This window comes from Tachyglossus aculeatus, chromosome 17 (genome assembly GCF_015852505.1).
Source record: "Tachyglossus aculeatus isolate mTacAcu1 chromosome 17, mTacAcu1.pri, whole genome shotgun sequence".
In the NCBI taxonomy this organism is placed as follows: domain Eukaryota; kingdom Metazoa; phylum Chordata; class Mammalia; order Monotremata; family Tachyglossidae; genus Tachyglossus; species Tachyglossus aculeatus.
In genome coordinates this window covers 8,084,612-8,195,632 of record NC_052082.1, presented here as the reverse complement: position 1 = coordinate 8,195,632, position 111,021 = coordinate 8,084,612, and the positions used below count along the sequence as shown (strand labels likewise).

The 111,021-nt window shown below is 49.8% G+C and overlaps 2 protein-coding genes across 7 annotated transcripts; both read right to left on the bottom strand.

Moving 5' to 3' along the window:
• Positions 1-3,334: 3,334 nt before the first annotated feature.
• On the bottom strand, positions 3,335-89,836 carry RUFY3 (RUN and FYVE domain containing 3). 6 transcript variants are annotated; one of them, XM_038759457.1, is made up of 19 exons: positions 65,872-66,872; positions 47,482-47,535; positions 36,639-36,812; positions 35,135-35,252; positions 33,539-33,640; positions 30,424-30,547; positions 27,345-27,406; positions 26,937-27,002; positions 24,554-24,623; positions 23,258-23,350; positions 22,681-22,764; positions 20,177-20,344; positions 16,839-16,936; positions 13,309-13,428; positions 10,762-10,861; positions 8,873-8,955; positions 7,480-7,507; positions 6,338-6,421; positions 3,335-3,579 (listed from the first exon to the last, which is right to left on the bottom strand). In XM_038759457.1, exons 1-19 carry the CDS (start codon positions 66,047-66,049, stop codon positions 3,436-3,438), a joined length of 1,950 nt encoding a protein of 649 aa, XP_038615385.1. In that variant the 5' UTR covers positions 66,050-66,872; the 3' UTR covers positions 3,335-3,435. The 6 variants fall into 6 exon arrangements, 5 of the variants coding, with proteins under 5 accessions (XP_038615385.1, XP_038615388.1, XP_038615387.1 ...); XM_038759460.1 differs by lacking the exons at positions 47,482-47,535; positions 65,872-66,872 and adding an exon at positions 89,804-89,836; XM_038759459.1 differs by lacking the exon at positions 47,482-47,535 and having other exon boundaries at positions 65,872-66,870.
• A 12,758-nt stretch (positions 89,837-102,594) lies between these two features.
• On the bottom strand, positions 102,595-104,546 carry UTP3 (UTP3 small subunit processome component). The gene is made up of 2 exons (XM_038758779.1): positions 104,469-104,546; positions 102,595-104,423 (listed from the first exon to the last, which is right to left on the bottom strand). The coding sequence occupies exons 1-2, from the start codon at positions 104,544-104,546 to the stop codon at positions 102,660-102,662; spliced, it is 1,842 nt and encodes a 613-aa protein (XP_038614707.1). The 3' UTR covers positions 102,595-102,659.
• Between the last annotated feature and the right edge of the window lie 6,475 nt (positions 104,547-111,021).

Genomic DNA, 111,021 nt, shown 5'->3' with positions numbered 1-111,021 from the left:
GGGATCTAAAATGGCAGGTGGAGGGGATCCCGTGGTCCATAAGGGCAAGATAGGGGATTCTGTCCACCGGGTGGGCGTGGATCTCTCTTTTTAACCTTGTGAGGAATTTTTCTCTAGTCTCAAGATCCGGTGTCTCATGATGCTAGAGCAGGCCTCCTGACCCTCAGCCGGCTGGGTACGGAGGCCTTGTGGGGAGTAAAGCAGAGGAGCAGCGTGGCACAGTGGAAAGAGCCCGGGCTTTGGAGTCAGCGGTCATGGGTTCAGATCCCGACTCCAACAATTGTCAGCTGTGTGACTTTGGGCGAGTCACTTAACGTCTCTAGGCCTCAGCTCATCTGTAAAATGGGGATGATAATAATAATAATGACGGCATTTATTAAGCGCTTACTACGTGCCAAGCACTGTTCTAAGCGCTGGGGAGGTTACAAAGTGATCAGGTGGTCCCACCGGGGGCTCACATTTAATCCCCATTTTCCAGTTGAGGTAACTGAGGCACAGAGAAGTGACTTGCCCAAAGTCACACAGCTGGCAAGTGGCGGAGCCAGGATTTAAACCCATGACCTCTGTGAGCCCCGCGTGGGACAACCTGATTACCTTGTATCTACCCCAGCGCTTAGAACAGTGATCGGCACATAGTAAGCGCTTAACAAATGCCATGATTATTATTACTATTGTATCCATCCCACCTGGCACACAAGTACTTAAGAAATACCACATCATTATTATTATTACTAATATTATTATTAAAGCTGATGGAGAGCAGCCTTTCCAGCCGTTTACACAGTGCTTTGCTTTCAGTAGGCTCTCAGTAATCCTGAGAGTCCCCAGGGCTAGCTTGGTAAGCGATAACTCCCGCCCATCCCTCAGGCCTATGGCAGGTGTGACCGACTCAGTTTCTCCCTTCTCCCTCTTTGTCCTTAGGCCCAGGGGAAAGAAATGTGGGGGAGGGAAGGGACAGTGTCTCCAGCAGACCATTTCTAAGGTGGGTCATGTTCCCAGTTGGGCCTCAACATGCACCAAAGGGTGCTCATGTATGCAGTCTTGGGGGTGGATCTCAATTCCCTGGGGCAATAGATGACTTGCAGTGGCCCTTTCACTTGGCTCCTGTTGGCTCTTCCCCTCTGCTTCCCCCTCTCCATCCCCCCCATCTTACCTCCTTCCCTTCCCCACAGCACCTGTATATATGTATATATGTTTGTACATATTTATTACTCTATTTTATTTGTACATATCTATTCTATTTATTTTATTTTGTTAGTATGTTTAGTTTTGTTCTCTGTCTCCCCCTTTTAGACTGTTGGGTAGGGACTGTCTCTATATGTTGCCAATTTGTACTTCCCAAGCACTTTGTACAGTGCTCTGCACATAGTAAGCGCTCAATAAATACGATTGATGATGATGATGATGCTTGCCACTGTTGTGCACTTCCATTCATTCAGTCATATTGAGCGCTTGCTGTGTGCAGAGCACTGCACTAAGCGCTTGGGAAGTACAAATGGGCAACGTATAGAGACGGTCCCTACCCAACAATGGGCTCACAGCCTAGAAGGGGCAGTCAGACAACAAAACAACATGTTTTCCCAACGCAGCCTAAACACGGTGGAGGTCGGTGGGGAAGGGGTGGGGGCTGACGTGCGCTTCTTGGGGCCCGAAATAGCGACGGTGGAAAAGGAGCCTGGTGAGGGAGTGTTTCTGCCATCTTTGCTGGGAGTGTGAGATCACAGATAGAAAACAAAACGCTGGAGCCCCGGGATCAACATCAGAGTTCCTGTTTATTCAAAGGTAAAGCTGTGACGGAGAAAACGCCTTCGCCCCGGCAAGCCCTCATGGACAAATGAGGGGCCTTGAGAGTCCTTCCCCTCTCCACTACTGCACTGGCTCCAAGACGTGATAGCCAACTGCATTCACCTTGGATCCTCGCCAGTAAAGGTTAGCTGCTGGACACACCGGTCCTTGTTTTGAGGAGAGTTTTCCCAAGAGCCTGTCAGTGGGCAAAGATGGAGCCAGAACAGCTGACCTCTAGAAATTTCTCCATCCAGGCTCCCAAGCCCGAGATGCAGAAGGCCAACCGTTTTATTTGGGCTCCGGTGCCGACCGTGGGAAGGACCCGAGACACGGGTTGGGCGAGTCACAGTAGTTCCCATCCTGACACCTGACCCGTTAAGCCCCACTAGGAGCCGTGGTGCTGGCTCCCTTCCTGCCGTTTCTAACTCGGGGGGGCTGGGAGGGCGCAGAAAGCGTAGGGGTGAAAGTGCTCTGAGTTCTATTACGTTGGCTCACGGTTCTTGTAAATCCAGTTTTTTTAGACAGTGTCGGTGACTGATGGGGTACATGGAGTGACCTTCTTTGCAACTGGCTCTGCATTCCCACAAATCTGATTCAGACTGTGGACTCAATGGCTCTCACCAACCCTTTGGCTCCTAGGGAGCTGGGACAAGAGGAGTTTGTGGAATCCGCAGGGGGAACGGGCCAAAGGGCCACCGGCCTCCTGCCTGCCTTCTCCCGGCCCTGCCACGTCCACCGCGGCCCAGGGGAGCCGAGGGGTCAGCCCTCCAACAGGCCGCTTCGGCCGCCAGTTGTTTTGCTGAGCGGGGAGTGGAGGGCGGGCTGCTTCCCTCAGACCCCACTTGGGCAAATAGTCAAAAATCCTACTACAGTAGAGAACAAAGAAAAATGAATCTTTTCTAACGCTTCTGTCCGTTCCAAGGTCATCCCCCTCCCCCGCCTCTAGAGCGGGGTGGGGGATTTCATTTCTATCATCACCATTAAGTAGCATACAAGTGAGACCCCCCAAACCAAGGCAGAATCCCCCCAGCTTGTCCCCCCCACCCAAAGTCCCGGCAGCTGGGGACCGCCCTTTGGGAGGAATCTCCTGGCTCAGCTTAGCAACGACCAGCCTCCCCATCCCAGAGCTGGGGCACCGATTCAAAGCCCAGTGAATTTCACCGGCTCCGAGAGACAGCGGAACGCCCCCGTTTCCACTGCAGACGACACACGTGTCCGCCTTGGCTCGGAATCGGGATGGGGGTCCATTGCCGAACTTCGATGTGCCGGTCACTGGGCGTGGGGAGGTGGGAGGCGAGTTGAGGGGGCCGCCTGTCACCCAGCGTCTCTCCGCTTCGTCAACTCGTCTCCCACGGCCGAGCACTCGGGTGCCGCCCAGGAGAAGCCCCTCCCCAGGCATGGTGGGGGGCTGCATTCCCTCTCTCATCTCCCCCACCGCCCGCTCCGGGACGCCACGTCCCCGGGGTTGAGCCCCGAGGCCCTGGCTCGCAGAGGAGGGGGCGAGTGGATCCAACAGAGGCCTGCCCGATGGGGCCGAGTCGTCCTTCTCTGGAGGGGAGGCTTGAGCCCCTGGGCGGACTCCATCCCCGAGCGTGGCATCGGCCCCCGGGCCCCCCGGCTGGGAGTCCCGGCGCTCCCCCGCCCCCGGCCCTAGGAGGGGCTGGCCGAGTACCGCTTCATCAGCTGGCCGTGACACGCGTCGCAGACCCGTTCCGGCCCGATGCTGGAGGGAAGGGGCAGTTGGTGGGACGAGCAGGTCTCGCAGAAGGTCCCTCCGCAGTTCTTGCACACCACCTGCTCGGGGACGGAAGGAGGGAGAGGACACGTACACTATAACTCAAAGGCCGGGATACTATCTAGACCCCCCCACCACCTTCAGCCCCACAGCACTATCAATCAACCGATCGTATTTACTGAGAGCTTACTGTGTGCAGAGCACTGTACTAAGGGCTTTGACGGCCTATACTCGCTCATTCGTTCGGTGATATTTGTTGAGAGCTTACTGGGTATATATCATCATCAATCGTATTTATTGAGCGCTTGCTATGTGCACAGCACTGTACTAAGCGCTTGGGAAGTACACATTGGCAACATATAGAGACAGTCCCTACCCAACAGTGGGCTCACAGTCTAAAAATGTGTGCATATAGCTCTGTTTATTCTGACGGTTTTGACACCTGTCTACATGCTTTGTTGTCTGTCTCCCCCTTCTAGACTGTGAGCCCGTTTTTGGGTAGGGACCGTCTCTATATGTTGCTGACTTGTACTTCCCAAGCGCTTAGTACAGTGCTCTGCACACAGTAAGCGCTCAATAAATACGATTGAATGAATGAATGAATGAATGAATGTATATGTATGTGTATATATGTATATATGTTTGTGCATATTTATTACTCTATTTTACTTGTACATATCTATTCTATTTATTTTGTTTTGTTAGTATGTTTGGTTTTGTTCTCTGCCTCCCCCTTTTAGACTGTGAGCCCACTGTTGGGTCGGGACCGTCTCTAGGTGTTGCCAACTTGTACGTCCCAAGCGCTTAGTACAGTGCTCTGCACACAGTAAGCGCTCAATAAATACTACTGATTGATTGATTGATTTGGAGAGTACGACAGAACAGACACGTTCCCTGCCCACAACGAGCTTACCGTCTAGAGGATCCGTAACTTATTTTAACGCCTGCCTCCCTGTCTAAACCGTGAGCTCCTTGAGGGCAGGAGACGTGTCTACCGATTCCTGTATTGTATTGAGAAGCAGCGTGGCTCAGTGGAAAGAGTCCGGGCTTCGGAGTCAGAGGTCATGGGTTCAAATCCCAGCTCCGCCACTTGTCAGCTGTGTGACTTTGGGCAGGTCACTTCACTTCTCTGGGCCTCATTTGCCTCATCTGTAAAACGGGGATGAAGACTGTGAGCCCCCTTGGGACAACCTGATCACCTCGTAACCTCCCCAGCGCTTAGAACGGTGCTTTGCACATAGTAAGCGTTTGATAAATGCCATTATTATTGTTATTACTCTCCCCAGCGCGTAGAACAGTGCTTTGCACATAGTAAGCGTTTGATAAATGCCATTATTATTATTATTACTCTCCCAAGCGCTTAGTGCGGTGCTGTGCTCCATGATAATAACAATAGTAATAATAGTGGCAGTTGTTAAACATCGCCTATTTGCCCAGCGCTTCCTATGTGCCAAGCCGGGGTCGATACAAGATAATCAGAACCCACATTGGGCTTAAAGTCTAAGGAGGAGGGAGAACCGGTACTGCAGCCCCATTTTGCAGATGAGGCAACTGACTCCCTCCCTTTGTTTATCCCCCGTCCCAGCCCCACGGCACTTATGTATTTAGCTATAATTTATTTATACTAATGTCTGCCTCCCCGGTAGACTGTAAGCTCATGGGCAGGGAATGTGTCTGCTGATTGCTGTATTGTACTCTCCCAAATGCTTAGTACAGTGCTCTGTACACAGTAAGCACTCAATAAATACAAGACTGTAAGCTCATACATTCAATTGTATTTATTTAGCTCTTACTGTATGCAAAGCACTGTATTAAGCGATTGGGAGAGTACAATATAACAACAGACATGTTCCCTGCCCACAGTGAGCTCACAGTCTAGAGGGGGAGACAGACATCAGTGCTTAGAACAGTGCTTTGCACTTAGTAAGCGCTTAATAAATGCCATTATTATTATTATAAATAAATAGATAAATTAGTTACAGATAGATACATACGTTCTGTGGGGATGGGGGGGCGATGAATTAAGGAGCAAGTAAGAGTGAGGCAGAAGGGAGTGGGAAAAGAGCAGTGGGAAAAGATGATGGCTTAGAGGAGGCTTCGTCTCTAGACTGTAACAATAATAATAATAATAATAATAATAATGACATTTATTAAGTGCTATTTGCAAAGCACTGTTCTAAGTGCTGGGGAGGTTACAAGGTAATCAGGTTGTCCCACGGGGGGCTCACAGTCTTCATCCCCATTTTACAGATGAGGTAACTGAGGCACAGAGAAGAGAACTGACTTGCCCAAGGTCACACAGCTGACAAGTGGCAGAGCCGGGATTTGAACCCATGACCTCTGACTCCAAAGCCCGGGCTCTTTCCATTGAACCACGCTGCTTCTCATTGTGCAAGCTCATTGTGGGCAGGGAATGTGTCTGTTTATTGTGGCACTCTCCCAAGCGCTTAATAGAGTGCTCGACACATAGTAAGTGCTCAGTAAACACGATTGACTGTATGAGTGAACTGAGGCAGAGAGAAGTTAAGTGACTTCCCCAAGATCCCTTGCTCTTTGTGGGCTGGGCCCGAGCCCTGGGAAAAGGTTCAGGAGCAGCAATCAATCAATCAATCAATCGTGTTTATTGAGCGCTTACTGTGTGCAGAGCACTGTACTAAGCGCTTGGGAAGTACAAGTTGGCAACATATAGAGACGGTCCCTACCCAACAGTGGGCTCACAGTCTAAGCAGCCTCCGCGGACTAGTTGTGGCTGGAGGTCAGGTCGGTGGGAGGGTGGGGCGGAAAACTTCCTAGCAAAGCAGCCTGTTCCCCAGTTACCTCTGTCCTCCTGCCACTGCTCTCCTCCTGGCACAGCTGGCACGGCGGCCACCTCCCAGGGAGCGCGGGCTGATCCTGTGGCACCTACAGGGACGGACGGACGGACGGACGGTCAGGCCCCCTCCCGTCCCCCGGACACCCTCCCCTCGGCAGGATCCCATCTTGAGGCAGCACAGGCTCCCCCGTGGGCGCTGCTCCTTTCCCCCGGCTCCGTTCCCCGGCCCCGGCCACCAGCCGGGAGCCAAGGAGGAATCGGGCCGCTCTGGCCCCGGTCCTGGTTCAGTGAGATCCGAGATGCTCCCGTCTGGGCGTGTGGCACCGGCCCTAATTCAGAACAAGCCCGATGGGCAGGGAGTGCCTAGCTCGGGTCAGGCCAGGCCCAGCCAGTTGAATCTCTTCTCTCGGCAAAGGGCCTCTGTATCGTGAGTGAGTGGGCCCTTGTCCCTCCCATTCATTCATTCAGTCATTCAATCGTATTTATTGAGCGCTTACTGTGTGCAGAGCACTGTAGTATCGTGAGTGAGTGGGCCTTTGTCCCTCCCATTCATTCATTCAGTCATTCAATCGTATTTATTGAGCGCTTACTGTGTGCAGAGCACTGTAGTATCGTGAGTGAGTGGGCCTTTGTCCCTCCCATTCATTCATTCAGTCATTCAATCGTATTTATTGAGCGCTTACTGTGTGCAGAGCACTGTAGTATCGTGAGTGAGTGGGCCTTTGTCCCTCCCATTCATTCATTCAGTCATTCAATCGTATTTATTGAGCGCTTACTGTGTGCAGAGCACTGTAGTATCGTGAGTGAGTGGGCCTTTGTCCCTCCCATTCATTCATTCAGTCATTCAATCGTATTTATTGAGCGCTTAATGTGTGCAGAGCACTGTACAAAGCGCTTGGGGAGTACAAGTTGGCAACACATAGAGACGGTCCCTACCCAGGGAGCAGTAACGGGCAGTGGGCCGGCCTGGACTCGGGGTCCCAGCCCTGACACCCCCTTCTCCCCCAGCCCTCCCCGCCTCGGGACTAGGAAACGAGTCCCATCTCCAGGTCGGTCCTGGTCCCGGCCCGCGGGAATCCACGAGGGAATGCTGACCGACGGCAGCCCAATTGGACCCCACCCCGTCCCGTTAGTGGCGGCTTGTTACCTGCTCGTGCTCGGAGGGCAGCTGAGGCCTGAGGAGGAAACAAAAAGCGGTGGATCGGTGCGGCGCCCCCGGCCCAACCCCCGGGAGGAGTCCGGGGAGCAGATGGCCAGGGGCCGGGCCCGCTTTCCGAGGGAACGTAACTCAAGTCTGGACCCTGGGGGCCGCGAGCTTCACAGGGCCAATCCATCAGACCCTCCGCTCCCTCTGGGACAACCACCGTGGGAACTGGCGTTCTGGGGAGGACTCTGGGCCGACGCCGACCCAGGGCAAGGAATTTCAGGAAGTGGTCATCCCAGGCGGGGCTGGACTCTGATAATAATAATAATAATAATGATGATGGCATTTATTAAGCGCTTACTATGTGCAAAGCACTGTTCTAAGCGCCGGGGAGGTTACAAGGTGATCAGGTTGTCCCCCGGGGGGCTCACAGTCTTCATCCCCATTTTACAGATGAGGTAACTGAGGCCCAGAGAAGTGACTTGCCCAAAGTCACACAGCTGACAATTGTGATGGCTTGGTTTTCACACTCTACCTCAGGGGCTTTCTCCCTGGGACATCTGCTTTAAGCCAGTGGCCAGGATCATCCCTGTCCGCCCACCTGTTTTTTTTTTCAGTGTTAAACACTTACTATGTGCCAGGCACAATATATACTTAGCGCTTAGAACAGTGCTTTGCACATAGTAAGCGCTTAATAAATGCCATCATTATTATCATTATTATATACAAAGCGTGAGGGTACATACAAGATAATCGGGTTGGCCACAGTCCCTGTCTTACCTTACTGCCCAGTTCTCAGTAAGCGAGAGAATCAAGGCGGGTGACGGCTATGAGGAGGAGAGAGGGGATGCCCACGACGGGCCGCCAGCAATGCCAGGTTGGGAGGGAAGACGGATCGGGTCAGATCCATCGCACCCGAGCGGTGAGGGGACGGATATAATCCCACTGCACAAAATAACCCTTCCCCATGGGACTGCGAGCTCCTCGAGGGCAGGGAGCCTCTGCTTTGCTCCCACTGGACTTTTCCAAGTGCACAGCACAGTGGCGAGTCCTCAATAACGTCAGCGATCGAGGGCTGACCGATGGAAACACCAGGCACCAGAAGGTGAGGGCGGGTTTGTGTCGGGAATGGGCTGCGAAGAAGGATCTCCGGTTCTCACCCCGGCCAAGGGGAGCCTGGAATGGCGGCCCCTGGATCTCGGACCTCCTTTCTCTCTGGGCCAGCTTAGTACAGTGCTCTGCACGCAGTAAGCGCTCAGTAAATACGACTGACTGGCTGACCCGTCCCGGCCGCCAGACCTGCCCCATTCCCTAATCGATGCCCTCAGACTTCTAGGTGACCTCGCCCGCTCCTTTCCCCCGTCCTCCCAGCCCCCTTTTCCACTTCAGTCAATACCTGGTGGGCCGGTTCGGGGAGGCGTCTTCCAAGGGTTTCCGAAGTCCAGCACCTTCCTCCTGCGGTCTGAGCCTCCTTCCATCCTGAAGAAAGAAATCAGCCAGATCACAAGTGAACCCGGGCGGGTAGCGGGCCAATGTTCCCAGAGCAGCTGCGCCCGGCCCCGCACTGGGACGGGATGGACACCCTGGGCTCCCAGCTGACACCTCCTCATCCCCCCACCTTACCTCCTTCCCCTCCCCACAGCACCTGTATACATGTATATATGTTTGTATGCATTTATTACTCTATCAATCAATCAATCAATCAATCGTATTTATTGAGCGCTTACTATGTGCAGAGCACTGTACTAAGCGCTTGGGAAGTACAAATTGGCAACACATAGAGACAGTCCCTACCCAACAGTGGGCTCACAGTCTAAAAGGGGGAGACAGAGAACAGAACCAAACATACCAACAAAATAAAATAAATAGGATAGAAATGTACAAGTGAAATAAATAGAGTAATAAATGTGTACAACCATATATACATATATACAGGTGCTGTGGGGAAGGGAAGGAGGTAAGATGGGGGGATGGAGGGGGGACGAGGGGGAGAGGAAGGAAGGGGCTCAGTCTGGGAAGGCCTCCTGGAGGAGGTGAGCTCTCAGCAGGGCCTTGAAGGGAACATATTTATTCTATTTATTTTATTTTGTTAATATGTTTTGTTTTGTTGTCTGTCTCCCCCTTCTAGACTGTGAGCCCACTGTTGAGTAGGGACCGTCTCTATATGTTGCCAACTTGTAATTCCCAAGCGCTTAGTACAGTGTTCTGCACACAGTAAGCGCTCAATAAATACGATTGAATGAATGAGTAAACCTCCTCCAGGATGACTGGAAAGGGTCTCTGTGAGACCACTGGCTGGGGCACCACGAGCCCCCTCTTCACCTGCCCTCCCCCTCCATCAGGGTCAAGGGTCAGTGTCAGGATCCTTGAGGCTCCGGTTGTTTCGGGCCTGCCTCATTCCTGACTGGGGTGTTTTCTGGTTGTTGTTCTTTTTAACGTACTTGTTAAGCACTAAGTGCCAAGCGCTGTTTGCTTGCATCTACACTAGCACTTAGTACAGTGCCCGGCACATAGAAAGCACTCAACAAATACCACAAGCATCATTAAGTGCTGGGGTACATACAAGGTGAACAGGTTGGACACAGTCCTGTGTCCCACAGGGGGCTCATACAGCCACCCCCATTTTACAGATGAGGTAACCGAGGCCCAGAGAAATGAAGTGACTTGCCCGAGGTCACACGGCAGACGAGTGGCAGAGCAGACCTAGAACCCGGGTCCTCCCAACTCCCAGGCCCATGCTCTATCTACTAGGCCGCACCGCTCCGGACGGTGTGACGGGTAATAATGATAATCCCGGCTCCGCCACATGTCTGCTGTGTGACCTTGGGCAAGTCACTTCACTTCTCTGGGCCTCAGTTACCCCATCTGTAAAATGGGGATTAAGACTGTGAACCCCACATGGGACAACCTGATCACTTTGTATCCCCCCCCAGCGCTTAGAACAGTGCTTTGTAAGCGCTGAACAAATGCCAACATGATTATTATTATTATTATAATGGCATTTATTAAGCGCTTACTGCACTGTTCTAAGCCCTGGGGAGGTTACAAGGTGATCAGGTTGTCCCACGTGGAGCTCACAGTCTTAATCCCCATTTTACAGATGAGGGAACTGAGGCCCAGAGAAGTGACTTGCCCAAAGTCACACAGCTGATAATTGGCGGAGCCGGGATTTGAACCCGTGACCTCTGACTCCAAAGCCCGGGCTCTCTCCACTGAGCCACGCTGCTTCTCTAGGAAGGAGGAGGCTGAGTGGCCGATGGGTCAGGGTGGGAAAATGGACATTACCGTCTTGGGGTCCGGCTTCTGGGCGCCCTTGGCGGGAAGGAGCCTGCCGTCCTGCCCCCGCCGGCTTCTCTCCTGCTTCAGCTCCAGCTCAAGGTGGCTCCTGCGGCGGGGGTGGGGGAGACCGACCAAAGGCCGGCGTCAATCCATCAGCGGAATATAGCGAGCGCCCACCGTGTGCCGAGCCCCCAACTAAAGGTCAACCATCTCCATTCGTTCTCTCCAACGGGTCGAGTCAGGAATACCAATCAGTCACCGGAATTTATGGAGCGAAGTGCTTGGGAAAGTAATCAATCCGTCAATGCTATTTACCGAATGCTTACTGTGTGCAGAGCACCGTGCTAAGAGCTTGGGAGGCTATGACGTAACAGAGTTGGTAGATAATAATAATAATTGGCATTTGTTAAGTGCTTACTATGCGCAAAGCACTGTTCGAAGCGCTGGGGAGGATACGGGGTAATCAGTTTGTCCCATGTGGGGCTCACAGTCTTAATCCCCATTTTTTACAGATGAGGTCACTGAGGCCCAGAGAAGTGAAGTGACTTGCCCAAGATCACACAGCAGACATGTGGCGGAGTCAGGATTCGAACCCATGACTTCTGACTCCAAAGCCCGTGCTCTTTCCACTGAGCCACGCTGCTTCCCAAGCAGCAGTAGATCCGTCCCCTGCCCGCAAGGAGCTTACAGTCTAAAGAGTACGATACCAAAGACCCTGGCTAGCTGGTGGACAGGATCCCCGCTCCTGAGGACCTTACAATAATCCACAACTAGTGACTGATTGATATTAAAGCAACCCCAACGATCTCCTCCTTCCCCCTCGCCCCATTCATTCCCAAAGTTTATGCCGCCGCTCCCGACGCCGAAGAGATTTTCCGGAGAGGAAAAGCGGCACATCTGAGGCGGGACTGAGAGCTGAAGACCCCGAGCGCACACGACTCTTGCGCATCATCTCTAGTGGGAGCACGTTAGGACTGTCGCACACGATTGCCCTTCCACAGACTGTAAACTCGTTCTCGAGACGATAAACTTGTTATGAGCAGGGACTGTCTGTTGTATTGGACTCTTCCAAGCTCTTAGTACACAGTAAAGCACTCAATAGGTGCGACCGACTGATTGAGACACTAAATGAATATTTTCCCTCTTCCTCACGGGGCGGTTTGGAGAGCATCCGGCCCCGGCAACGATCATCGGAAAACTCTGGATGGGTAGCTCTCGTGTCCCGGGGCAAGGCCACTCTCTCTGGGGAGTGTGGGCCAGCAGTGCCTCAACTGTTATCTAACCTCTCCGGTCCTGTCCCTTTCTCTGCCCGCCGTCCTCGGAGGCAACACTTGCCCCTCCTCACAAAGGACGCTTCTGCCTCGGCCCATCCTTGGTGCCCGGCCGGCCCCACTCACAGATGCTGCACATCTCCCCCTTTTAGACTGTGAGCCCACTGTTGGGTAGGGACTGTCTCTATAGGTTGCCAATTTGTACTTCCCAAGCGCTTAGTACAGTGCTCTGCACACAGTAAGCGCTCAATAAATACGATTGATGATGATGATCTCCTTGAGGCCCATCTCCTCCATGAGGCCTTCCCTGACGAAGCCCTCTTTTCCTTTTCTTCAATTCCCACCTGTGTCACCCTGACAAGCTCCCAGCCCCACAGCACTTATGCCCATATCCATAATTTATTTATATTAATGTCTATCTCCCCCTCTAGACTGTACGCTTGTTGTGGGCAGGGGACGTGTCTGTTACATTGTACTCTCCCAAGAGCTTAATACAGTGCTCCGCAAACCATAAACACTCAATAAATACGATTGAGCGACTGACGGCTGCCCTCTGGCCCCTATTCCCACCCCCCTACATCCAGCTGGACTCCAGGGATTCCGTCTCTCGGTACCCCGATGTCTGTAAAGTGGGGGCTGACTGGAAGGACACCATGAACGATGACGACGGTATCTGTTAAGCACTTACTATGCGTCAGGCCCTGTTCTAAACGCCATGGTCGATACGTGCCAGTCAGGTTGGGCACCTTCCCTGTCCCACGCGGGGCTCACAGCCTCGATCCCCATTTTACAGATGAGGTAACTGAGGCACAGAGAAGTGAAGTGACTTGCCCGAGATCACAGAGCAGACGAGAGGCGGAGCCAGGATTAGAACCCAGGTCTTTCTGACTCCAAGGCACGTGCTCTGCCCCTAGGCTACAATGCTTCTCCAGTGATAATAATAATAATAATAATAATAATGGCATTTATTAAGCGCTTACTATGTGCAAAGCACTGTTCTAAGCGCTGGGGAGGTTACAAGGTGATCAAGTTGTCCCACGGGGGGCTCACAGTCTTCATCCCCCATCTTACAGATGACATAACTGAGGCCCAGAGAAGTCACACAGCTGACAATTGGCAGAGCCGGGATTTGAACCCACGACCTCTGACTCCAAAGCCCAGTCTCTTTCCACCGAGCCACGCTACTTCTCCCAGTGATGCCACTGGGAGGTCCAGAAAGGCGGGGGGCCTCCTCCCGCCTCCCCCCGAGCCCCCCACCCGGCTCCAGCTGCCCCCTCTTCACCGCTGCCTGGCGAGCCTGTCCACCTCCCGCTGCAGGCTGTCCATCTTGTCGCCAAAGTCCCGCTTGAAGAGCCGGTTGTCTTCCTCGGCCAACTGGCGGTCCCGCTCCGCCTGGTGCAATCTGGGTGTGAGCCACAGGAACTTGTGATAAAAAACAAAAGCCGTGGTGCGGGGGGAAAGACCCGGCTCACAAGCCGCAAAATAAAAAGTGGCCCGATGGTGGGAGGGCGGGGAGAGAGGAGAGAAAAGGGCAAGGAGAAACGGGGGCCGGCTCAATCCGGAGGCCAAAAGACGAGCCGGGGAAGGAGGGACAGGTCTGGACAGAAGCGAGATGAAGGTTAGCCAGGCAGGAGCGGCTTGTTTTCCAGGTTTTTTTTTATTCTAGTACTACAGTTTACAGCCATTAGATGCTAAACAATAAAACGTCACTTCTTTGTTGTTGCTGTTCATTCCTTATCACGCGCACGGAATTTAAAGTCGGATCTGTTTGGCTTCCGTTTTCTGATCTGTTGGTCCCATTTCGGCTTTAACGCGTCACCGGGACTTGTGCCGGGGACCGGGGTTGCCCTCCACTGTCAGGTTGGCCTCAGGGACTGGCCTCTCGGGCCGGGGGCTGCCCAAGCCCCCCAGAAGGACCCTGTCACACAACTGAGCCTCCTCTTCCTCCTCTTCCTCCAGCCTTCCGGGGGAAATGCTGGAGCCTCGGCCCTCTCGGGCCCCGGAGAATACGGGAGTCACGCCTCAATTCCGGGACGCCTCTGAGGTCCGGGGGAACGTGAGAGAGAGTCACGTCCCGACTCCCGGACTTCCCAATCAATGCATCCTCTCTCCGTGAGGCTAGATGTCACCGGGTCTGGGAAGGCACCCGTCAGGGGACCTGGGTTACGGACTCGGGAGAGGTGGCGAGGGCAGGGCACGAGATCGTCACTGGGTAATTTGGACTTTTTTTAAAGCACTGGACGAGAGAAATTCAAAGCCAAGCGAAAGGGCGAACGCTCTTTCCTTGCCCAAGCGACCTGAGGCTATTTTGGGAGACGGTGACCCCTGTGATGGTCGCAGCTCCTCTCTGACTGCTGGATCAGAGCAAGCGACTTAGCCTTTCCTCGCACAGGTCCACTTGCGGGCTCATCAGAGCGGGACAGGACCACGGCGGTCCGGGCCTCGTGAAGAGGCCCCGGCCGCCAGCCTCTCCGGACGTGGAAAGGGCTACCTGGACCCCCCCGGCTGGAGCCCCCCAGTCTTTCTCTGCCCTCCGGCTGGGAAAGAGCCTCATCCCGAACCCAGCAGGGAGAGGAAGAGTGAGAAGAGACCCTTTCCAACACCCCCGCCGCCACCCCAATAGAGCAGAAGGCCTAAACCCAGTTCACCCCCGAAATCCATCACTCAGTATTTACTGAGTACTCACTTCGGGCAGAGCACCAAAGTGCTGGATTTCTCTCAAATGAAGTCTCACCTCTCTTAGGGTCGTTTACCCCCCGAAGCCTGTGAAGGATGGCCACTCCAGGCTCAACCCCAGGGGGAAGAGGACGCCCTCGCCCATTTCAGCTGGAAACCACCTCTCCTTACTTCTCAAAACCCCGTGATGACAGGGGGAGAGAGACTCGCCCTCTCTCTACCCCCGCTGAAAACGCTTTCCTCAAACTGAGTCGTTCTCTCGCCCGTTTGCCAGGTTTGCAAACCACCCGGTCTCTGGGGCAACAGAAACCCAGAAGCCAACGGAACTGGCGTCGGGCCGCTCGCCGGTCTCCGTCCCGCAGTTGGCTAGCTACGCTGAGGCAAGGACGGGTCCGTCCTCCTCGCCATGGCGGAGGAGAGAGCGGATCCGTCCGGAAAGGGGTCGAGCCACCTCCTTTCCCAGAGGAGCCCGGGAGGGACGGACAGTTGCCGTACGAGGCAGAGGCGGGACGTTGGCAGAGGTAGAAGGCGGCATAAGAGGAAGAAGAGGAGGAGGAGGTTGTTTCACTGTGTTAACCATGCTACCGGGTTATTCTAAGACACCTACTTGCTTACTTGGTCTCTATGGGTTGGAAAGGGCCATTCGCAAAGGGCCATTTCACCTTACTCCAGTCACTGAGGCGAAGGAGCTGCAAGCGGTCAGTCACTGACGACCGAGTTGGGGGCAGAGCTTTCCGTGGGGCTTGATTTCTGGGACTGAACCGGACGGAGGCAGGGGGCCGGGCCGGGGGAACGTTCCGGGACACACAGACCACTATTCGTGGGGACACCGGGGCTGGATTTTCTTCATCGCTACTTCACGGGGGGAGAAGGGCGTGAGGGGACGGGACAGAAAAGGAAGCGGGGCGTTCCCAGAGCCGGCCGCGCTCGGCGTCCGTCGGCCGGGCACGGAGGCCGTCCCCGACTTCGGGAGGCCTCGCGATTTTCCTGCCGGGATGATTTGGTGGCCAATTCGATCGTGGCTTGACAAAGCGTATTTGGCAAAACGATGGGGGAGTTCACACCCAATTCTCTAGCTCTGGAAAAAAACAAGGGAAAGAAAACCCACCCCGCCTACCCCTATAATTTGAAAGACCCCTCCAATTTCCAGGCCAATTTTAGATGACTCAGGGCTGGGGGGGGGGGGATGATATTTGAACAAGATCCCCCCCTCTTATGGTTATAATTGTGATTTCAGAGTTGGGAGTGACCGGGGGCAAAATGCCTAGTGGTGTTTGGGGACCAGTTTATTCGCTGCGCTGTTTAAGGTCTTTGCCTGCTTCACCAAATCCTTTTCGCTGAATACCAGAGGGGTCGGAGGCGAGGGGGTGAGGGAGGAGGGGAAAAAACGGTGAAAATGGATGAGAGAGAGAAAAAACAAAACGAAAAGAACAGCGAGAGAAAAGATCCAGTCAGATTATCGGTGGCACAGACGCCGCTCGCATCATTCACCTCTGGGGCTCCTCGGCCCGGGTGGGGCCTGTTATCGGGATGGGGCCGGGCCAAGGTGGACAGACTCTGCACCCCCAATGCGTCCCCCCCGCCGAGGCCTCCCTCTTTCCCCAGGGAAGCCCCCGCGCCCTAACTCTTGTGAGGATGAGTCCTTTCCTGGGGGACTCCATCTTGGGGGCTGCAGGGACCCCCCCTCCAGGGCCCTAAGGCCACCGGGAGGCTCACCCCCGAAGCCCCCAGGTCCCACAGCTCAGCATGGCCGGGGTATCGATCCAAAGATGCCTCCCTACACCCCGAGGAGAGGCCGGCTCGGCGTGAAAAGGCAAATTCTGTCAAGGCCCCCTCAAACACTCCAGTCTGTGCATCCCCATCGAACCTCTTGCCCAAACGAGAGCCACTCACGGGTCGGGGCAGTGACAGGAAGGGTCCTGCTGGGTGGACTGGCCACCTAACATCCCTGCCTTCAAATCTCCACCTCTACGACATTTTGCAGGCAGCACAGCCCGGTTCTGAACTCCTTTACTTTCGCCCAGACTGACCGACGGCCTTCCCACCCGCACAGCCCCGATCCACGTGCCTCTCCTCGGTTCCCCGCTATACAAAGTCACAGGTCTTTCCCCCGGGTTGGACACGCGGTGCTTTTACCTCTGTTCCAGTAGTTTAATGGTCGCAGCCATCTGGTTGGTCTTCTCCTCCAAGCGGCTGTTTAGCTCGCTCTTCTGTTTCACTCCCAGGTCTGAACTCTGGTGAGGTGAGGGTTACATGAGCTTGGTGGGCAGTGAAACCTGGCCCCGGGGGGGAAATCGGCCCCAGTGGGGACAGGGGTGGGCCCATGACACAGAGGGCAGCGTGGCTTAGTGGATAGAGCACAGGCCTAGTTGTCAGAAGGACCTGGGTTCTAATCCTGCCTCTGTCATACATCTGTTGGGTGACCCTGGGCAAGTCATTTTGCTTCTCTAGGCCTCGGTTCCCTCATCTGTATAATGGGGATTAAGAGTGGGAGCCCCACATAGGACAGGGACTGCGTCCAACCCGATTAACTAGACTGTGAGCTCGTTGTGGGCAGGGATTGTCTCTCTTTATGGCTGTACTGTACTTTGCCAAGCGCTTAACACAGTGCTCCGCACACAGTAAGCGCTCAATAAATGCGATTGAACGAATGAATAAATACGATTGAATGAATTAACTTGCATCTACCTTAGTCTTAGACCAGTGCCTGGCACATAACACTTAACAAGCACCGTAATTATTAATTATCATCTCCCCTTCGAGTCATTTGCCGGTGCCTCTCCTAGGTGCTCAGTACAATGTGCGGCGCTCTGTACACTCTCAAGGAATCCCATTGCAGGAGACACATCGCAGGAGATTAGTTTCCTCTTACTGCTACTGAGAGCTTGAGAAGTCCAGAACAGAGAAGGGACATGTTCCCTGCCCACAGGGACCTTATACGCTGATCAGGGAGACGAACATAAAAATGTCGACCGCTAGCGAGGTCAAAATACGGAAACCGAGCGGACGTATCTACATGCATGCTAAAGATGCTGTAAGTTTAAGTGTTAGAGTTGGCTGAAGGGATGATATGGCTATATTGTATTGTAAAGTTCTGCAAAGTTGTGTACTTTCCCAAGCGCTTAGTACAGTGCTCTGCAATCAAGCGATGGTATCTGTTGAGCGCTTACTGTGAGCAGAGCGCTGTGCTAAGTAAGCACTCAATAAATACCACTGGTTGATCGATATTCATTCATTCATTCAATCGCCCCTGCCTCCCTCCCCATCCCCCCAGCCTTACCTCCTTCCCTTCCCCACAGCACCTGTATATATGTATATATGTTTGTACGGATTTATTACTCTATTTATTTTATTTGTACATATTTATTCTATTTATTTTATTTTGTTAACATGTTTTGTTCTCTGTCTCCCCCTTCTAGACTGTGAGCCCACTGTTGGGTAGGGACCGCCTCTAGATGTTGCCAACTTGGACTTCCCAAGAGCTTAGTCCAGTGCTCTGCACACAGTAAGCGCTCAATAAATACGACTGAATGAATGAATGAATGAAATTGAGCGCTTACTGTGTGCAGAGCACTGTACTAACTGCTTGGGAAGTACAACTCGGCAACATATAGAGACGGTCCCTACCCAACAACAGGCCCACAGTCTAGAAGGGGGAATAATGTTGGTATTTGTTAAGCACTTACTATGTGCAAAGCACTGTTCTAAGCGCTGGGGAGTTTACAAGGTGATCAGGTTGTCCCACGTGGGGCTCACAGTCTTAATCCCCATTTGACAGATGAGGGAACTGAGGCACAGAGAAGTTAAGTGACTTGCCCAAAGTCACACAGCTGACAAGTGGTGGAGCTGGGATTTGAACCGATTCATTCATTCATTCAATCGTATTTATTGAGCGCTTACTGTGTGCAGAGCACTGTACTAAGCACTTGGGAAGTCCAAGTTGGCAACATATAGAGACGGTCCCTACCCAACAACGGGCTCACGGTCTAGAAGGGGGAATAGCGTTGGTATTTGTTAAGCGCTTACTATGTGCCAAGCACTGTTCTAAGCACTGGGGAGGATACAAGGTGATCAGGTTGTCCCATGGGGGGCTCACAGCCTTAATCCCCATTTGACAGATGAGGTAACCGAGGCCCAGAGAAGTGAAGTGACTTGCCCAAAGTCACCCAGCTGACAAGTGGCGGAGCCGGGATTTGAACCCATGACCTCTGACTCCAAACCCCGCGCTCTTTCCACCGAACCACACTGTTTCTCGACTTGCCCAAGGTCACACAGCAGATAAGTGGTGGAGCCGGAATTGGAACCCAAATCCCTCTGACCCCCAGGCCCGTGCTCTAAAATGATGGCATTTAGTAAGCGCTTACTATGTGCAAAGCACTGTTCTAAGCTCTGGATCCACAAGGCCATGCTGTTTCCCTAACCTTGAAAGGCCAGCTTGTGCTTAATAATAACAATAATCGTGGTATTTGCGAAGCACTTACTACGTCCCAAGCATTGTACTGAGCGCTGGGTTGGATTCAGAGAAGCAGCGTGGCTCAGTGGAAAGAGAACGGGCTTTAGAGTCAGAGGTTATGGGTTTGAATCCCGGCTCCGCCACATGTCTGCTGTGTGACCTTAGGCAAGTCACTTCACTTCTCTGAGCCTCAGTTCCCTCATCTGTAAGATGGGGATTAAGACTGTGAGCCCCCCATGGGACAATGTAATCACCCTGTATCCCCTCCAGCGCTCAGAACAGTGCTTTGCACATAGTAAGCGCTTAACAAAGGCCATCATTATTATTAGTCAAGCAAATCTCGTTCTCGCCTGTCCCGCCGTCGACCCCCGGCCCACGTCATCCCCCAGGCCTGGAATGCCCCCAATCCCTCTGCCCATCCGCCAAGCTAGCTCTCTTCCTCCCTTCAAGGCCCTGCTGAGAGCTCACCTCCTCCAGGAGGCCTTCCCAGACTGAGCCCCTTCCTTCCTCTCCCCCTCGTCCCCCTCTCCATCCCCCCATCTTACCTCCTTTCCTTCCCCACAGCACCTGTATATATGTATATATGTTTGTACAGATTTATTACTCTATTTATTTATTTATTTAACTTGTACATCTCTATCCTATTTATTTTGTTTTGCTAGTATGTTTGGTTTTGTTCTCTGTCTCCCCCTTTTAGACCGTGAGCCCACTGTCGGGTAGGGACTGTCTCTATATGTTGCCAATTTGTACTTCCCAAGCGCTCTGCACATAGTAAGCGCTCAATAAATACGATTGATGATGATGATCGAGTTGGACGCAGTCCCCGTCCCACCTGCGGCTCACGCTTTCGATCCCCATTTTCCGGATGAGGTAACTGAGGGCCCAGGGAAGTGAAACGATTGGCTCAAGGTCACCCGGCGGAGAAGCGGCGGAGCGGGGATTAGAACTCACGACCTTTCTGATTCCCAGGCCTGGGCTCTATCCACTAGGCCAGGCCACGTCCGGGCTGGTCAGCCCTTACCTGCAGCTTGACGGCCAGCTCGTGCTTCAGGGCCCGGAGGTCGTCCAGCTGCTGGCGGAGGGCCACCAGGGCGTCCTGCTTGTCGTTCACGTCTTTCTCGAGCATCTTCATGGCCAGTTCCATCTCTTGCCTCATACCGATCTGCGTCTCCAGCTCCTTCTCCACATCCTGCCCCGGAACAAGCAAACACACCACGGCTACTGACTCCGCCGGTCGTTCGTTCATTCAACCGGATTTATTGAGCGCCTACTGGGTGCAGGGCACTGGACTAAGCGCTTGGGAAGTACAAGTGCTTAATGCAGCTCCCGGCCCGCAGTGGGTGTTCAAAGAGTGCCGCGGTCGCTGCTCTAAAGGAAATGGCCAAAGAGGCCTGGGACCAAGCCGACAGCGAGCTGGGTTAGGGGGAAGCCTTGGCGGGAAGAGAAGCGGCGTGGCTCAGTGGAAAGAGCCCGGGCTTTGGAGTCAGAGGTCACGGGTTCAAATCCCGGCTCCGCCAATTGTCAGCTGGGTGACTTTGGACAAGTCACTTCACTTCTCTGCGCCTCAGTTCCCTCATCTGGAAAATGGGGATGGACCGTGAGCCTCCCGTGGGACAACCTGATCACGCCGTAACCTCCCCAGCGCTTAGAACAGTGCTTTGCACATAGTAAGCGCTTAATAAATGCCATCATTATTATTATAAGAGGGAAGACCCTGAAGTCTTTGGATTTTAGAAGAGAAAAAGAGAGAGAGAGAGAGGGAGAGGGACAGAAAGAGAGAGTGCACATCTCCTTTTATCTTACGACAACCCCCGTTGTGCAGAAATTACCCTGCCCCTCCCTTCTAGACTGTGAGCCCGCTGTCGGGTACGGACCGTCTCTATATGTTGCCCACTTGGACTTCCCAAGCGCTTAGTACAGTGCTCTGCACACAGTAAGCGCTCAATAAATACGATTGAATGAATGAAAGAGATGCAGTGTGGCCTAGAGAAAAGAGCATGGGCCTGGAAATTAGGACCTGAGTTCTAATCGCAGTTCTGCCACTTGTCTGCTGTGTGACCCTGACAAGTCACGTAACTTCTCTGTGTCTCTAGAAAAAGGGGTTTAAGACTGTGAGCTCCATGCGTCCAACCTGATTATCGTGTACCTGCCCCGGCGCTGAGCACAGTATCCGGCACATTGTCAGTGCTTAAATACCACTCAAATAATAATAATGATGAGTCTATTTATTAGGTGTTATGTGCCTAGCACTGTACTAAACTCTGGGGCAGTCAGAGGCTGATCAGAAGACACAGTCCCTGACCATATGGGGATTCATTCATTCATTCATTCAATTGTATTTCTTGGGCGCTTACTGTGGGCAAAGCACTGGACTAAGCGCTTGGGAAGTACAAGTTGGAAACATATGGAGAAGGTCCCTACCCAACAGTGGGCTCACAGGCTAGGAGGAATGGAGAACAGGAATTTTATCTCCATTTTACAGATACGGAAACTGAGGTGCAGCAAAGTTAAGGGACTCACCCAAGTCGCCCAGCAGACAAGTCGGAGAGCGGGGATTAGGACCCAGGTCTCCTGAATCCCAGGCAAGTGCTCTGTCCGTTGGGCCGTGCTGCTTCCCTGGTTCTGTCCGTCCACCGACACCCACCCACTCTCCCTCCCTCCCTCTCCCTCTCCCTTCAGAGCCGCCTCACCAGGCTAGAAAGGCAGGAAAGGGGTAAGGATAATAACAATGGTGGCATTTGTTAAGCGCTTACTATGTGCAAAGCACTGTACTAAGCGCTGGATGCCCCACTGCCTGACCCTGTATGGAATCCATTAACCTCAGTCCCTGCCTGGTGGAACTGACGCGTGAAAAAGAGGAAAGCAGATTCTCTGAAGGGGCCTGTCGCTGTCTTGGACAGTTGTTTGAACGCTTACGCCTGCGTCCAAAGTCTTAAAGATAAATGAAGAGCTTTCCTTAAGAAACGGACATCACCTACGGTCTCCCAAGTCTGCCCCAAAAGCCACAGCACCTTCTCCTTCAGGTGAAATTAACTGTGTCCAATACAAGTGTGGGCCAACTTTTTCAGGGCCGGGGGTGGCAGTCTGGATCAGTGAACAAAATGGGGTTCGGCTGGCAATTTTATTTGGCTGAGGTGGTTTTATTTTGGTCTTTGGTTTTAATTCTAGCTCTCTGGATAATCAATTTGTAAAACCGATCTTCAGCAAAGGGCTTTCTTTAGGGCCCACCGCATGAAAATTAATCGGTGTGCATGTGTGTCTCCTGCTACAAGTTCCAGAATACGAATTATTTTAATTTTTATGATCCCCTCCGGCAAGCAGAGGGTCATTTTTCTGCCCCGCCAGGCTTCCCGGAGGTGAAACTCATTGAAAAAGTAACCATCAATGGCTAAGGCACAAGCTGAGGATTCCAAAAGCCTGTGAAGAGCCCATCCCCTCCGGGCTTGGCCGTCGAGGGAGGTGATTTTTCTCGCTCAGCCATTAAAACCGAGGTCCTTGGACTCTTGGATCTCGGCGCACGCTTACCAGCCGTAATTGGGTCTCTTCCTTCAAGTGCTTTCTTGCTTCAATCAGTGCGTGTCCATCTGCAGTTCTCTCTTGCTTAGTGACCTGGAATGAACCAATGGGAAAACCCCATCAAAACCCAGGCAGAGCAAGTTAAATCCCTTCTCCTTCTCCTGCACCTCACGGCAGGCAGTAAAGTGGCCCAGCTTTGCAGACAGGATCGCGACCTTCCTTGGCCCCCCGGATCTGGAACCCAGACGGTGGGACAGACAAAGTGAAAACGACGTCCTTCCCTGGCGCCATCCCCAAACCGGTCCCTGGGCGCTCTGCGGATGAAAATATCTGGAAACTAGTCCATGAGCCAAGGACTCTGAAATCGCCCTCTTCCTTCAAAAATGAGGGTCAAACACTTTGAAACGCAGGGCACCGAGAACCGGGCCCGAAATGTATTATATGGGAGAATGGTGCTCCCGGCAGCCTACGCTTCCGATTTTCAGGTGCGGGGGATTTTCACCTGTGACCACCGTCCCTCCCCACCACCAAAGGGTCCCCCAGCCCTCGGTCTCCCTGCTGCTGCCTCCAAACACACGGAACGGACCTTGCGGCTGGACTCCAATATGTAGGAACTTTCCTCTTTGACGCGCTCCATTTCTTCCTGCAGAGTTATAATCCGGTTGTTGGCCACGGCGAGCTGCAACCAAACAAGACAAGTCCTTGGGTACTTCTCCCGGGGCCATTTTCCTCAGCCCCGAGGGAAGGTTAGCAGGGCACTAGCAGACTCTGTTCAATAACGTTTGGTTTTGGGAATTTATAAGAATGCCTGGAGAATTGGTTAAGCCTTTACTACGTGCCAAGCACCGTACTGAGCACTGGGGTGGAATTTTCAGAAGATCACGGCCTGCCCGTCAAGGCTGACTTTTTCTTTCAAGGACTGATAAGATGTTAGCGGGAGAGAAGCAGCGGGGCCTAACGGATAGATCATGGGCCGGGGAACCAGAGAACCTGGGTTCTAAACCCGGCTCTGCCACTTGTCTGCAGTGTGACCTTGGACAGGTCATTTCATTTCTCCGGGCCTCAGTTACTTCGTCTGTAAAATGGTGATGAAGACTGTGAGTCCCGTGACGGACGGGGATTGAGTCCAACCTGATTATTTTGCACTTACCCAAGTGCTTAGTATGGTGTCTGGCACATAGTAAGTGCTTAACAAAAACCACTGAGAAAAACAAAACACAACCAACAGCTGTAGATTAATAACAATAATAATAATAATAATAATAATGTTGGTGTTTGTTAAGCGCTTACTGTGTGCAAAGCACTGTTCTAAGCGCTAGGGCGATACAAAGTTTGTCCCACGTGGGGCTCACAGTCTTCATCCCCATTTTATTCATTCAATCATTCAATCGTATTTATTGAGTGCTTACTGTGTGCAGAGCGCCGTGCTAAGCGCTTGGGAATTACAAGTTGGCAACATATAGGGACAGTCCCTACCCAACAGCGGGCTCACAGTCTAAAAGGGGGAGACAGAGAACAAAACCAAACATACCAACAAAATAAAATAAATAGAATAGATAGACTCAATGCCACACTGCTTTGCTGTGGGCAGGGAATGTGTCTGCCAGTTCTGCTGTTTTGTATTCTCCCAAGAGCTCAGTACAGTGCTCTGCATGCGGTAAGCGCTCAGTAAACACTATTGATCGACTGACCGATTTAGGCCGGGGGCCTGCGCTCGCAAGGGGAACCAGAGGCAGCCGCTCCCGGACACCAGCTGAGCTGGCAAAATGTCCTTCTTGCTCCCCACGCGCTGGCAGCCTCCTCTCTGAACAAGGAGGGCAGGCGGAGGCCCGCCGGTCCCAGCCACGTGAGCTGAGGAGGCTGCCTTCTTGGGCCCACCTACCTCTTCCGTCAGCTTCGTGTTGGACTTCTCCAGGGCGTCCACTTTGGTCTGCAGGTTGTTGACCGTGGCGCTGCCCGCGGAAGACAAAGCACAGCGTGAGGGGCCTCCTCCAGGCCGGATCGGCGGGCCCGGAGCCCATCGGACGCCCCGTTTCTCCACGTTTCCCCCGGCTGTCGTGGCCTCCTCCGGGACCCCACCCTGCCAGCACAGCGGCAACTGGGATTCGAGCGATGCCACGGGGGAGCCAGGGGCAGGAGCCACCATGGGCTGCAGAACCCGAGGTGTGGGGAGACGGGCACGCGGGCTGGGGTGTCCTTGCCTCGGCCAGTTCTCTTAGCCCAGAGTCTAGCTCTGAGCCCACTATTGGGTAGGGACTGTCTCTATATGTTGCCAACTTGTACTTCCCAAGCGCTTAGTACAGTGCTCTGCACACAGTAAGCGCTCAATTAATATGATTGATGATGACCCCAGCTTTCCTGGCTCCACTTCCTTCCTTAGGCCATTTCTGCCAGCTGCTGGGCTGCCCTGAAGCCAGGGGTGGATGCCCAGAGGAAGGCGGGGCGGTGCCATCCCTGATGCCCTCCGTCCTTGGCCGAGACAACTGGGAGGGGCGGGCCGGAAGGGCAGAGTGGCACATCCACCCGTCTAAATAAGATGCCCCCTTCCATCGGGGATAATAACAAGAGCAGTAATAATAATTATAACGATAATAATAGCCGGGGTATTTGTTAAGCGCTTATTATGTGCCTGGCACTGTACTAAGCGCTGGGGTAGATCCGAGCTAATCAGATTAGACACAGTCCCTACAATAATAATAATGATGGCATTTATTAAACGCTTACTATGTGCAGAGCACTGTTCTAAGCGCTGGGAAGGTTACAAGGTGATGAGGTTGTCCCACGGGGGGCTCACAGTCTTCATCCCCATTTTACAGATGAGGGACCTGAGGCCCAGCGAAGTGAAGTGACTTGCCTTAAGTCACCCAGCTGACAATTGGCGGAGCTAGGATTTGAACCAATGACCTCTGACTCCAAAGCCCGGGCTCTTTCCACTGAGCCACGCTGCTTCTCACACGGGGCTCCCAGTCTTCATCCCCATTTTCCAGATGAGGGAACTGAGGCCCAGAGAAGCGAAGTGACTCACCCAAGGTGACACAGCAGAGAGGCGGTGGAGCTGGGATTACAACCCGGGTTCTTCTGACTCGGAGGCCTGTGCTCTATCCAGTAGGCCATGCTGCTAGGATAGAAGTCATCCCCCGGGCCTGGAATGCCCTCCCTCTGCCCACCCGCCAAGCTAGCTCTCTTCCTCCCTTCAAGGCCCTGCTGAGAGCTCACCTCCTCCAGGAGGCCTTCCCAGACTGAGCCCCTTCCTTCCTCTCGCCCTCTTCCCCCTCTCCATCCCCCCCATCTTACCTCCTTCCATTCCCCATAGCACCTGTATATATGTATATATGTTTGTACAGATTTATTACTCTATTTATTTATTTTATTTGTACATATCTATTCTATTTATTTTATTTTGTTAGTATGTTTGGTTTTGTTCTCTGTCTCCCCCCTTTTAGACTGTGAGCCCACTGTTGGGTAGGGACTGTCTCTATATGTTGCCAATTTGTACTTCCCAAGCGCTTAGTACAGTGCTCTGCACATAGTAAGCGCTCAATAAATACGACTGATGATGATGATGATGAGAAGTAAAAAGCCAAGAGGCTGAGGATTGCAGGGCCAAATCTGAACCGGGTTCCTGCTCAACCGCCAGCTGTCTGTGCTGTAGCATCACCTCTCAGTACGGGTGCAGAAGAAGCAGCGTGGCTCAGTGGAAAGAGCACGAGCTTTGGAGTCAGAGGTCATGGGTTCAAATCCCGGCTCCGCCAACTGCCAGCTTTGTGACTTTGGGCAAGTCACTTCACTTCTCTGGGCCTCGGTTCCCTCATCTGTCAAATGGGGATTAAGACTGTGAGCCCCCCGTGGGACACCCTGATCACCCTGTAACCTCCTCAGCGGTTAGAACAGTGCTTGGTACATGGTAAGCGCTTAATAAATGAATGCTATTATTATTATTATTATTATGGGTTCAAATCCCAACTCCACCACTTGTCAGCTGTGTGACTTTGGGCAAGTCACTTCACTTCTCTGTGCCTCAGTTACCTCATCCGGAAAATAGGGATTAACACCGTGAGCCCCACGTGGGACAACCTGGTCACCTTGTAACCTCCCCAGCGCTTAGAACAGTGCTTGGCACATAGTAAGCGCTTAATAAATGCTAAAAAAAAATGGACTCTTCCTGGAGGCGGTGACTGACCGCGATATCCACCACCATTTCCCAACAACACTGACACTGTCCCCCTTTCCCCCCAACCCCTACACAAAGGTCTTAAATTCTTTACTTCAAGTGTCTGTTGAGTTCTTCTACATAATTCTTCTGGTCCAAGATGGCAGTAATCTGACCATCTCTAGAGAGAGAGAGAGAAAAGGAAAATGCAGAACACTTAGATGATCTCTACTGCTTGAAATTTGGGATGATTTCTTCTCCCTTTCCAGATCGATGCCCAGGGGAATCCCTCCTCCCCCATCCTGCTTATCTTTGCAGTATAAAACAATGTCTTGATTCCCATGTCTTAATTCCAATGCTTCTCACCTCTCTACCTTCAAGAGAGTGAAGACTGATGTGTGTGCTTAGTAGGGTGCTCAGGCATCCAGTAAAGTGCTCTGCACACACCACTGACGGTGATTCCAAGCTTTGAACCCAAATTCCGGCCATAAGGAAGCAAACCTTGGCTTCTCCTTGAACTTACCCTTCACTACCTTTACTGCTGCTTCCATCCTTGAGATACATTGAGAAATCTATCACTCCAACCTACAGAGAGATGGAAATGCCCTCATTAAATACGAAACCGGATGACATTTTGTCCTGGCAGAGAGAAAAATCTCTAAACTTCCCCCACCTGTCCACTTCAACCACTCAAGGCAGTACCAGAGCTATACTGAATCCTGGTGATTACAAATTATTTATATTAATATCTGTCTCTCCCTGAAGACTGTAAGCTCACTGTGGGCAGGGAACATGTCTACCAACTCTGTTGTACTGGACCGTCCCAAGAGCTTAGTATTCCGCACACAGTAAGTGCTCAATAAATACCACTGAGGATGATTTTGGTGAAAATGATACAAGACATCATGGGCTAGTGGAAAGAGCACAGAAAGGGGAGTCCCAGCTCTTAACAGGCCTGCAGTGTGACCCTGGACAAATCACTTAACCTCTCTGGGCCTCAGTCCTCTCATCTGTAAAATAGTAATAATAATAATGATGGTATTTGTTATGGGCTTACCATGTGCAAAGCACTGTTCTGAGCACTGAAAATGGGGAGAAGACCCCTGCTCCATCTTCCTCTTAGACTGTGAGCCCCGGGTTGGACAGGGATCACATCCCAATGTATGAATTAAGGCCACTGCAATCCAAGGAGCCTGAGATACCCTCCAATTGCAGAGCTGAAAGGGTCTCAGCTACAGCTTGGCCATCAGACTGTAAGCTCATTGTGGGCAGGGAATGTGTCTGTTACACTGTTACATTGGAATAATAATAATAATAATAATAATGGTATTTGTTAAGCACTTACTATGTGCCAAGCTCTGTGTCTGTTACACTGTTATATTGTAATAATAATAATAATAATAATAATGATGGTATTTGTTAAGCACTTACTATGTGCCAAGCACTGTGTCTGTTTGTTACACTGTTATATTGTAATAATAATAATAATAACGATAATGGTATTTGTTAAGCACTTACTATGCGCCAAGCACTGTTCTAAGCGCTGGGGTAGATACAAGGTAATCAGGTTGTCCCATGTGGGGCTCACAGTCTTCATCTCCATTTTACAGATGAGGTAACTGAGGCCCAGAGAAGTGAAGTGATTTGCCCAAAGTCACACAGCTGACAGAGAAGCAGCGTGGCTCAGTGGAAAGAGCACGGGGCTCTGGAGTCAGAGGTCATGGGTTCAAATATCTGCTCCGCCAATTGTCAGCTGTGTGACTTCGGGCAAGTCACTTAACTTCTCTGTGCCCCAGTTACCTCGTCTGTAAAATGGGGATTAAGATTGTGAGCCCCCCGTGGGACAACCTGATCCCCTTGTAACCTCCCCAGCGCTTAGAACAGTGCTTTGCACATAGTAAGCGCTTAATAAATGCCATCATTATTATTATTATTATTATAAGTAGCGGAGCCGGGATTAGAACCCACGACCTCGGACTCCCAAGCCCGGGCTCTTTCCACTAAGCCACGCTGCTTCTCTGCTTGTAGCTGTACTCTCCCAAGCGCTCAGTACAGTGCTCTGCACACAGTAAGCACTCAATAAATACAACTGACAGACAGTGAACACACGGGGAAACGATATCTTTTCCCTTTCCTTAGTTCTAAAGGTTTCTGATAATCCTCTCTTCTTCCAACGTCTTCTTTGGACATTTTGAAAAGCCACGGCTCTGCCTGGTCCTTTGGAAAACATAGGGCAGAGCACTGTTCTTCCTTAAACCTCTGGCCTTTCCCTCACCCCCTTTCCTGGTCTTTCTCCCTGGAGCTTTGTTCTTCGCTCACGTGTGACCTCCTTCGCTAGCGAGGGCGGCAGAGACAGACGAGTCAGAAGGTCATGGGTTCTAATCCCTGCTGCGCCACTTGTCTGCCGTGTGACCCTGGGCAAGTCACTTCACTTCTCTGTGCCTCAGTCGCCTCAATTGTTAAATGGGACAGGGACTGTGTCTAACAATAATAATAATGGCATTTATTAAGCGCTTACTCTGTGCAAAGCACTGTTCTAAGCGCTGGGGGGGGGCTACAAGGTGATCAGGTTGTCCCATGGGGGGCTCGCAGTCTTAATCCCCATTTTACAGATGAGGTAACTGAGGCCCAGAGAATCAATCAATCAATCGTATTTATTGAGCGCTTACTGTGTGCAGAGCAGTACAAGCTGGCAACATATACAGACAGTCCCTACCCAACAGTGGGTTCACAGTCTAGAAGGGGGAGACAGAGAACAAAACCAAACATACTAACAAAATAAAATAAATAGAATAGGTAGAAGTGAAGTGACTTGCCCAAAGTCACCCAGCTGACAATTGGCAGAGCTGGGATTTGAACCCACGACCTCTGACTCCAAAGCCCGGGCTCTTTCCACTGAGCCACGCTGCTTCTAGCCCGCTTTACTTGTATCCCACCCCGAGGCTTAGTATGGTGCCTGGCACATTATAAGTGCTTAACAAATGGCACAATTATTGCTATTCAGAGCACTGTGGACACACCCTGCTAGTCGCCCGCTTTGCTGCTGCTCAAAGGATCCTCAGACAAGGATGGGCTGGTGGGGGGCTGTGGGGGCTTCTAATTGCCCAGAGGCTTTGGACAGGACAATCAAGCCGACCCGGGAGGACAGCGCTCCTCTATCTAGCTTCAGCTACCCACGGTCCTTCTCTCTCCCCGACCCTGCCAGGGGAATCAACTAGGTGACTGGCCTGCAGGCTTTCACTTCACTAACCAACCACTGTTCTCCCCATCTTCAAAGTCCTACTGAAATCACATCTCCGCCGAGGAGCTTTCCCTGACGAACCCCTCACTTCCCCCCTCCTCCTCTCCCTCCCCTATGTTCCCCGCCCCCACCCCACAGCATCCACATCCTTCTACTTTCCCATTTCCTCCCTCTGGAATTTCTTTTACTCTTCACCTCCCCTTCTAGCCTGTAAACTCTCCTTGCAGGCAGGGGGCGGATCTACCGGCTCTACTGTATCGTACTGGCCCAAGCGCTTTGTTCGGCGCTCAATAAATACCATTGATTGATTGACTGATTGGAGATCGCAAATGGGGCGCGTGGCAAAGTCACTGTTCTGTACCTGGGAATCCAAGTCTTCCCCTTTCATGCAGAAATTAGCATCGATGACATTCAACCCTACTAACAGACCGGCAATGATGGCTCCTTCCTCCTCCATCATCAGCGCATTGGGTTCATAGAATTCACTGTGGGAACAAACAGGAGAGTCACATGACCAGCGCTTAGAACAGTGCTCTGCACATAGTAAGCGCTTAACAAATACCATCATCATCATCATTATTATTATTATTATTATTATGACCACTTCTAGACTGTGACCCCGTCGTTGGGTAGGGACTGTCTCTATAGGTTGCAGACTTGTACCTCCCAAGTGCTTAGTCCAGTGCTCTGCACACAGTAAGCGCTCAATAAATAGGATTTAATGAATGACCATTTTCGTCTAGGCACCTGGTTCTGTGACCTTTGGGCATTTGATATGCGCCCCACCCTCAGCCCCAAAGCACTTAAGCACACATCTAGAATGTGATCTCACTGAAGGCAGGGAATTTGTCTGTTTATAGTTATACTGTACTCTCCCAAGCACTTGGTACAGTGCTCTAAGCGCTCAATAAATAGGATCCAAAAAAAATTTCTGTAACATTTATTTATACTGTCTATGCTCCCAAATGCTTAGTATAATGCTCTGTGCACCACAAACACTCAATAAATACCACTGATGATGATGACCTCTCTAAGGCAGGGCTGGAAAGGCGGGTTGGAGGCCCATCTCTCCCCTGGAAGGGGAGGTAGCATGATCTAATGAAAAGAGCTCCAGCTGGCTCTGTCATCTTAGACAAGCCACTTTATAATAATAATAATGGCATTTGTTAAGCACTTACTATGTGCAAAGCACTGTTCTAAGCACTGGGGGGATACAAGGTGATCAGGTTGTCCCACGGGGGGCTCACAGTCTTAATCCCCGTTTTACAGCTGAGGGAACTGAGGCTCAGAGAAGTTAAGTGACTTGCCCAAGGTCACACAGCAGACATGTGGCAGGGCGGGATTCGAACCCATGACCTCTGACTCCAAAGCCCAGGCTCTTTCCACTGAGCCACGCCGCTTCTATCTTTATCTTTACCTTTCTAGGACTCAGTTTCCTCACCTATAAAATGAGGGAAGTGCTATCTCTCTCTCTCAGGTGTTTGTAAGGTCAAAGTGAGATATTTATTCATTCATTCAATCGTATTTATTGAGCGCTTACTGTGTGCACAGCACTGTACTAAGCATTTGGGAAGTCCAAGTTGGCAACATAAAGAGACGGTCCCTACCCAACAACGGGCTCAGAGTTTAGAAGGGGGAGACAGAAAGCAAAATGAAACATGTGGACAGATGTCAGAATGAATAGAAGTAAAGCTAGATGCACATCATTAACAAAATAGAATAGTAAATATGTACAAGTAAAAATAATAGAGTAATAAATCTGTACAAACATATATACAGGTGCTGTGGGGGGAAGGAGGTAGGGTGGGGGGGATGGGGAGGGGGAGAGAAAAAAGGGGGCTCAGTCTGGGAAGGCCTCCTGGAGGAGGTGAGCTCTCAGTAGGGAGGTGAGCTCATATCTAACAGATAAGATATACAACAAATCTGAGGAACTTAAGGCAGGGAAAATTCCACCCCCATTATCCATTGGAATGGAGGACAGAGCAACAGGGATGAGGAGAGTTTCAACATGCCCTTATTTTGGTTAAATGTTTCTCCAGAGCTGCTAGCCACCCCTGCTGATTCAATATTCACCTGATCTAAGCCGGCCAGTCATGGGAGTGGAAGGGCAGAAGGGGCAAGAACCAGGAAAACGAGCCCCTGAAGAAAGGAGAGGATCCAGGCTCCACGCTGCTACCCTGGATCCCGACCTCCGGAGGAGGAGGAGGAGGAGAAGGAGGAGAAAGAGAAGGGGCTCCTGCGGTTAATCCCCTTTCCGTTCTCCCAAGGGCCTCACAGGGAAGAATGAGTGCCCAAATCGGGTGCTCTGGGCTGTGCGGGAGGTGAGCACTTCTACAAACCCAGGCTCCCTCAGAGCTCTCCATCCGGGCTCGACGACAACGCCGAGATCCTCCTCCTTCTCAAGGTTCTGGAGGCCTGCTGGAAAGACACGGGCCCGCGGGCGGGCAGCGGGGTGGTCAGGACACCTTTAATCCTGGTTCTGACACTGACTTACTGCGCAACGTCAGGCTGGTCACAACCTCTCTGAGTCTCATCTCCTCACGTATAAAACGGCGGGGAGAGCCTTGATCTCCCCATCGCCTTAGACTGTGAGCCCCGTGTGGGACGGGGACTATGTCTGATGGGAGCATTTTGTACCTACCCTGGCGTGTAGTAAATACCATTACAAGAAAGAAAAGAGAGAAGAGGGGAGAAAGGAAATTGGGGGGGAAGAGAGAGAGCGAGAAAGAGAGGAGGAAGGGCGGGGGATGGCTTATATGGTCATGGGTTCAAATCCCGGCTCCGCCGCTTGTCAGCTGTGTGACTTTGGGCAAGTCACTTCACTTCTCTGTGCCTCAGTTACCTCATCTGTAAAATGGGGATTAAAACTGTGAGGCCCCCGTGGGACAACCTGATCACCTTGTAGCCTCCCCAGCGCTTAGAGCGGTGCTTTGCACATAGTAAGCGCTTAACAAATACCATTATTATTATTATATAGCTCCCCGGGATCAGACCCTCGGCCTTCTCTGTGTTCTGGATGTGCTGAGAGTATCTAGCTCAGACTCAGACCCCTCACCCTCACCTCAGGGCCTGCTCAGTGAGGTTAGCAGGCTTCTGTGACTTTGGAGAACCATTTTCCCACTTGATAATAATAATAATAATAATAATGGCATTTGTTAAGCGCCTACTATGTGCAAAGCACTGTTCTGAGCGCTGTTGACTGAGCCTTGCCCCTTGCTAAGCCAAGGGATTACACAACTGAAGCAGGGATGGGGCACGTTGGCCAGTGGGACAGGGGCCGGGGCAAAGAAGCTTGTACTTCCCAAGCGCTTAGTACAGTGCTCTGCACACAGTAAGCGCTCAACAAATACGATTGAATGAATGAATGAATGAATGAATGAATGAAAGTAGCTGGGAGGCGGGTGGGGGCGAGGCCCACGGGGTCAGGGATAGTGGTGCCAAGCAAGGAGCGAATGTCGGCGGCGGCACCGCCTCACCTGAGAAGTTCCTTTTTGTTGATCAGGGCTTTCATGTACTCAGAGAGCTTCTTCTGCATCAGGGCCAGGCGAAGCCATGCTCTTCCTCTGCCTACCGGCGTCCTGCCAAAAGGAAGAAATCAGATCGACCCAAATGCCGACAGACACACTGGATTACGACCGCGGGTCACCTGGACACCCCCTCCTCCGGCCAGGGGGGTTTTCTGGCCTCATCGATTACAGCCTGCCCTCAGAGGTGCTCGCTCCCCTCCCTGATTTTCCTGTCATTATCAATCGTATTTATTGAGCGCTTACTGTGTGCAGAGCACTGCACTAAGCCAGCTGGGATGCCGGCCTTTCCATTGATGGTGGGACTTAAAGCCCCTCGAGACTTTCCACTCCTAGCTATCAACTATCAACTCTGTTGGACTGTATTCTCTCAAGCACTTACTGTGGTGTTCCGCGCTTCATATGCACTCAGTAAATACCACTGATTGCTGCAGGGAGGGTCTTTCCACACTAAACCTCCATCCTGACACTGTCTCCCCCCATCCCAACCTCCCAGGTGCTCAATCCGCTCCCAACACCTCCAAACGAGGAGTGTGGGCTAGTGGATAGAGCCCGGGCCCTGGAGTCAGAAGGACCTGGGTTCTAATGCCAATTGTCAGCTGTGTGACTTTGGGCAAGTCACTTCACTTCTCTGGGCCTCAGTTCCCTCATCTGTAAAATGCGGATTAAGACTGCGAGCCCCCCGTGGGACAACCCGGTCCCCTTGTAACCTCCCCAGCACTTAGAACAGTGCTTTGCACAGAGTAAGCCCTTAATAAATGCCATTATAATTATTATTATTATTAATGCCGACTCCTCCACTTGTTTACTGTGTGACCTTGGGGCAAGTCACTTCACTTCTCTGTGCCTCAGTTCTCTCATCTGTAAAACGGGGATTAAGACGGTGAGCTCCATGTGGGACACGGGCTGTGGCCTATCTGATTAGCCTGTATCTGCCCCAGCACTTAGTACGGGGCTGGGCACGTAAATACCACCCCCGCCAAAAAACAAAAATATAACGAAAGAGCAAAGATTTGGATTCTAACCCTGGCTTTGCCCCTTGTTTGCTGGGTGACTTTGGGCAAATTCTCTGTGCCACAGATTCCTCATTGTACCACAGGAATTCCGTACCCGCCTTCCCTCCCCCTTAGACTGGAAGTCTAAGACCCTCCCACAAGTGGCTGGCCTCTGGTGTAAGACCCTCCGAGACCTGGCTGGCCTCCCCTCTGCTCTCTGGTGTCAGATCCTCCCAGACCTGGCTGGCCTCCCCTCAAATCTCCGGTGTAAGACCCTCCTGGACGCAGTGTCCGTCGCCCACTTGACGGCCCCACCCCCCGAGACCTGGGGTTGGGAACAGATGATGAGTGCACGGTGATGCTCTTGCTGAGACTCTCGAGTCCCCAAGGGCGGAGGGTGGAGGCCCTGTCTTTCCGGCAGACAATGTGACCAGCTGGGGCCTTGCCCGCTGCAGGGCCTCTGACTTGGTTGCTGACAATGTCTCCACTTCCTGTTCCCACTCGACTACCCCGGCTTCCTAGGTGGGAAGAGGGGGTGCAGGTTTTCACTTACTTAAGCCCCGGGAGGTCTTTGACACTGGCTGTTATCTCCCCTGCTTCGGGCACGAGCTTCTCCACCAGTTCCAGCGGCCCCCAGAAGGACTTATTTTGTCCCAGAAAAGTCTTCTTGGCTAGAGCAGGAGGAGGATGAGATATGTATATATGAGATATGAGACAGACAACAAAACATATTGGCAAAATAAATAGAATAACTATGTACAGATAAAGTAGAGTAATGGATACGTACAAACATATATACAGGTGCTGTGGGGAAGAAGGTAAGCGAGGGGGGGATGTTCCCAGACTGAGCCCCCTCTTTCCTCTCCCCCGCCTTGCCTCCTTCCCTTCCCCACAGCACCTGTATATATGTATATATGTTTGTACGGATTTATTATTCTATTTATTTATTTTACTTGTACACATCTATTCTATTTATTTTATTTTGTTAATATGTTTCGTTTTGTTCTCTGTCTCCCCCTTCTAGACTGTGAGCCCACTGTTGGGTAGGGACCGTCTCTAGATGTTGCCAACTTGGACTTCCCAAGCGCTTAGTACAGTGCTCTGCACACAGTAAGCGCTCAATAAATACGATTGATTGATTGATTGAGCCCACTGTTGGGTAGGGACCGTCTCTATCTGTTGCCAATCTGTACTTCCCAAGGGCTTAGTACAGCGCTCTGCACACAGTAAGTGCTCAATAAATACGATTGATTGATTGATGTATTTTAACTGGAACCATCAGGACCTTCCCAGGGAATCAGTTTATGCCGCAAGAGCCAGCCTCGCCTTTCTCTTTCTCTTCTCAACCCCATCTCACCCACCCCTTCTCTGCCCCTCTTCCCCCCTCCCCTTCCCTCTCCCTCTTCTCTCTCCCCCCGCACTTTCATTTTTCCTCTTTCCCCCTCTCTCTCCTTCCTCTTTCTCCTCTCTCTCTTCCCTTCCCCTGCCTCCCCTTGAACTGCAGATGCCTCCCAAGCCCCAGGCCAGCAATCGGACAGCGGACAGCCAGCCTCCCGCTCTCCCCTCAGCCTTCTGGGGCCTGGGGATAAATAAAGGCAACACCAGGCTCCATTCTGGACTGGCCACACTGCAGGAGGCGGGTGAGCTGGCGGCATAACCAGGGGTATCAGAAAAAATGGCAAAGTATCAGAAAAAACGGCAAAGTTCCTCAAATATTAACAGGTAGGACAGGTCCTGGTTCTCATCCAAGGCCTCTCTCCTCGCCCCACTCCACTCTCCCTGAGAATCAAGAACGGAAGAGGACCAGGCCTAGAAGGCAAATGTCTCTGGAGTCATCTGCTGGCCCCGGCCTCTCTGTTAAGCTGGGGACAGACATCAGCTTGGAGTTCCTGCATTCCCGCAAGGCCCAAAGGGAATCTCCCCCCAGGGGGAGAGAGGAAAGGATGAAATGGGTTGGGGGATGGAGAGTGAAAGAAACAGGGGGAGAGAGATGGGGAGTAAGGGAGAAAGACAGGATGAGAGAGGCTTCCTTATGTCATTCCTAAGGAGCGCGGTACCTTTCAAGCCATGCTTCAGGCAGTGCTCCATCACCACGAAGAACTGCTGGAGCGGTGCATAGTCGGAATCCAGTGTTCGACCCAGGTTCAGGGCCGACTCGATCAGCCCCTTGATGCTCAGCTTGGCCATGTTCATCAGGTTCATGCGCTCATTGGCCATGAGATAATTAGGATCTGCAGCCAGAAGAGACGGGGGAAGGACCCGGTTACCCAAGGGGACGTTTTATTTAAGACTGAGCACCGTAATCGCTTCACTGTTTTCGAGCAGGAGAATGCGAGGTTGATAACGGGCACCGAGGGCAATTAAGGGCCGCGGGGTGGGGGGGAGACTCTCAGGGAGAGATCTCGGTCCGGGCTGCGGGAGACAGGTAGGAGAGATGGAAAATGGAGTCTTTGGCCAGGGTCACAGCGACGGTAGGAACGCAAGAAGAAGCCTGACAGACTGAGCTTTGGATTTTCCCTTATAATAATAATAATAACAATAATAATGATGGCATTTGTTAGGCGCTTACTATGTGCAAAGCACTGTTCTAAGTGCTAGGGAGGATACAAGGTGATCACGTTGTCCCACGTGGGGCTCACAGTCTTCATCCCCATTTTACAGATGAGGTAACTGAGGCCCAGAGAAGTGAAGTGACTTGCCCAAAGTCACACAGCTGACAAGCGGTGGAGCCGGGATTTGAACCCATGACCTCTGACTCCAAAGCCCGGGCTCTTTCCACTGAGCCACGCTGCTTCTCTAAAATATAAATAATAATAATGATGGCATTTATTAAGCACTTACTATGTGCAAAGCACTGTACTAAGAGCTGGGGAGGTTACAAGGTGATCAGGTTGTCCCATGGGGGGCTCACAGTGTTCATCTCCATTTTGCAGAGGAGGTAATTGAGGCCCAGAGATGTTACATGACTTGCCCAAAGTCACACAGCTGACACGTGGCGGAGCCGGGATTTGAACCCATGACCTCTGACTCCAAAGCCCGGGCTCTTTCCACTGAGTCACGCTGCTTCTCTAATGCTCACGGATGTAGCCGACTCTTGGCTTTCTGGCTTGCTGAGAGGCAGTCACACGCCTAACTGATCTGCTAAGTCCCCAGCTGAAAATACCCAATTCCCAACCTTTTCTACTTAGAGGACTCCCCTCTTTCTCGTCCAACCTGATTCGCTTGTATCTACCCCGGCGCTCATTCAGTCAGTCAATCAATCATATTTCTTGAGCGCTTACTGTGTGCAGACCACTGTACTAAGCGCTTGGGAGAGTACAATATAATATTATAATGGACGCAGTCCCTGCCCGTAACAAGCTTACAGTCTAGAGGGGGAGGCAGATATTAATATAAATAAATTACAGAAAGGGACAGATTACAGATAGAGAAGCAGCGTGGCTCTGGAAAGAGCCCGGGCTTTGGAGTCAGAGGTCATGGGTTCAAATCCCGGCTCCGCCAATTGCCAGCTGTGTGACTTTGGGCTTCACTTCACTGGGCCTCAGTTCCCTCAGCTGTAAAATGGGGATTAAGACAGTGAGCCCCACGTGGGAAAACCTGATCACCTTGTAACCTCCCAAGCGCTTAGAACAGTGCTTTGCACATAGTAAGCGCTTAATGCCATTATTATTATTGTAAGTGTTGGGGGGCTGGTTGGGCTGGGGAAAAAAGGGAGCAAGTCAGGGTGACGCAGAAGGGAGCTGAAGAAAAGGAAAAGAGGGCTTAGTGTCAGGCACATATTCATTCACTCATTCATTCAATCGTATGTATTGAGTGCTTACTGTGTGCAGAGCACTGTACTAAGCGCTTGGGAAGTACGAGTTGGTGACATATAGAGACGGTCCCTACCCAACAACGGGCTCACAGTCTAGAAGGGGGAGACAGACAACAAAACAAAACATGTGGACAGGTGTCAAGTCGTCAGAATAAATAGAATTAAAGCTAAATGCACATCATTAACAAAATAAATAGAATAGTAAATATGTACAAGTAAAATAGAGTAGTAACTTAATACCATAACAAAAGAGCAAGATTAACTGATTTGCCTTCCCTCTCATTCATTCATTCAATTGTATTTATTGAGTGCTTACTGTGTGCAGAGCACTGTACTAAGCGCTTGGGAAGTACAAGTTGGTGACATATAGAGACGGTCCCTACCCAACAACGGGCTCACAGTCTAGAAGGGGGAGACAGACAACAAAACAAAACATGTGGACAGGTGTCAAGTCGTCAGAATAAGTAGAATTAAAGCTAAATGCACATCATTAACAAAATAAATAGAATAGTAAATATGTAATCCTATTGCACTCTTTCCACTGAGCCACGCTGCTTCTCTATGTGCCAGGCACTGTACTAAACACTAAGCAGACACAAGAGAACCAGGTAGGACATAGTCCCTGTCCCACATGGAGCTCACAGTCTTAATCCCAATTTTACAGATGAGGTGACTAAGGTATAGCAAAGTTGGGTGACTGGCCCAAGATCATCTAGCAGACAGATGGGGAAGTCAGGATTAGAAACTAGTTTATTCATTCATTCATTCAATCATATTTATTGAGCGCTTACTGTGTGCAGAGCACTGTACTAAGCGCTTGGGAAGTACAAGTTGGCAACATATAGAGATGGTCCCTACCCAACAGCCGACCTCCAGGCCCATAACTCTATTCCCAATAAAATAGAGTAATAACTTACCAAATACCATAACAAAAGAGCAAGATTAACCGATTTGCCTTCCCTCTCCTGTCCCTCCCACTCTATTGGGGGGGTAAGACAGGGAAAGAGGGAGGAAGAGGAGGAGGAAGAGGGATAAGGGAGTCAGGACAATGCATAAAGCAAAGCAAAACGTTGCGATTTGTCTGTAGCAGAAGCCGAGTCTCTCTGCCTTGGCGGCGGCTGTGACAGCTTCTGGCGGAGGGCTCTGCTCGGCCGGGGCGGTGGGAGAACGCTTTTCTTTCATTTCCCCCTCAACTCGGTAGAAACCCAAACTGTCTGGGTATCAGGGGTCTGCGGTTTGCTTTGCCACTTGGGGCCTCGTCCAATAACCGGTTTCTCTTTCCCGCATCTTAGCCCGGCTGCTGGCCACGAAGGGCGGTGGCCAGTGATCCACTTCATTCATTCATTCATTCATTCAATCGTATTTATTGAGCGCTTACTGTGTGCACAGCACTGGACTAAGCGCTTGGGAAGTCCAAGTTGGCAACATATAGAGACGGTCCCTACCCAACAACAGCTCACAGTCTAGAAGGGGGAGACAGACAACAAAATAAAACATATTAACGTCGCTCTGGTCTGCTCAGCTCGTTTTCCGGAGCGCATCTGGGTGGAGAAGCCTCCTCCAGAGGTCACACGACGCGTTTACCCGAGAGAGAAACCGACGCTGGAAGGTGAAAATGGGAATCGCGACGTTCCTCGGCTCTGCAAATGGAATCCCGTGTTTCCAGGCTGGAGGTCCAGCTCCCTGCCTCCTGGCGACACGGTGTGTGCTTTTTCCTAACAGTTTTCCGGTGTTGGAGGCCTCCCCGACTCTCCCCTGGCAACTGAGACCATTAGGAGGTTCTTCCTTTCAACCGAAGTTCACATGTGTGTGTACACCCATATACACACAAACACACACATACACACACTCTATACACCCAGTTCTTCAAGGGAGATGCTCTTGGAAACCTTACGTTAAGAACAATCAATCAATCAGTGGTATTTATTGACCACTCACTGTGAGCAGAGCACTGTTCTAAACACTCAGGAGAGTCCATTCATTCATTCATTCAATCGTATTTATTGAGTGCTTACTATGTGCACAGCACTGTACTAAGCGCTTGGGAAGTACTAGTTGCAACACGACAGAGTTGGTAGACGTGGTCCCTGCCCATAAGGACTCTAGTTTCCGTTGTGATAATAATAATAATAATAATGGCATTTGTTAAGCACTTACTACGTGCAAAGCACTGTTCTAAGCACTGGGGAGGATACAAGGTGATCACGTTGTCCCACGGGGGGCTTCCAGTCTTAATCCCCATTTTCCAGATGAGGGAACTGAGGACCAGAGAAGTGAAGTGACTTACCCAAAGTCACACAGCTGACAGTTGGAGGAACTGGGATTAGAACCCACGACCTCTGACTCCCAAACCCAGGCTTTTTCCACTAGGCCATGCTGCTTCTCTGATGTCATCAGCCTAGTGGAAAGACAGCCTGGGCTGATGGGGTCACTCATTCAATCATATTTACTGAGCACTTACTGTGTGCAGAGCACTGTACTATGCGTTTGGGAGAGGACAATACAACAGTAACACATTCCCTGCCCACATCGAGCTTCAGGAGACCTGGATTCTAGTCTCAGATCTGCCGCCGGTCAGCTGGGTGACCTCGGGTGAGTCACTCAAAATTTGTGCCTCTGTTTCCCCATTTGTAAAATGGGGACGACCCCATTTTAGTTTTGGATTGGGAATTTGAATTTGTCAATTTGTACTTCCCAAGCGCTTAGTACAGTGCTCTGCACATAGTAAGCGCTCAATAAATACGATTGATGATGATGACGATGAGCCCCACGTGGGCCAGGGGCTGGATGTGACAGGCCCATCTTGTGCTGAGCATCTACTAAAGGCTCACTAAACCCCAACAGTGCTTCGCACGTAGTAAGCGCTTAATTAATAGCATGGAAAGAGCCCGGGCTTTGGAGTCAGAGGTCATTGGTTCAAATCCCGGCTCTGCCACTTGTCAGCCGTGTGACTCTGGGCAAGTCACTTCACTTCTCCGGGCCTCAGTTACCTCATCTGTAAAATGGGGATTAAGACTGTGAGCCCTACATGGGACAACCCTATCACCTTGTAAATGCCCCAGCGCTTAGAACAGTGCTTTGCACATAGTAAGCGCTTAATAAATGCCATTATTATTATTATTATAAATGCCATTATTATTATTATTATGCTGAACATTCATAACCAACCCAGAAGCCCTAACATAATGAACCACAACCAGCCTGATACAGACTGCGGCCGGCCACCTGGACAAAAGTCCCCGAATTTCACCGTTTGGTATTCCACTGAAAAGAGCTTGCTCCCTCACACCAGCTAGAGAAAATGGCCAGCTGTCCCCACCAGGGAAGGAGCCTCCCGGGGGGACTGAAGGGTTTTTGCCTGATTAGGATTGTTGAGACTAACATCTGTGGGCAATTTTCAAAGCTGGGCACTGAGCTCTGAGGTGATTACTTGAAACTCAATTAAGGTTCGGCTCCTTAGCCCCTGAAGGAGTCAGTGAGGCAAACGGTGAGGGCAGACAAAAGAAAAATGAGAATGGAATCAGAGCCCACTCCTCTCTAAGGTCAAGAGGTGATCTTCCGCCTGGCTGCCCACAATGGCCTCTACTCTGCCCTCTTTGACCTCCCAGCTGCTGCTTTTGACCCTGTGGACCCCTCTGCCCTCCTTAAAACCCTGTTAATAATAATAATAATGGCATTTATTAAGCGCTTACTATGTGCAAAGCCCTGTTCTAAGTGCTGGGGAGGTTATAAGGTGATCAGGCTGTCCCACTGGAGGCTCACAGTCTTCATCCCCATTTTACAGATGAGGTCACTGAGGCACAGAAAAGTTAAGTGACTTGCAGTCATGCAGTTGACAACTGGCGGAGCCGGGATTTGAACCCATGACCTCTGACTCCAAAGCCCGGGCTCTTTCCACTGAGCCACTCTGCTTCTCAGTTGCCATTATTGTTGTCTGTCTGGGGCCTCCTTCTCTGTTATCCTCACGTTCTGGATAATGCGGTTATTAAGAGTTATAATCTCCCCCTCCCGATGAGTCTCAAACGAACAGTAATGCTACTTACAGCCAAGAATGTCCCCACCAAGTTGAGAAGACTTCAGCACCACTCAATCAATCGTATTTATTGAGCGCTTACTGTGTGCAGAGCACTGTACTATGCGCTTGGGAAGTACAAGTTGGCAACATATAGAGACAGTCCCTACCCAACAGTGGGCTCACAGTCTAAAAGATCAGGAGCAAGTCAGAGGTCACTGTTCTGTGCATAATAATAATTGTGGTATTTAAGTGTCAAGCACTGTACTAAGCACTGGGGTAGATATCAAGTAATCTGGTCCCACATGGGGCTCACTAAGTAGGAGGATGAACAGGTAGTGGATCCCCATTTTGCAGATGAGGGAACTGAGGCGCAGAGAAGTGACTCGCCCAAGGTCACACAACAGGTCAGTGGCAGAGCCAGAATTAGAACCCAGGTCCTCTGACTCCCAAACCCAAGCTCCTTCCACTAGGCCACGTGGTTTCTACGCATGTATGTTTGTAAAAGTCCAACCATTTTCCCCTCAATCAATCAAGCAAGCAATCGTATTTATTGAGCGCTTACTGTGTGCAGAGCACTGTACTAAGCGCTTGGGAAGTACAAGTTGGCAACATATAGAGACGGTCCCTACCCAACAGTGGGCTCACAGTCCAGAAGGACTAATCTAATACATACTAATATCTAATACATCTAACTAATCTAATACATACTGACTTCACCCTTGGGGAAAAGTCTGCTCTCCAGATCTTAGTAATTGTAATGATGATGGTAATAATGAAAATAACTGTAGCATTTATTAAGCATTTACTATGTACCTTGCAAGCACTGTGCTAAGCACCAAGGTAGACACAAGATTAAGCAGTCCTTGCCCCTTGCCCTACACGGGGTTCACAGTCAAAGGTAGAGGGAGAACGGGTATTGAATCCCCATTTTACGCCAAAGGAGGCACAGAGAAGTTAAGAGACTGGCCCAGGGTCACACAGCAGACAAGGCCACGCCACTTCTTTAAGGAACGAAGGGAGAAACAAGACCGAATCCAAACAATAAGAACGATCGGCCAGGCCAGGACATCAAATGGACGCAACTTGGATCGAGTCAATGTTTCGTTGGCATTTTCCTTTTTCCTTGATTGGATTGTCAGAGTACACAGCACATCAGAGCTGCCCCCTTTACTTCCACCCAGACCCCGGGGTGAATCAGTGGTGGATAACGCATGGGCTTGGGAGACAGAAGGACCTGGATTCGAATCCCATCGCCGTCACTTGTCTGCTCTGTGATCTTAGGTAAGTCACTCTACTGCTCTGGACCTCAGTTCCCTCATCTGCAAAATGGGAATTAAGACTGTGAGCCTCATGTGGGGTACGTACTGATTAGCTTGTGTACAATGCCTGGCATATAGTATGCACTTAACGAAATGGCCTGAGCATTTCATTCATTCATTCAATCGTATTTATTGAGCGCTTACTGTGTGCAGAGCACTGAACTAAGCGCTTGGGAAGTCCAAGTTGGCAACATATAGAGATGGTCCCTACCCAACAGTGGGCTCACAGTCTAGAAGGGGGAGACAGAGAACGAAACAAAACATTTAAACAAAATAAAAGGATTTTATTTTGTTAATATGTTTTGAGCCGGCACAGGGGAGTGATAAATGCATGGGTTCTAATCCCAGCTCTGCCTCTTGTAAACTGTGTGACTTTGGGCATGACACTTCCCTTCTCCGTGTCTCGGCTACCTCAATTTAAAATGGGCATTTTGACTTTGAGGCCTGTGTGGGACAGGGCCAGTATCCGACCATATGAGAATCCTACCGTACGAGAAGACCTTGGGAGTCAGAGGTCGCAGGTTCTAATCCCAGCTCTGCCGCTTGTCAGCTGAGTGACCTTGGGTGAGACACTTAACATCTCTGTGCCTCAGTTACCTCATCTGTAAAATGGGGATGAGGACTGTGAGCCCCACGTGGCACAACCTGATTCCCTTGTATCTACCTCAGTGCTTAGAACAGTGCCTGGCACACAGTAAGCGCTTAACAAATACCAACATTATTATTCTAATACCTATTATAAGCCTATTATAAGCATTATAATAATACCTATTATAAGTGCAAGCGCTTAGTACAGTGCTCTGCACACAGTAAGCGCTCAAAAAATATGATTGAATGAATTGAATGAATATTAGCTTGTATCTTCCCAGGCCTTTAGTACAGAGCCAGGCATCTAGTAAGCGCTTAACAAATACCAACATTATTATTATAATACCTATTATAAGCCTATTATAAGTATTATAATAATACCTACTATAAGTGCAAGCGCTTAGTACAGTGCTCTGCACACAGTAAGCGCTCGGTAAATACGATTGAATGAATTGAATGAATATTAGCTTGTATCTTCCTAGGCCTTTAGTACAGAGCCAGGCACCTAGTAAACGCTTAACAAATACCAACATTATTATTATAATACTTATTATAAGCCTATTATAAGTATTATAATAATACCTAAGTGCAAGTGCTTAGTACAGTGCTCTGCACACAGTAAGCGCTCAATAAATACGATTGAATGAATTGAATGAATATTAGCTTGTATCTTCCGAGGCCTTTAATACAGAGCCAGGCACCTAGTAAGTGCTTAACAAATACCAACATTATTATTATAATACCTATTATAAGCCTATCATAAGCATTATAATAATACCTATTATAAGTGCAAGTGCTTAGTACAGTGCTCTGCACACAGTAAGCGCTCAATAAATATGACTGAATGAATTGAATGAATATTAGCTTGTATCTTCCCAGGCCTCTAGTACAGAGCCAAGCACCTAGTAAGCGCTTAACAAATACCAACATTATTATTATAATACCTATTATAAGCCTATTATAAGTATTATAATAATACCTAATATAAGTGCAAGTGCTTAGTACAGTGCTCTGCACACAGTAAGTGCTCAATAAATATGATTGAATGAACTGAATGAATATTAGCTTGTATCTTCCCAGGCCTTTAGTACAGAGCCAGGCACCTAGTAAGCGCTTAACATAGTAAGCGCTTAACAAATGCCATGATTATTATTATTATTATTAACAAATACCAACATTATTATTATAATACCTATTAGCTTCTATCTTCCCAGGCCTTTAGTACAGAGCCAGGCACCTAGTAAAGCACTTAAATACCAACATTATTATTATAATACCTATTAGCTTGTATCTTCCCAGGCCTTTAGTACGGAGCCAGTCACCTAGTAACAAATGCCATTAAAAAAAACAAAACAGTCCCCCTCTAAGGAAAGGCAGTGTCCCCTGAAGGAATAATTTTCAGGAGAAGGAAAGGCAATGGGCTGAAAGGCGGCTAGGCCGAGAGGGATGAAGAGAGGGACTGTTGGCCAAATTTAGGTTTAGGGCAGGTGGGAAGCTGGACAGTCATACCAGGTCCTAGGCTCCTTCACAAGGCCTTGTAGCGCTTTTCTACAGAAGGAGAGGCTGGAAAGGGATTGAATTTTCCACTCTTGGCTTTCCCACTGACTCCCCACTGGCCTCTAGACAAAGGACAGGTTCCTCAAGCTTGCCCTCAGGGAAGACCTTGCTATTTTTTTTTTTAAAACCTCCTGGATGACAGATGCCCCATGTGGGACAGGGACTGTGTCTAACCCGGTTAGCTTGTATCTACCCCAGTGCTTAGCACATAGTAAGCACTTAAAAAACACCACAATTATTATTATTAGTATTACTAGCCTTACTGGGGATTGATCACTGTTAGGAGATTCTCGTCTGTGTCACCATGACATGCTCCCTTTTGCTCGTCACACTTCTCCCCACCCCACAGCACTTATGTATGTATATATAATTCTATTTATTTATACTGATGCCTGTTTACTTGTATTGCTGTCTGTCTCCCCACCTCTAGACTGTGAACCCGCTGTTGGCAGGGATTGTCTCTATTGTTGTATTGTACTTTCCAAGCACTTAGTACGGTGCCCTGTACATAGTAAGTGCTCAATAAATACAACTGAATGAACAAGCTTGTCTGTTTCAAATTGTTACACTTCTCAGCTGTTACTCATAATAATAATATTAACTATTAATAATACTAATTGTGGCATTTGTTCTTTCTATGTCTACTAAGCTCTGGGATAGATACAAGTGAATCAGGTTGGATACAGTCCATGACCCATAAAGGGTTCACAGTCTTCATCCCCATTTTCCAGATGAAGTTCCTGAGGCACAAAAAAGTTCAGTGACTTGCCCAAGGTCACACAGTAGACATGTAATAATAATGATAATAATGATGATGGCATTTATTAAGCGCTTACTATGTGCAAAGCACAGTTGTCAGCGCTGGGGAGGTTACAAGGTGATCAGGTTGTCCCACGGGGGCTCACAGTCTTCATCCCCATTTTCCAGATGAGGGAACTGAGGCCCAGAGAAGTGAAGTGACTTGCCCAAAGTCACACAGCTGACAGTTGGCGGAGCCGGGATTTGAACCCATGACCTCTGACTCCAAAGACCGGGCTCTGTCCACTGAGCCACGCTGCTTCTCATGTGGGCAGAATCGGGAGGAGAACCCACACATCCTTCTGACCCCCAGGCCTGTGCTCTATCCAGTAGGCCACGCTGCTTCTGCACGGGAATTGGATCCTAATCATTACCAAATAAAATTTAAACAACTCACAAAACATCTGATCACTTTTAATATCAGAGGCACCGCGGGCAACGAGAGAGATTTCCGATCGAAACAAACTAGATGCTTGCCCGACTGCTTCATGCATGTTTTCTGGGAAACCCTGGAGAATCGTCTTGATCATTTTAAACGCGGGCAGTGACTGACTTGGGAAATCCAGGGGACCCAGGGGGGAGAGACGGCTCTTTAGTGACTTTATTTCTAACCAGAGCCTTGACGACAGTAGATATTAAACTCTAGAGAGGCGGATCCTGCGTAAAGACAGACATACGTGCTTACTGCTCCAGTTACAGACCTCCTTTGGAAGGGAGCTTAAAAAAGTGGAACTTCCTCTTAGAGAGACCGTCAAAACGCCAGTTAGAAAAGGAAAGTAGCAGCTGAAATATGTCGGGGTGGCACGCACCTTCGGTATCATCACGCATTTGCTCCACCAAATCTGTCAAATCCTCCCAAGAGTCTTTGCCAACAGCAAAAAGAAAGGAAAAGAGAGATAAAATGTCATGCCAGCCATGATCCAAAGAAAAGAGGTTTTCTTTTAAAAAAGAAATCAAGATCGCAAAAGGGATAACCGAAAGGGGGATTTCTGCAACTCAAACTCGTCCGCCAGCGGAGGATTTGCTTGCACAGGATTGACTCGTACGTTTATTTCGCGAACGTTTATTAAAGACCAGGGAAGCGGCAAGGTCTAGTGGACAGAGCACGGGCTTGGGCATTCGAAGGATTTGGGTTCTAGTCCCGGACCCGCCACTTGTCTGCTGTGGGGCCTTGGGCAAGTCACTTCACTTCTCTGGGCCTCAGTTAGCTCACCTGTGAGACACGGATTAAAATCGTGGGCCCCAAGTGGGACACGGACTGCATCCAACCTTTTAGACTGTGAGCCCACTACTGGGTAGGGACTGTCTCTATATGTTGCCAACTTGTACTTCCCAAGCGCTTAGTACAGTGCTCTGCACACAGTAAGTGCTCAATAAATACGATTGATGATGATTGATGATGATTAACTTTCATCTAGCCCAGTGCTCCCCCTCTCAGGGTTGCACCTGGAGAGTTTCCAGTCCTCTACCAGTCTTGGCTACGGGAGGGAGAGTCAAGCGGAGGCCCGTCCATTCTATTCCTAGCTTGGCCAGCGGCTAGCGAGTGAAAGGCCATCTGCTTACAAGGCAAAACTCATCCACGCTGGGCAGCAGCGGCCTGGGAGAGAGTCGAGGACGGAGACTCAAGTTTACTGCCCAGAAGGCGGCAATGGGAAACCGTTTCCGGATTTTTACCAAGAAAACTCTACAGATCCACTAGCAGAAAGATTGCAGATGGAGAGCGTGGTGTTGCTATGCGTCAGAAATGACTCGACGGCTTAAGACAGAACAAGGCCAGTGCTTAGTACAGTGCCTGGCATATAGTAAGCGCTTAACAAATACTATAAGCAGCGTGGCTCAGTGGAAATGATGATGACGATGATGGCATTTGTTAAGCGCTTACTATGTGCAGAGCACTGTTCTAAGCGCTGGGGGGGGGATACAAGCTGATCAAGTTGTCCCACGGGGGGCTCACAGTCTTCATCCCTATTTTACAGATGGGTAACCGAGGCCCAGAGAAATGAAGTGACTTGCCCACAGTCACACAACTGACAAGTGGCGGAGCTGGGATTTGAACCCATGACCTCTGACTCCAAAGCCCGTGCTCTTACTGAGCCAGAGTCAGAGTCACGGGTTCAAATCCCAGCCCTGCCACTTGTCAGCTGTGTGACTTTGGGCAAGTCAGTTCACTTCTCTGGGCCTCAGTTCCCTCATCTGTAAAATGGGGATGAAGACTGTGAGCCCCACGTGGGACAACCTCATCACCTTGTAACCTCCCCAGCGCTTAGAACAGTGCTTTGCACATAGTAAGCACTTAATAAATGCCATTATTATTATTATAAAAAAAAGAGAGAGAGAAAAGTTACTTGGAGCCCAGTATATCTATGGTCGAGGGGAGCAAGTGCCAGACTGAAAACCAGAACGAGGGTTCCGCCAATGACCCACAGAGTCTCCTTGGGCAAGTCCCTTAACTTATCTTTGCACCGTACTCTTCCAAGCGCTTCATACAGTGCTCTGCCCACAGTTAAGTCCTCAATAAATATGACTGATTGATTCTCTGGGTCTCAGCTTCCTCATCTGTAAAATGCTTGGCGCACAATAAGCTCTGAAGTCATTCAATTGTATTTATTGAGCGCTTACCATGTGCAGAGCACTGTACTAAGCACTTGGGAAGTACAAGTTGGCAACATATAGAGACGGTCCCTACCCAACTGAATAAATACCATCACCATTACTATTACAGCTAGTCGTGCTGTTTTACCTAAGATCAAGGTAGCGGAAAGATGATTGTTCATATTAATTGGCCCCCAAACCCCTTCACATGAGTTTGTCCAAGCATTCCCCGTTAGTTTTGTTCTGAGTTTTAGGGGAAAAAAAAGATTTTTTTAAAAAAGCACCAACAGATTTTTGCCTAGCCTTGGTTCTGAGATGGACTGGCTCAGATAGCTGCTTGGACAATCAGTTTTTTACTATATTTTCACAAAATTTCAACTACAAGGAAAAACTGTACTTATCTTCAAAATAAAATCAAAGCAGATACAAGAGGGCTTTTGAGTGAAATAATAGCAGATGAGGTTGTGAACTCTAGACGACTTTAGCCTCACAAAACTGTAGTTTTTTGTCTCTGTCCTCACTGGGGAGAAAACTGAGCTGCCTTTGATGTGTAAGTCAAATACTCTGACACACCCTACTAAATGACTGTGGTATCTGTTATGCGCTCACTTTGTGCCAAGCACTGTACCAAGCTCTGACGTAAAGATGAGATAATCATATCAGCCACAGCCCTTGTCCCACAGGGGGTTCACACTCCAAGTAGGAGGGAGAACAGATATTGAATCTCCATTTTACAGAGGAGGGACCTGAGGCCCAGAGAGGTGAGATTAGCTCACGGTCACACAGCACCCAAATCAATCAATCAATCAATCATATTTATTGAGCGCTTACTGTGTGCAGAGCAATGGCAAAGCTGGGATTAAAACCCAGGTCCTCTGACTCCTAGGCTTGGGCACTTTCCATTAGGCCACCTGTTTCCTTAATAATAATAATAATAATAATAATGGTATTTGTTAATAATAATAATAGTAATAATGGCATTTATTAAGTGCTTACTATGTGCAAAGCACTGTTCTAAGCACTGGGGAGGTTACAAGGTGATCAGGTTGTCCCATGTGGGGCTCACAATCTTCACCCCCATTTTACAGATGAGGTAACTGAGGCCCAGAGAAGTTAAGTGACTTGCCCAAAGTCACACAGCTGACAGTTGGCAGAGCTGAGATTTGAACCATGACCTCTGACTCCAAAGCCCAGGCTCTTCCCACTGAGCCACGCTGCTTAAAGACCTCTTTGCTGGAAAAAAAAATGAGAAAGGAAATGACATCTTGCTGATGATGGAGAGAGACTCAGTGACCACAGTGATCTAACGATGTCAGGTTCCGTTGGCCCCGACCCACCCGGGGTTGGATTGTATCACGGCTGAAAAGAAGGAAACCCTGATCGTCTCCCCTATTTCTTAATTTGGTGCTTTCTGTCCTGTAGTATTTCTCCCCAGGAGGCACGCGAGAAACAGAGGGGGAATGAAAATGACAGAAAATGTGACAGTTATTTTCACGCCTCAGGGAGTCGGTTTCCCAGCACGTTGACCTCTAAGGATATTTTTAGGCCACCGGCATCATTAAAACGTGAGACCTTCCAAATGTAGCACTGAGTTGTTCGGACGTGGCCAGTTCAGTTTCCCTGTGTCCTCCTAGGGTTCTAGGTACCAAAGAGATCCCACGACCCCAGCCCAAAGGCAGGAGAGAGGGCTCCTCTCTGGCCCCGCTAATTGGTCACTGGTCTGAAATAACCCCACTCCCGTGGACGCGAGAAGAGTCACTTGCTTGCAAGCGAGTCTCTTGGCTTCCGTGGTCTCATTTCCCACTGGCCAACTTTGTTTCCATTTTCTCATCGGAAAACGGCATGTTATCTTGAACGCAGCCATGGTAGATTGTGAGCCTCCTGAGGGACGGGAACGGCACCTAATTCCCCAGCTGTGTGTTCTCTCCCACCGCTCAATACAGTGCTCTGCGCAGGGTCAGCGCTTAATGAATGCTATCACTACTACTAGCATTCAAGGGGACTGCCACAATTCTCTGCTGCGGCTGACTGATCTGTCACTGGCTTGCCTCTGGACAGGCTGTAAGCTCATCCTTTAGATTGTAAGCTCGCTGTGGGCAGGGAATGGGTCTGTTATATTGTACTCTCCCAAGTGTTTAATACAGTGCTCTGTAAGTGCTCAATTAATATGACAATGACTGATGGTCTATAAACTCCTTGAAGACAAGGCTACTAACTCTACTGGATTATTCTCTCCCAAGCGCTAAGTACAGTGCCCGCCCCTGACAGTAGACTGTAATCCATCAATGGTTGCCAACTTGTACTTCCAACTTGTACTTCCAAAGCGCTTAGTACAGTGCTCTGCATACAGTAAGCGCTCAATAAATATGACTGAATGAATGAACGGTATTTATTCAGTGCTTACCGTGTGCAATGAACTGTGCCAAGCGCGAGAGAATTCAATACAACGGAGCTGGTAGACACACTCCCTGCCCACGATGAATTTACAATGTAGAGAGGGAGACAGGCATTAATAAAAAAAAGTGACTAGCTGAAGTTATTCAGCAGAAAATGCAGCATTTAAACAGCTAGTTTGAAAAACGTTGAGGAATACAGTAGCTTTAATTGGCTGTTTAAGGAAGAAAGAATAAAGAACCGTAAATGAAGTTTGATGGTTCTATACAAGGAAACATAAGGAGTGGGAAGGAGTCATCTATAGTCCCCGGTCACCACACTGAGAATGGACTTTTGTAGGCAGAGGATAACCCATCAATCAATGGTATTTACAGAGCATTATACTAAGCACTTGGGAAAGTACAGTACAAAAGAGTTGCTAGACACGTCTCCTGCCCATGATGAGCTTACAGTCTAGCGACAAGCTTGCAGCCTCGAGACAATGTACAATGCTGAGAGATTGGAAATTGGAGGTTATATCCTGACCCCTGGCACTGGCAAGCCACTTCAGTTTGCTGGGCTTCGGTTTCACCACCTGCAAAATGGGCATTTGAAAAATTCCAGGTCACTCGGTGAGAACTCTTGCTTCCGAGTGTTGCCAAAACGCTCGCTTTACAAAATCATCAGGGTTCGCATTTGGGGAGTTTGAGAAAATGCCATTTGGAAGTAATCCTCGGGTTTGATTTTTGAGAAGAAGATTCTTGTAAAGTAAGGTTTCAATTCTGAACATTTCAGGTGGTGCTTTGGCCTTTATTTCTGGGCGTCATGAGCACCAACATCTGTGGGAAAAATGTTTCTCTGCTAAAGCTGCTCCTTTCCAGCCCTTGCTACCGATGTCCGCGGGTAACAAAGCAGTTGAACATGTCAGCCCAGGGACCTGTACGCAGTTACGTCAGTCTTAACGTGTCCAACCTAATTAACTTGCATTACCCCAGTGCTTAAAACAGTGCTTGACACATAGTAAACGCTTAACATATAACAATAATAATAATAATGATAACGTTTACTGCCAGTTTCCTCTCCCCAATTATATATACTCCTACATTGGGAGCTCCCCACGGGACAAGGACGGTCTAAATGATGGTACATGTTAAGCACTTACTACGTGCCAAGCGCTGGGATAAATACAAGATAGTCAGGTTGGACACAGTCCCCCACCCTACACAGGACTCCCAGTCTAAAAGGGAGGGAGAACAGGTGATGAGTTCCCATTCTACAGATGAGGACATAGAGGCCTGAAGAAGTTGAGTGACTTGTCCAAGGTCACACAGCAGACAAGGGGCAGAGCCGGGATTGGAAACTAGGTCCTGTGACTCCCATCCCTGGGTTGCTTCCCTAGCCTGGCCCTGCACTCGGATTAGCGGCTTTGAGGGAAGAGAGTGAGCTGGAGCCAGGGAAGCGGGGAGACCATCGAATGGTTAATTCATTGAGTTCCTCCTGAGCACCCAGTTTTGAACTGGGCCCTAGGGAGAATACATTAGGAACTGTTCTCCACCTCCTCTCCATCTTCCTTCTCCCTCTCTTGTAGCCCGCTGATTTTGATTTTTTTTTTTTTTTAGTGTATTTGTCTATGTCTTATGCTGCCTTAGTGTTGTGTTTCATTGCTCCAATAATAGAGAAGCAGTCTGGCCAAGTGGAAAGAGCCCGGGCTAGGGAATCAGAGAATCTGGGTTCTAATCCCGGCTCCACCGCTTGTCTGCTGTGTGACCCCAGGGCAAGCCACTTCACTTCTCCGTGTCTGTTTCCTCACTAAAATGGAGTTTCCATGCCTGTTCCCCCTTCTCTTTAGACTGTGAGACCCATAGGGGACAGGGAGTATGTCCAACCTAATTAACTTGTATTATCCCAGCATTTAAAACAGTGCTTGACACATAGCAAACGCTTAACATATAACGATAATAGTAATGATAATGCCTACCTCCCACTTGATTCATTCATTCAATCGTATTAATTGAGCACTTACTGTGTGCAGAGACTCCTAGACTGGTAGCTCCCCAAGGGACAGGGATTGTGTCTGATTCCCACCTGTACATTCTTTCCCAGGGCTTAGTGCAGTGCTCCGCACACAAGAAGCACTTAATAATTGCTATTACTACTACTACTTTGGCCGCCCCACACCCTCTTTCCTTTCCTTTATTTCCTCAAAGCTTCAGCGTCTCAATGTTCCACGCTAAGTTTACCCCAAAGACTAAAACAATAACTTGACCCCACTGGGGCCAGTCTCCTGGGCCTCCATTTTGTTTTGGGCATTAAGCCTGGCACAAAATGGTTGTTCTGCTTGACAGAGCAGACTACCGTCGTGGACAAATACAGTTTTCATTCATTAAACTTGCAAAATACTGGCCCTTGAGCTCCTGCTCGCCAGAAACACAGACCGGGCGAGCCACTGACCCATTTCCCGTCTACTGTAATATAATGATCGCAAAATGGTAAGAGAGGGAGAAGAAATAAAATGCTCTAGATTAGTGGGCAAATGAATGACGGGGTAAAATACGGAACCTAAATTATCTACTCAGGACATTAATAACTAAAACACGTTAAACGCTAATGGGAAATGGAGTGCCGCAATTGTTAGGATGGTGGCATCTCAGAGCGGCCAAGTAAACACCCGCACTTTGAAACACCCTCAAAAATCTGGGGAACCTTAAATCACGAAACTGCCCGTATCCTTGCTTCTTTCTGGAGGGACCAGATGCTGTTCATGGTTCACTCAAGAGCATCCCCAGAGTGTGATACACACTGGCAAGGCAGTCGGTCATCTGGGGCTGGGCAAGGAGGCTGGGTCAATCGATCAATGGTATTTACTGAGTGCTTACTGTGTGCAGAGCACTGTACTAAGCGCTTGGGAGAGTACAACAGAACAATAAGCAGACACATTCCCTGCCCACAATGAGCTTACAGTCTAGAGGGGGAGATAGACTAATATACAGATAAATTACAGATATGGACATAAGTGCTGCGGGGCTGGAAGGGAGGATGAATAATAATAATAATAATAACAATAATAATAATAATGGCATTTACTAAGCGCTTACTATGTGCAAAGCACTGTTCTAAGCGCTAGGGACATAACAAGGTGATCAGGTTGTCCCCCGTGGGGCTCCCAGTCTTAATCCCCATTTTACAGATGAGGGAACTGAGGCCCAGAGAAGTGAAGTGACTTACCCAAAGCCACACAGCAGACAAGTGGCAGAGCTGGGATTTGAACCCATGACCTCTGACTCCAAAGCCCAGGCTCTTTCCCCTGAGCCACACTGCTTCCATGAATAAAGGGAGCAAGTCAGAGCGATGCAGAAGGGAGTGGGAGAAGAGGAAAGGAGGACTTTCTTGGAGGAGGTGGGCCTTCAATAAGGCTTTGAAGGGGGGTACGGTAATTGTCTGTCGGATGTGAGGAGGGACAGTGTTTCAGGCCAAAGGGAGGACGTGGGCGAGGGGTCAGCAGCGAGAACGAGGAGACTGAGGTACAATGAGAGGATGAGCGTTAGAGGAGCGGACTGTGCGGCAGTAGAAGAGTAAGAGGGGGCAAGATGATAGGGAAGCTGGCGTGTGTCCAAGGGCTATAAACGGCAGATGACCCGATTTTGCCACTGGGTGCTTTGACACAAAAACCCCTTCCCAGCACAGCTAAGGGTGAAACCAACACACACCACGAAACCCAAGCAAAAGGGAAGCATAAAGTCGGGCCTAGATCAGTTCTCCAAACGGAAGCCCAGCCCCAGCCCTGCAGCTGACAGAAGTAATCCAGAAAAGAGTATGGTCGTAGGAGTATCTACCCCAGGGCTTAGTACGGTGCTCGGCGCATAGTATATGCTTAAAAAACTCCATTAATATTATTAGTAGTAGTAATATTAATAGTCATAGTGGTAATAATAATGATGGCATTTGTTAAGCGCTTACTATGTGCAAAGCACTGTTCTCAGTGATGATGATGATGATGGCATTTGTTAAGCGCTATGTGCAAAGCACTGTTCTAAGAGCTGGGGAGGTTACAAGGTGATCAGGTTGTCCCATGGGGGGCTCACAGTCTTAATCCCCATTTTACAGATGAGGGAACTGAGGCACAGAGCTGACAATTGGCAGAGCCGGCATTCCAACCCCTGACCTCTGACTCCAAAGTCCGGGCTCTTTCCACTGAGCCACATTGAAGTGCTGGGGAGGATATAAGGTGCTCAGATTGTCCCTCGTGGGGCTCACAGTCTTAATCCCCATTTTACAGACGAGGGAACTGAGGCACAGAGAAGTGAAGTGATCTGCCCGAAGTCACACAGCTGACAAGCGGCAGAGCCAGAATTTGAACCCACGGCCTCTGACTCCCAAGCCCTTGCTCTTTCCACTGAGCCACGCTGCTTCTCAGTAGTGGTAGTAATAATAATAACGGTATTTGTTCTTACTGAGCACCCATTGAATAAATATGGTGTTTGTTTTTGCTTTGTTTTTTAAATAATAATAATTATGGTATTTATTAAGCACTTACTATGTGCCAAGCACTGGGACAGATACAAGGTAATTGGGTTGTTCCACGGTGGGGCTCAGAGTCTCAATCCCCATTTTACAGACGAGGGAACTGAGGGACAGAGAAGTTAGGTCGCTTGCCCAAGGTCACACAGCAAACAAGTGGAAGAGACGGGATTAGAACCCACGCCCTCCGACTCCCAAGCCCATGCTCTATCCACTAGGCCATAAGCACTTTGGGATTAGCGCTGGGCTGGATATACGATAATCAGGTTGGACACGGTCCCGATCCCCCATGGGGAGCCACAGTCTAAACTCCGGAGAGCCGGGATTAGATCCCGGATCCCCTGACTGCTAGTCCCATGCTTTTCCCACTAAGCCACAAAGCCTCATGAATTTAAGGATCCACAGTATTGGTTTATGTGAAAACCTCTCTCTATATATATATCAAAGGCTTCGGACTGAAGCTGGGGGGCTAAGGAGGGGCTAGCAAACACGGGGAAAATATTTTGCAGAAGGCAAAGTAAACGATGACGACCATGACCCTGTCTCTTGTCCATCTGTGGGGAATCAAGCCAGAAAGGGGAAGCGGTCGGGGAGAGGGACGAGAGGAAGAGCAAGTTCTTCAAAACACATACACATGACAAGTCAGGGGTGTAACGTGGGGTCCCTGGGCATTTCCCTGGGATTTTTGGTCAAGGCAGAAAGTCAGTCAGTCCGGCAGTCAGTCAGTCATATTTATTGAAAGCTTACGGTGTGCGAAGCACTGTGCTAATTGATTGGGACAGTACAATATAACAACAGACACATTCCCTGACCACAGCAAGCTTAGTCTAGAGGGGGAGACAGACATTAATATTAATAGATAACGTAATAGGTAACACATCTGTACATAAGTACAGTGCTCTGCGCACAGTAAGTGCTCAATAAATGCGATTGAATGAATTCATTCATCCACTAAATACGACCGAATGGATGAAAGCACTGTGGGGCTGGGAGGGGGGAATAATAATAAGGGCATTAATTAAGAGCTTACTATCAATCAATCGTATTTATTGAGCGCTTACTGTGTGCAGAGCACTGTACTAAGCGCTTACTATGTGCCAAGCACTGTTCTAAGCGCTGGGGGAGATACAAGGCAATCAGGTTATCCCACGTGGGGCTCACGGTCTTAATCCCCATTTCATAGATGGGGTAACTGAGGCACAGAGAAGTCAAGTGACTTGCCCGAAGTCACACGGATGACAAGTGGCGGAGTCAGGATTAGAACCCATGACCTCTGACTCCCAAGCCCGGGCTCTTTCCACTGAACCACGGGAGCAAGTCAAGGTGACGCAGAAGGGAGTTTAAGAAAAAGAAAAAGGGGGGTTAGTCAGGGAAGGCCTCTTGGAGGGGATGTGTCTTCATAAGGGCTTTATTATCATTAATATATGTTAATATATATTATTAATAATAATGTTAAGGGCTTACTATGTGTCAAGCACGGTACTAAGTGCTGGGGTAGACACAAGTTAATCTCTGCAGTCCTAGCTCACAAGGGGCTCAGAGTCTAGAAGAGAGGGAGAAACAGGAATCGAATCCCCACTTTCCTGATGGGGAAACTAAGGCTCGGAAAAGTGAAGTGACTACCCCAAGGTCAAACAGCAGGCCCGTGGCCAAGGTGGAATTAAAACCAGGTTCTTCAGACTCCCAAGTCTGGGCTCTCAATAGTAATAATAATGGTATTTGTTAAGTGCATACTGTGTGCCAAGCACTGTTCTAAGCACTAGGGTAACACAAGGTAATCAGGCTGGCCCACGTGGGGCTCACAGTCTTCATCCCCATTTTACAGATGAGGTAACTGAGGCCCAGAGAAGTTACGTGACTTGGCCAAAGTCACACAGCTGACAAGTGGCAGAACTGGGATTAGAACCCATGACCTCTGACTCCCGAGCCCAGACTCTTTCCACTAAGCCAGGGGTCAGCCAGTCAGTCACTCTTTTTGTTGAGTGCTCACTGTGTGCAGAGCACTGTACTAAGTGCTCGACCGAGCAGCGCTTAGAGAAGCAGCATGGCTCAGTGGAAAGAGCATGGGCTTTGGAATCAGAGATCATGGGTTCAAATCCCGGCTCCGCCAATTGTCAGCTGTGTGACTTTGGGCAAGTTACTTAACTTCTCCGGGCCTCAGTTACCTCATCTGTAAAATGGGGATTATGACTGTGAGCCCCCCCGTGGGACAACGTGATCACTCTGTAACCTCCCCAGCGCTTAGAACAGTGCTTTGCACATAGTAAGCGCTTAATAAATGCCATCATCATCATCATCATCATCAACAATCTAACAATGTTATCAGACACAGTCCCTGTCCACAACCAGCGCAGACCCTGGAGGGGTCCAGACGGGGTCCAGGCTGCAGCAGGTCTCCCCGTGGTCAGATAAGATTGGGGGCGGGTTGAAAAGCAGGCAGGTGGCCCTAGGGCAAGCATGGCCTTCCAAGACTTGGAGCAAAGCCACGACGGTCAAAGGACACGATGCCCGCTTTACGGACTCTGGCCGGAACGCATGCTCAGACAGACTCTGCAGCTCCGTCTCTGAGCTCTGCCAGCCAAAATGCCCTGCCAGACTCACCGTAGCACTAAGAGGGGCGGTGACGGTCACCGATGCAGAAAGCCCAGGGGCTCGCCTGACAAAATTCCCAGGGGACCCCGTTCAAGGATTCCAAATGAACTTACGGGAGCCCCTTTCCAAAAAGAAATCTTGGGAGAACACCTGGTTCGGCTTGGACTCCTCGGAAATAGAGAAGCAGTGTGGCCTAATGGATAGGCCACTCCTCACTGTGCCTCGTTCTCGCCTGCCCCGCCGTCGACCCCCGGCCCACGTCACCCCCCCCGGCCTGGAATGCCTTCCCTCTGCCCCTCCGCCAAGCTAGCTCTCTTCCTCCCTTCAAGGCCCTGCTGAGAGCTCACCTCCTCCAGGAGGCCTTCCCAGACTGAGCCCCCTCCTTCCTCTCCTCCTCCTTCCCCTCTCCATCCCCCCCTCCTTACCTCCTTCCCTTCCCCACAGCACCTGTATATATGTATATATGTTGGTACGGATTTATTACTCTATCTATTGATTTATTTTACTTGTACATATCTATTCTATTTATTCTATTTTGTTAGTATGTTTGGTTTTGTTCTCTGTCTCCCCCTTCTAGACTGTGAGCCCGCTGTTGGGTAGGGACCGTCTCTATATGTTGCCAACTTGGACTTCCCAAGCGCTTAGTACAGTGCTCCGCACACAGTAAGCGCTCAATAAATACGATTGAATGAACGAATGAATGAATAGAAGCCAGAGGACCTGGGTTCTAATTCTGACTCTGCCGCTGGTCTGCTGGGTGACCTTGGGCAAGTCACTTCACTTCTCTGGACCTCAGTGACCTCATCTGTAAACTGGGGACTAGGACTGTGAGCCCTATACGCGACAAGGACTTCTCTGTGCCTCCGTTACCTCATCGTACTTCCCAAGAGCTTAGTACACCGCTCTGCACACAGCAAGCGCTCAATAAATATGATTGAATGAATGAATGAATGAATCAGCAAAATGGGGATTAAAAATGTGAGTCTTATGTGGGACAGGGACAGGGATAATCTAATCCGATTATCTTGTATCTACCCCAGTGCTTAATACAGTACTTGTAGTAAACTCTTAACAAGGATCACAATTATTATCTTTATTTTTACCGTCTTCCCCTGCTCAGATACCACCACCCAGAGTCCTCCCAGGGCGGTGGCTCAGGTCTGGGCAGAATGAAGAGAGCATACATATTCATTATTGTACATATTTATTACTCTATTTATTTATTTTACTTGTACATATCTATCCTATTTATTTTATTTTGTTAGTATGTTTGGTTTTGTTCTCTGTCTCCCCCTTTTAGACTGTGAGCCCACTGTTGGGTAGGGACTGTCTCTATATGTTGCCGATTTGTACTTCCCAAGCGCTTAGTACAGTGCTCTGCACATAGTAAGCGCTCAGTAAATACGATTGATGGTTGATGATGAGGGGCTGGGCTGGCCTCTCGGTCTCAGGTCTCCCGCTGACCTAGGCCGCCCGAGGCATGTCCAACATCTGCACTGGAAATGACGGGCCCCACATGGGTGGATTTTCTTTGGGGTTTACCTCCGAACACCAAAGTAAACCCCAAAATGCTTAGGTGCTTAAAGAAACAAAATGGTCCCTGCTACAGGGACACACTTGGGGCATCATTTTCAAATAAAGAGCGCACACACACACACACACACACACACACAATCACCAGCCCACCCTTTCAATTCAATGGCAGATCACACGGCTGGGAGGCCAATCCTTAGGTTTTTGATTAGGCCCCGATCCCAAGGGTAATACAATTTTCATCAGCCTCATGTCCTTTACGGTTGTCGGGGGGGGGGGGGGGACCAAGGAGAAACCAGTTTTGCTCAATACCCGCCTCTCCCACCACCGCAACTACTATTACTACTACTACCCCTTAACCCAATTACAAATGGATTCTCAGTTCTCCTTGCAGCGCCGGGTGATTACTCAGACCCTATTAAAAAGCCGATCCTGACCCCACTCGAAACAGATGCCCAAAGCCAAAGGAAACTGGGAAGCTTTAAATAACCACGGGGCTGATTGCTGTGAAGCCGCTGCCCAGCAAAGCTTGCAACTCTGTTTTCAGAAGAAGGAGGGGGAAAATAGCCAAGCTGGAGGTGTCAGAATGACCGCTTCCTTTTTTTAGATCAAACGCGGCACTTGCCTTGGAACACCAAACCATGTCCCTACTTTGATTCAGACCCCAATTTCTCCTATGGGATCATCATCATCAGTCGTATTTATTGAGCGCTTACTATGTGCAGAGCACTGTACTAAGCGCTTGGGAAGTACAAATTGGCAACACATATGGTTGTTACATGGGATGTAACCTCCTCCCCATCCCTCCCCACAGCACCTGTATATATGTTTGGACAGATTTATTACTCTATTTATTTTACTTGTACCTATTTACTATTCCATTTATTTTGTTAATATGTTTTGTTGTCTGTCTCCCCCTTCTAATAATAATAATAATGATAATGTTGGTAGCGCTTACTATGTGCCAAGCACTGTTCTAAGTGCTGGGGTAGATACAAGGTAATCAGGTTGTCCCACGTGGGGCTCACAGGCTTAATCCCCATTTTACAGATGAGGGAACTGAGGCCCAGAGAAGTGAAGTGACTTGCCCAAAGTCACACAGCTGACAAGTGGCGGAGCCGGGATGTGAACCCCGACCTCTGACTCCAAAGCCCGGGCTCTTTCCACTGAGCCACGCTGCTTCTAGACTGTGAGCCCACTGTTGGGTAGGGACCGTCTCTATAAGTTGCCAACTTGTACTTCCCAAGCACTTAGTACAGTGCTCTGCACACAGAAGCGCTCAATAAATACAAATGAATGAATGAATGAATCTAGAGGGGGAGACAGCCATTAATATAAACAAATTACGGATACGTATGGAAGCGCTGTGGGTGAAGTGAACATCAAGGTCCTAAAGAAAACAGACAATTCTCCCACAGAGCAGGGAGGAGGGGAGAGGATGAAGGAGGGGCAGGTGCTTTTTCCCCCCATGTGACAGATGGGGAAGTGTGAAGTGATCACAAATTTACCCTGAATCACCCAGTGCGCCTGAGGAGAAGGTTAATATCCTCTCACACCCCTGATGTGTGAGCCCTGGCTCTTTCCCTCCTTTCTGCTCTCCTCCCTCTAGATGATAAACCCGGTGTGGGCAGGGAATGAGTCTATTATGTTCTTGTGTTGTACTCTCCCTAGAGCTTAGTACAGTGCTCTGCACGCAGTTAGCGCTCAATAAATACTACTGATATTGATTGATTGGCCTTGCTTCTCGGCCTCTCCCAGCCCACACTGGAACGACCCTCCCCACTCCAAATTCTTGGTTGTTACATTCATTCAATCGTATTTATTGAGCGCTTACTGTGTGCAGAACACTGTACTAAGTGCTTATAATAATAATGACGGCATTTATTAAGCACTTACTATGCGCAAAGCACTGTGCATCCCCCTTTCTCCCCCTCCCCATCCCCCCGCCTTACCTCCTTCCCCTCCCCACAGCACCAGGATATATGTATATATGTTTGTACATATTTATTACTCTATTTATTTATTTATTTTACTTGTACTTATTTATTCTATTTATTTTATTTTGTTAATATGTTTTGTTTTGTTGTCTGTCTCCCCCTTCTAGACTGTGAGCCCGCTGTTGGGTAGGGACCGTCTCTAGATGTTGCCAACTTGTACTTCCCAAGCGCTTAGTCCAGTGCTCTGCACACAGTAAGCGCTCAATAAATACGATTGAATGAATGAATGAATATTATTATTATCACAGCGTGGCTCAGTGGAAAGAGCACAGGCTTTGGAGTCAGCGGTCATGGGTTCGAATCCTGGCTCCGCCACATGTCTGCTGTGTGACCTTGGGCAAGTCACTTCACTTCTCAGAGGCTCAGTTACCTCATCTGTAAAATGGGGATGATGACTGTGAGCCCCACGCAGGACAACCTGATCACCTTGTATCCCCCCAGCGCTTAGAACAGTCCTTTGCACATAGTAAGCACTTAACAAATGCCATCATTATCATTATTATTATTATTATTAATAATAATAATAAATACGATTGAATGAATGAATGAATGAATGTTCTAAGCGCTGGGGAGGTTACAAGGAGATCAGGTTGTCCCACTGGGGGTTTACAGTCTTAATCCTCATTTTACAGATGAGGGAACTGAGGCACAGAGAATCAATCAATCAATCGTATTTGAGAGCTTACTGTGTGCAGAGCACTGTACTAAGCGCTTGGGAAGTCCAAGTTGGCAACATATAGAGACAGTCCCTACCCAACAGTGGGCTCACAGTCTAAAAGGGGGAGACGGAGAACAAAACCAAACATACTAACAAAATAAAATAAATAGAATAGATATGTACAAGTAAAATAAATAGAGTAATAAATATGTACAAACATATATACATATATACAGAGAAGTTAAATGACTTGCCCAAAGTCACACAGCTGAGCAGTGGTGGAAGCAGGATTAGAACCCATGACCTCTGACTCCCAAGCCCGGGCTCTTTCCACTGAGCCACGCTTACATAAGGGTGTCTCTGCGACTCCCTATGAGCTTACAAGCCCAAAGTGAAGTCATCAGCTCCCCACCTCTGCTTTATCCCAAAACAAATAACTTTTCCTCATGGATATAATTTAGGCAAAAGGGGAATACCCCTCTGCAACCACCATCGATCAAGTTAGTGATCGTGAAATGAGAACTGAATCAGTAACAGACCTAATCCTTAGATGGTGAGCCTCCCAAGGACGGTGTCTAAATTTCTCCCGGGGCTTAGTACAGTGTTCTGCATAGAGTAAGCGCTTAATAAATACTACTACCACTTGTTACTCAGACTACATCTTGGAGGCCCCAAACAAAAATTGGCCAATTCTGGCACCCTGGGTAACCTCGGTTACTTTCTAACATGGCTGAATTTTTCTCTTTTCTTCAAACCCTCTTGTCCCCTTTGGGTAAAATCTTGAACCTGACTGCAATTGCTACCAATTAATAAAGCCATGCTGCCTATATTATAAAAACCTACAGTGGGATCCCCCTGATAGGCTATCTGAAATGTTCAACGGTCCTAGGACTGTATTTTTGCCTCTATCAACAATCTCCAATTTTTCTTTCATAAAAAGTTTTTGTTTTACTATAAAAAATAAGGGCACTGAATAGATGGCCACAAAAGATGGAATTTAAATCCTGTGAGGAGTGTGTCCCAGAGCCAAAAAAACCCCCCAAACCACTCCAAACCCCAAATTCCTTCTTACTAGCCATAATACAGTGCCCCATGTATTCACTCATTCATTCAATCGTATTTATTGAGCGCTTACTGTGTGCAGAGCACTGTACTTGAGGGCAGGAATCTTCCCTACTTACTCTACTGTACCCTCCCAAGGGGTAAGACAGTGCTCTGGCAAAGAGCAGATGCTTAAATTCCACTGATAATAATAATAATAATGGCATTTATTAAGCGCTTACTATGTGCCAAGCACTGTTCTAAGCACTGGGGAGGATACAAGTTGATCGGGTTGTCCCACGAGGGGCTCACGGTTTTAATCCCCATTTTACAGATGAGGTAACTGAGGCACAGAGAAGTGAAGTGACTTGCCCAGACTCACACAGCTGACAAGCGGCGGAGCCAGGATTTGAACCCATGACCTCTGACTCCAAAGCCCGGGCTCTTTCCACTGAGTCACGCTGCTTCTCTAATGAATTCAATATGCTTTTGGGAGGGCGGGAGATATGACAGGTAAGGGTTTTCTCCTTTATAACTGTAAATCTCTTGTTGCTGGGGTTTGGGTGGCTGAAATGAAATGTGTAGATATTACCCATTTAAAATGTGTTAAAATGGCTTGTTTATGTGGGGAAGATCTCTCTCCTTAGAGAAGCTTTAGAAAAGATTATACCTCCCCTCCCAGCCCCCAAATAAACAGAACGAAACCAATACAATACGAAGAGGGTCTTTTCCTACAGCTTGGCATGTTTACTAGCAGTTAGGCTGCAGAATAAATGAGCGCCTGAGTCCAGAAAACAGCCTTTAGGCACCCCCAAGTTCACCCTTAATTACAAAGAATTACAGAGAAGCAGCGTGGCTCAGTGGAAAGAGCCCGGGCTTTGGAGTCAGAGGTCATGGGTTCAAATCCCGGCTCCGCCACTTGCCAGCTGTGTGACTTTGGGCAAGTCACTTCACTTCTCTGAGCCTCAGTTACCTCATCTGGAAAACGGGGATTAAGAGTGGGAGCCCCCCGTGGGACAACCTGATCACCTTGTAACCTCCCCGAGCACTTAGAACAGTGCTTTGCACATAGTAAGCGCTTAATAAATGCCACTGTTATTATTACAATGCCGATCGCCTTCAACACTTTCAGAGTCTTGCATTCACCTCGACTCCATCTTCACTAGACTGGCTCTAGAGATAAAATTGACTTTGACTACTAAGGAGAGGCTCGAGCTACCTCGCGGTTGCAACGAATTTGAGACGGAAGGATGAATCGACCTATGCAGATTCTACAGTAGAAGTCGCCGAAACTGGCAGTGGCAACAGGGGTGACCCCTGACCGTTGGCTAACCCCTCACCCCCCAAATAAATTATCTCTGTTCAAGCTGGTCTGCTAGCAAACCTGGGTTCCACCCCCTGAATGCTGCCCTCTTTCCAAAACCTCTAGGCTTTCCAATAACCTGATGGGGAAGGAGGTTATCGTTTCTGATCCAAAAAATAGATGAAGAAAGCTGAAAATGAATTAGCTCTATGAACCGACAGGTTGGGCACCTCAGCTCTGTGAGGTATCGAATCTCAAAGGAAGATTCCAGGGGGGCACCAAGACGGAGACAACACTCGGGGAAAAAAAATAACGAGGAAGAAGGGGCAGAGCAAGGGGAGAGAGAAGACGATGGGTGAGAGAGAAGAAAGAAAGAAACTGGGGGCGGGGGGGATGAAAGGAATGGAGATTGGAAGGTTTTTTAGGGAGACAAATACTTGGGAAGGTTCGCCTGCCCTTTCTCTCTCTTCTCCTCCCTCACCCTGTGGTCCTACCCCCCCCACCCCCATCCCCGCCACCCGGCCTCTGGCCAATTCTTGTTCTAACAGGGGGGATGCGGTAGCGATGCCCGGGGGCCTGGATGGGACCGTACCTTCGTGGGTCGGTTCCGGGTCGGGAGTCAAGGAGATGTCATCTAGCTCACGCAGGCAAAGCCACTCTCCGTCCATAGACACTCGGAACTTGCAAAGGTAGATGGTCTCCATGGCCGCCTGGGTGATTTTGTCAGTGGTTGGGGTCGGCGTCTCGCTTGGAGGCGTCAGGGCCGACATGATGACTCAGCTGGGACCACGGCACACCACACACACGCACACAAATAAACACCACACCAAAAGAAAGAGGCACCCCCGAGCTCCGGAAAGGCAATCTTTCAGATGAAAAGACCCCCCCAAATAAATAAATCAATAAAAATAAAAAATGCCTTGCTATTTAAGAACAGCTAGGCTCAAGACCCACAACGCTACTCTCTCTTCGCTCCTAAAATCATCCCCCGGTCTCGGAGGATAAAAGGATGCTTGTCTTCTCCCAGCTCCCTCTTCCTTTCTTTCCCCTCTTGCTCCCTCTTTTCTTCAGCGGAGCCGGAGGCGACAAAGAATCTCAGCCGGCTGCCCCCTTGGCTTCAGAAACGTGGCCTCCGTAGGAGCACGAGAAGAAAGCCTCTTCCTCCGCCGGTGACCGCAACGCCAAAGGAGAAGCAGAAGCGAGCATCTATTTTCTCCCGAGAGCTGGGAAGAGGAGCCCCCGGGCCGCTGAAATCAGCCGCTGCCGTCTCGGCTGGGCTCAGCCCGTCTCTGGACGGCTAATGGGGTTGCTTGTGCGCAGTAAGCAGGGTGTTGACCAAAATGGCTGACTAATGAACTGAACTGAAAATCCAGACTCATGTGACCAGCTGCTCTGAGCGTAGGGCAAGTGATTCCCAGGATGCTTTATTGATGCTGCTGATGCAGGGAGAGCAATTAGGCCGTGCGCTCTCTCCGTCTGCCTCTCTCATCTCTGCACAGCCCACTTCGAGGCAGGGTGAGTCAATCTGGGTTCGGCTCTCATCATCATCATCATCAATCGCATTTATTGAGCACTCACTATGTGCAGAGCACTGTACTAAGCGCTTGGGAAGTACAAGTTGGCAACACGTAGAGACAGTCCCTACCCAACAGTGGGCTCACAGTCTAAAAGCAATGCCCCCGAATGATGCCTGCCTTCCACATTTGGGGAGAAGGGATGGAGCTTCTTTTAGACTGTGAGCCCACTGTTGGGTAGGGACTGTCTCTATATGTTGCCAATTTGTACTTCCCAAGCCCTTAGTACAGTGCTCTGCACATAGCAAGCGCTCAATAAATACGATTGATGATGATGATGGAGCTGAGGAGGGGGCTCTGGGCAGCGGTTCTGGGGCAGGCCGACCTTCCCACCGGCCGTTTGCGAGGTTTGCTCAGCCTGTGGGGTCACGGAAAAACGGCAGCGCGCTCTCTGAGGCCTGGGGGCTCTCATGAATGCCAAGCACACACACTTCCTTCCGTTTGACAGCCTGTATTTTCATCCATTTGGAAATTCCTCCAGCCTCGTCAGATGGGAGGCTGTGTCAGAAACGGAACCTGACGCAGCTAACAAGCACCTCCCGAGTGTCTATTTTCTAAATGCTCCCATCCACGAGGACAGAGGAGAAAGAAATCGCACGCCAACCTGCACCCGTGAGCTCTCCCTCTGAACTCGCTCAAGAGAAATTTTGCTCAAAAAAAAAAAACCAACCGAAAAAAATTCAATAGGAGCTCCGGGACTGAATGTGATCAAATCGGTCGCACGCACGCACACAAACTGCATCCATATGAATATGGTATGTTTGCTCAGAAATCACTGCAGAAGCAGCATGGACTAGTGAAAAGACTACAAGCCTGGGCGTCCGAGGATCTGCGTTCTAATCCCGGCTCTGCCACTTGTCTGCTGTGTGACCTTGGACGAACTGCTTAACTTCTCTGGGCCTCAGTTCCCTCATCTGCAAAATGGGGATTCAATAACCACTCTCCCTCCTACGTAGACTGTGAGTCCCACGTGCGGCCTGATGATCTGTATCTACCCCAGCGCTAAATACAGTGCTTGGCCCATAGGAAGCGCTTAACAAAACTACCAAAATTATTTAGTGTCCCCCACCTCCTGGCCCCAGATCCTTCATGAGGAGAAAAGATGGGCTCTTCCTGCCTTCTAATAATAATAATGATATAGCATTTATTAAGCACTTACTATGCGCAAAGTGCTGTGCTAAGCACTGGGGAGGTTACAAGGTAATCAGGTTGTCCTATGTGGGGGCTCACAGTCTTAATCCCCATTTTACTGATGAGGGAACTGAGGCCCAGAGAAGTGAACTGACTTTCCCAAAGTCACACAGTTGACAAGTGGTGGAGCTGAGATTTGAACCCATGACCTCTGACTCCAAAGCCCGGGCTCTTTCCACTGAGCCACGGAGATTGAGTAATCAATCTGTCCAGACATACATACAGGTGCTGTGGGGAGGGGAAGGAGGTAGGGCGGGGGGGATGGGGAGGAGGAGGAACCCAGTTTAGCCCCTTTGTTTTACACGGGGCATATTTATTCTATTTATTTTATTTTGTTAATACGCTTTGTTTTGTTCTCTGTCTCCCCCTTCTAGACTGTGAGCCTGCCGTTGGGTAGGGACCGTCTCTGTATGTTGCCAACTTGGACTTCCCAAGCGCTTAGTCCAGTGCTCTGCACACAGTAAGCGCTCAATAAATACGACTGAATGAATGGATGGATGGCTGGGGTTTTGCGGAGCGAGCGCTGTTACTATCCCTGGGGAATGGTTTACCAAGTTTGGCTTGGGAGTCCCCTATGGGGCAGGAATCTGTTTACCTTCGCACTTCCCCACCTGCCTCCCACAGAATGAGAGCCCTTAATAAACACCAAAGCTAATAAACACCATAGAACTACTAATAAAAACCATTACAACGACCAGTGACTCCAGACTGAACCCCCCTTTTCCTCAGCTCCCCCTCCCTATCACCCTGACTCGCTCCCTTTCCATTCCCAGCCCCACAGCACTTGTGCATATATCTATAATTCTATTTATTTACATTAATGCCTGTTGACTTGTTTTGATGTGCATATATCTATAATTCTATTTATTCATATTGATGCTATTCATAGCTGTAATTCTATTTACCTTAATGCCCGTTGACTTGTTTTGATGCGAACATATTTATAATTCTATTTATTTATATTGATGCTATTGATGCCTGTTAACTGTTGATGTCTGTCTCCCCCCTTCTAGACTGTAAGTCCGTTGTGGGCAGGGATTGTCTCTCTTTATTGCTGAACTGTACTTTCCAAGCGCTTAGTTCAGTGCTCTGCACACATTAAGCTCTCAGTAAATACGACTGAATGAATGAATAATAAACACCCCACTACTGCTACCACTGAGACCTTAATAAACACTATTAAAACTATCACTATCCCAGCACTATTCATTCATTCATTCGTATTTATTGAGCACTTACTGTGTGCAGAGCACTGTACTAAGCGCTTGGGAAGTACAAGTTGGCAACATATAGAGACGGTCCCTACCCAACAGTGGGCTCACAGTCTAGAAGGGGGAGACAGACAACAGAACATATTAACAAAATAAAATAAATAGAATAAATATGTACACATAAAATAAATAGAGTAATAAATATGTACAAACATATATACATATATACAGGTGCTGTGGGGAGGGGAAGAAGGTGGGTTCTTAATAAACGCCATTATCACTGCCAGTAAATCCTTAAAACACTCAATTATAACTACCATTACCCTGGCAGTACCAATGAGTCCTTAATAAACACCTGTTAATGTGCCAAGAACTGTACTAAGCGCCGGGGTGGATACAAGCAAATCAGATTGGACACAGTCCCTGTCCCACACGGGGCTCAGAGTCTCAATCCCCATTCTCCAGATGAGGTAACCGAGGCCCAGAGAAGTGAAGTGACTTTCCCAAGGTCCCACAGCAGACACGTGGTGGAGCCGGGATTAGAACCCTTGACCTTCTCACTCCTGGGCCTGTGCTCTAGATACTTTGCCACGCCGCTTCTCTGTAATAATAATAATGATAATAATGGCATTATTAAGCGCTTACTATGTGCAAAGCACTGTTCTAAGCGCTGGGAAGGTTACAAGGTGATCAGGTTGCCCTACGGGGGGCTCACAGTCTTAATCCCCACTTTGCAGATGAGGGATGTGAGCCCGCTGTTGGGTAGGGACCGTCTCTATATGTTGCCAACTTGGACTTCCCAAGCGCTTAATACAGTGCTCGGCACACAGTAAGCGCTCAATCAATACGATTGAATGAATGAATGAATGGTGTGTGACCTTGGGCAAGTCTCTTCACTTCTCTGGGCCTCAGTCGCTTCATCTGGAAAACCGGGATTGAGGCTGTGAGCCCCATGTGGGACAGGGACTGTGTCCAACCTGATTTGCTTGCATCCACTCCAGAGCTTAGTACAGTGCCTCGCACATATGTAAGCACTTAAATACCCTGATTATTATGATGTCTGACCTGATTTTCTTGTAATAATCACGGCATTTATTAAGCGCTTACTATGTGCAAAGCACTGTCCTAAGCGCTGGGGAGGTTACAAGGTGATCAGGTTGTCCCACGGGGGGGGGGGGCTCACAGTCTTAATCCCGCATTTTACAGATGAGGTCACTGAGGCCCACAGAAGTGAAGTGACTTACCCAGAGTCACGCAGCTGACAGCTGGCAGAGCTGGGATTTGAACCCATGACTTCTGACTTATGTTGCCAACTTGTACTTCCCAAGCGCTTAGTACAGTGCTCTGCACACAGTAAGCGCTCAATAAATATGATTGATTGATTGATTGACTCCAAAGCCCGGGCTCTTTCCACTGAGTCACCCCAGAGCCTGGTTCAGTGTACAGCACAAAGTCAGCACTTAATAAATGCCATAATGACAGTTATTATTATTTATTGAATGCTTACGGTGTGTTAAGGACAGGACAATCGGATTAGACACAGTCTCTCTCATGGGCTCACAACCTAAGAGTGAGAGGGAACTAAATCCCTGGACAAAAAAAGCGCGCCTCTGTGAGCATCAGGTCAGACATCTGTCTCTAACATGATCCTCCTATCTACCCCAGCCTTCGTATACATCGATTCGCACATAGTAAACGCTTAATACAGACTTAATTATTTATTATTTTATGATTGTCAGCAGCAAAGGGTGACATAAGGAATCAGGAGTGTTTCCACTTCATTCATTCATTCATTCAATCGCACTTATTAAGCACTTACTGTGTGCAGAGCACTGTACTAAGCGCTTGGGAAGTACAAGTACACTTGGTATACAAAGTTTTGTTAGTGGTGGGAAAAAAGGAAAACAAAAGTAGACGTTTTAATAACCGGAGGACTCCTTCGTGCCCTCTCCCACTGACCCCAGAGGAGTAACTAAACAACAGCTTCGCTTCGCTAAGCGCTTCAAGTTTCAAAGTGAGGGACAAACTGCTCACTGGACTTAGAACAAAGGGCAGCCAGATACTAACGAGGCTCTGGCACGAGGGAAAGTAAAGTTATTACATTTTCGGGAAAACTGCAGGCTCTTTGGTCAATTTTCTCCTCCATTTTTGAATCCCGAACTTCAGTTGCAAGCACTTTTGGGAGCGGGTCTGAGGAAAATAAACTTTCACTCATTCATTCAATCATGTTGACTGAGTGCTTACTGTGCGCAGAGCACTGTACTAAGCGCTTGGGAGAGTACGACAGAACCAAAAACAGACACAGACCCCACCCACAACGAGCTTGCAGCCTAAATAAACCCAGGCTGACCCCAAAGCCGGCTGCTTCTGCCTGCCCCAAGTTTGAGCAAGAACCTGGAATAGATTTTCAGATGTGTCATTACTTTTGAAAGCGTGCGCGTGCACACACAACCACACACACCCCTGCCTTTGTTTCCCTTCACTGGACATTGGCATTAAGGGAAACTCTTCCTTTCTCCATCGCTGCCCCGCAATGTCCTCAATAAACGTGGACTGATTCTCAGGGTGGCCTGGGAGGAGTCTGGCCTATTAAAGAGAGCCTGGAATTGGGAGCCAGAGGAACTGGGTTGTTCTCCTGGCTCTCCCGCTTGCCTGCTCTGTGATCTTGGGCAAGTCATTTCCCTTCCCTGGGCATCAGTTTCCCTGGCAGCAAAATGGGGACTCAATGCCTCTTCTCCCTTAACTTCAGACCGTGAGTCTCGCATGTGCCTGTTACGGTGTACTGTCATTCATTCATTCATTCAATTGTATTTATTGAGCGCTTGCTGTGTGCAGAGCACTGTACTAAGTGCTCACTGTCCCAAGCGCTTAGTACGGCGCTCTGCACAGAGTAAGCGCTCAATAAATACGATCGACAGACTCACAGGGACAGACTGTGTTTGATCTGATTATCCTGTGCCTTCCTTGGTACTCAGTAGTAATAATAATAATGATGATGGTAGTTGTTAAGCGCTTACTATGTGCAAAGCACTGTTCTAAGCACTGGGGGATACAAGATGATCAGGTTGTCCCACATGGGGCTCACAGTCTTAATTCCCATTTTACAGATGAGGGAATTGAGGCCCAGAGAAGGTAAGTAGCTTGCCCAAGGTCACACAGCTGACATGAGAAGCAGCGTGGCTCAGTGGAAAAGAACCCGGGCTTTGGAGTCAGAGGTCATGGGTTCAAATCCCAGCTCTGCCAATTGTCAGCTGTGTGACTTTGGGCAAGTCAATTTGCTTCTCTGGGCCTCAGTTCCCTCATCTGTAAAATGAGGACGAAGACTGTGAGCCCCCCGTGGGACAACCTGATCACCTTGTAACCTCCCTAGCACTTAGAACAGTGCTTTGCACATAGTAAGCACTTAATAAATGCCATCATTATTATTATTATTAAGTGGCGGAGGCAGGATTCGAACCCATGACCTCTGACTCCCAAGCCCGGGCTCTTTCCACTGAGCCACGCACCATTATTATTATAATTTACTGTCACCAGTGCAAGTAGCTGATCTTTCTCGGTAAATAAATTCTAGACTGTGAGCCCACTGTTGGGTAGGGACCGTCTCTATATGTTGCCAACTTATACTTCCCAAGCGCTTAGTACAGTGCTCTGCACACTGTAAGTGCTCAATAAATACAATTGAATGAATGAATAAATAAGAAATTACACGGACAGGGCAGAATGAAAATGCATCCATTTCACCAACGGGACTCCACCCACGGTGAGAGCAAGCTAGGCGTTTGTATTTTATTTTCAAAGACACAGTTAGGGTTCAATCTCGCACAATTCCCGACCTGAACTTAGGAACGGATGGAGTGTCGATGGCTCATCCCGGCCAGGAGCCTCTCCCCGATGGTGGCAACTAAAGGAAATGAGGGGGATGTTTTTTTCCTCCATTGGAGTTTCAGAACTGATCCCAAAGACTCGGGACAGGGAGGGTTCGGTGACCTCAAAACCAAAACAAAAGTAGGGCGGCTCTGCGAGAAGATAAAAATGCAGTCAGTGGTTGTGGATGGGCAGGTTAGGCCAATCCCTCGGGAAAGTAGGGCGTCCACTTAGTCCAGTGCTCTGCACACGGTAAGCGCTCAATAAATACGATTGAATGAATGGGCCAGTGGGCCCTCAATCAGGTCCCTTCACCAGCTTACCTGGCAGGCAGGCAGATTAACTGAGCAGCAACGTGGCCTAATAGTAATAATAATAATAATAATTGGTATTTGGTAAGCGCTTACTACGTGCAAAGCACTGTTCTAAGCGCTGGGGAGGATACAAGGTATCAAGTTGTCCCATGTGGGGCTCACAACCTTAATTCCCATTTTACAGGTGAGGTAACTCCTCCTCCTCCCCATTCCCCCGCCTTACCTCCTTCCCCTCCCCACAGCACCTGGATATATGTTTGTATGTATTTATTACTCTATTTATTTATTTTATTTGTACATATTTATTTTATTTATTTTATTTTGTTAATATGTTTTGTTTTATTGTCTGTCTCCCCCTTTTAGACTGTGAGCCTGCTGTTGGGTAGGGACCATCTCTATATGTTGCCGACTTGTACTTCCCAAGCACTTAGTACAGTGCTCTGCACACAGTAAGCGCTCAATAAATACGATTGAATGAATGAATTGAGGCCCAGAGAAGTGAAGTGAGTTGCCCAAAGTCACACAGCTGACAAGCCGGGGTTGTCATGACAACCCATGACCTCTGACTCCAAAGCCCGGGCTCTTTCCACTGAGCCACACTGGCCTAGTGGATAGACACGGGCGCTGGGAACCAGAAGGACCTGGGTTCTAATCCCCGTTCTGCCCCTTGTCGGCTGGGCGATCCCGGGCAAGGCACTTCACGTCTCTGGGCCTCAGTTTCTTCATCTGCAAAATGGGGGTGAAGGCTACGTGCCCCATGTGAGACATGGGCTGTGTCCAACCTGATTGTCTCATGTCTACTCCAGTGCTTAGTATAGTGCCTGGTGTAGAGTAAGTGCTTAGCAAATACCATTAAAAAAAAGAAAAAAAAAACCTGTCACTAGCATTGGTTCCCTCAGGACCTGGTGGGCTCAGACGGCCATGGTCTGTACTATCATATTCCTCCAGGCGCTTAGTATGGCGATCGGCACAGAGGAAGCGCTCAATAAATACCACTGATGGATTTCAACACGAGATATCCAACCCCACCCTCAGCCCCACAACGCTTTCGTCTCATTTCAGTCGCGGATGTTAATCCGTCTGTCTGTCTCTCCGTCTAGGCTGTGAGCTCCTTGTGGGCAGGGAAACTGTCTACCAACTCTGTCGGACTGTTACTCTTCCAAGCACTTGGTACAGTGCTCTGCACACAGTGAGCGCTCAATAAATACCACCAACTGATTGACAGTAAACAGAAAACACGCCTGCGCCTTCTTAAGCCATGAAGTCACAGAGAAAACCCGAACCTGTATTGCGAGTTTTAGGAGGAACCAAAGTCTTTCCGCCGAAGCTGAATGCCACGCTACATTTTTGAGGGGTTTTTTTTATGGCACTTCTTCAGCCCTGTCCTCAATACTGGGATAGATACAAGATAATAATAATAATGGCATTTATTAAGCACTTACTATGTGCAAAGCACTGTTCTAAGCACTTGGAAGGTTACAAGGTGATCAGGCTGTCCCATGTGGGGCTCACAATCTTCATTCTCATTTTACAGATAAGGTCACTGAGGCCCAGAGAAGTGAAGTGACTTGCCCAAAATCACACAGCTGAGAATTGACAGAGCCGGGATTCGAACCCATAACCTCTGACTCCAAAGCCCGGGCTCTTTCCACTGAGTCACGCTGCTTCTCTATCAGATTGGACCCAGTCCCTGGCTCACATGGGGCTCACAGTCTTTGTCCCCATGTTACAGATGAGGTAACTGAGGCCCAGAGAAGTAAACTGACTTGACCAAGGTCACACAACAGACAGCGTGGCTCAGTGGAATGAGCCCGGACTTGGGAGTCAGAGGTCACGGGTTCTAATTCCAGCTCCGCCACTTGTCAGCTGTGTGACTGTGGGCAAGTCACTTCACTTCTCTATGCCTCAGTCACCTCATCTGTAAAATGGGGATGAAGACTGTGAGCCCCCCGTGGGACAACCTGATCACCTTGTGTCCCCCCCAGAGCTTCGAACAGTGCTTCGCACATAGTAAGTGCGTAACAAATCCCATCATCATTATTATTATTATTACTATTAAGTGGGGGAGCCCAAATTAGAACCCAGGTCCTTCTGACTCTCAAGCCCCTGGCTCTATTCATTCAATCATATTTATTGAGCGCTTACTGTGTGCAGAGCACTGTACTAAGCGCTTGGGAAGTACAAGTTGGCAACATATAGAGACGGTCCCTACCCAACAGTGGGCTCACAGTCTAGAAGGGGGAGACAGACAACAAAACAAAACATATTAACAAAATAAAATAGAATATGTACAAGTAAACTAAATAAATAGAGTAATAGGCCACACTGCTTCCATCCCATTTTTGAGTTCCCGACACTGAACCACACAAATGCCAGATTATTCTCTTCAACAAAAAGATTCTCATCACTTACGGAGCACTGAGGTGGATTTCAGGCAAATACAGGCAACCTTTTCAAGTAACAATCAGGTCTTGCTTTGTTCATTAGGTTTCTGCCCAGTTTCAGGGATTAGAAACAAAATAATCCATCCGTGGTATTTATTGAGGGTTTACCGTGTGTATTAAGTGCTTGGGGGAGTACAATAGAGGACACCACAGAAAAGAACGTGTCTTTCTTGAAAAAAAAATAAGGTAAAATGAACCAATTTCCCTAATATAAAAAAAGATCATCAGAGGGCCAGGAAAGTCAATTAGTCGCTGATATTTACTGTGGGCCGACGAGGTGCGGAGGACTGTACTAAACGTTTTGGGGGAGGGCGATGGTTGCAAAGAGGCTGAGAACCAACAGCAAGAACCGGAGATTTGGAATTAAGCACGAGAAGCCGCGTGGCTTAGTAGAAGGGACTCGGGCTTGGGAGCCGGACCCGGGGCCAAATCGCCGCTCTGCCAATCGCTTGCAGTGTGTGACCTTGGGCAAGTCACTGGGTGCCTCAGTTTCCTCATCTGTAAAATGGGGATTAAAGCTCACTCCCTCCTACTTAGACTGTGAGCCCCAGGCAGGACAGGGACTGTGTCCAATCCAACTAGCTTGTAACGACCCCGGCGCTTAGAATGATGTTTGACATTTATTCAATCGTATTTCTTGAGCGCTTACTGGGCGCCGAGCACCGTGCTTAAGAGAGTACAACAGTAAACGGACACACTGCCTGCCCACAGTGAGCTTCCAGTCTAGAGGGGGAGACAGGCATTAATATAAATGAATAAATTAGAGATATTTCCGGATCCCCTACCAGAAGGATTGCGGATGGAGGGCAGGGCGCTCTGGAAGACGTGTGTCCGTGGAGTCGCTATGGGTCAGAAACGACTCGACGGCACAAGACGTAAATGCGGTGGGGACACATAATAATAATAATAATAATAATTTTGGTATTTGTTAAGCGCTTACTAGGTGCAAAGCACTGTTCTAAGCGCTGGATAATAAGCATTCATTCATTCAATCGTATTTACTGAGCACTTACTCTGTGCAAGCACTGTACTAAGTGCTTGGGAAGTACAAGTTGGCAACATAGAGGGAAGGTCCCTACCCAACATTCATTCTTTCATTCAATTGTATTTATTGAGCACTTACTGTGTGCAGAGCACTGTACTAAGCACTTGGGAAGTACAGGGTGGCAACATATACAGACAGTCCCTACCCAACATTTATTCATTCAATTGCATTTATTGAGCACTTACTGTGTGCAGAGCACTGTACTAAACGCTTGTGAAGTACAAGTTGGCAACATATAGAGACGGTCCCTACCCAACATTCATTCATTCATTCAATTGTATTTATTGAGCGCTTACTGTGTGCAGAGCACTGGACTAAGCGCTTGGGAAGTACAAGTTGGCAACATATAGAGACGGTCCCTATCCAACATTCATTCATTCATTCAATTGTATTTATTGAGCGTTTACTGTGTGCAGAGCACTGGGCTAAGCACTTGGGAAGTACAAGTTGGCAACATATAGAGATGGTCCCTATCCAACATTCATTCATTCATTCAATTGTATTTATTGAGCGTTTACTGTGTGCAGAGCACTGGACTAAGCGCTTGGGAAGTACAAGTTGGCAACATATAGAGACGGTCCCTACCCGACATTAATTTATTCATTCAATTGTATTAAGTGCTTACTGTGTGCAGAGCACTGGACTAAGCGCTTGGGAAGTACAAGTTTGCAACACATAGAGACAGTCCCTACCCAACATTCATTCATTCATTCAATTGTATTTATTGAGTGCTTACTGTGTGCACAGCACTGCACTAAGCGCTTGGGAAGTACAAGTTGGCAATATATACAGACGGTCCCTACCCAACATTCATTCATTCATTCAACTGTATTTATTGAGTGCTTACTGTGCGCAGAGCATTGGACTAAGTGCTTGGGAAGTACAAGTTGGCAACGTATAGAGACGGTCCCTACCCAACAGTGGGCTCAAAGTCCAGAACTTAACAAATACCATAATCATCAATCAGTTGATGTTGTTTATCGAGCGCTTACAGTGCAGAGCGCTCTACTACTACTACTACTACTACTACTAATAACAAGTGAGTCCTCCCACTGCCATACAGCCTGAAATGAAATGAGTGAGCGATGATGTTGGACAAGATCATTCCGATCAGCCGGGAAGCGGCACAATATAGCGGCTAGACCCCGGGCTTGGGAGTCGGCAGGTCACGGGTTCTAATCCCGGCTCCGTCCCTTGTCCGCTGGGTGACCTTGGGGAAAAGTCACTTCCCTTCTCTGGGCCTCAGTTCCCTCACCTGGAAAATGGGGACTGAGACTGTGAGCCCCACACGGGTCCAACTCCACTGGCTTGTAACCACTCCAGGGCTTAGTTCAGTGCCTGGCACGTAGTAAGCGCTTAAATACCACCAGTATTATTATTATTATCGGGCTGTAGCTCTTCAATATGCCAAGTGCTGCATTCGGGGTGGTCGGGCACGTGCCATTGGGGGATTATACTCTTTAGGAGAGGGCATGAGCGATGCCAACAGCTGCTGTTTCCCCTCTACCCCCACCCCACATCTCTTACGGGGGTACTCAGAGGTCATCTGATGCTTCCCTGTTGGCCCTGCCTGTTTCACTGTGGCCCTGCGGGCCATCATCATCATCCTCAATCGTATTTATTGAGCGCTTACTGTGTGCAGAGCACTGTACTAAGCGCTTGGGAAGTACAAGTTGGCAACATATAGAGACAGTCCCTACCCAACAGAGGGCTCACAGTCTAAAAGGGGGAGACAGAGAACAAAACCAAACATATTAACAAAATAAAATAAATAGAATAGATATGTACAAGTAAAATAAATAAATAAATAGGGTAATAAATATGTACAAACATATATACATATATACATCAAAACTTGTCTCCCTATTGCCCACGGAAGAGGTCAGAGCTAAGGCCGAATGCCCGACGGAAGCGGAGACGACGGGTCGAGAAGAGGGCAGAGGCAGGGTCGGGCTGAGCCGGGCACCATCACTCCCCAGTCAATCAATAATACTTATTGAGCGACTACAGCGTGCAGAGCAACGTACTGAGTTCATTCAATTTTAGACTGTGAGCCCACTGTTGGGTAGGGACCGTCTCTATATGTTGCCAACTTGTACTTCCCAAGCGCTTAGTCCAGTGCTCTGCACACAGTAAGCGCTCGAGTGATTGATTGATTGATTCAATCGTATTTATTGAGCGCTTCCTGTGTGCAGAGCACTGGACTAAGCGCTTGGGAAGTACAAGTTGGCAACATCTATCTAGAGACGGTCCCTACCCAACAGCGGGCTCACAGACTAGAAGGGGGAGACAGACGACCAAACAAAACAACCAGCGCTTAGAACAGTGCTTTGCACATAGTAAGCACTTAATAAATGCCATTATTATTATTATTATATTAACAAAATAAAATAAATAGAATAAATAGAATTAAGCACTTGCTATGAGCAAAGCACTGTTCTAAGCACTGATAATAATAATAATAATAGCATTTATTCATTCAATCGTATTTATTGAGCGCTTACTGTGTGCAGAGCACTGTACTAAGCACTTGGGAAGTACAAGTTGGCAGCATATAGAGATGGTCCCTACCCAACAGTGGGCTCACAGTCTAGAAGGGGGGGCAGAGAACAAAACAAAACATATTAACAAAATAAAATAAATAGAATTAAGCACTTTGTGCAAAGCACTGTTCTAAGCACTGATAATAATAATAGCATTTATTCATTCTATCGTATTTATTGAGCGCTTACTGTGTGCAGAGCACTGTACTAAGCACTTGGGAAGTACAAGTTGGCGGCATATAGAGACGGTCCCTACCGAACAGCGGGCTCACAGTCTAGAAGGGGGAGACAGACGACAAAACAAAACATACTAACAAAATAAAATAAATAGAATAAATAGAATTAAGCGCTTACTATGTGCAAAGCACTGTTCTAAGCACTGATAATCATAATAATAGCATTTATTCATTCAATCATATTTATTGAGCACTTACTGTGTGCAGAGCACTGTACTAAGCGCTTGGGAAGTACAAGTTGGCAGCATATAGAGGCGGTCCCTACCCAACAGCGGGCTCACAGTCTAGAAGGGGGAGACAGACGACAAAACAAAACATATTAACAAAATAAAATAAATAGAATAAATAGAATTAAGCGCTTACTATGTGCAAAGCACTGTTCTAAGCGCCGGGGAGGTCACAAGGTGATCAGGTTGTCTGACGGGGGGGCTCACAGTCTTCATCCCCATTCTACAGTTGAGGCAACTGAGGCCCAGAGAAGCGAAGTGACCTGCCCAAAGTCACACAGCTGACAGCTGGCGGAGCCGGGACCTGAACCCGTGACCTGCCCGGGAATCGGTTTTGTTTTGTTGTCTGCCCTTCTAGACTGTGAGCCCGCTGATGGGTAGGGACCGTCTCTATATGTTGCCAACTTGGACTTCCCAAGCGCTTAGTACAGTGCTCTGCACACAGTAAGCGCTCAATAAATCCGATTGAATGAATGAATGAATGAATGAATGAAAAGCGGGTTGGGAGACCCTATTCCTGCCCGCAAGGAGCTCACAGACCAGTGGGGCAGATAGATAGTACCATAAAACTATATTCAGATTAGTATGGAGCTTAAGCGTTTAGTACAGCGCTTGGCACACAGTAAGCGCTCAAGAAATATGACTGAATGAACTTCTGGGCCATGCAAACCTTGAATCCTTGGGCCTCTCACGCTGTCGGTTTCTTTGGGGCTGGCCGGGCTGGGGCTCTGGGGCTGTGAGGGCGGAGAATGATATTTGTTGAGTGTTTACTATGTGCCAAGCACTGTTCTAAGCGCTGGCAGACACATCCCCCGCCCACAATGAGCTTAGAGTCTACAGGGGGAGAGAAGCAGACAACCCAGAGACCTCTAGGCAGATATGGCCGTCTTAACGACGGTAAGCACTTGCTTTGTGCCAAGCCCTGCACTAAGCACCGCAGAGATGCAGCAGAGAAGCAGTGTGGCTCAGTGAAAAGAGCCCGGGCTTTGGAGTCAGAGGTCATGGGTTCAAATCCCGGCTCCGCCAATTGTCAGCTGGGTGACTCTGGGCAAGTCACTTCACTTCTCTGGGCCTCGGTTCCCTCATCTGTAAATTGGGGATGAAGACTGTGAGCCCCCCCATGGGACAACCCGATCACCTTGTAACCTCCCCAGCCTTAGAACAGTGCTTTGCACATAGTAAGAGCTTAATCAATCAGTCGTATTTATTGAGCGCTCACTCTGTGCAGAGCACTATACTAAGTGCTTGGGAAGTACAAGTTGGCAACCCATAGAGACGGTCCCTACCCAACAGCGGGCTCACAGTCTAGAAGGGGGAGACAGACAACAAAAAACAAAACATATTAACAAAATAAAATGAATAGATATGTACAAGTAAAATGCCATTATTATTATTATTATTATTATTATTATTATTATTATCCAGATGGCCTCAGGAGGAGGAGCTGGATGGATTCCCCCTTGCGTTCCCCCTCCCGCCTGCTAGATTTTACTTTAGTGTCTCTCACCCCCATCAGACAATTAAGTTCCTAGAGAGCAGGGATTGTGCCTTCGAATGATATTGTCCTCGACCAATCTCTGGCCCCCCACAAGCGCTCAATAAATCCGACGGACTCGTTAACTGTCGGCTGCTACTGCGGTGGCCACAAAAGGGGCTGGGGCTGATAACTGTGGGGGCTTTCTGGCCTGATGCCAAGGGGGTGTAGCTCCTAATACATTTTCACTCTCAAGATCTTGCGTCCACCCCACTGCTTTCCCCCTCAGGGTCGCACCTGGAGAGTTTCCAGTCCTCTACCGCTCTCGGCTACGGGAGGGAGAGTCCAGCAGTGGCCTGTCCATTCCACTCCTAGCTTGGCCAGTGGCTAGCGAGTGAAAGGCCATCTGCTTACAAGGCAAAACTCATCCACGCTGGGCAACAGCGGCCTGGGAGAGAGTCGAGGGATGAGACTCTGGTTGACAGAGCAAAAGGAGGCAATGGTAAACCCAGCGCTTAAAACAGTGCTTTGCACATAGTAAGCGCTTAACAAATACCATCATTACTATTAAACCGCTTCCGGATTTTGACCAAGAAAACTCTATGGATCCATTACCAGAGCGACTGCAGACGGAGGTGGGGTGTTCCGGGAGGGATCAATCAATCAATCAATCGTATTTATTGAGCGCTTACTGTGTGCAGAGCACTGTACTAAGCGCTTGGAAAGTACAAGTTGGCAACATATAGAGACGGTCCCTACCCAACAGTGGGCTCACAGTCTAGAAGGGGGAGACAGACAACAAAACAAAACAAAACTGTGTGTCAGGCACACAGTCAGCACTCAAATGAAAATAAGAGCGACGACAAATTGGGAGAGTACAACAGAGCACAGTTGGTAATAATGAGTGATATTTGTTGAGCACTTACCCTGTGCCAAGCATTCATTCATTTGATCGTATTTACTGAGCGCAGAGCACTGTACTAAGCACTTGGGAAGTACAAGTTAGCAACATATAGAGACGGTCCCTACCCAACAACGGGCTCACAGTCTAGAAGGGGGAGACAGACAACAAAACAAAACATGTGGATGGCTGTCAAGTCATCAGAATAAATAGAAGGAAAGCTAGATGCACATCATTAACAAAATCAATAGAATAGTAAATATGTACAAGTAAAATAGAGTAATAAAACTGTACAAACATATATACAGGGGAGGGGAAGGAGGTAGGGTGGGGGGGATGAGGAGGGAGAGAGGAAGGAGGGAGCTCAGTCTGGGAAAGCCTCCAAGCACTGTTCTAAGCACTGGTAGACACATTCCCTGCCCACAATGAGCTTAGACTCTACAGGGGGAGAGAAGTAGATGTCCCAGAGACCTCTCAGCTGATACGGCGGTCTTAACGATGATAAGCACTTGCTATGTGCCAAGCCCTGCACTAAGCACCGCACAGAAACAAGACAATCAGATTGCTCGCGATCCCTGCCCCTCGCGGGGCTCATCATCTAAGAGGAAGGAAGCACGGATACTGAATTCCTGTTTTGCAGAGGAAACTGAGGCACAAAGAAGTGACTCGTCCAAGATCACACAGCAGGCGGGCGGGATTAGAAACCAGGTCCTCTAACTCTGACTGACATGTTTTTCCTCTGGGCCAGGGCCCTTCTCGATACCACAAGGATTACGGAGCAATTATATCTTATTTAAATAATTAAAGAATGACTTCAATTCCACAGGTATCATCATCCTCAGCAACATCTGAACTCGGTCAAAGTAGGTTCCAATCACTCAGCTCCTCTAGATTCATTCAGTCAATCGTACTTATTGAGCATGTACTGTGTGCAAAGCACTGTACTAAGCGCTTGGGAAGTACAAGTCGTCAACCTATAGAGACGGTCCCTACCTAACAACGGGCTCTAAGAGGCTCAGGACGCAAACCCCCGGGAAGAGCAGCTGAGAGGCAGGAGTGTGGTCGACAACACCTAAAATACAGAGATTTGGAGCAAAGTCCGACCCTTCCGAGTCTGTACTTTCCTTACCTCCAAAAACGCCAAACCTACGAAGCCCGAGATGCCAACCACGTTGTGCAGAAAATGACCGCTCCCCGCCTCCCTGAAATTAAAGGGCTTTCAACCGTACAGTCTTTGCAAGAGCAAGTACGAAGTGCTTAGTATGTGCAAAGTATTTCACTAAATGCTTGTAAAGTAACACCAGATTTCCGTCCAAACCCTCCAGTTTCTAAGCCAGAGCTCGGCCTTGACCCACAGGGCTGGGCAGTCGCGGCAACCGGGCGGTGGGGGGACAACAACATCTCCCCAGAGCTGGGAGCCCACGGACAGAGCATGAGCCTGGGAGTAGGAAGGACTTGGGTTCAAATCCCGACTCCCCGCTCGTCTGCCGTGTGTGACCTCGTCTCACTTTTCTGTGCCTCGGTTACCTCTTCCGTAAAATGGGGCTTAAGGCTGCGAGCCCCCCGTGGGGACACGAACTGTGTCCAACCTGATTAGCTTGTATCTGCCTCAGCGCTTGGCACATAGTAAGGGCTCAACAAATAGCACTAAAAAAATCCCATAATATTGTAAAAAAAAAAAAAAAAGGCTCAGGCACCCTGCCACGGGAATAAGAGCCGGGTCCAATAATAATAATAAATAATAATGATGATGGCATTTGCTAAGCGCTTACTACGTGCACTGTTCTAAGCCCTGGGGAGAATACAAGGTGATTCATTCAATTCATTCAATCGCATTTATTGAGCGCTTACTATGTGCACTGTTCTAAGCCTTGGGGAGAATACAAGGTGATTCATTCAATTCATTCAATCGCATTTATTGAGCACTTACTATGTGCACTGTTCTAAGCCCGGGGGAGAATACAAGGTGATTCATTCAATTCATTCAATCGTATTTATTGAGCGCTTACTGTGTGCAGAGCACTGTACAAAGCGCTTGGGAAGTACAAGTTGGCAACATATAGAGACGGTCCCTACCCAACAGCGGGCTCACAGTCTAGAAGATCATCTAGAGGGGATCAGGTTGTCCCACGTGGGGCTCACAGTCTTAATCCCCATTTTACAGAGGAGGTAACTAAGGCCCAGAGAAGTTAAGTGACTTGCCCAAAGTCACACAGCTGACACTTGGCGGAGCCGGGATTTGAACCCATGACCTCCGACTCCCAAGGCCGCGCTCTATCCACTGAGCCACGCTGCTTCTCTACCGCACCAGGTGGACGCTCACTAAAAGATGCTGCTACGGCTAACACTACTGTTACAGCTACCGAGCCCACTGTTGGGTAGGGACCGTCTCTATATGTTGCCAACTTGTACTTCCCAAGCGCTTAGTCCAGTGCTCTGCACACAGTAAGTGCTCAATAAATACGATTGAATGAATGAATGAATGAACTGCTAAAACTCAGCTAGCTAAGGAATGGTAAAATCCACTGGGCCTGTGCACAGTCAAAGTGATTTCTCATTCCATATTGATGATCAACATCTCCGCTTCTCAGCCCTGAGAGGCAACGGCCTTCTTCCGCCCTCAGAACCGGCGACTGGAGGACTATGCTCGTGAGCCCCGTTCTGAGGAAGTGAAGGACGGGATTATCTATTAAACAGAACAGTCATCCTTTCCAGAAGGCACGTGCAACTCTGCTCTACCGATCGACCCCAGCAAACATACCGCCGATGTACGCAAGCATAACGTGCTTGCCGGTCGAGAGCAGCTTGCAAGTCCCAAACTTTAATTTCCCCGTCGTAGGCCAAGGTGGTCACACCTGAGACTCGGGCTGCACAAGCTGATCCTTGGGAAAGGCCAGAAGGCAAACAGAGGGAGGGAAAACTGAGCCCCCTTCTTCCTCTCCTCCTCCTCATCCCCCTGGCCTTACCCCCTTCCCCTTCCCACAGCACCTGTATATATGTTTGTACAGATTTATTACTCTATTTATTTTACTTGTACATATTTACTATTCTATTTATTTTATTTTGTTAAAATGTTTTGTTTTGTTGTCTGTCTCCCCCTTCTAGACTGTGAGCCCGCTGTTGGGTAGGGACCGTCTCTAGATGTTGCCAACTTGGACTTCCCAAGCGCTTAGGACAGTGCTCTGCACACAGTAAGCGCTCAATAAATCCCCCGGGCCTGGAATGCCCTCCCTCTGCCCATCCGCCAAGCTAGCTCGCTTCCTCCCTTCAAGGCCCTACTGAGAGCTCACCTACTCCAGGAGGCCTTCCCAGACTGAGCCCCTTCCTTCCTCTCCCCCGCGTCCCCCTCTCCACCCCCCCCCCATCTTACCTCCTTCCCTTCCCCACAGCACCTGGATATATGTATATATGTTTGTACATATTCGTTACTCTATTTCTTTCTTTATTTATTTTACTTGTACATATCTATTCTATTTATTTTATTTTGTTAGTATGTTTGGTTTTGTTCTCTGTCTCCCCCTTTTAACTGTGAGCCCACTGGTGGATAGGGACTGTCTCTATATGTTGCCAACTTGTACTTCCCAAGCACTTAGTACAGTGCTCTGCACACAGTAAGCGCTCAATAAATACGATTGATGATGATGATGATGAATAAATACGATTGAATGAATGAACGAATGAAGAGGAGAGACACGGGGGCAGAATAACCCCACAACCGACTGAGGGTAACTGACTTTCAGACAACTTTGTGCCATTCTCTCCTCCTTCAATAAGAGACCAAAAAGCCCCGGCTAAAAATCCGCAAACCATCGGAACCTACCGCACAAGAGTGAAAGGACTCGACGTTGAAGACTTTATAAACAGATAACATTTAAGAGGGTTATTAAGAGAAGCAGTGTGGCTCAGTGGAAAGAGCCCGGGCTTGGGAGTCGGAGGTCACGGGTTCAAATCCCGGCTCCGCCAACTGTCAACTCTGTGACTTTGGGCAAGTCACTTCACTTCTCTGGGCCTCAGTTCCCTCATCTGGAAAATGGGGGATGAAGACTGTGAGTCCCCCCGTGGGACAACCTGATCACCTTGTAACCTCCCCAGCGCTTAGAACAGTGCCTTGCATGTAGTAAGCGCTTAATAAATGCATCATTATTATTATTAGGTAGCACAATAAAACCCCACCACTCTGTAAAGTTGCGGTATTATTACCCTCACCCCAGCCACAGTCTCTGGGTTAATTGATCTAAAACTACAAAAAATTCCAAATCCACACATCGCTTGGTTCCAGGGATTGTGGATTTTTGATCTACTGCCATAGAGATTTAATACAGTCTCTCCCAGAAAACCTTCCGAGACACAGGGGGTTCGACCACGGGTTCGGTTGCGGCCCCTCGCTCTGACCCTCCTGTACCAAACATCCTTCTCCCCACCTTGGCAGAGCCCCTGCCTCACGGCTGGCACAACACCCACCCACCCATCCACCAACACCCGGAGGGGTCTTTCCGGGCCTCAGGGAGCAGGAGGCCGCGTGCCGAGGCACGCGGAGATTTATCCCGAGTCCTCGACAGAGGCCGAAGACTCCTAACTTCCAGAGCTCTGGGGTTTTACCACGGAGACTGTAACCTCCTTGAGAGCAAGGATCGTGTCTTCTAGCGACTGTCCTTTCCCCAGCGTTTAGTAATAATAATAATAATAATAATGGCATTTATTAAGCGCTTACTATGTGCAAAGCACTGTTCTATGCGCTGGGAAGGTTACAAGGTGATCAGGTTGTCCCATGGAGGGACTCACAGTCTTCATCCCCACTTTACAGATGAGGTGACTGAGGCCCAGTGAAGGGAAGTGACTCACCCAAAGTCACACAGCTGGCAAGTGGCGGAGGCGGATTTGAACCCATTCATTCATTCAATCGTATTTCTCTAGATGTTTCTAACTTGGACTTCCCAAGCGCTTAGTACAGTGCTCTGCAAACAGTAAGCGCTCAATAAATACGATTGAATGAATGAATTGAGCGCTTACTGTGTGCAGAGCACTGAACTAAGCGCTTGGGAAGTACAAGTTGGCAACATATAGAGATGGTCCCTACCCAACAGCGGACTCACTGTCCTCTGACTCCCACCGAGCTGCTTCTCCATACAGTAATAGTAATAAAAATGGCATTTATTAAGCACTTACTATGTGCAAAGCACTGCTGTAAGCACTGGGGAGGTTACAAGGTGATCAGGTTGTCCCACGGGCGGGGGGCTCACAGTCTTCATCCCCATTTTACAGATGAGGTGACTGAGGCCCAGAGAAGGGAAGTGACTCGCCCAAAGTCACACAGCTGGCAAGTGGCGGAGGTGAAATTTGAACCCGTGACCTCTGACCCCCAAGCCCGCACTGTTTCCACTGAGCCTGTTCTCTGCACAGAGTAGGGGTTCGTTGACCACGACCGACTGACGGGTAGAGGTTTATCGCGGATAATCTGAACAGCAGAAGGCCGAACGGTGAGAACCGCCCGGCGGGTAGTTCAACAAATAATAATTGAACGGTGAGCGGCCAGCCAGATTACGGCCTTTTGACGTGAAGGTGTCGGCTGTACTGTCCTCTCCCAAGTGCTCAGTGCTCTGCACAGAACAAGTGCTCGATAAATACCAACGATTCACAGATGGGCAAACCCTCTCAAAGACGGATGCTCTCACCCCAATCCCACGGTTCCTCCTGGGGACACGTCCCACATTCATTCATTCATTCAATCGCATTTATTGAGCGCTTACTGTGTGCAGAGCACTGTACTAAGCGCTTGGGAAGTACAAGTTGGCAACATATAGAGACGGTCCCTACCCGACAATGGGCTCACAGTCTAGAAGTACCTCGGGAGGGAACAGTGGGGAGTGGGTAGAGGGAGGGGGATAGGGACCGTCTCTATATGTTGCCAACTTGTACTTCCCAAGCGCTTAGTACAGTGCTCTACACACAGTAAACGCTCGATAAATATGATTGAATGAATGAATGAATCTGCTACCACCAGCCCATGGTATTTACTGAGTGCTTCCCGTGTGCGGGGCACTGCGCTAAGCGCTGAGGAGAGCAGATTGCAGAATGTAGTCAGTCGTTAGCCCCACCCTCAAGGCCACCGTGGCTTAGAGAGAGAAAAACAGAAGCCGAGATGCCCCCAAATCTGCTCCCCAAATCAAGCAGGTGCTGGTCCCCGGAGGGAAGATGCTGGAGGGGTCAAGGGTCACCTGTGGGCCACCTGTTGCCTACTTGGGCCTCTCTCCCATGGTGGGGGATGGGGGCGGTGTCACAAACACACACAAACAACACACACACACGTGCTTGCTTTCCCCTTCCTGGGGTAGGAGGGGTCCACAGGGCCCCCTCTCACCCACCTCCAGCACGTGGCTGGGGGAAAGGGAGAAGTGGAAGGAGGGGGAAAGGGATGTTAGGAGGGGAAGAAGTGGGGAGAAAAGGGAGAGAGAAGGGGAACAGGTGGGGAGAAAAGGGAGGACGAAGGGGAAAAAGCGGGAAAGGGATGGGAGAAGGGGAAGAAGTGGGGAGAAGAGGGAAAAGGGAGCGAGAAGGGGAAGAGGAGGGGAGAAGAGGGAAACGGGAGGAGGAAGGGGAAAGTGGGAAAGGGATGGGAGAAGGGGAAGAAGTGGGGAGAAGAGGGAAAAGGGAGCGAGAAGGGGAAGAAGTGGGGAGAGGAGGGAAAAGAGGGAAACAAAGAGGGAAGAAGCAAGGGAAAGGGAAGGAGGAAGGGGAAAGAGAGGGAAAGGGAGGGAGAAAAGAGGGGAGAAGGGAAGAAGTGGGAGGAAAGGGGAGGGAGGAGAAGAGAGAAGAAGCAAGGGGAAAAGGGAGGAGGAAGGGAGGGAGAAAAGAGGGGAAAAGGAGGGAGAAGCGAAGGAGAAAAAGAAGGAAGAAGCGGGGAGAAGGGGAGGAGGAAGGGGAAGGAGAGGGAAAGGGAGGGAGAAAGGGGAAACGGGAGGAGAAGTGGGGAGAAAAAGGGAAGGGGGAAGAAAGGGGAAAAAGAGGGGAAAACCGGGGGGGAAAGGAGGGGAGAAAGAGAGGGAAAGGGGGGAATCCGAGTCCTGGGCGAGGCAAGGGGGGTGAGCCCGGGGAGGGCCGGGGGCGGGTCTGTCCGTCGGGCCGCTGTCCTCTCCCAAACGCTTACTACAGTGCTCGGCACTGGACTAAGCGCCTGGGAAGTCCAAGTCGGCACCGTCTAGAGTCGGTCCCTCCCCGACAACGGGCTCCCAATCTAGGAGGGCGGGGGGGGGACGGACAACAAAACCAAACCTGTAGGCGGGGGTCAGTACCGGCGGAGAATTATAGCTATACACACACACACATCATCATGAATCGGGGCCGGCGCTTAGAGCGGTGTTTTGCACGTAGTAAGCGCTTAATACACGCCATCATCATCGTTACTATTATTAGTATTAAATGAAGAGGGTGATGGGTGTGTAGGGTGAAAGGAGGAGGGAAGGCCCAGAGTGGGCGCGGCCCGGCCCGGCCGGGGGGACTCACGGGGTCTGCAGCCACCGCCTCCTCCGCCGCCTTCGCCTTCGCCGCCTCCTCCTGGGGTCCCTCCGGGGGTCCCTCCGGGGGTCCCTCCGGGTCCCGCTCCCGGGCCGGGGGCCCCGGGGGGCGGCTTGGGGAGGGGTCCGAGCAGCAGGAAGGGCAGGCCGGAGGAGGGGCCGGAGGGGGGGGGAGGAGGGGGGCCCCCCGCCGGGCCCCCGGGGCTCGGCCATCCCCGGCCGCTCCTGCCCCCCGCCCCCCCGCCCCCTGGCCCCGCTCGGCCCCCCGCTCCTCGGCCCCCCGCTCGGCCTCAGCCCTCCGCTAAGCGCTGCGCCCGGCGAGCAGGCGGTCGGAGGCCGCAGGGGGAGCACATGGGGCCTGCCCCCCGACACAAACCCACCCCCAGGCCCACCGCATCGGCCTCACCCGCCGCACAATCAATACGACCGACCGACCGACCGACCGACTGCTCCTCCTCCCCCTCCTTTCCTCTTCTCCACCCCCTCCTCCTGTCCCTCCTCCTCCTCCTCCTCTTCTCCCCCTCCTCTCCTCCCCCTTCTCCTCCCCTCCTCTTCATTCATTCAATCGTATTTACTGAGCGCTTACTGCTCTTCTCCTCCCCCCCCCTCCTCTCCTCCCTCCTTTCCTCCTCTTCTCCTCCCAATCCTCTTCTCCCCCTCCTTCTTCTCCTCTTCATTCGTTCAATCGTATTTATTGAGCGCTTATTGCTCTTCTCCTCCCCTCCTCCTCTTCTCCTCCTCCCCCTCCTCTCCTCCTCTTCTCCCCCTCCTCTCCTCTTCTCCTCGCTTCCTCCTCTCCTCCCCCTCTTCTCCTCCGCCTCCTCTTCTCCTCCCCCTCCTCCCTTCGTCCCCTCCTCTTCTCCCCTTCTCCTCTTCCTCTTCTCCTCCCTCTCCTCTCTTCCCCCTCCTTCTCTCCTCCCCCTCCTCTCCTCCACTCCCCGTCCTCTCCTCTCCCTTCTCTTCTCCCCCTCCTCTCCTCCTCTTCTCCCCCTCCTCTCCTCTTCTCCTCCCTCCCTCCTCTCCTCCCCCTCCTCTTCTCCTCCGCCTCCTCTTCTCCCCCTCCTCCCTTCGTCCCCTCCTCTTCTCCCCTTCTCCTCTTCCTCTTCTCCTCCCTCTCCTCTCTTCCCCCCCCCTCTCCTCCCCGTCCTCTCCTCTCCCTTCTCTTCTCCCCCTCCTCTTCTCCTCCTTCTCCCCCCCCCCTCCTCCTCCCCCTCCTCTCCTCCCCCTCCCCCCCCTCCTCCCACCCCCCCGGGCGGGACGGGAGGGACCCGGTTGCCGCCAACGTTCACCGCCCGCAGGCCCCGCCCCGGGCCTCAGTTTCCCCCGTGGGGGGCCGGGGAGGCCACACCTGGGGGGGGGAGGGTTTGTGAGGAAGTTGAGGCTCCCCCCGCGCTCCCGACACCCCCCCCCCTTGGTTCCCCGAACGGTCACGCCCAACTCCATCCATCCCCCACCCACCCCACGACCCCCGGTGACCCCCCCATGACCATCCTGAAAAACCCCCGAGGTTCGGGCCTGGGAGCCCTCCTCCGCCTGCCACTTTCTTGCCATTACCACTGGGGCCTTTGTAAAGTGGGCACCCGGCCCTGGGGGGCTGGAATTTGGGGTGACCTCCCCCCCCCACCCCAAGACCATCCTGAAAACCTCCCGAGGTTCAGGCCTGGGAGCCCTCCTCCACCTGCCCCATTCCTGCCATCACCACTGGGGCCTATATGAAGTGGGCACCCGGCCCTGGGGGGCTGGAATTTGGGGTGACCTCACCCCCCACGACCCCCACGGTCCCCAAGCTCTGCCTCCCCCCCGCCCCGGCCTTTCGAGACCGTCCGGCTCTGGGCCCGGGCCCCGGGGCCCACCCTCCTGCTCATGATCAAACAAGTGTTGGGTCACAGACCAACGTCCAAACTGCCCCTCCTGCATGAATATTAGCTGCATCCTCCATCTGCCAACCATCTTCCCCCTCGGGGGAATTCGATAATGACCCGTCTCTGCCCGGGAAATGGCAAGCAGGCCACTTAGGATTTCTGGAATTGCCATTTAGTGCCGCCGATTAGGAATCCAGTTGCCTGAAACAAGGCCGAACCCGGCGGGAAGGGGGTGACCTTAGTGGCCTAAAGCCTTAGTGGCCTCCGGTGACCCTCCCGGGCTCCCGATGACCGCTTGGGCCAGGACGGGCGACAGGCTTGCACCCGAGTGATTTTTATTCTTAGTTGCGTCAGGGGCCTCTGACCGGATTTCTGTTTCGCTTTCCTTGCACGATCATTCACCTGTTTTCTTTCAATCAATCAATCAATTAATCAATCGTATTTATTGAGCACTTATTGTGTGCAGAGCACTGTACTAAGCACTTGGTAAGTCCAAGTTGGCAACATATAGAGGCGGTCCCTACCCAACAGCAGGCTCACAGTGTAGAAGGGGGAGACAGAGAACAAAACAAATTAACAAAATAAAATAAATAGAATAGATATGTACAAGTAAAATAAATAGAGTAATAAATACGTACAAACATATATACATATATATTTTCCCCAGCGTGTATGCTGCTTAAGCACTTAGGACAGTGCTCTGCGCACAGTAAGCGCTCAATTCATTCATTCATTCATTTAGTCGTATTTATTGAGAGCTTACTGTGTGCAGAGCACTGTCCTAAGCGCTTGGGAAGTCCAAGTTGGCAACATATAGAGATGGTCCCTACCCAACAGCGGGCTCGCAGTCTATAAATACGATTGAATGGATGGATGAATGAACTAGTTCTTGTTTGGGTTTTTTGTTGTTGTTATTTAGAGTGGAAATCGTGTAACCTGCCCCATTGAATTGCTCAGAGAGGTGAAGGAATGGGTAGGGTCTCATCTCCCCCAGTCGCTGCCCATGGTATTTATTGAGCACTTATCAATCGATCGTACGGATTGAGCACTTACTCTGTGCAGAGCGCTATTAATAATCAATCAATCAACTTATTGAGCACTTACTGTGTGCAGAGTACTGTACTAAGCGCTTGGGAAGTACAAGTTGGCAACATATAGAGACAGTTCCTACCCAACAGTGGGCTCACAGTCTAAATAATGACGCTGTTTGTTGAGCGTTTACTATGTTTAAGCGTTTACACTGTTCTAAGCGTTTACCAGCGCTTAGAACAGTGCTTTGCACACAGTAGAAGCAGCGTGGCTCAGTGGAAAGAGCACGGGCTTTGGAGTCAGAGGTCGTGGGTTCGAATCCCAGCTCCGCCACATGTCTGCTGTGTGACCTTGGGCAAGTCACTTAACTTCTCGGAGCCTCAGTTACCTCATCTGTAAAATGGGGATGATGACTGTGAGCCCCACGCGGGACAACCTGATCACCTTGTATCCCCCAGCACATAGTAAGTGCTTAACAAATGTCATTATTATTAGCACATAGTAAGCGCTTAACAAATGCCATTATTATTATTATTATAGTAAGCGCTTAACAAATGCCATCATTATATTAGGTGCCAGGCGCTGTACTAAGCACTGGGGTAGCTACAAGCAAATTGCGTACTGCTAAGCCCGCGGGAGAGTAGAGGATAGCAGAGGCGATTGATGCGTTCCCTGCTGTGCAGAGCACTGAGGTAAGTGTTTGGGGGAGGACAGGGCGATAGAGTTGGTAGACGTGATCTCTGCCCTTCCGGAGCTTCACGACCGTCTGAGGTTCCACGTATGAAAACTGTTGGCACAAGGGCAGGGAAAACATGTCTACCAACTCTGTTGGACAGTACGCTCCCAAGCACTGAGTAATCTCGCACGCTGCCCACAATTGATCGTGCTTTGCAATCAATAAATACCACTGATTGACTGGAGGGGAGACAGTACCTCACCGGGCCTCGTTCTCGCCTGTCCCGCCATCGACCCCCGGCCCACGTCATCCCCCGGGCCTGGAATGCCCTCCCTCTGCCCATCCGCCAAGCTACCTCTCTTCCTCCCTTGTGAGCCCACTGTTGGGTAGGGACTGTCTCTATATGTTGCCAATTTGTACTTCCCAAGCGCTTAGTACAGTGCTCTGCACATAGTAAGCGCTCAATAAATACGATTGATGATGATGATGATGATGAAGGCCCTACTGAGAGCTCACCTCCTCCAGGAGGCCTTCCCACACTGAGCTCCTTCCTTCCTCTCCCCCCTCGTCCCCCTCTCCATCCCCCCATCTTACCTCCTTCCCTTCCCCACAGCACCTGTATATATGTATATATGTTTGTACATATTTATTACTCTATCTATTTTACTTGTACATTTACTTGTTTATTTATTTTTTTTTTTTTAGTATGTTTGGTTTTGTTCTCTGTCTCCCCCTTTTAGACTGTGAGCCCACTGTTGGGTAGGGACTGTCTCTACATGTTGCCAATTTGTACTTCCCAAGCGCTTAGTACAGTGCTCTGCACACAGTAAGCGCTCAATAAATACGATTGATGATGATGATTGATGATGGGAACATGAGAGTGAGGAAATCCTCCGCCTCACGGGTTGATAAAGACAGGGAAACATTTCTGTTTCTCTTCTCCCCATCACTTGGTACGGCGCTTCGCCCACTGTTGGGTAGGGACCGTCTCTATAGGTTGCCAACTTGGACTTCCCAAGCGCTTAGTACAGTGCTCTGCACACTGTAAGCGCTCAATAAATACGATTGAATGAATGAATGAATCAACATCGTTCAACCAGACGACATAGGGAAAGATGATGATAATAATAATAGCGGGCTCTGGAGTCAGAGGTCATGGGTTCAAATCCTGGCTGCCACTTGTCAGCTGTGTGACTTTGGGCTCGTCACTTCACTTCTCTGTGCCTCAGTTACCTCATCTGTAAAATGGGGATGAAGACTGGGAGCCCCATGTGGGACAATCTGATCACCTTGTAACCTCCCCAGGGGCTTAGAACGGTGCTTGGCACATAGTAAGCGCTTAATAAATGTCATTATTATTATTATTATTATTTATTTTTAAGCGCTTACTATGTGCCAAGCACCGTGCTAAGCCCTGGGGAGGTTACAAGGTGATCAGGTTGGTACCCACATGGGGCTCACAGTCTTAATCACCATTTTACAGATGAGGTAACTGAGGCCCAGAGAAGTGAAGTGACTTGCCCAAAGTCACCCAGCTGACACAGTGCTCTGCACACAGTAAGTGCTCAGTAAATACGATTGATTGAATGAATGAATGAATTTATTAGAAGCAGCGTGGCTCAGTGGAAAGAGCCCAGGATTTGGAGTCAGAGGTCATGGGTTCAAATTCATTCATTCATTCATTCAATCGTATTTACTGAGCGCTTACTGTGTGCAGAGCACTGGACTAAGCGCTTGGGAAGTACAAGTTGGCAACGTATAGAGACGGTCCCTACCCAACAGTGGACTCACAGTCTAGAAGGGGGAAACAAACAACAAAACAAAACATGTTAACAAAATAAAATAAATAGAATAAGTATGTACAAATAAAATAAAGAGTAATAAATATGTAGAAACATATAGACATAGATCCAGGTGCTGTGGGGAGGGGAAGGAGGTAAGGTGGGGGGAGAGGGAGGAGGGGGAGAGGAAGGAGGGGGCTCAGTCTGGGAAGGCCTCCTGGAGGAGGCCTTGATTACCTTATAACCTCCCCAGCACTTAGAACATTGCCAAGATCCGCCCTTTCCTCTCCATCCAAACCGCTACCCTGCTAATTCAAGCTCTCATCCTATCCCGTCTGGACTACTGCACCAGCCTTCTCTCTGATCTCCCATCCTCGTGTCTCTCTCCACTTCAATCCATACTTCATGCTGCTGCCCGGATTATCTTTGTCCAGAAACGCTCTGGACATATTACTCCCCTCCTCAAAAACCTCCAATGGCTACCGATCAATCTGCGCATCAAGCAGAAACTCCTCACCCTGGGCTTCAAGGCTGTCCATCACCTCGCCCCCTCCTCCCTCACCTCCCTTCTCTCCTTCTACTGCCCAGCCCGCACCCTCCGCTCCTCCACCACTAATCTCCTCACTGTACCTCGCTCTCGCCTGTCCCGCCGTCGACCCCCGGCCCACGTCATCCCCCGGGCCTGGAATGGCCTCCCTCTGCCCATCCGCCGCGCTAGCTCTCTTCCTCCCTTCAAGGCCCTTCTGAGAGCTCACCTCCTCCAGGAGGCCTTCCCAGACTGAGCCCCTTCTTTCCTCTCCCCCTCGTCCCCCTCTCCATCCCCCCGTCTTACCTCCTTCCCTTCCCCACAGCACCTGTATATATGTATATATGGTTGTACATATTTATTACTCTATTTATTTATTTATTTATTTATTTTACTTGGACATTTCTATCCTACTTATTTTATTTTGTTGGTATGTTTGGTTCTGTTCTCTGTCTCCCCCTTTTAGACTGTGAGCCCACTGTTGGGTAGGGACTGTCTCTATGTGATGCCAATTTGTACTTCCCAAGCGCTTAGTACAGTGCTCTGCACATAGTAAGCGCTCAATAAATACGATTGATTGATTGAACAGTGCTTTGCACATAGTAAGAGCTTAATAAATGTCATTATTACTATTATTATTCTCTGTGCCTTAGTTCCCTCATCTGTAAAATGGGGATTAAGACTGTGACGCCCCTACATGGGACAAACCGATCACCCTAGCCCAGCACTTGGCCACAGAGTAAGCACTTCAATACCCTTTAAAAATAAAATAAAGAGCCTCCAACAGGAGTGGCATTTGTTAAGCGCTTCCTCTGTGCCCAGTGCTGGGGCAGAGAGGAGATAATCAGATAATTACTGTGTGCAGAGCACTGTACTAAGCGCTTGGGAAGTCCAAGTTCGCAACATATAGAGACGGTCCCTACCCAACAGCGGGCTCACGGTCTAGATGAGGATGAGGAGTCTCATCCTCCTAAGCGTGTCCGCGGAATAGCCTCCTTTCATCTTGCCTGGCAAGACGGTCCTCCCACGCAGGGACGGCATCCAAGACAGGGCTGGAATGAAGAACAAAGCAAACTCGTCGCTCCACCAATTATCTTGTGAAATCCGGGCAAGGGAGTGTTCTCTTACTTGAGGGTTTCTGAGTAAAAAGAGGCAGCGCTTGGCTTTCCTGAAATCCTATTCCACCGTGAAGACTCTTCCAGGCTTGGAGTGAAGTGGGTGAAGCATGGGAGGAAGGGAAAAGAAATAAAAGTGTCTTTTAAAATAAGCTATTCATGGACAGCATCTGCGGGTAGACTGAGGATCGTGTTTTTACTTTTAATGCACCACAATAATAATAATAATGGCATTTCTTAAGCGCTTACTATGTGCAAAGCACTGTTCTAAGCTCTGGGGTGGTTACAAGGTGATCAGGTTGTCCCACGGGGGGCTCACAGTCTTAATCCCCATTTTACAGATGAGGGAACTGAGGCACAGAGAAGTTAAGTGACTTGCCCACAGTCACACAGCTAAGTGGCAGAGCCGGGCTTTGAACCCATGACCTCTGACTCCCAAGCAAGGTATTCGTGTTAGAACTCAAATGTCTATACTTTCTCAAAGTGGAAAAGGTCTAATGGCCACCTCTCTCTGTGATTATCCCCCCAATTCCTGAAATTCCTGGGCTCCGACGACCATCTCGTGGTCCTTTGTGATTTAACTGATCGTACTGAGTGCTTACCGTGTGCAGACACTGTACTAAGCGGCGCTTGGGAGAGTATAGTAATAATAATAATGGCATTTTTTAAGCACTTACTATGTGCAAAGCACTGTTCTAAGCGCTGGGGAGGTTACAAGGTGATCAGGTTGTCCCACGGGGGGCTCACAGTTAATCCCCATTTTCCAGATGGGGGAACTGAGGCCCAGAGAAGTGAAGTGACTTGCCCAAAGTCACCCAGCTGACAATTGGCAGAGCCGGGATTTGAACCCATGAATGTAGACTGTGAGCCCCCCGTGGGCCAACCTGATCACCTTGTAACCTCCCCAACACTTGGAACAGTGCTTTGCACATAGTAAGAGCTTAGTATCATTATTACTATTCTCTGTGCCTTAGTTACCTCATCTGTCAAATGGGGATTAAGACTGTGAGCCCCCCCGTGGGACAAACTGATTCATTCATTCATTCAATTGCATTTATTGAGCGCTTACAGTGTGCAGAGCACTGTACTAAGCGCTTGGGAAGTCCAAGTTGGCAACATATAGAGACGGTCCCTACCCAACAGCGGGCTCACAGTCTAGAAGGGGGAGACAGACAACAAAACAAAACATATGAACAGAATAAAATAAATAGAATAAATATGTACAAATAAAATAGAGTAATAAATATGTACATCCATATATCCAGGTGCTGTGGGGAGGGGAAGGAGGTAAGGTGCGGGGGAGGGGGAGAGGAAGGAGGGGGCTCAGTCTGGGAAGGCCTCCTGGAGGAGGCTTGATTACCTTGTAACCTCCCCAGTGCTTAGAACAGTGCTTTGCACATGGTAAGAGCTTAATAAATGTCATTATTATTATTATTATTATTATTATTATTATTCTCTGTGCTTTAGTTCCCTCATCTGTAAAATGGGGATTAAGACTGTGAGCCCCCCCATGGGACAACCTGATCACCTTGTAACCTCCCCAGTGCTTAGAACAGTGCTTTGCACATAGTAAGCGCTTCATAAATGCCATTAAAAAAATGGGGGTGGGGGGAGTGACAAAATGGCACTAGGGGATATAAGGTGGGAAGCTTAAAAATCAATCAAGGAAGGCCTCCTGGAAGAGTTGTGGTTTCTGAAGCGCTGTGAAGGTGGGGCGAGCAACGATCCATGGGAGATGAATAATAATAATAACAATAACGATGGCATTTATTAAGTGCTTACTACGTGCAAAGCACTGTTCTAAGCACTGGGGAGGTTACAAGGTGATCAGGTTGTCCCACGGGGGGCTCACACTCTTAATCCCCATTTTTCAGATGAGGTAACTGAGGCCCAGAAAGTGAAGTGACTTGCCCAAAGTCACCCAGCTGACAATTGGTGGAGCCGGGATTTGAACCCATGACCTCAGACTCCAAAGCCCGGGCTCTTTCCACTGAGCCACGCTGGGCGGGGGGGGCGGCTCCAGGCAGCGGGGAGGTTGTGAGCAAGAGATCGGCAACGGGGGACACGAGGACAAGGCAGAGCCAGCTGGGGGGCGGTGACAGAAGAGAGTAGATATGTAGGAGGGACAGAGAGAGACAGAGCTGCTTAATAATAAAATAATGATGATGATGATGTTTGTTAAGCGCTTACTAAGTGCCAAGCGCTGTTCTAAGCGCTGGGGTAGATTCAAGCTAATCAGGTTGTCCCACGTGAGGCTCCCGCTCTTAATCCTCTTTTTACAGATGAAGAAACTGGGGCGAAGAGAAGCGACTGAGCCCCCTTTTTCCTCCCCTCCTCCCCATCTCTATATGTTGCCGACTTGTACTTCCCAAGCGCTTAGTACAGCGCTCTGCACACAGTAAGCGCTCAATACGATTGAATGAATGAAATCCCCCCCACCTCCTTCCCCTCCCCACAGCACCTGTATATAATAATAATGATGTTGCCAACTTGTACTTCCCAAGCGCTTAGTCCAGTGCTCTGCACACAGTAAGCGCTCAATAAATATGATTGATTGGTTTATTAAGCGCTTACTACGTGCAAAGCACTGTTTTAAGCGCTGGGGAGGTTACAAGGTGATCAGGTTGTCCCACGGGGGACTCACAGTCTTCATCCCCATTATACAGATGAGGGAAATGAGGCGCAGAGAAGTATATGTTTGTACAGATTTATTACTCTATTTATTTTACTTGTACATATTTACTATTCTATTTATTTTGTTGATGATGTGCATCTAGCTTTAATTCTATTCTGACGACTTGACATCTGTCCACATGTTTTGTTGTGAACAAGGAGGTCATCATTGCTGGGGGGGTGTCCTCAACCGCCATGGGAAGGTTAAGTGGAGGAGAGAATATGGGAGAGAAGGTGAGTTCCCTTTTAAAAGAAAAAAATTATGGTATTTTAAGTGCTTACTATGTGCCCAGCACTGGACTAAGCGCTGGGGTAGATTCCAGCCAATAATAATAATAATAATAATAATAATGATGACGATGGCATTTATTAAGCACTTACTACGTGCAAAGCACTGTTCTAAGCGCTGGGGAGGTTACAAGGTGATCAGGTTGTCCCACGTGGGGTTCGCAGTCTTAATCCCCATTTTACAGATGAGGTAACTGAGGCCCAGAGAAGTGAAGTGACTTGGCTCCATCGCTCGTCAGCTGGGTGACCCTGGGCAAGTCACCTCACTTCTCTGTGCCTCGGTTACTTCATCTGTAAAAGGGGGATTAGGGCTGTGAGTCCCATGTGGAACATGGACAGTGTCCAACCCGCGAAGCAGCGTGGCTCAGTGGAAAGAGCCCGGGCTTGGGAGTCAAAGGTCATGGGTTCTAATTCCAGCCCCACCACTTGTCAGCTGGGTGACTTTGGGCAGGTCACTTCACTTCTCCGCGCCTCAGTTACCTCATCTGTAAAATGGGGATGAAGACTGCGAGCCCCACGCGGGACAACCTGATCACCTTGTATCCCCCCCCAGGGTTTAGAACAGTGCTTGGTATACATAGTAAGCGCATAACAAATACCCCAATTATTATTACTGGGGAAGCAGCATGGCTCAGTGGAAAGAGCCCGGGCTTTGGAGTCGGAGGTCATGGGTTCAAATCCCAGCTCCGCCACTGGTCAGCTGTGTGACTTTGGGCTAGCCACTTAACTTCTCTGTGCCTCAGTTCCCTCGTCTGCAAACTGGAGATTAAGACTATGAGCCCCACCTGATCATTCATTCAATCGTATTTATTGAGCGCTTACAGTGTTTAGAGCACTGGACTAAGCGCTTGGGAAGTACACGTTGGCAACATATAGAGACGGTCCCTACCCAACAACGGGCTCGCAGTCTAGAAGGGGGAGACAGATGACAAAACAAAACGTAGACAGGTGTCGAAATCGTCAGAACAAATAGAATTATAGCTATATGCACATCATTAACAAAATAAATAGAATAGTAAATACGTACCAGTAAAATAGAGCAATAAATCTGTACAAATGACCTTGTATCTATCCCAGCGCTTAGAACACTGCTTGCACATAGTAAGTGCTTAACAAATACCATTATTATTATTATTAACACTGCGATTCTCCTCTACCTGACAGCTCTCGGCGCCGACTATCCCTCCAAAGTAGTCTCTGTTCAGGGCTGTGGTTATACACGCAGCCTCCCACAAAACCCCTTTAAGCCTCATTCCTTCAATCGTATTTATTGAGCGCTTACTGTGTGCAGAGCACTGGACTAAGCGCTTGGGAAGTACAAGTTGGCAACGTACAGAGACGGTCCCTACCCAACAACGGGCTCCATCTACTTTCTGTCACAGTCACTGAATAGTAAAAACAAGTTTAACGAGTCTCTCCATCTTTCTTTCGGAACACAAGACAACTGTCCTCTGTCCTCCCTTTACAGAGAAAAGAAATAGTCGAGTGTATGGCTACATCCTTACGCGCTGAGGGGTTGAAGCGCTTAAAGAGGTACACAGCTCGGTGCACAGGCAACACAGTGGTGAGGGTGGTAAGGAGAGAAGAGGACTTAATTTTCTCCCCATCTTAAAGGCACTTATGAAATAACGTCTCCGGGAGGCTTTCCCTGATTAATCTCTAATCTCTCTACGCTCCATCACCATCATCAATCGTATTTACTGAGCGCTTACTATGTGCAGAGCACTGTACTTAGCGCTTGGGAAGTACAAATTGGCAACATATAGAGACAGTCCCTACCCAACAGTGGGCTCACAGTCTAAAAGGGGGAGACAGAGAACAAAACCAAACATGCTAACAAAATAAAATAAATAGAATAGATATGTACAAATAAAATAGAGTAATGAATCTGTACAAACATATATACATATATACAGGTGCTGTGGTGAAGGGAAGGAGGTAAGATGGGGGGATGGAGAGGGGGACGAGGGGGAGAGGAAGGAAGGGGCTCAGTCTGGGAAGGCCTCCTGGAGGAGGCAACCATGCCATCAACTGAGCCCTTAATTACTCACAACTCCCACTGCACGATACTCAATTACTTCCTTCCTAAGGCTGCTTAGTGTGGGAGACTTGAGCGCGTAGGCTCTTGAGGGCAAAGGCCGTGTCTAGTAATTCCGCTGTACTCTCCCATCCAACTGGGAGGTGCTCAATAAATATGAAAATTAAGAAAACGATGTTATCAATCAATGGTATTTTTTGAGCACACACTGTAAGCAGCATTTGGGACCCAATTGCTTCATCTCTGACCATCCGTCTACCGCTCAGATAGAAAGAACGCTTTCAACTCGGCGAGTCTTCTGAATAAGCCAGCCATCACCTCTCCCACCTCCTTCCTATTTGCCAGGCGTTAGCCTTCTATGGCCTAATGGAAAGAGCCCGGAGGCCTGGGAATCAGGGACCTTGAGGCTCTAATCCCGGCTAATCCCGCTCGCTCCACTGCTTCATCCGCGCTGTTCCGCGTCCAGCCGCTGCTGCTCGAGACAACCGGCCGCCCGGCTTGCGGCTGAAAATCCAGCGGGGAACGCGGTGCGCAGGGCGGCCCGCTGGAAAGACCCCGGGCCCAGGAGGCAGAAGACCTGGGTTCTAGTCCCGGTTCGACCTCGTGCCCGCCGGGTGACCTCGGGCGAGTCGCCTAACCTCTCTGCACCTCAGCCACCTCGCCTGTAACACGGAGATTAACTCCGACGGGCTCCCGGCGCCCCACCCGATCGCCTCGCATCCGCCCCGGCGCTTCGGGAGGGTGCTCGGCCCACGGCGCGCGCTCGACGCGGAAGAGAGAGCCGTTCTGCCATTTCAAGTAGAAAAATTTATTGACCGGAGACGCGTCACCCGGGGCTCGCGGTGAGCCACGGGCGTTTATTTCAGCTTAATGCCCTTCTTCACGCCGGCGCGGATGCCGGACAGTTCCCCGCCGTATCGGCGCTCTTCTCTCCGGACCTCCCGGACCTGCCCCTTCCTGCGAATCTTGGCCTTGCGGTATTTCTCCCGGTGCTTGACTCTGGGGTTCCGATCGATCTTCCTCCTCCTGGGGGTCAGCCCTCGGTTTTTCACCATCTGGTAGGTGACGGCCCTCTTGGCGTCGGGCTCTCCGCCCTCTCGGGCGGGCTGGGTGTCGCCGGCCCTCGGGTCGCCCTTCTTCCTTTTCGCCTTCAGCCGCTCCTCCGTCGCCGCGGGGACCTCGAGCGCGGCCCCCTCGTCCGGGGAGGGCTCGCGGCGGGCTGCGGGTTCGGCCCGCGGCTTCCTTCTCCCCGGTCCCGGGCCCAGGAGGCGGCGGATCTCGGGCTCTAGTTTCCGATCCACGGCCTCCAGCTGGCCGATGAGGTTGCGGTAGGCGACCAGCCTCTCTACGACGGGGTGGGCGTGGACGGGGGCTCGCCTGGCCCTGAGGACCAGGTAGAAGCTGACGTTGGAGCAGTAGTTGAGGTAGAGGCTGTACTTGGTCCGCAGGTAGCGGGTCCCTCGTCCCCGGGGGATGACGCCGGTCTCCGCCAGGCTCAGGAGGGGCTCCACCTCCTCCTTCAGCTCGGTCAGCTTGGCCTTCAGGTCCTCCAGCAGCTCCGGCAGCTCGGGCGACTCCTTCCTCAGCATCTTCGCCTGGTCCTTGCGGGACAGCCGGCCCAGGTCCCGGACCACCCGGGGGTCGGTCCGGGGGCCCCGCGGGGCGGGCTCGGCCGAGGCCCCCAGCCAGCCGACGCCGAAGTCGTCCTCACGCAGGGCCCGGGCCAGCCGCAGCTGGATGGCCCGCGCCTCCTCCTCCTCCTCCTCCTCCTCCTCCTGCCGCCGCTCGGCCTCCCCCCGGCTCCGCCGGCCCGCGGCCTCCGGCCCGTAGTCGGTGTCGTAGTAGGCCTTCTTCCTCCGGCCCCAGGACAGCGTGGGGTCCGCGGGGGCTTCGGCGTCGCTCTGCGACGAGCTCCCGCTGTTGTCTTCGTCGTCCTCTCCATCCTCCTCATCCTCTCCGTCCTCTCCATCCTCCTCATCCTCTCCGTCCTCGTCGTCCTCCTCATCCTCTCTCCTTCGCTCCCGAGGCTCCTCGCCACCGTCAGGCCGCTGCTCTTCCTCCTCCTCCTCCTCCTCCTCCTGCTCCCGCAGCTGGAGGCCCGGTCCCGCCTCCGGCTGCCCTTCCTCCTTCTCCTCCTTCTCAGGATGGTCTTTTTCCTTGTCCCGCTCGTCCTGTGGGCCGAGGCCCGGTCCCGCCACCACCTCCTCCTCCTCTTCGGGATGCTTTTTCTCCTTCTCCTGGTCCCGGAGGGCGAGGCCCAGCACCACCCGATCCTCCTCCTCTTCGGGATGCTTCTTTTTCTCCTTCTCCTGGTCCTGGAGGCCCAGTACCCCCTCTTCAGGATGCTCTTCCTCCTCCTCAGACTGCTCCTCCTCTTCGTCCTCCTCCTCCTCAGACTGCTCCTCCTCGTCGTCGTCGTCGCCCAGCTCGAGGCCCAACACCTCCTCCTCCTCCTCCTCCTCCTCTCCGTCCTCCCCCTCCCCGTCCTCCCCCCGGTCCGGGCTCGGCCGCCCCCCCCGCAGCAGGGCCCTGCTCCGCGCCTCGTGGAAATCGTCTACCTCGTCGTGGAAGTAGGAGCGGGCCCCGGGGGAGGGCGGGCGGGACCCGGGACCCCCGGGACCCCCGGGCCCCCCGACCTCCTCCCCCTCCCCCTCCCCGTCCTCCACCGCCTTCTTCCGTCCCGTGCCGCCGCGCGCCCAGCACGAGCGGTAGACGACGCCCCGCCGCCGCGGCCGCCCCGCCATCACGGAGGAGGCTGAGGAGACACACGCCGACGGGCCGAGAGGCAGACACACTTCCGGTCCCCGCCGGATGCCCCCTCGCTCACTTCCGGTCCCCGACGGATGGCCCCACTCCCTCACTTCCGGTCCTCGCCGGCTGCCCCCCCAACTTCCGGTCCCCGCCGGCTGGCTCCCCTTCTCACTTCCGGTCCTCGCCGGCGGGCTCCCCCCACTAACTTCCGGTCCCCGCCGGCGGGCTCTCCCTCACTTCCGGTCCCCGCCGGCGGGCCCCCTCTCTCACTTCCGGTCCCCGCCGGCGGGCCCCCTCTCTCACTTCCGGTCCCCGCCGGCGGGCCCCCTCTCTCACTTCCGGTCCCCGCCGGCGGGCCCCCTCTCTCACTTCCGGTCCCCGCCGGCTGCCCCCCAACTTCCGGTCCTCGCCGGCTGGCCCCCCTCTCTAGCTTCCGGTCCCCGCCGACTGCCCCCCTCCTCTTCCCGTCCCCGCCGGCTGCCCCCACCCCCTCCCTTACGGCTCCGGGGAGGCGTTGCTCCAATCAATCAATCAATCGTATTTATTGAGCGCTGACTGTGTGCAGAGCACTGCACTAAGCGCTTGGGAAGTACCGGTTGGCAACATATAGGGACGGCCCCTACCCAACAACGGGCTCACAGTCTAAAAGAGCCGAGGAAACACTTCCGGCGGCCCCACTTCCGACGCCTGAGCGACTGCCACCCTCCGCGTCCGCCGCCTTTCTAGTCCCCGCTTCCGGGGCGGGGCCGTCCTCCGCGGGGGGCGGAACGATAAAGGCAGGGGGCGGAGTTTCATGCCGGAGCGCAGAGGGGCGGACTCATCCGCCCGGCCTCTGACGCCAGCGGCGGGCCGCGGGCGGCCCGCACTGCTCGCCGCAAACGCGCATGCGCACGGCGGGCGGCCCTCACTGCTCACCGCGAGCGCGCATGCGCGCGCCGAGCCGGGCTTGGGCGCGCTCGGGGACGCGGCGCCCCCTAGTGGCCACGGGGTGAAACGCAGCCGGCCCAGGCTAGGGCCCGCGCCCTCTAACTGCAATCCGTCCTACTTGCTGAGCGCTCACGGGGTGCGGAGCACTGTACTAAGCGCTTAGCGCAAAAAAAACATTCTGGGCAGGAACGGGCATCGCTTCCCCGAGCCACCCACACTTCAGTAGCGGTGCTGGTGTTCCCTCATTTACTCACTCATTCATTCACTCATTCAATTGTATTTACGTACCTATTTATTACTCTATTTATTTTACTTGTACATATTTATTCTATTTATTTTATTTTGTCAATGTGTGTTGTTTTGTTGTCTGTCTCCCCCTTCTAGGCTGTGAGCCCGCCGTTGGGTAGGGACCGTCTCTAGATGTTGCCAACTTGGACTTCCCAAAGCGCTTAGTACAGTGCTCTGCACACAGTAAGCGCTCAATAAATACGATTGATTGATTGATTGCCAGCTTGTACTTCCCAAGCGCTTAGTAATAAGAATAATGATGATGGCATTTATAAAGCACTTACTATGTGCAAAGCACTGTTCTAAGCGCTGGGGAGGTTACAAGGTGAACAGGTTGTCCCACGAGGGGCTCCCAGTCTTCACCCCCATTTTAAAGATGAGGGAACTGAGGCCCAGAGAAGTGAAGTGACTTGCCCAAAGTCACACAGCTGACAAGTGGCGGAGCCGGGATTTGAACCCATGACCTCTGACTCCAAATAATAACAATGGCATTTATTAAGCGCTTACTATGTGCAAAGCACCGTTCTAAGCACTGGGGAGGTTACAAGGTGAACAGGTTGTCCCATGGGGGGCTCACAGTCTTCATCCCCATTTTACAGATGAGGTCGCTGAGGCCCAGAGAAGTGAAGTGACTTGCCCAAAGTCACACAGCTGACAAGTGGCGGAGCTGGGATTTGAACCCACGACTTCTGACTCCAAAGCCCGGGCTCTTTTCAGTGAGCCACACTGCTTCCACAAGTACAGTTCTCTGCACACAGTAAACGCTCAATAAATACGATTGAATGAATGAATGAAGAGAGCGCTTACTCTGTACAGAGCACTCAATACATACAATTGAATGAATGAATGGAGTACTTACTGTGTACAGAGCACTGTACTAAGCGCTTTGGGAAGTCCAAGTTGGCAACATATAGAGACGGTTCCTACCCAGCAATGGGCTCACAGTCTAGAAGGGGGAGACAGACAACAAAACAAAACATGTGGACGGGTGTCAAGTCACCAAAATAAATAAAGTATTCACTGAGCGCTTGGGAAGTACAACAGAAGCACAATAATAATAATAATATTTGTTAAGCGCTTACTATGTGCCAAGCGCTGTTCCAAGCGCTGGAGAGGATACAAGGTCATCAGGTTGTCCCACGTGGGGCTCACAGTCTTCATCAGTGGAAAGAGCCCGGGCTTTGGAGTCAGAGGTCATGGGTTCAAATCCCGACTCCACCAACTGTCAGCTGTGTGACTTTGCACAAGTCATGTCACTTCTCTGGGCCTCAGTTTCCTCATCTGTAAAATGGGGATTAAAACTGTGAGCCCCCCGATCACCTTGTAACCTCCCCAGTGCTTAGAACAGTGCTTTGCACATAGTAAGTGCTTAACAGACACCATTGTTATTATTATTATTATTATCCTCATCTTACAGAGGAGGAAACTGAGGCCCAAAGAAGTGAAGTGACTTGCCCAAAGTCACCCAGCAGACTAGTGGCCAAGCTGGGATTAGAATCCAGGTCTTCTGTCCCCCCGGGCCCAGGCTCTAGCCACTAGGCAATGCTGCTTCCTTTAGCTTCTTAAGAAGTCACTTAATTCTTCATTGGCTTAGAGAAGCAGCGTGGCTCAGTGGAAAGAGCCCGGGCTTTGGAGTCAGAGGTCATGGGTTCAAATCCTACCTCTGCAAACTGTCAGCTGTGTGACTTTGGGCTAGTCACTTCACTTCTCTGGGCCTCAGTTACCTCATCTGTAAAAGGGGGATTAAGACCTCTGGCTTTGGAGTCAGAGGTCATGGGTTCAAATCCCGCCTCTGCAAATTGTCAGCTGTGTGACTTTGGGGAAGTCACTTCACTTCTCTGGGCCTCAGTTACCTCATCTGGAAAAGGGGGATTAAGACCTCTGGCTTTGGAGTCAGAGGTCATGGGTTCAAATCCCACCTCTGCAAACTGTCATCTGTGTGACTTCACTTCTCTGGGCCTCAGTTCCCTCATCTGTAAAATGGGGATGAAGACTGTGAGCCCCGCGTGGGACAACCTGATCACCTTGTAACCTCCCCAGCGCTTAGAACAGTGCTTTGCACACAGTAAGCGCTTAATACATGCCATTATTATTATTATTATTACTATCATTACAATTTATAATATGCTGCAATTAAATCTGGACTTTGCGTGCAGCTGTCCCCTCACTAGACTCCTTAAGGTCAATGGCTGACAAAGTTTCTCAGCTTACCCCCTAGTTTAGTTAACTTAAAAATCCATTTAAGGAGAGGAAAACTCCAGATTCAATGATCATTCCAAGTTTCCCCTCCAATCTTAGTACTACCTTTACCCCAACAATATCTCTCTACCCCAAATTTTAATATTCCAGTTTATCAAAAATTACACAAGTGACTGTACATTTTCTTTTCACCACACATTTGGTTTAATTCCACAGTGGACATGTGGAGGTAGGGTTCCTGATCCAAACCATCACATTTATACCAGCCATATATATATATGTATATATATATATATATTCCAAATATATCAAGATGATTTTTTTTGTATTTGATTTGCTTAGATAACTCTTTTCACGAATTTAGCAAGATTTAATGTTGTACCCTTCCAAGTGCTCAATAAATACACAGCAAGCACTCAATCAGTACCATCGACGATGAGGATGATGAACACTGATCTCCTGATTCCCCCGAGTGCCAACTCATCACCATAAATGGAGTCATTTTAGGGGGAAAATAGGCCACTTTTAAAAGACAAATGATTTCCGAGGGGGTTTCCGCTAGTATAATTTATTTACTTATTTTACTTGTACCTATCTATTCTATTTATTTTATTTTGTTAGTATGTTTGGTTTTGTTCTCTGTCTCCCCCTTTTAGACTGTGAGCCCACTGTTGGGTAGGGACCGTCTCTATATGTTGCCGACTTGGACTTCCCAAGCGCTTAGTCCAGTGCTCTGCACACAGTAAGCGCTCAATAAATACGATTGATTGATTGATTATAACCTAGGAGGTGGCTCATACTCAGGCATGTCGTTATCACAGCTAGAATTTGCCCCGTTGGAAGAAGATAAGGAAATCAAACACGTGCCACGTGTATTTTTAAGGGTCACCTAAGAGTTGCAAAGGGGAAATTTTGCTCTTGGGGTTAATAATAGCCATTTCTTCAGGTGACAAGGTGGCTTCGGGAACCCGCAGAAATTATTTTTAGGTACAAGAGAAAAAGAGGAAGAGATGAAATGCCTTTGCCATCTGTTTCATTTTAACCCCAAACACTCCTTCCCTTCCATACCATCCTTGACTTCTACTATTAATAATAATAATAATAATAATAAGCACTTACTCTATGCTTAGCCCTGTATCATCATCATCATCATCAATCGTATTTATTGAGCGCTTACTATGTGCAGAGCACTGTACTAAGCGCTTGGGAAGTACAAATTGGCAACATATAGAGACAGTCCCTACCCAACAGTGGGCTCACAGTCTAAAAGGGGGAGACAGAGAACAAAACCATACTAATAAAATAAAATAAATAGAGTAATAAATATGTACAAACATATATACATGTATACAGGTGCTGTGGGGAAGGGAAGGAGGTAAGATGTACTAAGCGCAGGGGCAGATACAAGACAATCAGATCCCATGTGGGGCTTTCAGTCTCAGTAGGAGGGAGAACAGGCATTGAATCCCCATTTTTGCGGATGAGGGAACTGAGGCACAGAGAAGTGAAGCGACTTACCCAAGGTCACGCAGCGGACCCGGGGAAGACCCGGAATTAGAACCCAGGTCCACTGACTCGCAGACCGTCATCTTCCCGCCAGGCCCCAAGTCTCTTCAAAGACGCAGAAAGGGCAGACCTTAGAGTGCGGTCCAGGATTGAAAGGGTCACGGCATTCCCATTTAAATATTGGAGAAGCCGATTGGACTTTTCCCAGATATTGATTTATAACCGTTCAATACAGCTCTTCTCTTGCCTGCTGTGTGACCTTGGGCGAGTCACTTTGCTTCTCTGTGTGTGAGTTTCCTCACCTTGCGACCGGGAATTCGATACCCCTCCTACTTAGATTGTGAACCCTATGAGGGACAGGGACTGAATCTGGCCCAACTCACTTGGATCTACCCCGGCGCTTAGGACAGTGCTGGAAATAGAGTAAGTGCTGAAATACAGTGCTTTGCACATAGTAAGCGCTTAATAAATGCCATTAAAAAAATACAATTTAAGAAAACCTGTAAAACGAGTGAGTTTTGTGTCTATCAAAGGGCTCCTCCTGTTTCAAAATTAAAATAATCCTTTTCAGAACTGTCACCCTGTACCATTTATCCCCCTGTACCATAATCATCATTAATAATAATAATAATGGTATTTGTTAGGCGCTTACTATGTGCAAAGCACTGTTCTAAGCACTGTGGAGGGCCGGATACAAGGTGATTAGGTTGTCCCTCGTGGGGCTCAGTCTTAATCCCCCTTTTACAGATGAGGTAACTGAGGCCCAGAGAAGTTACTATTTACAAGTTACAGAGAAGCAGCATGGCTCAGTGGAAAGAGCCCGGGCTTTGGAGTCAGAGGTTATGGGTTCGAATCCCGGCTCCTCCAATTGTCAGGTGTGTGACTTTAGGCAAGTCACTTCACTTCTCTGGCCCTCAGTTGCCTCATCTGTAAAATGGGGATGAAGACTGTGAGCCCCTTGTGGGACAACCTGATCACCTTGTAACCTCCCCAGCGCTTAGAACAGTGCCATTATAATGCCATTATTATTAAGTGATTTATTCAATTTCTAAAATATCCAGGGAATTACATGTGTCACACCTGGCGTACGGTGGAACATGAGGGCGTCGCAGATGCGATTTTGGGGAAGTTGGCCGATTTTGCGTGACTCTTAGGGGTTTTTCTCCAGGGTCGCGGGGAGTTGGAAAACCTCACTTACTGCGGAAACTTTGTGTTTCCCTCCCACGTCTGCAGAAGCCCAAGAACCGAATCCAAGCTGGGGCCCTCGGCGGACAGAGCCGTGGTCCACGCAGTCGTGGCTCTGACCGAAGGGCAGGGACAGTGTCCTGAAGCCACCTTGTCACCTGAAGAAATGGCTATTATTAACCCCAAGAGCCAAATTTCCCCTTTGCAACTCTTAGGTGACCCTTAAAAATACATGTGGCACCGTGTTTGATTTCCTTATCTTTTTCCAACGGGGCAAATTCTAGCTGTGATAACGACATGCCTGAGTATGAGCCACCTCCTAGCTTATAATCAATCAATCAATCGTATTTATTGAGCGCTTAC

Excerpts from the sequence above, each read along its gene's own strand:
- UTP3 (XM_038758779.1), bottom strand. The coding sequence starts at position 104,546 with ATGGCGGGGCGGCCGCGGCGGCGGGGCGTCGTCTACCGCTCGTGCTGG. Across the intron at positions 104,424-104,468 it reads GCACGGGACGGAAGAAGGCG|GGTCCCGGGGGTCCCGGGTC; the intron begins GTGGAGGACGGG and ends GGGGGGCCCGGG.
- RUFY3 (XM_038759457.1), bottom strand. The coding sequence starts at position 66,049 with ATGTCGGCCCTGACGCCTCCAAGCGAGACGCCGACCCCAACCACTGAC. Across the intron at positions 23,351-24,553 it reads ACACGAAGCTGACGGAAGAG|CTCGCCGTGGCCAACAACCG; the intron begins GTAGGTGGGCCC and ends GTTTGGTTGCAG. Across the intron at positions 10,862-13,308 it reads GACAGGCTCGCCAGGCAGCG|GAGCCACCTTGAGCTGGAGC; the intron begins GTGAAGAGGGGG and ends CCCCCGCCGCAG.